The 144,179-nt window shown below is 42.4% G+C and overlaps 1 long non-coding RNA gene across 1 annotated transcript; it reads right to left on the reverse strand.

The window, feature by feature from the left end:
- Nucleotides 1-7,267: 7,267 nt before the first annotated feature.
- On the reverse strand, nucleotides 7,268-77,884 carry LOC141928154 (uncharacterized). Its single transcript, XR_012624679.1, has 5 exons — nucleotides 77,828-77,884; nucleotides 28,835-28,930; nucleotides 13,407-13,551; nucleotides 13,231-13,311; nucleotides 7,268-10,660 (listed from the first exon to the last, which is right to left on the reverse strand). It is a non-coding gene; the product is annotated as an uncharacterized LOC141928154 (long non-coding RNA).
- Between the last annotated feature and the right edge of the window lie 66,295 nt (nucleotides 77,885-144,179).

Here is a 144,179-nt window from a genome sequence, read left to right on the forward strand (position 1 = left end):
AAGCTTGCTCTTAGACTTCTAGCTGTCAGATTCCACTTAAAAACTGTTTCTTTCTCACTTTGTAGATGCAGCATCTGTCTCGCTTGTTATAGTGGGGGGAGGGAGGGAGATGTGTAATTAAGTGCAAATAGGGTTCTCATGATGCAATACAGACTCATATAATACTTCCCAGGTGCCACTGTCTCAAACAACTTGGCAGGAGTTTCCCAGTTGCGAGGCTAGGATTTAAGAATAGCAGTAAACTTGTGTGGTCCTGCAGAAGCACTCCTTACGTGCGGTGCTCCGATCCTGCCTTTGGGAACAGCTGTGCAAGTCCACGCTTATGGCTGGGCTGGTATTTCGAAGGGAAACTTGGTTTAGATTTTGTGTTTTTCCCCCTCTTCCCTTAAGACATCCTTCAGTTTAAAACCAAGTTCTCTTAAGTTTATCACAGTGTGATAGTGCTGTCAAGCCACTGCGGGCAGCTGGTTTGTGTCGTGTTCAAGAGTCACAGCACAGGACTAAAAAAAACCCCCTTAAATAATCCCTACAGAAAGCAAGGTGTGGAGGAGTACTGTAAATTGTTTCAAAATACAGGCTGGCCATTTAAGAGCAGCTGACTGGTTTGCCAGTTGCAGTTGTTCTGGAAGACAGAGAATGAACTGTCACCAGAGCTGTGAAACGAGGGAAGCGGCTCCCAAGTATACAAAGAGATCAAGAATGGGCAATGCTGCAATTCCCATCTCTCCCAGCCCTGACAGTTCCCCTCTGCTATGACTGTATTGGGTAGGATAGGCTTATTTTTCTAGCAAACGCTCAATTGATGAATTTCAGCTGCTTATCACAATTTTTGCCTTTTGGCTGGACCCCCAAAAGCATTTTAGCTTTTAGCAAAGGAAATTGGGATAGGTGTTATTTTATTTATTTATTTTAATAAGTAGAAGTACAAGCCAGGAATTTCCCTCCAAAATGATTGCTCATCCCAGACTAAATTTTTGCTACTGCTGCTCCTGGCTCAGGCTTGGCAGGTGGCTGGATAAATTGATAATATGCTGCACAATCTGACAAGGAGCTTTATCAATCAAAACAAGCCCTGCTGTTCAGCTCAACAGGAAAGTTCAATCACTCTTCTCTAGTGAAATCAGTCTACATGTAATGCTTTCATCCCAAGATAATGTTAGACTGCAGATTTGGATCTGTTCTCACTGCTCCAGGGCTATTTATATCTTTGTACCTTGAGGGTTTACTAATTAGCAGCCTTCTTCCACACCCTTTGATATCATTAAAGTAATCTCAGTGTAAGCAACTACTTTCTGATGGTATCTCTGAGGGAGTGGAGAACAGCTGGAATCATTCGAAATATGATAGTTTGAGCAGTTCTCCAAGAGCAGTGACTGAAAGATGGCAATAGTTTTGCCTACGCAAGCAAAGCCAACAAAGCACCCTGACTTCTTCAGGATGCCTGTGGTTGATGGGATATGAAAGATGTTTGCTCTCAGCTGAGTCCAGAATCAGTAGATAGCAGGGAGTTAGTCTGGGCTTTTCCTAGTCATTGCAAACATCATATTATCAGGCAAGCACTTTTCAATCATTTTTTGTTCCCCTTCTTGCCCACCCCTTCATTTGCTTTGTCTTGTTCAGCATGTGGGGTCCTACACAGTCAAAAGACCCTCAGCATATTGGGGGCAAAGTAACAACAAAACCAAGACCCGACTATGAGGGCTCTGTGAGGATGCCAAGAAAGCAGCTGAGAGCTCAGTACTGCCTGTCTGGAATTACTCAGTGTTTGCCACACTTTGCAAAGCCCCCGGTGCCCTGTTTCTCACACAAGAAAGCTGGGCTAACTTGTTTGGAAGATTAATTTAACACTGCTTAAATCTCTTCTCAGGTAGTTTCTAATAACACGGTGAGTGAGGTTTATGTAAACCATAATTGCTTGCATTTTTTTTCCACGTTACTCGCTTCGCTGCTCCACAACACGAGCCAATTTAAAGGCCTATCATTAACTTAGCAACTCATTCTACAAAGTTCAAAACTGAAGATGGGAAAAAGTTTTCTCCGTGTTAAAAATGCACTTCAGACCAGAGAAACTCTGACGTGATCCGATGGCAGCTCCTGCTCAAAAGATGAGCCCTCGTAGGAAAACATGCAGTTTCCAACAGCCACTTTGATACCTGCCATTAATTGCCTGCTCACGCTTGCATGGTCTCATAGCAGCCTCCTGCCCTTTGCTCCTTTTTGTTCTTGTTCCTGTTAGAGCACTTCCTTTTGTTGCCAGTCTCTTGCTCCCCTTCAGGACCATTTTAGAGAGATAATAAAATCCTTGTGCAGATAGAGCCAGATACAAACGTCTATGTGAGTGTATTTATGTTTATAGCATGAAGCCAGAGAACAGGCTGTCCTGGGTTCTGGTTTCCAACTGCGGCATAAATCCATCAGCGAATGCTACAACCCCAGAGAAGAAAGCAGAAATGTACCAGCAGACACTGCAGGACATCCACCAGAGCCACATCTCAGAGGAGTCCCTATCTCTTAATTCTCCAGAAGTGTGAAAGATGGAGGCTTTCACCCCAAACTAAATGAGCTGTCATTTCATTTCGTTGGTGGGGACTGCAGAAAGGCAGCAAGGAGACAATATCAGGTAAGGAGCATTAAATGCTTGGTTACATGCTTGAGAGCTTCCTCAGCCAAGGAAGCACTGGGGCACCTCGGAGCTCTGTCTTGGGCCTTGTCCTGTGTTTGCTGCCCCTTAACCAGCTGCACAGCTGGCATTACTTGGACTCCATCTTCTGGTCTCCCTTCCTTAAATCAGCTGTTAATTGAATAGTATCATCCTCTCTCAGTCACTCAGAGAGAAGCATCTAATCAATGAACATAGAACAAACTTTCCTTTGCCAAGCTTGATGTACATTATTACATTTACTGAACTACATCCCTATCTCAGATTGATAACAATCTCCTTCACGAGATAGCAGTCTCCAAAGGGGATCCTGGCACAGGTGGCTTCTCAGAACAAAGGAAAAGACATAGTAATGTTTTTTTTTCTTTTTTCCATTGAATGTTTTGTATGCAGGGCCATGCTAAGTGCAGACCAGATGACAAGCTAAGAGAATCATTTTGGCTGATGCAGGAGTCCACCTTTGTTCTGGTGGAAATAGATGACAGCAACATGTGCAAGAAAGCCTGGCTGAACTGAAGCCTTAATGTGAGACATTCACATCTCAATAGACTTTGAGACAAATGGCCTTTTCTTGTCTTCCATATGGTTTTGCTTTCCATATAGTAAGTGAATCATAACACTGACTGAAGGAGAGGAGCTATCCGACTGTGCTTACTGTGCTGAGCTGCGAGAGGAGAGGAAAACTTGGAGGGCAGAGAGAGACCATCTCTGGAGAAGCCATTGTGCTGATGGGGAATGACAAGATGAAAATGATCCAAGAAGTAATGAGCAGCACAGGAGGCTGAATAGAGCTGACCCAACAGTTAGGGTGAAAGGCAGTTAATCCGGATGAGAGGTGACCAGCTCGCCAGCATTCTTCACTCTCTTAACTAGGTTTGCACCAAACACCCTCACTAGTCAGTGTACTTCAGGCCAAGCACAAGGTTAAGCATGTAGTTGGCTCTGGGTCTTTGACAAATGGTTTAGGGGAGGTTATCTAGTCACCACTGACATCAGTTGGAGTTTTGCTGAGGATGTCGCTGAGACCATGATCTCAGTGATGCTCTTGAGAAGAGGTAGAAACAAAGCCTGAATGGGGTCCACTCCAGCATTATGCTTATACTACTAAAACTGCACTCACAGAGTAATTTAGGAGCTGCAAACACAATCTTTCACCCTAGAAATATTTTATACCTTAACACATTAGTTGTCAAGGTTAAAGAGATATGAAATACATATTAAAAGCCAAAGCAAATGGACTCAATGAGAGGGCAGATCCATGCTTCAAGAAGTCTTTGGTTTTATAAACCAATTTAGCCCAGGTCTATTAAGAGCTTTTCCTGGTGAAAGAGTGAGAGTATTTTCTCTGCTATAATCATATCAGCCTGTATTCTGGGTTAATGGAGATGAATATTACTGCCAGATTTTGTTCTTTCCCTGCATGTAATCTAATGCCAGATGGTTCTGAATGGGTATTAAATCCCCCATGTGCATGACCTCCCTGAGGTTTTTATCATTAGAACCTTAAAATAATTCAAGGAAAGCTTTCCCAAAGCCTGATCATAAACCTCCTAATGAGGGACTGAAGTCACAAAGAAAATCCTCTTGTTAATTCCTGTTTGGTGTTTTTCCCCCCTTTATGACAAATACGCAAGAATTCACAGTAACAGGGATGCTTTTAAACTGTTTCAGTGGAAAACACATAAAAAATGAGCATTCAGGTTAACAGTTCAGGTTCCCAGCAGGGTCTGGAGATGTAGAAACTGATCAGCCATCTTCAGCCTCTAATACAGGGCCGGGTAATGTCACCATACCTCAAGGCAAGTAGAAGTTACTGTCAGTAAGTGACTGTTTTATTCACAGTGTAACGTAACACCTAGTGTCAGAATAAATATGATCCAGTGTCAGAGGAGTGGCTGAAATGAGACCTTATCTACACAAAAGCACAAGGACTTACATGAACACCATCTTTATGCTAACTGGAGTTCAGCATCAACAACTAAATTCTCAAAGGTTTTCCTAAGAATTTTCTGCCCCTTATTTGCACAGACTAGAGGGTACATTTTAATGATTTTATATTTGGTTTTCTACTTGCTGTTTACTGCATTGCACCATGCCTTACTTGCTGCCTGTTACTTGAGTATATAAGACAAAATTGTTCATAGCCTCATGGGTTTTCTGTACTTCTCATTATTGGGTCATCCAAAAGCAACATAAGTATTCCTGCAGCTAAATCACATGTTGTGAGACTAGGGAGGGGTGAGAAATAACCAGAATAAAGTAAAGAAGTTTTACTAGTTTTGGGGTATCCAAACTACACAGAAAACTTGTTTCTCAGAGACCTTTACACTATGCAGGCAAAACTCAACTCTCATTAACATCTATTGCAACTGGGAATATGTAATGTGTGCAAAAACCAGTCCTTGACCAAAACCACAGAAGTAGTCATCTTGAAAGAGTTTAGTTCGGGTAACAGAGGAAACTAAATCCAGTTCATCAGGAAGGCATTCAAATACATGAGACCTTAATCATGGGACCACCCTGCCCTGCCCTGAAGTCCCAGACTCACCTCCCATCATATAGGAAGAAGAATCTGACAGATAACATCCTTCTTCCAAGATCTGGCACTAGACCACAGCCACCCAGGGTGGCAGGAGACCTATAGAAATAAATAAGAAAAAAAAAAAAAAAGACAAAGCCTGCCATAATACCCAGCAGTACCCTATCACGTCACCAAGGATTTATCCTTGTGCAACACATGATTTCCACAAACCGGAGTCACTCTCTCACACTTAGCATCCTACCTGCAGCCACACAGACAACACACATACAGACATCTGCCCCATATAGCAGCAGAAAAGCAGATGGCCTCTAGAAAGGTTAAGGAGAGACAGGAGAGTTCAGCTCAGAGCTGAACCAGGAGCACTGAGCTCCAACCAGGCATTGGAGAAGACAACATCCTGATAGGCAACAAGTCAGTTCATTAAACCTGTGAATGCAAGTCTACATCTTCTTACCTGTAACCCCAAATGTCCTGCCTTCACCCCTTATCTAACCTTGTCTTCTCCACCCTAACTCCAACCCTGCCTCATAGTCACTGTTCCTGTCCTTGTGGATCTCTACACCCTATCCCCAACTATCTCTCCTGTTTACTGATCACTTTATTTATCTCCACACTTTTCTTATCAGCCTCGTCAGCAGCTCGTTAGCTCCCAGCAGCTCCCTGACTCCCCTACTCCAACCTAATCCCCTTTTACCTTGCTCTGCTCCCTGCCCACCCAATCCTCATTCTTCCTCTGCCCACTGCCTTCCTTGTTTATCTCCACTGAGGACAACCTGATGCCAGTCATCCCCACCCCAAGCTATTATCAGACCTGGAGGAGGTATTTGGACAAGTAAATCATTTACATGGTAGAATACTGGCAAAGGCTTAGGGGCAAAGCCCTTTCTGAAATTGGAAAACATCAGAACTGGAAATGGAGCACAACCAAACTCAGCGACAGATTATGGTACTTTCCCTCATCACCACTTTGGGTCATTTTCCTTCCAAGCACCCCGGTCATGCCCCAGCAGTAGTATGGGCTGCTCAGGGCCAGCACAGAAAAGGCAAAACTGGGTATGTAAGAACATAATGGCACTGCGCTGAGTTTTTCATCCTGCAGCCAATAAAATCTTGCCCTGAGTTTTAGTGTTTTACAGCCTCATGCAAGTTATTTCTTATCCTAGGCCAAAAAAAAATGAGTTGATGGTTTCTGTCCATTCCTTAGATACCACATTTAAAATGAACGAAGGAGCAATGCTGCCACCAGCCCTCACCAGAGAGGCACCTGACGGGGCAGGGAGGACAGGCTGCTTTTTCTGGGTAAAGCCGGTGCTGGGTTGGGGTATGGGCTGTGGGGCCTTGGGATGCTCCGTCTCTGGGGATAAGGAGTATTTCTGGCATGTCGGCCTGGCACCTCCACTGCGCCGAGTGCAAGGAGGGGGGCAGCGGGGGCGAGCAGGCTTTGCTCCGCAGCGCTTTCGAGACAAAGCGATTTTACTAAAAAAGGAACTTGGAGCACTTCATTCCGATGAGGGCTGCAGAGGCCGTGATGGATCTGTCTGCATCCCAGCTGCAGTCCCTGGTGCCCGGGAGGAGGAGGAGGAGGAGGCAGCAGGAGGAAAATGGCAACAGGCACCCTGCTCCACAATAGAGGCTCGGCAGCCTCCGGGGGGCTTGGGGCCAGCCACAAGCGACCCTGGGGATGTCGGGCAGCCCACGGCAGGGTCAGGAGAAGAAAATGTGAGGCTAAACCCAGGGTTTGGGGGCCTGCTGAGGAGCAAGAGGCAACTGTGGGAAACTTCTTCCTCTGCTTTGCTCCCCTTTCCCCTCTCGCTGCTGATTGCCACTGTACGTTCTTGGGGGAATGAACCCTCTCTTGCTATGCATCTGCAACTCACCCACACCCAGGATCCCCCGGTACGAGGGTACTGCCATGGGTAACAGCACTCAAAAATAAAGTTCTGGCTACATGGAAAATATTAGCAAATTATAACATTTCCCTTTATAGCTGTGCTGCAGACAGCGTTTCCAGATCGCTGTAAAGCATGCTTTCTTTTTCTTTCCATCCCTCAGTGCAACTTGACAAGTTTTGTGCTTTTTTTCTTAATATGCAGGTTTATTTTATGTCACTGAGCACTGGCAAGGACAGAGGGACTTTTAAATTGCAGTAATCTGAATTCTAGAAATAATAAGCTACAAAGGTCCATGATTAAATGCGGAGCGCGCGATATCTGCAAAAACAAGTACTCTGTGTTCTTTAACAGATCGTTTGGATAATAGCGACATAACCTGAGTACCCGGTCGTGGTCCAATTTAATCAGCAAACATGCCTCTGGAGCAGAACCATCTAACTTAGGAAAAGAAACAGAAGTACAGTCACCACCAGTAGGAGAAATTAATGCATTCCACTTAGACAAAGATTAATTATTATGAATCACTCCAAAAATACATTTGCCCCAAGTGGGAGTACATGTTCTTCTATTCATCAAGTTGCTTTCAAATAATCATTAAACATCTTAAAACAGAAGACAATTTTGTTCACTCAAAATAAACACTACTAAAAGTTACAAAATGAGGACCACCTTTTTTTTTAACGTCTGGAGCATTTTGACCAAGAGTAGTTGCCTGAAAGTGGGACAGGCAGAACATCTGCTAGAAGAAACGTGTACAGATGCAGAGGATTCTGCTAATTCCAGTATAATTTTTCATGTTAGTTTTCCTGTCAGTGTTGATTTTTCCATACCATTTTTATCCTAAATTCACCAAATTAAATTTATATTTGCTACTAATTTTGTCCTGTCAAGGGCCTCAGCTGTAGTCTCAATGGCATCTCAAAAGGTCACAAAGCAGATTTAAAGCCCAAAGTCACCACAGTTACACGTTTTGGGGAAAAATGAACATGGTGGTTTCAGGAAGGGCATGAGTACCTGTCTTAGTAAGATCTCCCTTTGCACAGAGGTTCTCCTATTAAAAATGCTTCAGAAGGATGATGATCTTTTTTGTTTTGGTGGGACAAGTATGTGCTGAAACAGACTGGGTTTTTTAAGTGGGCTTGGCTCCCCTGCATCACCAGTCACTTACATTTGATTTTCCATTTGTCTCTGGTAGTCCCTGGTAGACACGTCCTGGTGGCAGTGTTCTGGTAGAGCACTGCTTTAGGTAAGGCAATGTGCAAGAACAAAAACTTAGTCAAAATAAAATTACTTTGTCATTTACAAGGAAAAAAGAAAAAGTGCAAAATTAAAGGACAGAAGGAAGCAACTATGTTACTAACTGGAGAATATTATTTTTTTATTAAATTCATGTATACAGAAAGTTTCTCCTGTGAAACATTCCCTAAATCATCACTCCATACTCATGGCTCAGGACTCCTGGTGGGAGAGGAATGAGAAACTTCTTTCCATTTGCTTTTCAGGGCCAGGGTGAGGCACAAAGCAGGCACATAACATCTATTATTTAATCAGCAGAACCCCAGATGTTGAGGTTGACTTCACAGGACCTTTATCTGGGAGACTAAGAGATGGCCTTCTAGTTACAACATTTTTAGCAGTCTTCCTTTTCTCCAGTATTAAAGACTCTTTTAATTTAAGGCTCAGTCCTCATCCAGTCCAAGCAGTGCTGATAGGCACTGCTTCCACTGACGCTTTTTCCATTACAAAATAATGTTCTACCCAAACATACTTTGTTTGACACCAATAAATCAGGGCAGCTCTTTTAATCATATCCGAGACTGAACTAGGCCAATTTTTTTTAAAGCTTATAAAATTTGGTGACTTTTCAAAGACAACTTTTTCTTTTTTTTTTTTTTTTTTTTTTTTTTAAGTGGCACAGTCCAGCACTCCCTGTTCCTGGCAACAGCTCAGAAGTGCTCTGAGAAATGCATCTCTTGTGGCAGTTCTGACCCAAATGAAATCAAGAAACCTTGGGAATCTCATGGGAGATGGATTTTTGTGAGTTTTCCAATTTAAACAGGTGGAGATAAACCAAGATAAGTGTCTGACACAGATCTGCAACATGTAGAAGGTTCATCTGTAACTAGAAATGTCTGACTTTATTTTTATGGCCTTACCCTTTTCTTGAGATATGCATACAGGCACTTGATTAATGGTGGACGGAGTTATGTAAATGAATGAATGGGGAAAATAGATGTAGTAGAAAGAAGCCTTCATTCTTAACTCTGACAAATGCTAGCTTTCCAAAGGAGAGATTATTTTAATTGGCCAGCTAGTGCCTCAGGATGAGTTTGAAATGACAGGGAAAGGATCTTCAAAAGCCCGGCAATTCTGATGCTTTTCCCAGGCAGCAGCAATGATAAAAAAATATAACATGATGCTTATTTCTGGTACTTAGATATTTCAAATGTGTTGCTTCAAATCAGCTCTTAAGTTCCTCTACCATATTCACATGGCAAAAAAGAAAAATAGGCAACATCTTTATCTTCAGAACAGCTTTCTCAACTCACACCACAGTTTATTTTATGACTCCAATATATTCTGTATTTCTTTTACTCCATTTCTTCATTACCACCTCAATATTAGCAAGTGTTGCTAAGTAACATTCTACAGGCCCCTATAATTTTGCTACATGACTGCACTATAACCACACGTTAATACTTCACAAAGGCAGCAACTATCAGCAATAACCACTATATTACTTTAAGGGAAGCCACGGTACTTTCTCATTGTGGCTGTATATGCTTCGAAATTGCACCAGTCACCAGGGTAATTCACCACTGCTGGAGGCTGAGATGAATAAATTCCCTGGTGGATTTACCGAAATATTGACGCTTCTCTCATGTAATGGATGTGTGCAATGAGTTTAGCTGCGACTCATTTCCCTTGCATATTAAACAGCGAGTGCATTGGTTCGTGCTGCCACTGGCTGAATATTTTTGCTGTGGGCATTACGTGTTCGCTGTAGTCGCTGTACGGGCAGTATTGGGAGGGCACCTGCTGAGTCAGCAGTGCGGCACCGAGCCAGTCATCGGTCGGCTGGGTCATGGGGAGCGATGTGACAGCAGGATGACTGGGACATGGTGGAGATCTCTGGTCAGCCATAGGGGCTCCTGTAAACAGGTTCTCCATGTATGATGCCAAGGTGTCACTGCACAGAGCATCTAGGAGGATGATGATCTTGGGAGGCTTGGCCCCTCGGTGTTTTGGTTGTATGTCGGTTCCTTGGGTGTAGATGGAAGATGTTGGTAAGGACAAGTCCTGGAGAAGGTCACCTACAGAAACTTGATATCCTAGAAGGTTCAACAGCAATAGGAAGCCACTTACTTGAAGACAGGTGGCACAAGAAGACATACACCAAGAAATATTTTAGCTTAACTTCTGCCTGAAATGATTCACTGGTCTTAACCAGCAAGGACAGAATGAAAATCCACGTCTCAAGAGTTGATGGTGATGTTGGAGTGGGATAAAGCAAGGCACTTATGAACCTGGTCTCAACACACACAGAGTTCAGAGGGAGTTTTCTGCCTGCATAAAATTTGAGAAGTCAGACATATAATTACTGTGAAAAAAAGAATCATTTTTCATCCTTTTCATTCTGTGGTAAAAGAAATTAAAGGAAAAACAAATACCTTTAATAATTTCAAAATGTTGCACTTTGTCATCAATCTCAATTTGCCATAACAAGCCTTGCAGGAAGTTCAAAAGCAGCAGTGGGACAAAAATGGGCTTCAGGGACATTGGGCATTTCAGAAACGTGGTTCAAATTGCGCCAGATAACGTCTGTCTCAGCCTTAACGATATTTTAGTATTAAGCCTGTTCTAAAGCGGAAACTGTATGCGTGATGAGCACATGTATATTTATGCACATGCATGCATATACGGAGAGTACACGTGTGCATGCTGCTATATGCATGTTCATACACATGCACAAATGTATCTGATGCCAAAGGGAACAGAGTCCTTCAATAGCTTTATAAAGGTTTAATTTCATATCTAGTGTTTTCCCTGATTTGCTTGGTTGAAGGCCTAGTATTTACGTTTCATTATATAAGGTTTCCTCTCTCAAGAACAGACTGTTTTGCCATGTTCAATAAAGTAATGAAACATAGAATAAATCTTTCTAGTGGAATAACTACATGATACTAAACCCATGTTTTCTCTTATCCTCACCATGTACTTCAGTTTCTTTAAATGTATCTTTGTAGCAAGCAAATTAGCCATAAATTAGTAATGGTGATATTACAGCTGAATTTAATTTTAAAGTCTCTCAGCAAGTTGTTAAGGGTTTCTTGCCTAGGTCACTCCTGAGGAAATTTGAAAACTCTGGTATGATTTATGAATATTGCTGTATTACTAGAATATAAAAGGCTATGGGGAATACAAGCACATAAACCCCTGTTTAATTCCGTTCCAATAAAAATTTCATTTCTTATAGCAAAATAAACATGTAAATCAATGTTTAATGATTCTGTTGTTTTATTACGTAACTAATAATTTGCCTTTAAACATCCAAGCCAAGTAAAATCTGGGACCCTGCTCATTTTTGTTGAAACATAATTAGTTAGCAATTAGACCTATTCTGCAGAGGTTGCTTCCTTGAATGGCATTCATAATGCAATGTAAGAGAAGAATGTCCAGGAACAAAAGACCTGGCTTCTCCTTTCCCCTGTGTACAAATACATTAGCCTTATTATTTGCCAATTTTTCAATGTAAACTTTTTTTTTCTGAAAATTCTGAAATAATTAGTTTCTTAAAATTACTATACTGTCAGTGTTCAATTTCAGAGATGCTGTTACTTTGAGACTTGTTGTACTAGTCACATGGACATATAACTTCTGTTCCTCATCATGTAGCCTATCCCTTTATTTGGGAAATAGTCCCATCAGTACTAATCCCTTTCAGCTAATGAAATGGCAAATGGCTAATAATGAGGAGAAGGGGTTAAAAGAGTTAAAACTTTGGCCATTATTGCCAAATCACAAGCTCATCATAACTCTAGACTTGTATTAGTCACCCTCTGAAGATCCAGCTCTCCTTTAAGACACTAAAGTCCACGGGGCCTGCGTAAGTAGGAACGTGGCAGTATTTTGCAAGATCTGGCTGTTGCTGTCTGTAAGCATCGTGTCCTGTTGGCTTTTGCAATACCATACAATGAAAATGTCCCTCTCACAGGTGAATGAGTAACCTCCTAACTAGTATCATTTCTAATTTATCGTAGGTGCACATACATGAGTTTCTCAGAAATATTGCACACATTTCTTGATCACTGGGAGGCAGTAATCCGCAAGTTTAACTAGGTTTTCTCCTGGACATATTGCTTGACCTTAGGTGAGTCACTTAATCTTTCTTTCTCTTTCTGTTTTGCTGTCTATAAAAGTAGGATAATATTGGCTTACATCACCTGCTGAATAAGGCAATATTCAACACAAATAGCTGATGTGAGATTAATATTTCTAAAGTACTCTGTTGCTGAAAAATGCTGTCAGTCCAAAGTGTATGCTACTATAATTATGGTATAAAATAGAAATCAGGCAGCTAGGCTTATATTTTTGTGCCAGCCTTTATCTCTGCTACCTGACTTCACATGTACATGTCCAATGGAAAAGCATTTGAAAATTAAAGTGTCCTTGAAACTAAACTAGAAACTTTCAACCAATGGGGAATGTCCATCAACACCTGTCTGGGGCTACTACTATTCTTCCATCTGGCTCTGATTTTGTGGTTTCATGTGCTCAAATCCACCATTCTGGCTGGTAAGGGATGAATGGACAGCTTTGGGAAAAGGATTGTGGTAGGTCAGGGTGCAGTGGGGCTTGAAGAGACCGTTCAGGGTTTTGACTCACGATGTCTGCCAAAGCCACACACCTGATGATGGTAGAGCAAGAGGTGACAACTACCCTGTCGACTCTGCACAACCGTCATCCTGTGCTGACAAGGGGACTCAATGATCTGCACTGCAGCCCACTTGCCAATGAATTAAAATACACAACTATTCTGTTTAGCTGGAAATTCCCAGAAAAAGGGTGACTGTCCCATCTTTTTTCCATTCTCAGAGAAAGCATTAATCTGATTTTCAGAGGTGAGCACTACATACCTTATGTCAAAGCCTTGTACAAATCTTAATGCAGCATCTTCTGCCACTGAGCGGGAGGTGCAAGGAGCTTTTTCAGTACTCCTAAGAGAGCAGAAAAATATTTTTTCATTTATACTATGAAGTCTCACAAAGGGCTAAAATTTTAGAATGAATGAGATTGCATTTACACTAAATACCTGCTGTCTTTAATCTCCTCCCTCTCTTCTGTGTCTCTTTAGCTTTAACTTTCCTCCATCTGGAAAATGCCCTGAACATTTTGGGCACTATCAGGAACAAGAAACAGCCCATGTGTCATTCAGTCACAGCTGGTCCAAGGCATTTCTGAAAAATAAGTCATTTTGTTCTCACTTTTGGGCACAAAGTGGGTGAAGCAGGCACGCTTTTTTTTTTCCCCTTCCCAACTCCACATTTCCCCAGGGAATTCCTCCAGATTTCTCATCATCCACTCAAGCAATGTCATGGTGCAGCTGTACTGCGTTATACCAACCAAACACGTGTCCCCACTGCCCTCCAGGTTTGTACACCTTTGAGTAGAGGGCAGCATTACACAGCTGCTTTGACTAAAGTGTCGGTCAATTTGATTGGGTGCATGTGGATGAAAAAACATAGGCTGTTAACTTTCTATAAAATGAACAAGAAAAAAAAAAAAAAAAAAAAACCAAATCAACAGCCTGGAGATAAAAAGCTCTAAAGTTCCAGAAAATGTCAACTCTGAGAAATGTGGTGGGTGTAAAACCCACAAATTAAGCTTTACATTTATATACAGCATCTACGTTTGTTCTGAACAATGCTCAATGGTGAGAGCTGGGAACGCTGTGAGCACTGCCTCCCACTGCGGACATGCCTCCCATTCCCGGGGCTGGGCAGGAGCCACCCCTTCCCATGGATGTCCTTTCCCACGGACATCCCCACAAAGCCACTGTCTGTTCTGTGCAGTACCAGGAGGAGTTTTACTTCCTCTTTGGAAAGCCCTTTCCAGCAGGATGGAAGTGGTCCTGGCTCCAATAGCTGGCATGACATCTCTGAGCAGTGTATGAACAGGTACCAGACCAGGTCATTGGATATGGTGCTACCTTTTGCACTGCAGAAATTTGTGGGGAGATGTGGAAGCCACTGCCTTGCTCCAGATCTAGCCGAGGATTGAGGTTGGCTCATTAGCCTCAGCCCAGAGTACACAGGATTCACCGAACACAAGGGGTGAGACAATAATTAATCCTTGTTTCCCATAATAAGTCAGGAGAGGAGGGAAAATGTCAGCTATGTTGCTAATATTTGCATAATACCATTCATTAAATACCCACTCAAATTTGACTTAATTTCCAGATTAAAAAATAAATCAAATTAAAGATTTTTCAGCAAGCCCTTCTCCAACATTTGACCAACATTGGGTTTTTTTTTTCCCAAGCAAAAAGACTCTTTTGACAAGCTTAAGGAACAAAATACAAAATCTGTTTAGCATGAGCATCCTCAGCTTTGCAAAATCTCTGTAGCAGCTGAAGATATTACAGAGGTTATAATACACACAGTGCTTTAGGGAGGAGAAAGTGCTTTTGAACAGGCTGTATTTTAATACATAGTCAAAGCAGTAGAAACTATTTTAAAAGAAAGTCTTTATAAATATTTGGCTTTATGCAATTATGCATTGAATCAGGGAGTAGAAATGAAAATTATTATATAAACCTACTTTTTCTATGTCCTATGCTGTTTTGGAAGTTAATCTGGGTGCTATTTTATCTTGCAGAGATAACAACAATGTATTAGGACTTAAAATCTTCAATCCTTTCAGAAGACATTATAAAACCCACATCACGGTATCTGTGAAAACTGAATGCTTGCCTGCCTTCATGACTTTCTCAGAGGCTGCATGGCAAGTGTGCTTAAATCTTTCAACTGAAATTCAAGCAGTTAGAAGGAACTACTGAATTGCTGGCAACATGAGCTAATGTTGAACTAATATGAACTTCATGCAAATTTTTGCATTTGCCAGAATTGCAGAATTGGGGCGAACTTGTAGTAACAGGCTTGTCGGAGACCTGCCAGGGGAGTCTCTCTGGCAGGCTGTGAGCTGCAGCTGGAGCTGTCTTTTCTTGAGTTTGCTCTGAAGTTAGGACACGCTTGCGCAGCTCAGCTATAAACTTTCAGCTGGAGAGGAGACAGAGAGGAACCCAACAGCCCTGGAAGCAGCTGAATGTCAGGATAATCCCAGAGCAAAGTCAAACCTTTGGTGAAACTGCAAAAGTAAAAATTTCATTGAGGCCCAGACTGGGTCTAAGCCCATCTCATCTGTGCTGAGGAAGTTGTGGACTCAGGAGAGATAAAAGTATGCAGTTTGCTCCTTTTAATGACTGTCTGGGCTACCCATAGCCAGGCGTCTCCACCCCTGGATGAGAAGACCCACCACCTCCTTGGAGCCACACACATGGAGCTCAGCTCCCACCAGACAGCAGTTCAGTCCATCCCTCCTTCACTGTCTACTTGACCACTGTCACAGCAGTAAGGCAAGTTTTACAGAGAGAAATGACACCTTAAACTCTTTAAAGACTAAAGAAAAGCCCAACTGGAAAAGCTTTATCAGCTACACAACTGAGTCCAACACAGCACATTGCAACGCTCACAAACTTTGTCTCAGCAAAGACAGTATTTGGGTTTGTCCTGTTTTCAGCTCTCCCAAGTAAGGAAGCTTTGTTGTTCCCTTAAGAAAGCTCTTCCCAGTTCATTGTCAGGGAAGATTTCCCTGATATTTTGCCAAGAGTTGGATAACAAATGACCAATGAAACAAATAACCAGATCAGGCCAGAAAGAAGAGAGGAAACATTTAAAAGGAGGAAAGGGACAAATGAGTCTTCAGAGAATATGAGCTGCAGAGAATGCGCTGAGTTTGTGTCTGGTACATTTTGCTTAAATTCCAGTAATTCATGCCCTGTATGATTTCTAGAAACAGATAGGTCAAACATTTATAAAAAAACCACACCAATGGAGCTATTGCAGCCAATGAAAATGTGGATCCAAGATCAGTGGGGGAAAAAGACAAGTTTTCTAAGTTTTGACAGTCAAAAACATTTTCAGTGGGCCAATATATAGAATTTTCCCCTTCTAACTTGGGCTGAAAAAAGCAAATAGGATCATTTCTTCTGTCCCTGACCTTTCTGTCCAGAGGATTCCCTCCACCACTGCTACCCTGCACTGGATGGTCCACAGACCTCAGCCAGCATCTTTAGGTCAAGGTCCGTATTTCCTTTAGGAGATGAACAATGTTGAGTGCATGGACAGAGCTAGCCAAATCTCCAAAGACAAAGTCACCCAGCAGATGCTCTGAAGGCAGCAAGCCTTTCAGCGTGCCTACCGCGAGGTCTCCCAGGCGACGAAGCCATCGTGGATGTCAGGGACTCTGAGAGAGACAGCAAGGGTATTGCTGGCAGAGGCCAGACAGTCCAGACTTGACACTGGAGAGAACTTTGGAGGAGTTAAGAAATAGAAACTCTAGTAGGAGAGAGGGGTAAAAAGATAAAAAGAAAATGATGAAAAAGAGAATGACAAAAAAACCCTATGCTGTGTAAAATTTGCATATGAATAATAATAAAACAGTTACAAAAAACATTATGAATGAGCAGTAGCGACTTATTAGCAGCATCTTCCTAGGACCATTTCCCACATCTGTGTTTTCCATTAAGACTGAGTAACAGCCTCTGGAGCACACACTGTTCTGTGTGCATCTACCCAGTGACTGTGAAAACAAAACTGTCTGTTACACAAATATTGGGAAATAATTCTCTAGATAAGCTGTGCATGTATTCACAAGTAAAATATGCAGCCATACCAGTCTGCGCACACAAAACACCCAATTTGTACGTGCAAAGTAGGAGCTCGAGGCAGGTCAGTACTTCAGAGGAGACCAAGCACTGAACTGGCAACACCATTGGAACTGTCACTGCGAAACGACAGCGTAACAGCAGCCACATCTTCATTTCTGCTGGAGCTGGTTTCACCAACCTTCCTCAAGTCCCTCATCCATGAATCCAGAATATAACTCAGACAAGAACGCTCTTATTCTGACCAATGCATCATTCAGGGAAGCTCAGGTGTTACTAAGCCCTATAAACTATCACATTTCTACTCCCTTCTCACAAAAGTCACCTAGAAGGTTAAAAGCTGTATCAGTAGCAGAGAGGTATTTCCCCAATAAAGTTTTCATGTGATAGACATTTTTGTTGCAAGTTTGGTGCAAAGGGAAAGCCTCAATCTCACACATACAAATGGAAACTTTAGATCCTAAAAGCCAGCTGATTACCAGTGGTATTCTTTTACAGCACAAGCTGACAGTAAAGAATGGCAAAATTTCTAGTTGTTGCAAACAGGCATTATAGCTTATTAAACCAGTTCACTGTTACCTCAGCAGTTCTCTGTTTCTGTACAGTGATTTTTATTTTCCTGAGTTAACAATATCCATATCAACGTGATGGGTGTGGTTCAGATCAAGAACGTGTGCTGCTAGCTGGAAAATTGCATTTGACCTCTGATTTTCCTTATCTCTTTTCAGGGTTTGCTCTCTCTTAAGTTTAAAGATACACTCATTAAAGAAATTATTTCCTTTCTTTGGAGGCTGAATCAAAAGCCACTAAAATCAGTGAGTCTTTCCGTTAATTTAGCGAGGCTTCACATTAGACTTTCAATTAGAAACAGTAAGTGTAGAAGTATAAAGACACTAAAGATAAAGGAGAGGGGAGCAGGAGGTGCAAATGTTTCACGAACATTTACAAACCTCTAAGGTTTCATTTGGCTTTATGTTAAGTTTAGGTCAAAGGTTTGGGTCAGCTTTTGTTCTCCTCAGTCCCCATTTGCTCTGATCTTCTTTTCCAGAGGGGGAATCTTGACAGATGCACTGTGAAAAGGGAAAAATTGGTCTGAAAAGCTGGACTCAAGACCTGCTAGAAGCAGAATGATGAGGCAACCACTTTGCAGTTTGTTTTCATGTCACAGAGATTGCAATTCACTCAGATAAAGTAGTGTAACATTTGAGTGAAGCCTGCAGATATTATAGGGAAATGTAATTAGAGGTCCACATTATAATTAACGTTCTTGCTTGGCATCTCCTGCAACTCGCCTCAATGGTGACAAAGAGCAAAAGCTAAGTTTTAGGAGAGTGCCATGCCCTGACACAGAAGCATTGTCTGGGTTCACCACTTGTAAAACTCTTCACTTGAGGACAGTATTTTGTTGACCAATGAAAAACACAAAGTCTCCCACAGGGAGATGGATCACTTTTCCTCCAAAAGTTGCACCGCTCTGGGATGGCAAAACTGCCATCCTCACCAGCCTTTGCTTTGCGTTGACAGAAGGTTGAGGCAGTGAGAAGAGGATTTTGGCACTCATGATACAGAGATGCAAATAAGGCAACTCCATAAGGAGAGATAGTATCTTCAGGTTAATTTATTATTGTTTTTTTAATTTCTAGGTGATATAGCAGGAAAATCAGAGCAGCTTCCTGGCATGTCTTCCAACTAACTTAAAAGGTAAGTACAAGTTGAAAACAATTACTGAATTTAACTGAATTATGTTAATCAGTTGGACAATTGGGGGGTGGGGGGGAGGCAAAGAAAGGGTGGCTGGTGCCTGGAGAGAAAAGAAGGATGTTAGCAAGCAGAGGTGATAAAATCACTAGCCCTGGGGGACAGCGGGAGAAACAGGCAGCTCTCAGCCGGGAAGCAGTAAATGCACACTCACAAGGAAATGCTATTTGCTTCATCCCCAGCTCACTGCTTCTGCCTTACGTCCCCATCCATCCCCACCTCAACCACACCAGCAAGTGTTCACAAGGCCAGTCTCTAACCCAGACCACTGAGAGCTGGGTGAACACTAGAACCTTCTGCACGGCTTGGATGCAGGCTTCCTGGATGGCACGTTACACGTGCTTTGGCTCAGACTCATCCTGTTAAATTTGGGCACTTAACCCCAGACTAAGTCCCTAATTCCCTTAAAATCCCTCTCCAGTGAGCAAAGGGAGGTGGGCACCCCTGGGGGCAATCCCTGCTGCTGGAGACATCATTTTTCTCACCACTGTCTGTAGAGGGACTCTGGGTCTGGTCACCCTGCTCAGCCCAGCCCTGTGCAGGACGGGTCTGGTCTCGCAACCTCTGCTCCGATGCTTTCCCATCTCCACATGGGGATAGGGACAGCAATGTGGTCACAGAAGAACAGAGACAAAAATAGGTTTCTGACCTACTTCTTGGCAGTAGGCAGCAGTGAGAGTGGCTGTTGGAGCTGAGGGTGAGTAGGTCATAACTACGCAAACGGGTTGGTGAGCGGGGAATGACATTGCTTCTCCAAGCTGACTTTTCCAACTTTCCTGTTTAAGCCTTTTCTCCCTCTTTTTCTCAATCCTTGACACACAGACCTGGATGTTTTTCTCCCTTTTCTGTTGATGTCACATTTTCTTCTGTGTTTATGTGAAACAACATTATTTGCCATGGTTTTGAAATCAGCTCAGGACATAGTTGCTGTCTCGCAACATCTATTTTGGAAACAGCATTTAGGAAACATTTTCAGCCATGAATATTTGACAATTATTATATTCATGGCACTTTCAACTATGAGATTTTTTGCATCTCAAGGAAATTGTACTGTAATACTGTGATGCTTTATATTAATTGCTTCCCTTTCTGATTTAAATTTAGACATACTGTGGATTTATATTACTACTTTTCATCAATAGCAAGTACTTTCCATGCTAGCAGGCTATCAGTGATATCTACAATGAACACAAAACACCTATTCCTTGAAGGAGTTTTCTCTAGATAACTTTTTATTTTTTTATTTCTAGACTATGTTTTTAATTATCAATATTCTCTAGTGGTTTATCTTCTGCAGAAACTTCTAATATCTCTAGGACATGTTCTTTTCAGACGCCTAAATTATTTCTTTGTGGAGGCTAAACTGGCTACATGGGACAGGCAGCCCTAAATACCTGACAGCTTTTAGTCTTGTTTTGTCCCGTGGGATGGTTTATACCAGCCTGGCTGAAGCCCTGCTCTGAGCAAAGGGACCGGATGCTGTACGCTGCACACATCCAAGCAGTCCCATTGTAATCAATTAGTAAGATGAGATAATTTCAAAGAAAATATTTCCTTTGTCCCATACAAATAACATTTGCATTACTCATTTCATTTGGATAAACAGCAAAACCTAAGCTTACTCTTAATAAAAAGTGTATGGTCTTAAAGCAAACACTGAGAAAAGTAAAGATGATGGAAATTTTCTTTCTAGGAAGGGGTGCAACAGAGCTAGTGGGGAGTTTTATCTTTGGGTCACAGATACTTAGGGCCAACCAGGGAACTCTCTTTGAAAAAATTAAAAGTCCCCTGAGAAAAATAGCATGTTACCCCTCCTTACTGACTCCAAAAGAAGACAAATGACTGCAATTTTATGCGACATGTTCCGTTTGGTCCCGGTTCATGCCTGGGAAGGTGTGTTTCCCTCAGAGCGAGCCCATTGCTGCCACATCCTCCCATCTTGGTTTAGCTAAACCCCAAGAGTTTTCTCTCTGTTGTGTTGCCAGGATGCTCCTTACACCCCTTCTGTAAACAAACAGGACAGGTCTCAGCAAACTCGGCAAGATACTTTAAGCTCCATTTGCACAGAGCAATCTCTTTCCATTACAGGAAATGAGAGAAAGAGGAATTAACACTCCTTTTGGTTGAGAACCACAATTCTTGGTCATCCTATAGACATAGCTGTTTAGGGTAATCTCAAAAGACCCCGGTATATCCTCAAAACAGTTTCTGAGCTTGCTTAGCTTTAAAAAGCATGAATGATGCTACTGCTGCCAATGCCATTTGGGCTCAGATTTATGAAAAAAGGTTTTTTTTTCTTTTCAATTAAATAATAACATACCTGTACGTATACTCACACTTCTTCAGAGGTTTGGGGGAATTAGATATAAATAGCTATTGATGAAACTCAAACACCGTGTGCTGGTGCTGGAGTTCAGAGCCAGCTTTCTGGGATTAGATGTCCCCGGCTAACCCCAGCTGTTAGGAATTACTTTGGAGCTTGGCCCTGGCAGGTGAGGGGGAACCATGAGGAGGAGAACAAAAGGGTTCCTCTCTCTTCTGCCCCTGCCTCCTCCCTTTGCAGTGTTGGGCAAATGTGGTTTCAATTCAGAAATACAAATGTCATCTTCAAAGTCACTCTGGGGAAGTAGCGGGGGAAAGGAGAGTTAAAAAAACAATCAATTGGATGGCAAATTATCAAGACTTCTTTACTGTGAAATTGAACTGAGAAGTCTTAACATCTGAGTGAGGAGCAAGTGGGGGAGCTGGAGAGAGGCTGGGAGTGCTGGAGCTAGATTGCAATGCACTTGCAATGCAAAGGACTTCCCTGCTGTCCGAAACAGCCTCTAATATTTTATTTTCTTCAAGGCCAGCCCTTTGGTGGGCTTGTTGATGTAAATAAACTTGTGATCCCATATCTCCAGGAGTCTAGGGAAAACAGCTTCTCCTTACATACTATTTTTGGAGTGCCTAGAGCAAGGGAAAAGGTGTCACTGAAAGCTGTTTGGGACTGTTAAGTGGTAAAGAACCATTTTTTCCCTATGTTATCCCCCACCTTGTTCTTTTGCAAGTCTCCAGACTGGGAGCTATTTCTGTTTCCTCCAGGTTATGACAGCCACAATGCAATGTCTGCGTACGTGCTACAGCTCTGACAGCAGACGTGAATAATGGAAAAGGGCTACAAACACAAGTCATCCCTCAGAGCGCTCGCTGTACTTTCTTAATGTATGTGACATTGACATAATACGCCCTGGGGCACTTTGGATCAGATGGCGTTTGCCTGTTCCACGTGTTGGTTTTATGAACAGCAATCAAGTTGTGAAACACATGTAGGCAGCGTGTGTGGCGGGTGGCTTTCCATCCTGTGCATGGGTGGGAAGCACACAGCTGCAGTGAAGGCAACGCTAACAGAAAGCCCCTTTTGCCATCAGAAGAGAGGGCTCCTGCTCCATAGCAGGGCTCATGGTGGGCTGCCTGGATGCTGCTGCAAGGTGATGGTGTTGTACTGTCATTTTATCTGACTGTATAACACAGCACCTAGAAACAGCTTTCATGATACACAGAAGCTCCACCAGATACATCCCACAGGAGCTGACCTGTGAGCTGGATATGCTCCTCACCAATATAAGAAATTAAAACCTTACTTCCCAAGCACAGAAGCTGGATAGGAGTGTCGCAGATCCTCAGGGGCTCAGCCCAAGCCCCTCTTCCTTAGGCTGCGAGGCAGCAACCCATCAATTAGATACACAGTCCACAGAGCTGCATCAGTGAATCACCAGCACCGAGAAGCACGTCTCCCCCTCCCACAGCCCCCGTCTTTCAGAAGGAAAAGTCCATTTCTGTAGGGACAGGAAGCAGGATTAATCCCACTGTGATTTCCTCCTCTAACTCCTTCTCCCTGACACCCCATTCCAGCTTTCATCCTCCTATCTGGGCTATTTAGTCTAGAGCAGGGAAGACGGAGAGGAGACGTGATAACAGTCTTCAATTATGTAAAAGGCTTATGCAAAGAGGAAGGCAATAAATTGTTATCCACATCCACAGGGAGAGCACAAAAAGTAATGGGTTTAAATGCGGCAAGGGAGAGCTAAGTTCAGCACTAGAATAACTTCCCTGCTGCAAGGGTCATTAGGCACTGGAGGAGATCGCCCAGGGAGCCTGGGGGATCTCCACTGCTGGCAGGGTTAAAGAAACACATTAGGCAAACATGTGTCAGGAATGGTATTTGTGGGGGTGGTATTTGTGGGGATGACGTCCTCGGGTCCCTTCTAGCCTTATTTTCTTCTACACCATGGCGATAACCATCCCAGCCTCTCTCCTTGGCAGACAGCTACAGCAGAACCACTTCACCTGTGGTTTTCGGTGTAGGATGGCAATCCCATAGCATCAACACACTTGGCTCAAGGAACCAATGAAGCCAGAAGATAGGATGATCTCTCTGGTCATCACACAGCAAGCACAGCTGTCAGGTCCTGCACGACCCAGAAGATTACTCTGCCCATTTCATTGTCTCTTAAACAGTCAGCAAAAACAACTTCATCATCCTAAGAGCTCACCACCTCTGCAGAGGACAAGGGCTCATACTCACAAATGCACACTATGACTCTAAAGCAGAGGCGACCTCAACAGCCTCCCCCCAAAACACAGAGATGTCCCCACAAATACACTTGAAGAGAGTTACTTTGCCCAGTGCAATAATACCAGACACCTTGGACTGAGTTTGCATTTGCAACCAGTACAGTCTGGTCTTGGGAAGCCCTTGCAAGAAGCCGCATCCCCTGAGATGCTCTACTCTGAAATGCACTTCTCACCAAATTGCACTGAAAATGGGACTGCTCATATGTTTACATAAGGATATCCTTAAGTGCTTTGCTGGATTGGGTCCTTACCCAGCTACATTTCAGGCTCTTGGAGGTCAGTAGGGATTGGTTAGCCTCTCTGCATGACCTGGGTGCTGAAAGCCTACATGTGTCAAAATGAGGATATTTTACTGAATATAATTTTACTCTGTGTTTTAGATATGCTTGGCAGAAAAGATGGTCAATAACAACAAAATCAGAAAATGGTTACCCTCTCTAACCAGCATAAAGGTGTGAGTGAACCCTAACAGATGTAATTTGTATCATTACCACTGATGAAGTTAGTAACCTTTAGCAAGGAGACATGGATCAATAGCTACTTGAGAAGATGCAGCTGCAGATATCTAAATGGGCATGAACTAGGAAGTGAGGTGTAAAAGGTAATAGTAGAATATTTAAACCAGATGAAAGCTATAAGGTAGGTTAGTGACCTTGAAAGAACCAGATAAGTAAAAAAGTAGATGAGGGCAACAATGATTTATATACTTGCCCTGCACAAATATTACAATGCTTATTGAAGGGTGTAGTAAATTATGAACAAAGTAGAACCGTATTAGATTAATGACAGGGGAATTTATACAGGAAAGGTGGCGTCTTTGGAAAGTAAGAGAAATTAGTTTTATATTAACTCTTTCATTTCCAGGCTTTAACATTTCTTTTTCTGCCATGGAGTAATCTATTTATGCTTGGTAATTACACATCTGTTTCCAGATCCTTGTGTCACTAGAACTCAGTATAAGAAAAGCAATGAGACACCAGGAAGGGGTACCCATGGAGATGGAGATGCTAAGTGCTAAAAGTTGACAGTTCACCAAGGACCTGTTTCTGCCACTGTGGAATATGTGGGAGTTTTGGGATTGACCAAGAGGCTCCTGAACCTTATCATGATTACTGTGGTAAAGTCCAGACTCCCTGGTCTTGGATCATAACATGCTAGAGCCTGTAAAAAACACAAAAGAGGACAACCACCTCCCGTAAGTTTTAAATCTAGCAGAGTGGGATGAGGCTTGTTAAAACAACAAAGGGCCACAACACAAAGCGGTTCACACATGGTTGCACAAAAAGGTGGGCCAGGACCTCCAAATCCTATTTCCTACCCAAATGCCTAATCTAGACTAAAGGGAAGGACATTTCTGTCTGCAAGAACGAACTTTTTGAACTGGCTTAAAGGATTTTGTTAAGGAAAAATAAAAAGGTGAAGAAATAAAGTCTACCCTAAACAATTTTCAATATATGTAGTTATGTTTGCAAAATACATCTGCTAATCTTAGTCTGTTTATATCAGTGAGAGGGACAAATCAGCCATCATAGTACTCATAATTACATATGGAAATATATTTATAATTGTATCAAGTCCCAGTAGTTACTCTAACAACTTCTTGGACCACCGCCATCCATAAAAGAGCTAACTCTACAGGGAAAATGTTCTGGGGCACAGTCTGCACCAGTTAATCAGGGCATGGTCAAGTGCATTACTGGGACACACCAGCCTGCTGATCATTAAGGTCTGTGATTGCCTTTTGCTGCAGAAGGATTCAGTGGCAATGCTCTCTCCAGCCCTGAGGCTGCACTTAGAGAAATCAGTGGCCGAATTCTTACCTCCATCATCAGGGGAAGGCCCGAGGAACTGGCACCATGCGGCGCAATGCTCATTATTCACCACTTGCCATGTACAGGTGACCTGAAAACCTGACCCACAGCCCAGTGAGCCCCCTTTGGATTTCTCTGTGCTCCAGATCAAGCCTCAAGAGAGCAATTAGAATGAACGAGCTCAAATAAATGAATTTCTGTGAGTGTATTTCTGATCACTTTTGCATGCTGCTCTTTGCTCCCTGTAAGAGCCCTTGCCCAGGTGTAATGGGGCCAAAGAAAGTTTTAGCTTAGAGAGGACTGCAGTTTAATATCCATACTCAAAAGAGCTGCTTACAGTGGAAAAGTAAGATGGTTACGAAATCTAGAATATTCAAAAGAATCACCACCCACAGAGAATAAATTTCGCAGGTAGGATAGTGCAAATACAGCTATTATGGAAATATGAATCTTCAGCTCCTTTACATTATTATGTTTCTTCTTCCTTGTAAGATTCATTGGAAAAGTGGAATATGCTAATAATCCTCCCTAATTTGTCTCCCTTGAAGTTTTGTGTGAGCATAGTAACACATTTTGTTTGAACTCCATAACTCCTGTGTAATTATTTTTAGTTATGTTCTCTTTAACCCTCTATGGGCGGCTAATGAATTTAAGAAAACATATAGTCTCCTTGAATTACCTACTGTAATTTCTCACTAGCGTTAGTACCATCATTAAAACTCTTCCCAGTCCTTGTGTGATCTGGACAAAGAGTTTTTCTCCATTCCCTCCTGCCTCCATGTTACTCAAGATTTCATCCTATGCCACCCAAGGCTCTAGTATCTAAAGACTGGAGTTTTTCAGCTCTTCCATCTGCAAGAAGCAAAGGATAAATACGTATTTATTGGTCCACAACAGCTGCTGTCCTGTGATGAGCTAATGATGCATATGCAGGGAAGGTAGACCCATGGGACTTGGGGTGGACAACTTAAATTAGTCTGGAAAGGCAAAAGCTGAGATGGAGTCTGCTGCTTCTGTACAGCAGCGATACTGTCTGCAAACACACTTTTTTGCCACAAGAAAGTACAAAAACGAGGCCTGAGAAAAAGGAGGACAACTCCCTTCATCCTACACTCTGTCCTTCCCCCGCTGCACCTTCCTGAGAAATGGAAACCGATGGCTGCCCAACTTCATCCTCACACCTGCAAAACCTTCCAGCGGCCTCATTTCCTCTCTCCTCCGCATCCTCCCACAGAAATGGGTCTATCTGTTAAACAGAAGTAACAAGACAGACTTTTTTCTGGTGAAATATTTTAAGATGGCCCATGTCTGTATATGAAGACAGGGAAATTGTTTTCCTAAAGAATCTGCATTTTCTGAAGATCACAGGAAATTGTTTTTTAAAGGAAATCTATAATTATTTTAGGAAATTTTTGCCCTTACAATATCTTCTTCCTTGCAGGCAAACCTCATCCAGATTTCTTTGTGGGACATTCAATATGTGCATTCATGTTCTGATTTAAATAAGAAAAATAACCAAAATCCATAGATGTTAATAGAAACAAAAGCTTTTTGTCCTGATGGTGCAAAGAACTGTCATGATGACACAGCAATGAAACACAGAGCTAAAAAACACCGATATGGAAAAAACATTGTCATTTGAATCTACCACAGTGAAATATAATAATCAATACCACCTTAACACAAAACATTAAATATATCACAGTAACACCTGCCTGTGAAATGCTTGATTTTTATGAAATTGTTCCCTACAGAAAATGGTCTCATAGAACTTTTTAACTCTACTTAATCAGCACCAAAAAAAAAAAAAAAAAAATCAAAGAAAATTATTCTCATTTCATTTTCTAAATGAAAAATGTCCATTTCATGAGGGAAAGGTCAGCTGTTAAGCAGAGTGATGGTGCACTTTAGAGAACTTAAAATCTGCACCCGGACTTCCTCACATCCTAAATATTCCCCTCCCTCAGCCTGGCTGAGAATTGCTGTTTAAAACTATGTTTTTGTTCTTTGTTCCTCCATTACTCTGAATGTTGTGTCTTTCTCTCAGAATTTACTCTTTCTGTAACATTTTCTGGATTATATACAATAAATACTGTTTTATGTCATAATCCCAGCTAGACAGCTATAGAAGTGTTAAAAAGCTACTGTGACATGTCTAATAAATAGCCATCTAAGCACATTATAAATAACCTCAAATTCAGTCCAATAAATATTGCAATAAATTTGTTTTTGCCAGTACATCTGTATAAATATCAGTAATAAGATAGACAAGAAAAGCTAACCATACTAAAGAGCTTTGATTTTGGAAAAAGTCCATGTGCAATACTTCATTGCCCTTAGGGGGGAAAAAAAATGAAGGAAAAATTATTCAGCAAATACTATAGCATAGGGAAAGGGAGAGATTCTTGAGCAAACTGCAGTTTACATAGATGAGAAAAAATGAGACATACAAATGAGGGCATGTTTAACTGAATGTCTGTGGAAGTTGCACAATCTTTGCATGCATTAAAAAGCAATAACTTTCCATCTATTAATTAGCTCCAATTGCCAATACCACTACCAGCAGCTGGAAACATCTACTGAATAAGACAGACAGATAGGTACCTTTTTCTTCCAGACTGCAATCCTGTATTGCCTGCCAAAACTTCTGAAAAATATGCCAAGTATTTGGCTATTCAGTAGCCTTATCAATACCTGCTGCATCAACATTTCCGCACCTACCACCCACTTTTTGCCATCCTTTGGATGACAAAAGCCAAGAGCATATCAGCTGGGAGTGGCTGGCGTGGCCTGGGCAGGAAGGAGAGGTCTGTCCCCACCTCCCACGCCTGATGCCGTGCCCATGCATGCCCCACGCGGCCGGCTGCCAAGCCTCAACTAGTGCCATTGGCACCTCATGCCACAGGATGAGGAGCTAGGTTGTTAATCTGTGCTCTACCATGTAGAAAAACATTTTGCATTTCCACTGCTCAAGTTTGGACACCTTTAACGATCCTCCCTGGCTTTGCTTTCCCATTAATCAAAATACCGTTCACTCACCGAGAGTCACAATGACAATACCTGCCACAGTTCTGTTTATTCCATTCTGTCTAGTTTAGTTTGTTTTAGTTTTATTTCTGTTTATAAACTTGGGGGAAAAAAAAAGTATTCTGTTCAGAGAAAGATTTTCATACCCCAGTTCATTCCCTATTTATATCCTCCTGGAGACCTGGGATCAGGAGATATTACTACCAGTTTCCCCTCAGATCAGTCTGCTCATAGAAAAAAAAGACAAGTTATACAATAGCTCTACTGTTACACAAAGGATGTGCATAAACATCTGCATAATCTAATGTTTTCCACAGTGCCAAACTAATGAGTCATGTACTCTACACTGGTTTCTAACTACTGAGTTCTGGTAAGGACTGTGGAGGCACACAGTTAAATTATAAGGAAAAGGGAATATTTCTTCCACATTCAACTTCAGTTATCAGCAATACACGTTAACAATACTGAAGGTTGCCCATAGGAACCGAAATTTTGGGCAAAGCATTATAGATGTGAAAACAGTGATTTTCTGGGAGCCTATGGACCATGGCAGAAACAGTCATACAGTAGAAGTGCAGTTACCTTGTCTCCTGTTCCTTAGGACAACACCACACAGTGAGCTTGGAGTCCTCACATCAGCTGCAATGACTGACAAGACCTTTCCAGGAGTTGACATACCTACAAGAGAAAAGACCGAAGCTGTTTGCTCTAATAGGTGATAACATTGCTCTTTCCATTCCCTCCGTGGTTGTCCAGCCTTAGACTGCTCCACTCTTTCCCCATACACCCCTCCGCACGGTCTGCAAAATTTTCTTGCATTTGACAGCATTCCCCATCTCTGTAGATGTCTGGGCATGGAAAGAACAGTCTTGGAACTCCTCAGATTTTATATGGTGCTGTCAAAATCCACTCCATCTTCTCCAGTTATGACCAATTTCCTGCCCAAGGAGAAGCCTGGCACATACATAGGTGCTGATCACATATGGTTGTTTTCACTAGGTGGGATCTAGCTCTTAATTTTGTAAATAAATACAACACAGACCCTACTGACACACTGGTCTGTTCTGTCCATGTGTTATCCCAAAGAGGGACATCTTTTGGGAAAAGCCTGAGCTGCCTTTTGACTGAGCGGTGAAAGGTTCTCAGCAAAGCGCGGGATGGGCAGATTTGAAGCAGAAAAGCATATGGGTACAGAAGATCCTTTTTCTATTGACTGCTTTAAAGCACAGTCTTGTTAAATGTGGAGGGTAGATGTAGGGAAGCATGATCCTCAATTAATAGGTCAGAGCCAGCACATATCTAATTATAAACCCATTTGGCCCTAGCCTAAACATCCTAATCTTAGTCCCAAATTATACAAATCTGTCCGGAGTGTCGCAAAACAATGATAGCTCATGCAGCAACGTGCCAGCCTGAAACTATCCATGTTGTTCTTTCAGTTATCACAGTTTATTTTTTGGACATTGAGACTCTAGAGTGTACTTGCTGCAGAGCACTAAAGCACCACGGAGGATGCAGTGATTTGTGACAAATCACCTCAAGGACAAGGGGAACCTTTTCAACGATTTCACTGTCTGTCTGTCTCCACATGATGTGCTGCAAAGGTTAATTTGTTTTGAAATTCTTATTTTTAATTTGTGTTACTGATCAACCTAGCAATTATAAATGTTAATCTATTCTTCAGTGGCCTTATATTTGGAGATCGAGACTGTTGTACTAAATAAAAATTTCATTCCTTGCTGTGATTTATTAAGACTTAAGTGATACCGAGAACCCACTGGGTCAAAGCACTGATATAAGCATGCTTTCAAGGCACATCCTTAATTAGTTTTAAAGCAGGATGGACCAATTTATATTGCTTTGATTTACATCAGTTTTGTTAAATGTGGTTTAAACAAGAACCAGGAAATCACAATTTAAGTAACTCAATTTGCATTGCAGCTGTGCCTTCTAACAGATATTCATAAGATATTCTCAGAGACTGACAACTAATAGAAACATTTAATTGTAAAGAAATCTAGCTTTGAGGTTGTATTTAATATTTGTTTTTGTTAACTAAGAGAATACATTAAAACCATACTTATGTCACTATATACCTCAGCATTTGTTTTAGTTTTTGATTTTTACATTTGATTTGTCAGAAAACAGGAGACGGCGTTTTTAGTGACCTGATTAACATTTTAATGTGTGCTGTGCGTCATGCTGCTTCTGAACAAAAGTATCCAGAAGAACATAATTGTTTAAATAGAACTACATTGTGTCCTGTATATTTTAGGAAATATTATCAAAATATTCATTGCATTTCAAGGTAATTGGTGTACATAACAGTGCAAATATTATCAGCAATTAACCAGCTGAGCTATTTTTCCTTTGCTTCCATGTTCTCCAAGATCATAATTAATCGATCTCAGACTCCCACACACACCTTTTACTCGTAAGATGGGAGAGGATAAACAAATTTTCCTGTTCTTTCAATTCCCAGTTGTTTTCCCAACTTGGAATATTCTAGTCATTCAATGATGTAAAGCAGATAAAATAAAAAGAATAAAATGTTCTTTTTGCACCTGCCAAAAAAGCTACAGCTGTCAAAAACTAGTTTATTACTTAAGAAGCCCCAATTCCAGGTGTCTAGCTAGTAATTTCTCCCATTTAGTGATTTGACATTCTTCAGAATTTTGGCAGTGAGTATATATGCCACTGTTACTCTTTTGTAAGGGTTTATTAATAAGAAAATATAATTTTATTTTAGGCATTCATAACAAATTTAGGCTGTCATTCCAGAATACATGTCTTTAAGTTTAATTTCAAAAAGAGAAAAACAGTAATTTAAAAATTAAAAGATGTATGGATGTGTGTTGTAAAACTACACACAGGGTTTTCATCACTAAGGAATAACTGAAAGAAGGACAAGAACCTGAATGGATTAATTCACATCTGTTTTAGAAGGAAACACAACAAAACCACTCGATTTTTTTTTTGTCCAGAGGATTTTTCTCCCACCCTCAGCTGAGAAATCATCTCCATTACAGAAACACTTTGCTGGTGTATGTAATACCTTTTACCACAGCCTGAATTTTGCAGGAGAGGCAGTGCACAGGACACCATTGTCTTGCCAATAGAAAGGAGAATTGGAGAAGCTCAATGTATTTGATACATGATAAAATATGATTTGTACCAGTTACACCTGATACAGATCTTTCCCTTGTGGCTATTTATACCACCAGCCTGGCAACAAACTCTCTTTTCCACACACCATCATTCTCCAACAACATGACAGGAAAAGCACAGCTCTAAAATCAAAGTGTTCTTTCCTAATTCAAATACTTATTCTAAAATCTATCTAAACCTCTACCTGATAAGAAATTACTTAGCCAAGGTAATATGACTGCTGGGTAAGCAAAAGAACTTTCTTGCTCAATTACTTGGCGAAGCCTAGAGCATACTTTCTTACCACAATGACTGGTTTTGGTTGTTCCTGTCCCTGTCGGCAGCGGCAGGAGCAGGGCATCCCATCCACACTGACTGCTCAGGGAGGCTGGCAGGAGGGCAGGACTGCGGTGTACACACCTCCACCTCTGGACAATGGCACCAGAACACATCAAAATGGGCTTTGGAGCTGGGTACTAAATTTTCCCCTGTGCTATTCTCAATATTTGGCACTAGGAAATCCTGTTCTGTGGGCCAAAAATCTGCAGTGTAACAGAGATCAGGCAGGGGAGCTCCAGACTCCAGTCTTCATTTGGGGTTCACACTAGATGTTCTTCATGTTTTAGTCATCCCCCAAAACTTGTGGCATTACACTAATTTTCAAACAGTTTTCTGTAATGAGACATTTGCTTTAATTTCTCCATCAAAGTGCTGAAAACAATATTGAAGATTCCATCTGGTACTTAGTTATCAGTGCTAACTGATAATGGTAAAAATTGTATGTTGGTCCTAGCTCCTGGAAAAGGATTAATTCCCCAGAAGGTTAAGAATTTGAAACTAAATTAAACAAGCAAGCAAACAAATTAGCTTTTAACCAATTTGTTGAGTTTGCAGCACAGGAATATGCATATAAAAATGGTCCAGGAGTGCTGTGACCAGGCAGGCACACACCTGGGAAGGAACAGGACAAAGCATCCAGCTAACTTTTCCTTAAGGCCCTGAAGAAACACTTCCCAATCAAATGAAAACTTGAATGAAAAAAATTCAAATGAAAAATTGATAATTAAAAATTTTACAGAAGGGTTAAAACGTTTCTGTGGAATAAAATTTTTGCTTATTCTAAACTTCAGAACAGGCATAGACCTAAAGAGAGGTACCAGAAGCAGTAACTGAAGAGCTGTCACTGTCTGCAGCTCGTACCCCCATGAGTTCCCCTTGGCAGCATCTCCTTTTCTGATGAAAATCACTATAGTTTAAAATTCCTCTATATGAATGTCAGCCTACCTGGAAATAACAACTTAAACATGCAGAATAGACAAAAGGTATCAGTAAGTATCTCAGTCCTGTATTTAGAGAGATGCACTATACATTCAAGACCAGTTAAATACTTTAAAACCTTAGCGAGTACCTACAAGAGTTATGTCTGCTAAAGCCATCAGGTCTGCAAAACTTGCATAGGAGAATCATAGAAGAATTTTGCAAAGGGAGGCTCTTGACAGACTGATGTAATTTTTAACGTTTTGGAAAACATAGGAAATTCTAGCAATCATTGAATCAAGTTTGAATGTCTTTCTGAAAGATGTGCATTAGTCAAATATAAACCATTAAATGAATACATGGAAAATGCAATGCCCTGGAAGAAATAAACACGCGATACATACCACATCAGACTAAACAAGCTAGATATTCTTTCTTGGCCTTGCACTATCTTTGAAATCATTGGAAAATAATCATAAAGAACAGTTTGAAAAAATAAATAAAATGGAAGAAATGGCTCTTTCTTCCTACCACTCATGTCTGAACCAGTGCAGAGCAGCCTAGAGCCTAACATATCATCTTCCTTTAATCCCTTCATGCTGACAGTGAAAAATGCTGTACAAAAGCCCAATATATCTGGTCATCAGGAAATTACCTCTCTGTGCAAGGATTCCTCAGTTGCACAAAGCTAAGGAAATTAGGCTGCCCCTCCCAGACAGCACTTGAGGAGCCAGATGAGGGGTGCCTGAGGAACCACCACACTCCCCCTGATCCTGGCAGCAAGGTAGATGTCTGATTTTGGAAGACACTTAACACTCACCACAACAGCCAATGCTCAAATAACACTGACTACGGTATGTTTCATCCCAATCTGATCCGAAATTCAGGTCAGCTCTCCTGACAACTGCATTGTTAAGAAATCAGCTACATGGTGGAGCTAATCAAGATGTCTGTGATACTTCACCTCCTGTGTGGGGAGGGAAAACAAAGCAAAGTAAAACTAGCTGACATCAGAAAAATGGAGAAGCTGTAATTCATATGGAATTGGCCCAGAAATAACCAGATTTCTCCTTTATTTGTTCCTGGACCAGATCCATTCCAACAAGATAAACTCCTCTTCAGTAGAATACACAGCTCTGCACATTGATGTAATGAAGTGGTGGGTCACTGCAGTGCTATTGTACCCAGGGTTTATGAGAAGAAATCATCACCTGAAATCAGAAATTGGAGGGGGCAGAGATATTTTGGTTTGGCTCTGCAGAAAAGTCTGTAAGGCATGTTTAAATAGGTGGGATGAAATCAAATTAAGGTGCTGTGCATGGGTGTATCTTCACTGACCTCAGAGGATTCCAGTGTACATTGGTACAGGATCTGACTGGTTAGGAATTAATGCATGAACTGGGTACATCTATTAGCAAAAGCAGGCACACCTCCTACAGGTAATTCAGCGTATTTTCTCTCCTTTCCTGAAAATTAAATGCTCAGTGCAGATACAAAAGCTGTCTTCCCTGTTGATCACCTCTTGTCTCTGGCATGTTGCTTGCATTCTTCATTCAGCAGCAGCTGTGCATAGTTGGTCAAACACTCCAAGTTGTTTGTCAAAGTTTTCCTAAGGCTTTTCATCTCCCTGCTTTCCTGTGAGGTGCCCAAACATAAGTCATCTCTGTTGGCTTTTGGAGCAGATTAATTCAGAGCACAGCTTCAGAACTGGCAGGTAATCAGTTAGCTGGAGTTTAAAGTGGAACATTTTCCCCTAACAAGGGCAACAAAAAGGTAGGAAAGGTATTTCTGAATTAGCACATTTTAATTCAGGTAATATATTTCCTAGAGGCACATCTCTAATGCCAACTTATGGACAATTCTTTCACTAGATGTGATCTGAAAAGCCACTAAAGGGGAAGGAAAGCTAACCAAAACAGAGGGTATGATTTATTGCTTCTCAAACACGTGGGGGGATATCAAATTGTAGCCTCAAGTTTTTGGGCCCTGAAGCACACTGCACCACCCTGGATCCATAGTGACAGAAGGAGAAAACCTCCTACTAACATCACTCCCACTGTTCTCAACCTGTTGGAGATGTTACTCTAAGGGTTCAACAACAAGGAGGAACCATGGGCCACCAAGAGCCTGAGCCAGGCATGCAGGGGCTCTTTGCAGCACTCCTTAGCTATCTGGCAGCATAATACAGGAAAAAGGGGATTGGTGGCATGACCACACACAGCTTTTGCCACACAGTGAAGAGGGAAATGGATCATAACTGCAACATCTTGGAGCCCTGATCTATAGCCAGCTAACCAGTAATCGAGTCTTCTGTAAAGAACTCCTCCATGGAATTTTTTGAACATGAATATCTCTCAAAGAATTTATTTTATTTTGGGCTATCTCCTAGGGAACAGTCCATTCATGTCAGCATAAAGGAGTAGGATGCCATGCATAGATAGGCATGCCTGTTAACCTCCACCCTCAAAATATTTATCCCTACAAGACAGAAGGAGGGAGGGCAGCAAGGGACCTGATCTCAACTGACAGTCTGTGGTAGCCTGGCTCCTGTTTGTGCTTCAAGAGTTCTCGTACCAAATTTATGCCCAAGTTGTATCATATGATATAGGCCAAGCAGATGCACAGGTAGTTGAGTGACATCAGGGTTTAATTTGACACATCATGACTCTAGATCCCAAAATGATTTACAGATGTGAAAAACTTTATCTTAAGCAACAGGAATATTCATGTGCATGAAATTAGATGGGTAAGATCAGGATCAGTCTCCAGAGAAAAAAAAAATTATATAAGGGCAGTTATTTATCATGACTACTTTGTTTTTCTGGGAGGCAAAAAAAAAAGGGGGGAAAGATTTGAATTATAGCTATTTGATGGGTAACATTGCAGTAGACAAGTTAGTCCTTGTAATCCACTGGCACCATCAGCAGAGGACTAAATCAAATGTGGTTTTATTCATCTTGTTTATCTATTAATACAATCCATTGCAATGGTTATTCAATATTTATGTTGTCTGCCTGAATTACTGCATATTTCATTCTCTTTTGAGAACTAGGATAGTTGAAATAGTACAGCATTGCTTGTTATCTGACAGAGCTTTAATCTTTTTCTCATCATAGTTTTACCTGAACAGTTGTTCAGAAAAATAAATAAATGAGGTTTTGCAAGATAAGGAGTTCCCATATTAGAATTCTATTGGTGATAGTATCATGATACACCTGACACTCCTTATAAATCACAGAATCATAGAACGGTTTGGGTTGGAAGGGACCTTAAAGATCATCAAGCTCCAACCCCCTGCCATGGGCAGGGACACCTTCCACTAGACCAGGTTGCTCAAAGCCCCGTCCAACCTGGCCTTGAACCCGTCCAGGGAGGGGCAGCCACAGCTTCTCTGGGAAACCTGGGAAGGCCTCACCACCCTCACAGTAAAGAATTTCTTCCTTATGTCTAATATAAACCTACACCCATTTAGTTTAAAGGCATTACCCATTGTCCAATCACTGCACCACTATCACCTGTTGCCCGTTCTTAGCTGCATTGGTTGTTATACAGGGAGCAGACCAGGCTGCCTTTCTCAGCTCCAGCGTCTCTCCTGATGTGATGGGTCTTTACTCTTCAGTCTGCAGAGCGATGAAGCAGTTCTGCAAGGGCACCTCAGGCTTCAGGGGAAGTCTCTTCCTGCTGCAGGTCCTTGCCATTGCAGACTTCCATTCTTCTGCATTATTGGCCCCTGTCCCTCCTGTGTGTGCCGGTGGGGGAGTTCTTGGTTGTTTGGCTGTGGGTCCACTGCAGATTGCTCTTGGAACCAGCTATTTAACTCCTCAACTTCCCTGATGCTACACAGCCTTCTCACCCCCTCCCGCAGGAGGTCCCCCAGCTGGGCACACCTTCTGCAGGCAGGTCTGCTGCCTGTCCCTGTCCCAGGCATTTCCTGCAGCCTGAGGCCTGCGCTGCAGCCTCTCCCTTCAGCAGCTCTGTCTGGGTGGAGGCATCGGCCACTGCCAGGGTAGATGGTGCAGACGCCCCAGATGGAGCTGCAGCCTTTGCTCTCAGATAAGTGCCTGCCATTCTGCCTTGAGGGTTGGGTAAGATGAGTGCCCTCAACCTGACACAATGATAAGTGTGTGAAAATCTGTTTTTACACCACTTGTATTATCTTGAAGAAATAGCATCCACCACACGGAACATACCATAGCCAAAGTAGTCAAATTCCACCCTTTGGAAGTAAGATAATCACTTGCAGAGGTCAGGAAAGGCTTTCTACTCTACTTACAGGAATAAACATAGTTTGTGGCTCTTCTCAGCTGTCATACTCATCATGACACTCTTAATTTGATACAACATATCCTAGAAAAAATAGATCAGATTTCTCTAAATCATTAGAATATGCCTGCTGCTGCACTTCAGCCTTACTTCGTTTGACTCACACTGAGATTTGCAACCCAGCATCTTGTGCCACTTGGCAATGAAGAAACAGCTGAAAGTTAGATTGGAGGAGAAAATCTGCAAACACAGACCTTGAGAGAAAAATCACTTGCCACCTTCTAAGTGCCCACCACCTCCATGGTGTGGGTGAAAGAAGATTTGCATCTGCTGTGACTGAAAAACCTTTCTCCTTGACCTTGTTCCTGAAGGAACCTTGCCATATATACATTAAATATGATTCCAGGTTCAGGAAGGCAAGAGAGATGTCAAGATGACATCAGGAAGGTCCAGGAAGTCATCAGCATGATCCATAATGTAGGTTTCAGAATCAGTTGGCATTTTGCATTACTCTTATTTCATAAGGGAGGATTCAAATGAAGAATTTAAAACAACCTTAAAAACTGAAAACAGAAACAAGAGACAGCTCTTAATGCTGCTATGCCATAATCCATGCTACCCCAAAACATCCTCCGAGGCAAGACACTGAAAAACCCCATCAAGGAAACAGCTCCATAAAACAGAAAAATAAAGTATAAACAGAAAAATAAAACCAGACGCCAATGTGTACCCAAAGGAACTATTAAAAGCAAAATGTTTGTCAGAATAGGATGCTCCACTGCACACATCTGGTGCTCTCAGCAATACAGAACATTTCTTTAATTGCTACACCTGAGACTGAGAGCAAGAAATAAATCTAGGGGCTGATCTCAATGTATTTTGAGACAGGTGGAGATGAGTAGCAGCATGAGGATTTCATTGTCAATAATCAAGCAGTTATATATTACTGCGTTAAACAGATACGTTCAGGATACAGCTACGTGTCTATAATTTGATGTCTGTTTTTTAATTCCTTCTGGTGCCAGACTTTGTAGAGATAGCTGTGATAAGCCTCCCATTTGGTACGTATCATCCAATACTTTTTGACAATCTAAGACGTCAGTATGGCAATATCCAGTGGAAAAGGTAACGGACTAGAAGTCAGATCAGCTGGGCTGACTCCAGACTGCTGCTTCTTCTCATAGGGTTGTTGCGTGTTGCTGAACTTCTCTGTTCCTGTTTTATTTATTCAGACTGTAAGTACTGGCTACCTGTTTAGACAGCACCTTATATAATGGATCCTCATTCTTTCCTGGGCCCTTAGAATCGTGCAAGTTAGCGTCGTCCACTCAAATTCATAACCTAGACCTTTTCATACAACAAATACAGTGAAGCCAATGCATCTATTGAGAGAAAAGGGTTCAAAGTTAGGCACAATGCAACAAAGGAGATAACTACCACTACTCTGAGAAGCTGTTTGACATTTCTAAACTGGAAAATGAACTACTGGTCGTCTTGTTCAGCATCTCTATTGCCTTCACCTCTCAATAGGATGGTGAGAGGTTCCAAGACGTTTTTTAAAGTGGTGCGAGTCCATAGAAAAAGTACTTTAAATACTGATGCTAAGATGTTCACATCCTTATTAGAAGTGATATGTTTTGCTCTGAGCCCAAACTGAATATTCTGAAATGAATTTTAATAGTTTCTTTCAGAGTAACGCCAAGGTTCATCTTTTCACGACTCAATTAGCTATAGCTTGTCCTTTTCTGAACAATGGCATGTCACCTCCCATTACCAGCTGTTATTATTACATATACATTTTTCAGCTGTATTTCACGTAGACCTGGTGACCTGGTACTCCATTTACCCAAAATTTTGAGTTCTCATCCCTGTCACTACCCAAATCAAGAATGACATCTCTTGAACTATGATGACTGCCTGAGAGTATTCTCATCGTTCACAAACTGAAGATTTAGTCATTCATTACCTTACAGTACATTTAAGGTCTGGAAGAGATATTAGGTTCCCAAGACTCATTCTTCAGGTTGGTGCTCAAAGATAATCACATTCTTAGGACTTACAACACTAAGCACCTGATACAGAGGTGTCCTTAAAAGAGTCACTAGGTTTGAGCAAATTTGAGGCAGTTCAGATAGTGACTTTTCCACCCCATTTACCATGCTTTGACATAATTTATTAAAAAGAAGAAATACTTGAACTAAAAAGCAGACTGGACAATTTTTTTTTTTTTTAGGCAACAGAAAGTTTCCCATGTATGATGGCCCACTGCTCTGATTAATAGCAGTGCAGCCAGAGGAGAGGACTGTGTGAAGTGTTCAGCAATCAAAGCTGTCAGTTCTGCCTGTCATGATCAGACTGCAGTTTTTTGGCAAGTGTAGGTATCAGTTTCCTGATTTCATCTTTTATAGAGCACAAACAGAACAACAACTCCTTTCCTGAAGACCAGTGGCTCGTTCTATTTGCATCTGCTGGATGTCTATCCCTTTGGAGCAATGCTCTGCAGACCTTACCAAATTTGTATAGGCAATGTCATAAAATGTTACCTTAAAACTGTCAAATCAGGACCAAGCCTAAGACTTGCTAAACACTCCTTTTGATGTTCAGGGTTGCTGAATGCATTTTGAACATCTGATTGGGTTTGCAAGGAATGTAATGGTTTTTTAACAAAGCTTGATTTTTCATCCTGTAAAAAAACCCCAATGTTAAGCATCTTGAAATGTGCTCTTGCACTGATTCAGAAAAAAAAAAACAAAAAAAAAGAAAAAAAATCAAGGCAATATCAGAATTGGGAAAAAAAAAAACCCACCACAAATCCAAAAACACCCCACAACCCACAGGACTGCAAACCCCATCTATGCTGGCCCCAGAATAATTTCTTGTGATGTAGTTGTTACATAGCAATATATTTTCTTGCTGTATTATAGATACATAAATATTGAGCATATATATACTACGCAATTAAAGTAAAAACTAATAAGGAATGCATATACATTGATGGTACCAACCAATATCTAAAAGAAACATTTCCTCTTTTCCTCATTTTTCAGAAACTTCTCAATCAGTGGACTTCCAGACTACATTTCTTTTTCTTGCTAAGGAAACATTCCCCTATACAAAGTTTTGTGACTAGTCCAGTGACATGGTAATTATTTCTTTCCTGTTTAGAAATATCCTGAATAGCATGAAGTTGAATTTCAGGCTGCAAATACCTCTTCATTGTGCAAATGCCTTTTCCACAGAACTATGTTAAACTTTAAGACTTTTATTTCACTGTCATTTAAAATAGATTTCCTGAAGCTGAAAAACCTTTGAATTTTCTTCTGGCCTTCTTCTCGTTACTACTTCCCATGTAATGATGCCATAATGACTCACTATTTGATGTTCTCCACGTTCAGACTTATTTATTGTAATCACCTAATTTCTTATGAGAAAGGCAGATAAGGAAATATTTCAAGAGGCTTGTAAATAACTGACAAGTACCACAAGACTGCAGTTATTTTTAATTTATATCTAAACTGTTTTGCTATGCTAGCTGAAATAATGCATTTGTACAGTTTTTCAGTGCAGTTTCTATCCTTCATCACTCAGTAACCAGCATGAACTGCGCACCCTGTTTTAAAGCCTCAAGGTATTATTCTGATTACCGTTACTGCAATGTATTGTATTCTGGAGAACATGCAATAGGGTAATAAATTGCATGACTTTGACTAAAAGACTCTCTTTTTTATTTGAGTCTAGCTAGTCTTGCCAACCAGAAGAAAATGGTACCAGTCCCGTGTGGTTGCACGGCTGCTTGGCTTTCCAGTGCAAGATAAGCCAGAGTTCAGTCTTCTCTGGATGTCAGTCACTTAAGAGTTTCACTTAAAGATGCTTTTTAATTATTTTTTATTGCACTCCTGCAAAATAGTTGAGGAAAAAAACCCCACCTGCCCTTAAAGCATGAACTTGCAATATTTTTCCATCCTGCCATCTAGCTCTAAGATGGAATGTGAGTTAGCTAATATACACAGCTCCCAGCACCGTGCTGCTAACGTGATGAATGGAACAGGTGGTGGTGCTTATGATAATAAGAAAGTTAATGAGAAAAGCCAAGCTGGTTCATGTTTTGTAAGAAACAGAATAAAACCCTACATTTGTCAACTGGGAAAAGACAAACATTAGAAAGAGAAGAAAGTGTACAGTCCAAGAAAAGGTATTCAGAAATGGAGAATGAAACTATCATAGCTACAAATATGAATGGTGTCATACATTGGCCTTGTGTAGTGATGCCTTGTTTACATGGTTTGTATTAATATTGTTAGTTATTTCCTGAACAAAGGTTGAAGCAAGGATTTACGAGGATATTTAAAAATAGGGTGAGGACATTGAGAAAAGAAAGATCAGAAGTACAGAATAAGATCTGTTGAGTTTAGATGGGTATCTACAGACCTCTGGCTTGTTCATCAGCTAAAATTTCAGACCCTGTGAAAGGAATTAAATGTCAAAAAACCCACCAAGATTTTAGCCGCAGCAGCTGAGTAAATCTGGACAACGTATCACAGAAGTGACAAGATTTTAGATTCGCTCCAGTCTGCCTTTACTTCTGTATCTGCAGAGCTTTGCTATGCAAACAGGGATAACCACGCAAAAATGAGGGACATACAGGTAAGACCATTCTCCCAATTACCTACACACACCTTTGCATAGGTGAAATGGAGTGCACCTTTTCCAGCAGAACCCAATGAGAAATATGTCTTTGGGAGAGGACACTTTAGCTCCCCTTTCCCACAGAGAGAGGTATAATGTACACATCCTTTAACTGGAGCTATGGTTAAAATCCACCCTAACACCACAAAGACAGGTTTTGTTCTGACACACGTGGTGGTGTGCTATTTTTTCTCTCTCTGAAGAAAACTAATTTCTGTTAAGCACTCAACATTCCTCTCTGAAAGAGCCACTGGTCTGGTAAAAGTTCACTGAGAGATAAAGAACCACCTCTCAGAAACTATTCTAACCTGAAAAAAAAGAGGATGGGTGAGCAGGTTGAAACATATCAATTAATTGGTGCTAAAGTTAATTAGTATATATAGAGAGAAGAGTAGAATGAAAGCGGGGCTTTGTAAGCTTGAATAGACCTTGAATTGCTCTAAGAAAGGATCTTACATGCATTCCTTTGGTTTCTACTTAATCATTAATTACTGCTGGTGTTTTTCAAATACAGACATGCCTACAATATCTAATGCAGAGGTGTGCTGGAGATCCCCAAGCCAGACATATGAGGAAACTAGCACATCTGCACAGTGCAATGCCATGCCACAGAGACAAACCAGTTCAGGTCCCAAAAGCAGCGTTACCTCATAGGAACATCTCACTTGGGTACAGCACTGGACCCAGACCCACAGTACCCAGCCAGGGCTTAGATCATCTATCTTCACATGGAGCAACAAGGTATGGGATGGAGACATAGTAATGGCTGAATGGAAGAGCATGAGCACAACACATTTCTTTAAAATATAGAAAAAAAAAAATCTATTACATTAGGCCGCCTTGATGTTTCCAGAGCTGATTCACAAAGGAAGACTCTTGAAAATCAGATTTGTAGTGTCTGGGATGTACCTATTTTGTGGTGGTTCACAGTCTGGAAGCATCTCAAATCCTACTCATGAGAGGAGTAACCCCATGGAGGAAGTGCCACTGCTCCATAGGCAGACCTTAGATTCTCATTTTTCTTACACAAAATGTACAATAGAAGAAATGTCAGAGTGCATGATCACAAATGGACAGTGAGATTGGCTTACAGTATATAACACTGTAGATGTCAGCAAAAGTCCAGATCAAACTAACTGTAGTCATGCTGCCTCCCAGGCCAAGAGACTCACTGCTCACCAAAACCACATGAGTAACAGTCACTAGATGCAGGTGTGGACAACCCAGGCTCAGCAGAGCCAGGACCTGGTTTTTTTTCTGTTGAGTAAGAGTTTTCATTGCTCTCCTTGAGAACGTGGCAGAAGACGACTCAGATAACATCTGGAGTTCCTGCCACACTGCCCAGTAGTTTGGTCCACGTGCATCTCATGAATAGCTTCAGCTTTAGAGCCTAGTGCTGAGTGAAGATACCAGGATGTGGTTCCCAAAGGAGGGTCCCTAGGGCAGCTCACACTGCGCCACAGCCTTCAGGGATCTCTAAAGGACACAGAGTCCCTGAGAAAAAGGAACAAAGCTCATAGCCTTTTCCACTTAAAAATAAATCAGTTAAATGAGAGGAAGCAGGACAGGTGGCTCATTTCCTGAGCACCGCACAGCTGATTGCAGGGTGAGTCTGAGCCCTGATTCACCAGCCAGGTCAAGGCCATTTTCCCAGTCCACCCGTGCACAGGAAGGAGAGCCCAGTCCCAGCTTCCCCGATGGCCACCGCCCCGGCACACCACTGCACCCTGGTATGGAGCAGGGCACCTAAAACCTCGGCAGAACTTACAGCTGCAAGTACAAAGTGAAGTAGCTTTTCCCCGCTTTGCTTTCCTCTCCTGAAGTTTGACCACCTGCATGCTACACTAGCAGAGCACTGTGCAGCTGCTTTAGATGGACCCCAAATACTCACAGGAAACAAAATATAAATAATCATAACATGTGCACTTAGTACACATATAAGAAATCATTGATATTATCCTCTTCCTTGGTTCTGGTTAAAAGAGTAAGCATCAAACTAGGGAGACAAATCACTTCCCATTCTGGTTACTCTATTTAGGGATGGGCTCATCTAGAAAGCCATGCCAGGGGACACTGTGAACAAGAGAGCACTGATTTACAAGTAAGCTCCTCCTCCCAGTTTAAGAGGCATTCTATGACCTCCTGGGTGTTTCTTTAAAAGAGCCTTCCCCTTCCATCAGTCTTGCTCCCTGTTCTCTGTGGCAGTGGCTGATAAATTAAGATGATGACATGGGTTGATGAGACTGAATCTCCTCCCAGCCTGGCTTGCCTCTCTGCTTGGAACTGCAGTGAAGCTACTGCCCCACTTCTGGCACCCTGGTATGAGGCCAAGGAACAGTCTGTGTTGTCATAAATCCAGGCTTTCCCAGCAAGATCAAGAAGGAGGAGGGCTGTGGGAGGCCTCCGTGGAGGCAGGGGAAGCTGTAACAAATGTGTGAAAATTAACTGGATTCATGTTTACATTTGATATGTCTACACATATGGGCACAGGCAGCCATGCACTCACTTGGGTCCCACCAGATGCGAGCTGCTTGCAGCTGAGAAGTCCCCTTTTTTTTGTGTCACTGAGTCTGAGTTAAGCTGCCTCAGCGTATAAAACGTGGTCGCACAGCTCCCAGCCTGCACTGCCTCACATCCAGATGGAGACGATAAAGCAAATGTTTGCACCTGTTCATGTGGACACACATTCAGAGATTTTGCTGACCATGTCAAAAATAAAGCCTCTAACACACAGATACAATATAAAAATAGGATGGGCAATACTCTGCCCCCACATGTTTGCAGAGCTCAGTAGGAATGAGATGTGTCCATCCTGTCGGTTCGGGATGTCACGCATCGCTTTCTAGTAGCTTGTCCAAACATGGGATGAGCACTTCTTGCTCCTGCCTAATAGCATTACCCCCTCTGCCTGCTGGGAAAGGATTACCCTGTCTGTGCTGAGCACCCTGCACCAAAGGACCAGGGAAAGGCTCACCACAGATGTACCATTACTCCTTCTTCAGAGGGAAGGCATCAGCAGCAATTTAGCTCTTTTTTTTTTTTTTACCACTGCCAGAAAACACAGTTTCAGGAAAAAGTCACATTTGTCAAATCAGTAATTAGCCCATAATCTGAGGCCAAGGACTGCAATTCCTCTTCCCTTCCTGGTACTCAGTGTGACTGTGCCAAGACACCAGCAGAAGAGGACTCCTTTCCACTGTTTCTGGCTGAAGACTGAGACTAGATTAATTTAAGTGACTACTTTAAACTTGGAGCTTATGAGTGAAAACTGAGCATACTAAAATAGAGAAAAGTGTTTTTTCCCCTTAATATTTTCCATAATATTTCCCAGGAAAATGTCTAAACCGATGACAGTACAATCTACTTCCTTTTTTAGTCATGGCCTTACCATTTACTGTTTTCTGCAAATGCAAAAGAGGAGGGAAAGGTTCGGAGTTGTTCAGAATAATTTCTTCAGAATTAAATACATCACTGTACAGTCCCAAGCTTTCATCAGTTTCTCTCTTCTCTTCTGAAGGATTAACTTTCACATAGGAGTTACTGTCTTTTTAGCACCATTTTAATATAAAAAACCCTAAACATTAAACTTCTTCACTGGGTGCTAATTCTTTAATAGTTTGGGCAGTGTGCAGGGCTGCTTGTCCATTTTTAAATAGTGGGTAGTCACCCTGCATTCAGGAAAAAAAAAATCCTTACCTGGAAATCACCTTCAGTGCAATTACCTGATAAGACATCAAATGAAGCAATGCTTCATTACTTCTTTGGCGAAGATTTTCATGTGAAAATAGGTCTCCTCACAGGGGGTTGCCAACTTTATTATTAATGGCTATTCCCTCACATTCTTTTCTTTTGACTATTGCACAATTATTACTCCAGTGGAGCAGGTCTTGCCCAAGGGAGAAGAGCTGGTGGATTCGAGGGGGTGGCGAGAGTAGCAGTGGTGTGGAGTCAGGTCATCCATTACCCACCAGGTCTACCTGAGGACAATAACAGCAGAACTCACAGAATGCAATCGAGTGCATTCTTCTCCAGGGTGATTAAAGAAATATTCAATTTGATGCAACTGAGGTACAAAAGCTCTCTGTATCCTTCTTCTGCCAAGCATGAAAAAAATGCCTTGCTTTAAAAGATTTACAAAAATTCCTGTATGCCAAAAATGTATCATTTACAGGGAATCCAGGCAGCTTCATGCAATCACAACACATAATTGTACCAAAAGTAATGGGGTGGGGGGGGCGGTGGGGGGGAAGAGGGGAGGGGGGAAGGAAGCTGACTAAATGAAGTAAGTCAGCTTATCAGTGATCAAGGTTTATTTTACTTCTTCCAAAGGAAACCTATGGAGGTTTGCTAGCAATCTTTTTTTCTGTACTAATGGGCCTAATCTGAAGCAAAGAACAACAACAACAACAAAAAAATCTTACTTCTGATTTTGTAACTGCACCCAGTTTAAAATTTGCAAATAATATAAAATTTATACAAAGCCACTTCTAATTAAACAAGACAAGGTAGAAGTGGCAATGGGTGAAAAATTCAAGAAGCCGTAAGTTTGTTTTCCTTTCCTTATTTCTCTCAGGCTTCTGCTCCCAAAAATCTCTAGCAATGGTATAAATCACATCTCTGTTTCTTCAAAACATTGTTAAACGTCCAACAGGAGAAAATAACATTGTACATCACTTAACAGCAGTTGTGCCCTAACATATTAAAAATCAATTATGTTTCACATCATGTAGTCTCAACTTTTAGCAGTTATTTGTGGTGATAATTTGAGTTGTCCTGGATAATTAGAGGATCTGTATCTCCATCATTATAAAAAAATTACTTTTGCTAGGATTTGCACAGAGGTACTAACGGCATTACTATCACAATGATTTTAATAAAGGCCAGATTGTGTGTAGCTGTAATGTTCCAAATCTTTAATGAATTTATCCCACAATATCCACAGAAGATAATTAAGTGCCTTTATCCCCATTTTCTATCAGTGGGGAACTGAAGCTCAGCAGTAACACAGTTTAGATGCTCAGAGACATAAGCATCCTTCTTACCTCCACTTCTAACACATACACTGGGAAAAAACAGCACAACCATGAGGATGGTAACAGAGAAAAGAGCTCAGACTCTTCCTGGAGAGGGCCTGAGTTTCTGACAATAATACACCCATGAGATAAGCTCTGTCTTAATGGATTGCAATGTTTCTAGGGCCAGCCTGACTTTATTAGGAAGGATTCACAGACACAAGCCCCAAGTAAGCTATAAAATATGGTGATGAGAAAAAAATAAAAAGACTACTGGAGATTTGCCCGCAGCAGGGGAAGGAACTTGCCTGAGGAGGGTTATTGTTTCAGAATTGTTTGATGAAATAATAAACAAAAATCCTGCACTGTTAATAATTTCTGTAGACCCATGATGCCTTGCAATGCAGAGGAGTACGCGTACTCCCTGCCCAGAAAGGCCTTCCTGCATAGTTTCAATCTGAAGAAACGTGCAGTCATTTGTCAATGACAAAAAGCTAGAAGGCAATTTCTGAGCCTTAGTGCTTTCTCTTGAGCAGAAATAGTTCCATCAACGTTTAAGTTGTCTAAAGAGATTCAAATGGTTTTAACACTCAGGCTTCTTTTCTAAATTGAATTAAAACTGCTCTGAACCAATATTGCAAAGCACAAAGGTCAAGGCTTTATTTATATAATACAAGGATGTAATGCAATAACCGGCTGTCTGAGACACGTAAGTAAAAGATCAGGGACAAAGCTGCAGACAGGATGTCAGCACTGCACGGGGAATTAGCCATGCAACTCCCTCTCATTAATTACAGATACGCACATCCGAATCACCATACATCATTATGAAAATGTACCAAGTGATAACTATGATTCATACTTTGCCATTAACAATGCAGCAAAACGTGAAAGAGGATGGTGCTCTTCCGGCACTATTAGGTAACCATGGTTGCGTGTTCTTCCTACATCCAATCTGAAATGAAGCAGCCATGGAACAACATGGTAGGAAGTAATTTTCATAACCTCTTGAAAGTGCCATTTTTTTATAATGTTATTACTATATAAGGAATAAGTATTCCCATACCAATTGTCAAGCACTGATATAGTATTTTTCTACAAAACCTTAACAAAAAGTAAGTGTTGTTACACCTTGCAAGATCTCCAAAAGCACATTCTGTATCATATCTGTCAGAGACAAAAAGGGATATATAAGCTCAGGAAGACCTTGAAGAGTTCAATTTCTAAACCCTGCCTTTGTGCAAAGTAGGTTACTTGCTTAACATGGGGCATACCCTGCAACTCTGCTCCCAGTCAAGTACATCTACATCTTCTTGGACTCCACTACATACATATTGAATACAAGAGTACATCTTAGTTTTGTGCCAAGCATTCTCTTGCTATGTTTTTGTCCAAAAAAATAAACACACAGTTTCAGCAACAATAATGCAGAGAAGAGAAAAATATTTCGCTTCCCCTATATACTAGCAATATATATAAAAAGGGCAAATTACATATCAGAACCAATTGCACTCTTAAATATTCTTGTGCAATTTTATTGACATCAGTAGAGGAGGTGTGCACACAAAAGGCTGAACCTGACCACTAAAAACCCAAGTGACTGGATTCAGTCAGAGAGCAAGGAACTATTTCCAAGAGTTGACGCTTCTTGCAATGAAGTTCCTTGTGTGCGAGGTCTGCATAATACTGGTCCTCATAGTAAGAGTGAGAAGTCCGTGAGGTAACAAAAAATTGCTCAAAGTATGGGAAAGGAATACACACCACATTTGAAATGATACACATTTGATTGAGATGTCTGACAACATAGAAATTTAATTGGTTTGGGTGGGTCTGCTGCAGATGCTGTTTTTTAATATTTTTTTTTGAATGGGAGTATCACATCATATTCAAACGTTGACTTTCCAGTTTGTGCAAGACTGCCACAAAGACAAAAATCCATCTTATTGTAACAGAACATACCTAAGGCTTTACTGCATTATTCTAAGAGTTTGTTGACATTTGGCTTTGTCCTCATGACATCTGCAACTAACGCAAAATTGGAGCCCTTATCAAGGGCGCTTTAAAATAAAGTTTACCAGCATTATATGCTAGGTAGCCTTTTTCAAATGTTTTCCATACACTTTCTGCACTAGATTTGGAAAATACAGCTCTTCATGTAGACTCTAACGGATGGAAAAGATCCATCAAAGCTCTTCTGGTAACCAGGTGTACCCTATTTTCCCAGGAGCAGTGCTCCACTGGCAAAGAACAATGACTGATGTTCTTTACCTCAAGTGAACTGTACCCTGTAGGCAAGGAGAAAACTGAGCCAAGAATCTGCTCTTCAGCTGAGCTGTTTTACAGGTGAAATCACCAATTATGGCTCATGTTCACCCATGGAGTCTTGAAGGAGGCTGTGCTTGGAATAGGAACTCTGACTACTCCTTGTCATCACTGGTCTCCAGAAAGACATAGGCCAACTATACACTATTTGTAGGCTTTGTCCAGCTCTCAGGGCAAGAGGGACCCCCTCTCACACAGGACAGCACAGGTGCCCTCTCCTGATATCTGAAAGTGCCACAGTGCCTGTAGTTATCTCTTACCACTACCAATGCTTCACAGCTAGTGATGATGAAAATGGGGGAAAGCTTTCTGCTCCATTTCCTTGCCCTTGTAACCAAAAATCAGACAACATTAAGGATGTCATTTACTCATGTTTCTATAGCATAATATTTGATATATAAATTTCAATATATAAATTTGGATAAAATACTTTAATCCCAAGACACTTTTTTTTTTTTTTTTAACACAAAACAGATCTTTTCAGGAATGGAAGATGATGCTTTACCTTTTATGCTTTATCATTTTTTGCTAAGGTGACAACACATCTCAAAATTACCAAGTGAACTATAAAAGTTTTCAGTCACTGCTACTATTTCATTATACTCCCCCCAACACAGCTTTGAGATGTAAAGGCCTTAAATTATAACACAGAAAATTATTAACACAAGACTTGAGAAATTTCTGTGTTAAAGATAGTGATTTTTTTTACATTACAATCCAGATTCTCAGGATGGGAACATGCCCAGCTTCCTGAGTTTTTGGCAGCTGAAGATGCAGAGCGTGCAGTAGAGGCTGACTAGCACCCAATTAGAGCTGTCCTTTAATTTCTATGATCTCCTGTCTCAGCCTGCTAAGGACAGTCTCTCAAAGATTAAAGTCTACCCTTAAGTTACTATCTTTCATACTCTGCTCACGTGGACTGAAGTTCTGCAGTAGGAAATACTTCTTATTTGAGTCTCTACTGAGCATTAAGCCCTTTGTAGAGGTAAAACTCATGAGTCCAAACCATTCTGTGATGAGATTTTCCAGACCCCCGGATCTTCAGGCTGCCCCAAGTCCTGTAGTGCATTAACCCAAGCTCAAGAAAAGCGCCCCGCCACCTAGCTCAATGTAAAAGGCAAAACCTTTCCAAATGAAGAGGACATGCTGCTCTAAGTTTGGTTCCTCTAAACAAAATACGGAGGTAAAGCGCAGGCTTCTGACCACGCTTTGAAAGGCGTTTCAGCCAGTTTTCCATCTGGTTATTTAAATGCGAGCAATCACACAGATTTTAAAGAAGCAGTCTTTAATGAGCTTGGTGATATTGCTACACATATAAATGATCCCCCAAGAAGAAAAAAAGGTGTAATGGCTGGTTTAGGATTGATGGACTTGCTGTGAACCTGTGCTTAAAAAAAAAAAAAAAAAGGGAGGTGAGAAGAAAGTGAATGCATGGAAAAACACAGCCTCAGAGAGAAGGAGATATAAAAGGAAAAAGTAAAATGAAATGTTCTTTATCATTGCCCAACAAGAAATAGTCAAACTTTTCACATATGACAAAGATTTAAACACAATATGGACAGAGAAAATTATTACTCCAGCTCTACAGACAGAAACCCAGTCCCAAAATACAACCACCTAAGAAGTGGGAAACCCCCAGTGACTGGACATTCCCTAACTCAATGTCTGTCTTGTGCATTGTGATGTTTCATGGTGTAGGACTTCTGCCTGCATGATGGCAAGCACAAAGCTCCTTGTGTTTGCTTTGGGCCTCTGGCTGCTATTGTAATACATAATAACATAAATATTGCTCACATTCTTTCAGCAGTACACAACAGATGTAGAGAATGAACTGCAACAATCTGGAAGGAGAGTCCAGCGTGTCCTAACCAACAGTTTCCCCATCTTCCTTGAACAGCCATTACAAAGGAAGAAGAAACAGAAGTGGGAGCAGAAGGCAATGACAGAAGGAAGAAGGGAACAGACAGAACATCACACAGACCCATCTCTGCAGGAAACCTTCTGCTGCCCCCAGGCATCAAACTGCTGGAATAGAAGAAAGGTCATAAAAACCAACCAGCCAACAACACAAATCAAACTGCATCGAGAAGCTCATTCCTGGAGAATATGGATGGATGTAGCACAACAGAGTAGAAAAAAAAAGTGACAGCAACATCTTGCTTAAATGAACACATCAGCTGAACATTTTTTTGTTACAATAAAAGAAAATCTAATTAGATGCAATGTGTAAAATAATTCAAGGGAGGAGAAAAAGCTACTACATTCTAGGGGTGTTTTATTACTGCCTGCTTTTGAATTGAAAACCAGTCTGCTCAAGGGTATTTAGAGCAAGACCACTGTAAGAGGCATTTGTGCTATCCAATGTCTTAGGAGAACAGGGAAGACTCCACCTGAAATGTCTCTGTAACTACATTTTAGGCAGTTGTTGCAAGCAGGCAAAGAGTTGCTTGGAGGCCATCAGAACTGGATTAACATCTCCATGCTGAGACACAGACAGCTCATAGCCAGGTACCCCAAAGCTTCATTTGCATTCTGTGACTTTTAAATGACAGAGACGTGCATGCAAGTATGGAGTATGCGATCATACTCTCCCTGAGTAACTATTTATGAAATGAACAGTCTGCTCTTAATGAGGGCAAAATCCTGTCCTTTCTGAAATCAGATGCATAAATCTTATTGAGTTTTGGACATCTCCAATTTCAGCAAGTAACACATAATCCTACAGCATGAAAATCATAGCTGTGTGGGTATGCTGCACGAAGGGAAGAGAGCTGCTTTGAGTACTGCCATTCTCTGTAGGACATGCTAATCTTACTAGAACTGGAGACTTTTGAAGCTGTGGTAATTTAGACTGTTCTGGCTCATGCTCCTTGGCCAGTTCACCAAACTTCAGATTTCTTTTAGCTTGAACAAACACAAGCTGTACTACAGCATTCACAAAACTTTTGTTCAGGTACAATATAAAAATCAAAAAGGGATTGCTTCTTCAAGCTGTAGTCATGTCAGAGGTTACAATTTCACCAGTCTTCCACCTGCCCAAGGACTCGATCTGTCCTTGGACCACTCAATTTTATATAACACTGCTCCATGCAAAGCAAAGATACATATCAGGATTGAGAAGCGCATGGGTGTCAGTGGGCCAGTCAAAGCCTTCCAGAGGTCTCTGACCTTCTCTTGGGAAGACAGCCTCTGCACACGCGTGGCTTGCAGCCATAGCGGAGGTGCAGAGCCATCGCTATGCAGAAGTGAGCCGGCTTAGCCGTGACAGAGAGCAGCCACCACTGTCAGGCAGTTTGGTGGCCTAATGAGGCGGTCGGCTCATTCCCGGCCGCAGCAGACGGATGCCTAACCTCGCGCAAAACCATCACCGCAATTGGAAGTAATTGGAGGTCTTTTCACCAGGCTCAGCAGGGAAAGTGAGGAGCGAAAGAGCATGGGTGAGCGACTGCTGGGGTTCAGCCACCATCCCCTTGGGGTCAGGGAGTGCTGGTGGCAGGGTGTGGAGGATCGCAATGCCACTGCCCACTGTGGGCTACCCCTCCAAGGCAGGGTGCGAGGCCCGCCATTGTCAATCAGCTGTAACCACTAAGAGCCATTAAAATAAACCCCAGCAAAAGCATTGCTGACATCCCAGATTACATAAAGGGCCAGCTTCAGACAGCAGCATTGACTCTGTATTATTATAGACTTCCTTCCACCCTTCTTACTCCATTTTTCAACAGTGGCGGTGGCTCAGGTCTCATAATAGAAAGTCTCATGCTTGTCCTGGTCTCCTCACCACACACAGAGCAGGAATTTGGAGCAGCACTATTGTTTGGGGTACTTCAGGACTCAATGTTCTCCTGAAGTGGTTTTTGTTTCTTTTAAAAGCATTATTATTTAACAGTTTGATTAAAAATAATACTGGAGTGTGAAGGGACATTCGTGACACACCAACCTGACCTACTAATTTAAATTCCCAAATGCTCTAACACAGAGTCCCTGAAATGAAGGACATTTGATAACTGTATTTCCTAAGGAAATGTGGAAAGGTATTTTTCTTGGACCAAATCGTTTCTTTTTCTGATATAGCCGAGACTCTCCAGAACATCCTCTTTTCCCCAAGCTGATGCATGGTTAAGGTGCAAACCTCATCAGCTCCCAAAAGCCACAGATTAAGACTGCTCTGAATTATTGCAGCCACCAGACTGGCAATCCTGGGACAAGACACGTCACCCAGGGCATGGTGAGTCTCTTGAGCATGCTACTGCTTCCCCTGCAAGCAAGGAAGGGCAGAGAGGGCTGAGCTGAGCCAAGATGCTCATGCCATCAAGGGGACAACTGAAACTTTGGGACAGGGCTATTGTCTGCAGAGAAATGATGAAACCACCATTCCAGGCATTTGCCCAGGCTCATTCTGATTCAGGCTGATTCTGCCCATCAGCAGTTTCCAAAATCAGTGCATTTTCTCTGAGCACAGAGCATGTTATCCTGCTGCAGGTATCTAGCACTCCACGACATTAAAACAAACCAAAAAAAGTCCTTCCTGACTCTTCTGCAACCAATACACTGCAAAACATTGGTGCACAGCCACTTTTTTAAATGGTTATGTATTTCACCTGCTGAATGTAGCAGCCTTTTCATTGGGGGACAGTATGACCTCATCGTTGAGATTTTGGCTCAGAAATCATCAGAATGAGAGAGGAAGCCACAATCTCCCATACTGACCCTTCTTCCTCTAGTATTGTTAATGCAACTGGTGCTCTGAGACATTTAAGTTCTCTGTGTCAGTTTGCTCCCTGACTCAGAATTTTCTCTTAACCATAAGAGGTTACTGTATTTTGGGGTTGTTCCAGGGTGGAGGGAGCAGTTGGACAGCCTTGGTGATGACAGTAAGACAGCAGGCATGGGAAGAGCAGGAGTCCCAAAATAGGATGGGTAGGCAACAGAGAAAGAAGCATGCAGCTCAGAAGCAGGGACTGAGAAGTGAGCACAGACGGGCTCCACCATGTCCCAGAACTATTAAAAGGACAGAAACAATAAGCAGAGAGAAAACAGCAACTAAATTGGTCTTTGGGAAAAATGATGGCAAGAAAATTTCTCTAAACACTAGCAACCACTTTATGTATGGTCAAGGCAACTGAACCCTGAAGACAAATGGACTAGCACAGAAAAGCAGAGACTGTGGTCTGGAGAAAGGACATGGAACAGAAAATCTGAATAATCTGGAGGGTAGAATGACTGAAATTCAGTCCATGAGGATTTTGGAATAAAATTATCATCATTCTGTTTTGGAGAAGGATTAGAAATTACAGCATTCTTTATAGGCAGGAAATAAGAAAAAAGCATCAAAACAATATTAAGTTTTTCCAAATTGGGCAACAGCTGAGACTCCCACTTCTTGGTCCTTTGAGCTGCTGGGCACTCATCTTTCCTTTCCAGTAACCCGAGAGGGAGCCAGGTGTCCCCAGGCGCGTTCCCAGGCTGTCAGGAGGGCACAGCAGAGGTTGCCAGACTGCTGGCTTCTCCACAAGGAAACCATGGAGCTGGGTACCCTCCACCCAGGCAGCTGCTGGGACACATCTATGCTAAACCTGCAGACACTAGAGCCAGGAGCAGATTGAATGGCTGGGAGGCACTGAGCCAGCAGACCCTAGAAACCCAAACTCCCCGAGAGCTTGCCAAGCAGCTTGGCAGCGACCAGGCAAAGGGCCAGTGCTTCAGCACAAGTGAGTAGTAACCTCTTCTCTGCTTTGGTATCAGCTAGTCAGTCTTCTCCTGAAGATAATCTTTACCATTCCCACTGTGAAGTTGTATGTGTGGCCACTGAGGTGGTCCCACACCTTGATTTCTACCAGCCCTTGCAGCAGACAGTTGTCTAGATGTGACCCCAGTGCAGCCAGCGCATTTCCTTGTCTCATAACTATTCATACTTGACACTTATTTCCCCTCCCCCTCCAAAGTTAGATTTAACAGATTGAAGTAATTGTAATCTATTCTTCCTGCCCTACGTTCTTTGCTTGAGACTGCTTTGCCTCCATCCTTAGACAACACATAATTTTATTAGGGACATTTTGTAATAGATAGCTTTCCAGTTCTTGTATGACCATTTACTGCTGTAGGATGTAGTTGCTTCATGCCCACACAACATCCTCAGGCAAAATACTTGGGTAAAACTAAACATTCTGGAAAGCTTTATAGGATCCAAGGTCCCAAGCGAGTCTTTGAAAATGTTTATTGATTTGTTTTGACTGTATGTGAACAAAGAATTGAGGATCTATCCTGCAGTTTTAGTTTAGGCTGGTGCTGTATTACAGAAGGGGGGACTTTTGCACCAGTCAGAATTGGGACTTCAAGCTCTAAAGCCAACAACAAAAGACTCAAATATGACCTTTACATAAAGGAGTCATATGAAGAATGAGCTATGCTAAAACCCAACCTTGCATCTCCTCTTACAAGACACACACACTCCCACTCACTTTCAGGAGCTCTGCTCCTACCTTGTTCCTGGAAACTCAAAATAGAAGACAACAGGAGAGCTTTCACTGAATTTTCATGAGATATCCTGCTTACTTTTTTTTTTTTTAAATCACAATGAATTTTCTTTTTTTCCCCCAATTTCTCTAATCTTTTTCCCTGCAGTGTGTCTGTTTTAGCCAGCCTCCACTCTTCCTTCTAGTGCCCAACACTGCTGTCTTTGTCAGGGAAGGCACAGGGAGTTCAGGTTATCCCCTCTCCATTTCTCTTTGGACCTGACACTGCTTCTGACCCCTGCTCAGCCTTTGCTTTGAAGTGCTTTTTCTGCTCTCTGCTTTCCCACCAGATCATGTTAACCCTCCTCCTTTCCCCACTCCATCAGTTGGCTTCAATAAGTGAGAGGAGCTCACTGGAACCTCCTCTTTTGTCTTATCAGCACGCTTTCACTTCTCATAAAATCCTACCCACCTTCCACATAAAACAGTTTGGCAAAAGACGATTGCTGCAAAGGCCTGGAAACACTGCTAAATACCACACAGGGAACACTGCTAGCTGTGTGAGACAAGCTGGTCAAATAGCTTTTGCATTCGACCCATACAACTTCACAGCAGTGTCTAAAAGCAAGAAGCCACATGCCTCCCGCTCCCCAAGATGACTGCATTTAAGCGTCCTTTTCACCGTGTGCTGAGAAAAACGTTACCCTTGCAGAGCTTTGCACCTTTGCTCCTGCTCTAAAATCTCTTCAATTTTAGTAGAAAAAAAAATCCCACAAATTTGGCTTAAGTATAAATGACTGATTTGATTCAGTCTCCTTGGTGCTACAGCTCCCAGCTGATGGATGTCCAGGTCAAAGCAAGAAATGGCATCAGCACAAAGAGAATGGTTTGGCTCTCACTTATTAAAGACTCCTGAAAGCTTTCCAGATCTATAAATATTCACATTATTCCCACAGAGGGGCAGAAGGAGAATGATTTGTATCCTTCTAGCTTGTTCTGTTAACACATTCCCATTTTTCAGTGTTTCCCAGTTGGATAAATACCATGGCAAACAGAGGAAACCCCTGCGAGAGAAAATACATTTTAAAGTAAATTGCAGTGATGTGTAGTTTATAAATACTTGCAATGGTACGGGGAAAATATCTCTATTCATCACGTTAATGTATGCTGAATACAAAGATGACCACTCTCCAATGATGCCTTTTTTTTTAAAAGATATGAATAGAATTTCCACTATAGGAAGAAAGCCTGAAGACTTGTGTATGCTATATAGATACACATACATAAACACAGACAAAAATACTTTAAGGTAGAAAATGTTATTTTAATTACAATAGTAAAGCTTGATTTATTTTCTATACCTCTTCTGCCGGAAAGTTAAACATCTCACAAAATCCGAGTCATATTGCCTGAAGATCAAAACCAGAGAAAATTGAAAGCTCGGTAAACGTTATAACCTCTTAATCACTCCATTAGTGAGAACTGATAACATTTAAATAAGAATGCACAAGCATTATTTTGCTCAAAAATTACATTGCAAAGAAACTGTAAGAGCTTGGGAATACCCTGGTTAACTCAGCAGGCTGAAGGACTTGTACAGATCTCTCCTCCAGTGTCCTAAGCATTTTTCATTATTCATTACTAGATTATTAATTATTTTTTAAAGGATTATCATAGTTACAAATTCCAACTCAGGCTTCTTCACTCACCACTTGAGAATACTGCAGCAAATGAGTGCATTTCTACACATGTACGTGATCTACATATGCATGTGGTTTCACAGGACACGGGAGCAGCATGTGGGCACTGAGCCACAGCACTCAAACACACCTCCATGGGTAAGGCTGGGTTTAAGTGATACCCTCCCTAACATCTCCGGACAGGTTAATTCCTCTGTGCCATACTGATGCAGCTGTAGGGGCAATAACAACCTCTCTCCTCTTCCATCTTTTTAACTGCCTTGGGCGTATCAAGTGTTTAACGCAAGCACTACCTCTTAGCCTAAAACATCTTTCACCTAACACAACAGCTGCTTCGCACAGTTGCTCATTTTCTAGCTTCCATCATCATCATGCAATTAAAGAATAGCTGACATCAGTCATTAAAAACCCACCCCATGAAGCTTTCTAAAACACAAGCCAGTCAAGAAAAGGCACTGGGAACTGTACATGTGGCATGCACAGCCCCTCACTTCACAGCTACCAGCCTGCTTATGTGCAGTGATGACTTCTCACCTTTAACAATTAAAATAAGAAATAATAATACACACACACAGAGCAACCATTCAGCTGTCTTGCTGGCAAACAGCTCAACCAAATGGAAAACAGGTTGGGAATGATCTACTTTGATCTCCCCATAGTACCTGTGAAAATCAAGGAGTCCAAGAGCACTGGTGTGGCTTTCCATACATTCCCAGCGCTGCTCCTCTGCTCGACGGCCACAGGAGCCTCAGGTAGCCCTCAGCAGAGCCTCCTCCTCCCAGGTACATCAAGGATTTTAACAAGGTGAATGCCCATGGTTATAGAGCTGGCTAATGGCCATCGCTCATTTTACACTGGCCATTAAGCAGCCTGCAGGCAACCAGCATGGATGCAAAGCTGTTGCATATATTTACCTTGCCTGAGGGAAAACAAAGTAGGGGAAGGAAATGCTGGCAGAACCCAAGTCTTGACTCTTGTACACAAATACCATCTTGCACCCTCCCATTCTGGCTTCTTATTTTCATTGCATTATATCCTCGAGGTCTCAGCCTTGTTGTGCTGGACAGTGTGGAAGAGAAATTAGCATCTCCCCCATGCAGCCCACAGGGTGGAAGCAGCCATGTCCTTACTGGTAAATTCAGGGCACCAGATGATGGCAGAAAACCTGCAGCCCCACCAAGACCAAAGGGAGCTGTAGTGGGCTGTACTCAAAGCCCTTCCAAAACAGCATGAGAGAAATGGCTTTCAAGAACAATGAGTGTGTACATTTTGTACCACGTTAAATAGAGAAAATAGTAACATGGAGAAGAAAAGCTTGGGTTGTGAAGGATGTTCTGGCAGAGGTGATTAATGGTGTTGAAAGAAACCAACTGTTGTTTCAAATTTCTTTCCAATTAGCCACAAAGCTACTCCCTCCTTTTCCCTTTTGTTTTATTTTTTTTCTTCCTTTTACCTGTGTTTGATTCTAAATCAAGGTTGGCGATTTGTGTTATGACAGCAAAAAATAAAGAATCTGTGTACTGTATGCATAGGGATTTAAAGCACTGCCTTTGATGGCTCATTAGCTGCATGTGGCTACATGCAACACTGCTCGACTGAGATATATTGCCCAGGATTTAATTCCAGAATAATTTCAAAGGCATTAAATCGAATGCTTGCCCTTTTCACCATGGTATTTAAATGGTACTTTGTATGCCAAGCTTAAAAAAAGAGCAGAGGAAACACAGATGCAGTACTGCTGGAGCGTGTACTGAACTTTGTTAAAATGTTAAACATTTATTAGAATTATTTTTTTTAAACAAGATAGTGTTAAACTAGTTGTTACTTCAATTACCTTTCTTTGCTACAAGGAAGAAAGGAGATTTTAATATTTTTTTTTAACTAACAAACAGCTCTCAGAACTAGTGAACAATATCTCATTTGTTCAGTAAGACTTAAAGATGAGAATGGTCTCAGGCTGGAAAATAGATGTGCACATTTCTGTGCTGACTGAGCAAAATAAACCAGACAAAGCTGCTCCCACAGGAGCGAGATCAAACCTCAGAGCTGAGCTGAAGGTCACGAGTCTTGCAGCTCTCCAGGCACAGCCCCAATGGGGTTACTCCTACTGGAAGGCTGCTCCGGTACCCAATGGAGAAACAGTCATGAACTCTCAGCTTACAGCCTGGCAGGGAATTCCAGGGATGAGAGCCTGCCTCTGATGCATGAAAGCAATCCTCTGAAACAGGCTGCACTCATTTACTGCCAATCTACAAACTCTGTTAAGACAGAGCTCCCTGTATTTTCTCATTTTTCCTCCATTTGCAATTTCAGGGATGCCCACTGGCAAAACACGAGAAAGTTTACTTTATCTAGTTCACACTCAAACTTTGATTCTGAAATGGAGCAAACACCAAAGCACAATTTTGCTTGAACTTGCAGCAGGGACAGCTCTCTACTTGCCCCCCTTTGCCTGCAACAGGTCATGCTTCAGTGCAGGTGGTTGTGCAGGGGCAGGTGCCCAACACCGTGCCCACCCGCCTCATCCCTGTGCGAGCCTTTATCAGCATCCCTGCGTCACAAACACACAGAGATTTCAATATTTGGTACAAGACTTTATAAACAGCATAGCTACTTGCACCATTTTATTTTACATGTGGTTACAATTAGCTGGAGCAAGTGGTTCTGCTAGAGCCTGAAGGACAGTGGGCATTACTAGAATTTGCATCTGGATTTATGCATGTATACAATTACCTAGAACTGTGTTTCCATGCAGCAAAACTTAGGAGTCTATAGCAGTAGTACACTGCAATTCAGCTTCATCTGGAAACCACGTTTTACTACCTCAAACATGGGACTTTTGAGCAGACACTATCAGAAAAAGATGCAAGAGACAGAAGAATTTATTTGCTTTTTTGTGCCCATTTCAGAGCTCATCATCTTAAGCCCTCTAACAAAACAGCATTAACAACGGCAACAAATTCCTTCTTGTGCCTGAAAATGCACACGTTCACACACAGAGATCCTCTCCAGTTCTCCCCTGCCTACCAAAGGAAGTGCAAAGGAACAAACCTATCCCAACACATGGGCTTCATCTGGCTTCGGTGCTCTGCGAGGCTGAGCAGTGGGGGACAGCTCAGGGAGGCAGAGGAAAGGTTGCCCAAAGTGCTCTTTCTGGCTGACTTCCAGTATATAAATAATTTAATTGGGAACGTTACATTACCATTAGCCACTGTATAGCAACAGTTACCTCAGCTATTTAGCAGCCAGTGAGAGCTTTTTACATTTAAAACATTTTATCATGTACTAGGGTCTGAAAAGAGACCTTACATTGCACAGAAAGGTCCCACCTTGTCACAAAAGTGCAGAACTGATCCCTAGAGAATGGAGCTTAGTTTGGTTTTCTGTGGAGATTCAAGTTAAGCATAACATGCCCAAATTCTGGTGTACCCCAAATGACATATCAAAGGGATTTCTCCCCTTTCACCCCAACCATGGGATGATTTGACTGAAATGCCACATTCAGGTACATCCTGTGGTACATAATGGCCCTGCAGAGTTTTCCCAAGATCTGCTATCTTATGCACTTAAGTAAGGGTCCAGCTTCAAATACAGAGGGTGTAAAGTCTTGCTTTTACATGATTTCGTAGCATGTTGAGGAACAAAGTACTAGTGTTTGGGGCAAGTGATTTACTGACATGGGGTTATCCAGAGGTTTAGTTTGCCATGCATCTCACCCACATGCTTTGTTTCTATCTTTTCATTCTTTCTTTGGAGGCAGCATGCTGCACACCACTGGCAGTCAAAGAGCCTCCCTTTGCACAGCAGCAATTCATTTTTCTCAGCTTCTCTACAGCTAGATATCTGGATCTGCAAAGCCTCTTTAAGACCCTGTCAGAAATATGGAAGCCTCCTTTTTACTACTGCTCAGTTAAACACAGTCTCTGCATTCAGATTACCCAGACTGATCTGTGGATCAATCTCATTCCTTCCCTGTTGATAAAACATCGGGTGTCAGAGTGTTTTAATCCAGCGATCTGGCAGCCACAGTCCCATTCATCTGCATGGATGGAGGCAGCCCCAAACAAGCAGGGTTAAAGTGATGTCTGATCCATCGATGCCTTTACTTTTAGAAGCTAGGTTGTTCCAGTGCCTAAAATCAAGTCCTGTCCTGTACCTCATACCAGATACCCCAACTGGGAGCAGAAGAAGAGTCAACCAATAGATTTGGAGCTGAAGTGAGACCTCCAAAGGGTTTTGTTTTCACAGCAAACCAATCAACTTTAAAGCACTTTGTCCAGTCCTGAATCCTTCTAGGGCTCTGCAAATACTTGACTGCCAGGAGATGGATCTTATAGCAGCGTTCAGGAGGACAGTCAGTTCTGACATTTCCTTGTTTACTCTGACTCACTCTCTCCTGTAGCTTGGAGGCTCGCATCATGATGTCTCCATCCATGGTGAAAACCATCACACATCCTCTGCCTCAATATATGCACAGAGCTTACACCTACTCTCTTGTAAATGCTGGTTGTCAGACAGGGGTGATTTTAAAGAGTTAAAGTCACCCAAAGCAAGTCTTTTGCTCAAGGATGCTACTGGATCACAACCTGCAATAACCAGCAGCTCCAATTATTGCTCTTAACAGTTATTTTTGATCATGCAGAGTCTCCTGTCTCCCACTGCAACTACTCTGCATTTCATGTAAGTCATTGAAAGACTGGAAATTCACAGAACACAACTGCAGGCAGAAATGACTATTTATTTTACAAGGCTATGCTAGCAGTTAGGACAAACTATCACATTAGAAATATGCACTTGCATGCAGTAATGTGAACCATAAAAGAGATTAATTAGTGATTCAAACCTAAAATAGATTAATTAAAGTGCACTATACCAGGCATCATTTGCTCCACAAGCTGCTTGATTTTAATCTGACTCACTCTATAAAAGTGTTTTTCTTTGGGTTTATGGTTTGCCCTTTTGTGTCCTCCTCCAAAAGACACTTTCACAGAACAGCCCGAGAAGCACTGTCTATACCAGCAAGGACCAGGCCCTTTATAACAATATTTATTTAAAAGGGGAGAATAGCTGCATACTGACTGATTTCGAGATGGGCTTTCAAAACACACAGAGGGGATTAGTACTCAGCTCATTTTAACGCCTGAACTCATGTAGCTTCTTCAATTAACCTGCAGAAGTAATTTAATGATGTGTTTGATGAATCCCAAAAGTAAACGGTGGGCACTTGCAGCATCACAGACAAGATTACGGCAACAGAACACGTGCAGGCAGATGCCAGTGGCCAAACCCAAGAGAAAACATCTACTGAGTCCCAAATCCTTTGCCCATTTGGCAGCGATGATTATGATAATATCACAGTAACACCTCAAAGTCCCAGCTGAGATGCAGAGCTGACATGTTAAACAACCATAAAGATACAGAAAAACCAAGATTATCTGGATACCAAGAGCTTGCTGCTCTTTGGAGAGAGGGGATAAATTGGAGGAAACCAGCCGTTTCTTTCAACCTAGGGGCCGATGGTTGGGGAGGTAAAGGACCAAACCTGTTCTGTGGCCTTTAGCCAGGGGGGTTTTGCTCTCAACTTCAGCACAAACTGGAGCAAGGTCCAAGGTGAAAGAGGGAACCTGAACATGAGGGAAAGAGAGAAGTAGCTCTCTGAAGCTGCAGTCTGCAAATCTGGGGATGTAGCACATCTCTCAGATGTGGGGCATGGATACCTTCACATGCTGCTATCACTCTGGGTGCTCTTTTGGCCTGTATCAATTACCTTGGGATGCCCTTTGTTGCCTTGGATGCCCACAGGCCATTGTATGGGTAAAGAGGCAGTGAAATTGTTTCCACACTTTTTATTAGAGAGAGACTTTCTCTGCATTCATCTGCACTTTATAATCTATGGCTCTCTGCCATAGATTTGTGATAAGTGTAGAAGCAGCTCTTCCTTACAGTTTAGCTTCTTTAATGTGAAATAGGGATACAACAGTCCACTTCAGTTCCAAATCCAGCCAGAACATTTTTCTTTCAAAAGCAGTAAAGCAATTTTAAGATATTTCCTTGGGGCAGTAGAAATATGAAATACAGCAGTGTCTAACTTTAAAGTAGACTTTGTTTTATTTTTTTACTGTGAGTGGTGTGACATATACCAGCCACCATTATAGACTAATAAAAGGGAAACTCAATTTTCTGTCACAATGAAGGTGACCAATAAAATTTTAAACATGGACAACACCCATACAATTCTATAAAACCTGGGTGGATTCATAAAGCTCCCTTTAAAAGCTCACAGACCCTCATAGAGAACATTCTATAGGGGTATAAATTATCCAGTTTTACTGTAGAAGGGATACGCTGCACATCATGACATGCTCTTCAATGTTGTCTGAACTACCCCTCTTAAAAGGTTAGGGATTGCTCTTCAGTACCATCTAGGTTGTTTAGCAATAACAACCTGCCTAGCAACACAAAATCCTCAGAGCAGAATGCAACACAACAAGAGAATATGAATAGTTCATTAAATTAAAGCAAATATTACTCGTTATTACACAGAAGCCTGTAGGGCTCAGCTGAAATCATGATCCTCTCTGAAGAGAGAGGATCTCTGCCCTGCAGTCTCAGTAGAAGACACAGATGGAGATGGGGGGAAAACATTGCTCAGAGGCAGAGGCAACATGGCAACTGTTTGCAAATGCCATCAGTCCTGTGCATCCTTTCTGAGATTCATTTCTTGAATGTGAATGGGTGCAAGTCTTAGGAACAAATTAGCTAGAGAAGGAGACCAGGGAAAAGGATGGGCAGAGAAATGGTGAGGCAGGGCAGAGGCAGGGGAGGGTCATACCCACAGGTAGAAAGAGGCTAAATATGCTTGGCATTTGCTTGCCTGCAGTGAGACATAACTGCACCACACAAAGCCCACTAGAAATTAACCTGGCACTAAATAAAAAGGGAGGTGCTACAAAACAGGAGAGGGGTCACTATGGGCTGATACAGCTATAGGAGGACAAGGGGAACCAAACTTTGGATAGCAAAACAGCAAATCAAGTTTCTGAAGAAGCTCTGAAGTGGCATTAAAACTAAAGCAAATATTCAGGAAGAATCCGAGTCCTTTGCCTTGGAAGAGGAGGCAAGGTGGGTAGCTGCATGGCCATATGCAAGGTGCTGCCAGTTCGTAGCAGGCAGGAGGACGTGAAGAGCCATGGGGAGAACCCCAACAGTTAGGGCAGGCGGCTGGGCACAGTTACATGACAGATGCTCACCCTGGAGCACTCTCAGCAGTGTGAGCAGCAGCTCCTGAATCCTATTGAAAGGTATGTCCTAACTGTACCTACATATCAGACCAGCTTTATTGCCAGCATACTTAGAAAAAGAGAGACTAAATGCTTTCAAGCACTGATAAGAGAGGTTTCTGTGAGGCATGCCAAGGAGGCAAAAAAGTACTATGCTTTGCTTCTGTCTGGAAATGTGGAAACACTGTCTAAACCAGAGAAGAAAGGCCTTTGGGAGTATTTGAATTAGAACCCAAGAACCTGATTAAGGAAAACACTTTAACATGTTTAAAAAGCTTTGCTGCATTAAGGCCCAAATCAAGCAAGGTACAGATGTAAGGTAATTTGAGAAAGAGGATTAAAGGGTCAGATTCTTTCATTATTTAGGAAAAAGGAGGTACAGAATTTACCATATTGCAGGGCATGCAGAAGATAGAGGCCATTAACCTGGGCAACCCAAGGATTTCTCTTCAGTTTTCCTTCTCCCTGCTCTGTGGGGTTATTGGGGCTCTCCCACACCAGATGCTTGCAGGTCCACAGCAGGTTATGAGACACATTTGCCTCACAGCAACAGCAGCATTTACTCCAGTGTAAATATTAGAGTATTATGCTATGGTTGTACTGTAATCATCAGAAAACAAAAGTGTTGGTTTTTTACCCACAGTCCACAGCAGTTGGAATTAAAGGAAATACAACTGCAGCAAACAGGAAAATGACTTCACATAACAAAAGCAAGACCATAATTTAGGGTAGTACTTTCTCAAACTTGTGGTCTTTCCAATAGGTAACAACAGTTCTCTTCTGGTGGTGACAAGAATTTGATAGAAAAGAAATCAGTACTTCAGCCATTTTTGGAGCTATTTTTAGTTGGTTTTTGGGGGTTTTTTTAAGGTTAGATGTATCAAACAAATGTCTTTCTAAAAGCCTACGAGACTACACGTGTACACACTGTTTCCCTTCAAGACCAGTCAGTGCAGTCCTTGCTGAGAGCAGCAGCAGTGCAGGTTGTCTGCTTTGCATCTGCCTACATCCTCCAGCCTCAGTGGTGTGCTGCGGGCCGCAGGGATGAGCAGGAGGACAGCAGTGGCACGGGCAAAGCTTCACACAGCAGCATGGCTAGCATTATAGTGCTGTCTGTACTGAGCATTTTTCTGCATTACAGAACAGGACTGGCATTAGCAGTGCTTAAAGGACTCACACAAAGGGTCAAGTCTGGTTCTCAGGACAGCAAAAGGCAGGGACAAGCAGCACTGAACAGGCTTTCAGCAAGCCTTGGTCTGACAGAGGCAGCACTTTCCATTGTTCTCTGCTGATGTGACTGAGATGTTGCTATCTGCATAGTACCATACTTGAGCTCTGATTGACTCACATGCAATTCTTGCAATAATGGAGCAAAACTGCATCATTGACAGGATGCTGATTCATTTGAAATGACAAATGATGGACTGGAGAATAATGAAATCTGGGAAGATCTGAAATTCTTACCTTCTGTGCATCAAGCAATCAAGAACCGTAACTCCTTAATGCTACTCCTACCTACTCTTTTCCTTTAATATCATCTTTTATTGTCAGGGAAGATAAAACTGATATGAATTCAGGGATTTATGCTTTAAGTCACTATTGAAAGATTCATGTTCATTTATTTTATATCTCTAGGCATTGAATTTTCAGCAATACGCCTGGTATTGGATAAAACTAAAAATTAATGATGGAAAAATATTCAAGAACACATGCAAGAGGGTAGCAATTACATCAGAAATAGATTTACAAGAGGAAGGCTTAATCAGAGGAGCAGGGTAGGACACAACATGCATATCCAGAAACCACGTCTCCAAATACGCAAGGATGAAGTAGGCACGTGGTTTGCTGAACCCAGCTCCCCTTGGTACCACTGCAAGCCACAGATGTGAGGTGGCAGGAAGACACTAAAGTTGCCCAACTTAAGGGCTCGTTACTGAGATGGATTATGGTTACAAGAGTCCAGCTCTGTCAGTACAAGCGGCTGCCAGTGTCCAGGTCACTCAAACCAATACATTGCCACAAAACAGTCTCACATACAGGATGCAGTAAGAGGTCAGAAGCAGTAGCAACCATTAGTAAGATATTCTGCTAAAAGAAAAATAAGGAAAAGCCCCTTTTTATAGGTATTTTTACATCATTAGGAGAAAAGGAAAATAAAATACCAAAGTCTGCTGATAATTTAAAAACTGAAGATTAAACATTTGCTTTATTTGTGGCTGTAACATTAGAGTACCATAAAGAAAAATACTGCTGAGAATTCACAATGTCTTCTAAATAGAACAAAAAATAAAAACACAAGCCTGATATAAAGTATTTGCAAGCAAAGAAAAAAAAAAAGATGCAAACCTCCCAAACTGGAAACAACATAGGCCCCCAGGAATCCCCTCCTGAGAAGCTTTATTGGTTATAGCTCTCATGAAGTCCTTACACTTTCCCACTGTACGTATGAATGCAAATAGGTCCAGAGGGTGCATTAACAAAGGACATCATACCAGCCCGAGTGATGCCATTGCCTTACACAGCGCGGATGACGTGTGTGTGCCCTTCCAACTGCCTTCCTTAGGAAGGCTGTTATTGTATGAAAACAAGAATTCTCAGCATGGGCTTCGCAAGCCAGTATCAAGGAGCTACGTCTTTCCTTTACTGCTCAGGACAAAGTCCTCTTGGTAAAGCACAGCTGAAACGGGAGGAAGTTTCAATCAAAGCATGGGAAAGAAGAGCTTTGCTGTGCAAGAGACTGGGATGCATTGAATAGAAAAGGCAGAGGGAATAACGAACAGCTAAACCAGCAGAAACAAGAGGATGAATTCAGCTCCTGCAGACAGTGTTTCACCAGGGAGAAAGCAAAACAGCTTGGTTTTATTTTAACTTATTTGGTCTCCAACCAGAGAACTATAAATCTAAAGCCTTGGCCAACATGAAATAAGTTGGTGTTTCCTAGTTTATTGAGCCTCTCACTAAAAAAAAAAAATGAAAACACCAGGAGAGACCCAGGCACTCAAGCAGAACTCCTCATGATAATGAATATAGTGTTCAGCACAGAGAGTAAGTTGCCAAGGAAGGTTATCAAAACCAATGGATAAAGATAATTTTAAAGACGCATCTGGACACTGTTATGACAAGAGCAGTTTGCAGCACATAGGGATATAGTTTTAATGAAATATTCTTAACAAGAGAAACTTGCTACGCTTAGTCAGTAGAGAAAGGGGCACAATTCCTTATCTTTGCAAGTAATACATCACTGAAGCCAAAAGCTCCCCCCTAGGAAACACTGGGCTAAGGAAGCACTGGCAGAGATTCAGGCAGTGACCGCCTGCTGCTGTTGCAAGAACACCCCTTTGGCATCAGGGAGAGTAAAATATTTTTTCTCTTTATTAGAGAGGTAATTATTCACCTCAGGGGGTCTGTTTCTCTCAGACAAGGCATTAGCACCAACTGAGCAAGACAGGAGGGAGACAGAGTTAAGGGGCACCCATATATTTTCATTCTGACTCCAACTCACACACCAAGGGAAGGGGATTAAGTGGAAAGGAAAAGAGAGATCTTATCAGAAATGAGAGATGAAGGAACCTACTGAACAACAACAAAACATCAATGTGTAACAGCTCTTCCCAATCTCAGGCAGTGTCCAGAAGCCCCAAACCAATGGTCTGGTAGTCAGAAGCCAAGCCATCCCTAGGGTGCTCATGGAAATAAAAAAATATCTGGTTTTATCCAAATGCAGGAGGAGATAAATCTTGAAGTTACACTACATAATGCATTCAGAGCGCTCAAGTGTTATGGGCCAGCTCTTCCACTGGTTTTGTCTCACCTAAGCAAGAGCTGCAGCTTCCATAGGTGAAGGTCAGACCAAAACCACTGCTCAGAGCACAGATGCTGTGATCCAGGTCTGAATTTCACAGGTGGGGAGGGGAGGGCAAGGTGGGGCAAAGCCCCACTGACTACTCAGCCCCTTCAGGAGGGTATGTAAAGGGTTTCAGCTTTCCCCAAGGGATCTTGTACCGCTTATGGGGTGCCTCTGTCAAATTTAGCAGAACCTGTCTCTCTTCCAGTACCACAAGTACCCACAGCTTAAGACTTTGGGCATGGTGGAGATGGCCTCAAATCTATCAGGCAGCTTAAGCCTCCTCCTACGCTTCTCTTTTTTTTTGTTCCTTAAATGAGCACTTGGGAAATCATTGTTGTTGGCTGAATACCATTATAAATCACATATTACCATTTTTCACAGAGAACCACTATAAATCAAACCCCTCTTTCAGAGGCAAAGAGCAGAGCAGCACTCCAAACCACACAAAAAGACCGTAGATTCCAATATACCTATGAACTTCAGAAGAAAATATATGTTCACCAGGAACATTTTTCACTCGGGGCAGTGAGAAATCCATACGCCTTTTCCATGGGTGTCCCAGGGAACAGGACATGTGAGTACAGCAGCCGGACTATTCTTTGGGGGAAATTCTAGAGGACATTTCTCATTAAAGAGACGTTCCTGTAAATAAAGGAGACTACTGTATATCATCTCCCACCCAAAGCAGACGCTTTAACGCAAGCTCGAGAGGCAGGACTGCTCAGTCTCAGAATGTGAGTTAAGTCCTGGGAAGGGATCTGGAAAATGCCACCGCTGACAGCTGAGAGGAGTGAGGGGAGGCAGAGGAAACTGATTTTTAAACCACAGAAACAGCAGACTACATGTAGACTACATCATGCTGTGGCAGAAGAAAGCAAGGGGCATTGGTGTTCAATCTTCATCATTGTTAAATACCGGTTTATCTCTCAAAAGTGTGCCTGCCCTAAGCAGAGCTTAGCTCAACTTCTACAGTCAGCGGCACACACAAAAGTTTGGAGTCACTTACAGGGCGCTCATAGTCCTATTTATTGAACATTTATTCAAGGTAACAATCTTTTCTCTCCACTTCAGGGCACCATTCCCCTTCCACAGACAGAGATCTTCTAGCTGGAAGGTGACCTCAGTAGGCTCAGCTGGAGTTAGCCAGTCTTAAAAAGAGAACATTATCTTATTAAAATCACCAGAAGTTTATCCCTGTGGCTTTCAATAATCAGTCCAGAAGACACTTTAGGCCCTAATGCTACCCTTCTTAATCCCGTTGAGCAGCATTCTTCCTTTGCAAGTGAAATCCTTCTTCCACACAGGAGCAGCAGGGCCAGAGATGAATCCCCCCCACCTTCAGCCACCTAAATGAAAGGCATTTAGTTTAAAATGGCAATCTGAGCTCCTGCTCCAGTCAGGCACTGCAGAGAGAGAAATCTTACATACATGGGTTTATAAAAGACAACGAATCCCGCTAAGGAAAATACCTCTTTTTGCCATTGCTTACAGAAGATCCTAGCAGCTTATCACTGCAGTACTGTAACACATAGTAAAACACAAAAAAATACATTTCCACATCTACTGAAGTTCAACACACACTCAGTTACTTTGTTAATCTGAAGTCCTAAAAACAAAAATGTAAATCACTTCAGCAGCACACCCCTCCCAGTTTATTCCAGAAGAACAGTCTGTACAAATCTAATTACATAATTTACAAGTTTTACAGCAAAGCCCTGAGTCGTTTGTAAAACAAATTCAGACCAGTGTCATCAAGAAAGTTGCAGAAGTTTTTAAATAAGGAGAACATAATCACAGTATCGGGGAACAAATTTCTTGTTTGACTTACAAACCAGACTCTTTTTCATGAACTTCCATAAGGTGACCAGCAGAAACAGTTTGACCTCAAAAACTGAAGTTTCCCATGCAGATGTAAGTTAATAAAAAAAAAAAGTCATCAAAAGAAGCACTGAGAACAGACATCCACAAAGCATTAGCAGCAGTATAAAAACCACATGTTTTTTTGCCAAGCAAAAATATGATATATGAGTGACACAACAGCAATGCACACAAAAGGAGAAAGCCTGGAGAATCCTGATACTACATTTCAAGCTGAGGCTGTTCCACGCATGTCAGGTCTGTGCAGAGACAGATGACCATTTTAAAGAAAGTGAGGCTCTCCAGTTTCCCAATATTTCCTCTAGCAACTCCATAAGCAGGGTTACTCAACCCTTTGCTTTATTTCGTTCACACACAGGAGTCTAGAAAATACTATTCTAATAAGAATTAGATTTCTGTCTGCAGCTGGGGCAGGAAGGGAGGAAACTTCACTCTTAGATGCTCCAATTGCCCGAAGATTTAATAGCTTCCATTTGCAACATGATGACTGCATAAGTTAAAAAAGAATGAAAAAAAAAAAAGAATTTGAGTAGTATCAAAGGTTTCAGATTGGGAATTTAAATACATGGTTACTGTGGGTGTTCCCTTTCCTAAGAGGAGATTTACATATCTGAAGTTTAGCATGTCTCCAAAACGTTTGCTTGTCTAAGAACACAGGATTACCAGAACAGCCTGTGGTGTGCCCCTACAGCAGTTAAGACATTCCTCTGCAGCAGTGAGCTAGGCTCAGCCTAGCTTCTGCCTGGCCAGCCTAGGTCCAAAAAAAAAAAAAACCACCACCCTACAAACCCCCTTCTAGGTAAGTTGTGCTTTGCCTTCCTGCTCAGCTCCAGACTGTCTCAGCTACACTGCCTTCAGCATCTGAACCAGTAACCTTTTTTTCCACTGCTTTCTATTTATGTTGTCATACTTATGTTATCCGTCTAAAATTAAACATGCGCTACTTATTTTCTGCAGTACCTACAGCATTACTCAGGAGTTATTACAAGTAGAAGAGAAAAAAATTATGCCTAAGTTAACCTATGTAGAAAGCTTGGGTATGGCCTCCTGTTTATTCACTCTCACTAGGAACTAACTAAAAACTGCAGTGAAAGAAATTTAAAATGCCTAACATGAGTAATTTTAGGGAACGCACTGCCATCAGGTATTTTGCAGGTTTGGGTTTTGAAGTTTAAAACAACAATAAGCATGGAGTAGCATTAAAGTATTTCCAAACTAGCAACACGAGATAAAGTCTAACTGAAATATGTTAGGAATAACACTCAGTTTTTGCTTAATTGCTCAATGCATCAGCTTCTTGATTAGTTGCCTGCAGGCGCCCTACCAGTGCCAGTACATAACCTCAAATATTAAGGTATCAAAACTCATTCAGACTCAGTTCTTCACCCAGTCTGGATCCCATCTGTGGGCTCCAGATGTCAGCACTGCCCCCTGTCCAAGATATGCCTCCCCACCGCATGCCATCAGTCCCATCGGGCTGGAAACCCCCTTGCCTCAAGTGGGCATCCACACTGCTCTATGGGACAAATCCGGATATTTCTGTTTAATGCCATGTGTAAGTCAAAGTTTTTTTCTATTTCTATTGACTCACAGTCGGTTTTGTTCCCCTTATAGTCAGAAGTCAGAGTTTTTAGATACAGTCTTGTTTATTAGGATTCCTGTGGGTAGGTTTGCGGTAAATACGTATTCTTGTAGATACTCAGCCATTCCGGTGATATTACATTGGAGTAGCCCCAGCCTGCTCATGGTCTAACCACCCTTCCACAATTAGAAGTAAGGTTTTAACAAATGAAAAGGAAGAAGAGGCTATGTCCTTTCTTTTTAAAGGCACTAAGAATGGGCAGGCATTAAAAATAACTACATAACACAAAAATTTCTAGCAGAAATAGTTCTCTTACAAAGGTAGTGGATGCATACCTGACAGCAAGCAAGTCATATTCTCAAAACTGCTAAATAACTGCACTTTTCCCCCTTGTAAGTGTGTGATTACCAACTGTTACAGATCTTACAGCACCCACCCAGTTAAACTAAAACATAAGTACACGACTGCTACAGAACAATAACCAGCGCGGGTTGGGTACAATTACAGGGCATTTCCTAAGAGCACAGTTCACCTCAGGATAGAGTGTTCAACCCAGCCCTACATCGTGCTTAAGCCTTTTGAGACAGACAAGGGAAAATTTCATCTCAGAAGAGCAGAGACTCTCTGCAGTCTTAATAGAAGGTTACACGGAGATAATCATGTACTGGAGATATCCCACATTGACTTAGTGCAATATCATGGCAAGGACTCCCAGTCCATCCGAGCTGTGAAGATTTTAGAGTTGTGTACTCCCAGATGGTTCACAAATACCTGTCCTGAATTTTTTCAGATCAGTGGAAGAGGCTAGACTTGTTGTTCTCAGCTGCTTTTCCTACCCTCCCACAGTACTCCGCCTGTGTTCCACGTCCTTAGTGTATTTAGCACTAACAAAGTCATTCAGATGCTCTTCTGTTCAGCAGATAGAACAAGTTTTCTATCTGACTTCAGCGATTATTACCTTGCCTTCCAGGGATGTCATATCATCTGCATTCCCCAGGGAACAGAGGACTTATTAGGTACCTAATCCACTCTTGCAGAAAGAAGTGTTGCAAATACCTTCACTCATTGCAAAAATTTAGTATGTAGCGGTTAATTTAATACACAGTATAGTAACTGCTCAGAAACAGTTCCCCAGCCCCACCTCTCCCACTGCTAGGAGCATTCCACAGAAGCAGAAGCCCTACTCCTGACAGAGCTGCAACAGGAGGCAAGGGTCAATAAACCTCAGTCAGGGATTTCTTATAAAATAATAGGCATAAAACAACTTAGCTTTGGCTGGTAAGACCTTGCTACAAGATCATACAAAAATAACTAAGATATTGCTTCAAAACCACCGTTCTGAAGATTTAAACAGAACTGTTCTTCTGCACATAGACATCTAGGAACAGATTAATTAGAAGTAAAATCTAATCCAAAACAACTTTAAAACTGCTGTTTTGAAGCAAATGTAACAAAAAGTTCCCACTTTTGATTGAGAGCCAGATGAATGTGAAATAAAATATTTGTGTTGAAAGCTTTGGGAACAGTATTGCAACAGAAATAAAAATATTTAAATTTTATATTACAAACATCCTAATTCTGGGGATGAAAAGGAGAAAGAAAGTAATTTGCAAAGAACGCCAAAACTGATGACTGAAACCTCCATTGCAAACAGTCATAAAACTCCAACATGTACTTGGCCACAAATGCCCAGCCATGCTCATTTCTATTTGTCAAATATAGTCTGGATTTAACTGTGGTTCTCAAGTTTCTGCCAAGGTTTATACAAAACCTGAACCTCAAATGTAATGAAAGAAGGTTGAAAGAAGAGATCTGGCAACAACCTTTCAGGTTTTATTCAAGTAGGGCTTTAATTATGGAGGAAAGTGGACCTGGACGTCTGTCAGCACTTTAATATAGCATCTTCAAGTGTGACCACATTGTTTAACTCTTTCAAATAAAATTGAAATGTTTATTTTGTAATATCACTAAAGATTTAAACAGAATTGTTTTTTCTGGACATAGATATCAAGGAACAGATTAATTAGAAATAAGATCTAATCCAAAACAACTCAAGATCAATCCCCTTTTGAAATTTTGGCTGCTTCTAAACAGAGAGAGAAATTGAGATCTTCCTTTAACAGTTCTTCTCTCTTCCCAAGTGCCCTTCTCCCTTCTGTCCCTGTTGACCTTTCTGAGGTCCCACTATTTAGAAACTCGCCCTTTTTAAGCACTTTGAGTTAGTATCTTTCAGATATTTGGAACAAATGTAGTAGAACATTTCTACTTGAGCTGGAGTCGCTGGCTTAACGTTGCACATGCCAAACTTGCCAAAGACTCTATGGAGGTTAGGAGAAAGCCTTCACTCCCTGAATGCAGGAGAAAATTATGTGTGCGTGGAAGATTAGCAGAGGAAGAAATAGAGCCCATAGCTAATACCGTTCCTTTTCCCCATACTGAAACACAAAAATTATTAGCTACTGTAACCTGGAAAACAAGCAGCTACAAATTTCACTAAATTTCTTGCTTAGAGAAGAGCTTGGGTGAGCAGGAGAACTCTTCCTCTTGGCTAAATGTTTCATCACAGTGGTGACATCTTGAGCCACCTCACCAGTGCCTGCTCTTGGTGTCTTGACAGACTTGGGTGGTTTTCTAATGAATCTAATCTAGGCTTTTTTCTCCCAAATCATATGCCTTCCTGAAGACATTTCCATGTACCTTTGGTAGCCACCCTCTTAAGTATCCTCCTATTCTTTCAGCTCTTCTGGCTTTATGACTGGCATATCTTCAGTCCTATACATGTTCTTCCCATCTCCCAAGGAATTGGTGAGCAGCCCTATGTCTGAGGAGAGCTCTGCCTTCATTATTTCATTTTTAATTGCTTCTTTTCTATAAAATTAATACCTTGTTCTTCTCTGATACGTTCTCCTCCTCCCTCAGGGGGAAAAAGAAAATTTGAAGGTGAATCCCCAGTGGAACTAATTTTCATCACCCTTAGTACTTCTATAATTAATTGCAGCTCTCACTCCATTGCTCTAATGAGAGGGGCGAGAGCTCTTTTGCCAGTGGATGGGTTAGGAGATCCTCAGGTTTCCTGATAATAGACTTTATTAGCAGAACTGTGCAAATGAGGAATGGAGTCCCTCTTGCTCATCTAATAATGCCCAGGACATTCAAATTAGTTTCTTTTGCCCTCCAGTGCTTGCTCCCGTAGGTTTTGGATAAAGTCATCCTTGCAAGGTTGGATAGTACTGACCATCCCTGAGCTGTGCAATCACACACCCTCTCTCTGCTTCTGGAAAAATGGCCATAGTCCTCTGAGCATGGCCCAGACCATAGACTGGATGCAGAAGAAACAGCAGTGCCACAGAACACTTCTTTCTCTTCACAGAGCTGAGATCCTTCACACCCCACAGTTGTCCTGCTGCCTGGTCCCCCACTTTCCTCCCACCACATAGGAGCTGTGATTATGGAAAATGAGGGGGGAAGAGCCCGTTTTCACCACCTGGGAGGCTCAAATCATACTGTTTCCATGGTTATTTCTCGCCATAATTTCTGTATGGAATATGTTGTGTTTTCTCTCATTGACACCTCAAGGGGACACTCCAGCCAGTAATGTTCCCTCCAAAAGTCAATTATCAAAGTCAGTTACACAAAGCCTCACCTGGTTTTTCTTTGTAAAACAAATCATATTCTTGACTAGATCAACAAATCTAAGGGATGCTGTTCTTCATTCATCTAAGATTCAGTACACTGTTATGAACTAAGAAGCAAACTTGGAGACACATTCATGGCATTGCACTGCTGGTGTCATCAGGCTCCAAACTAGGCCTTCAAATGAGATAAACTGTTGTCATGACACTCAAAACAACTAGACCCACTATTTCATTGTCAGCCTGTGCTAATTTTTCCAAATAATCAACACTTTTTTCCATTAAAAATGCTGAAACAGGCAACCACTGCACGAAGATCTTGTTCAGCTGTTGGACAAGCCTAGGACATGGGTGATTTCAGAGGAGTAGATTAGGAGCATGGGTACTTTGTGGTTAATGGGAAGATGCAACTGCCCTAAGTATTTTCTCCACCCCAAGCTCCAGAAAACAACTACTGGTCACATCCACCAACTAGAGCACATCAACACAGGACTGCTCTTTTGAAGAAGAGCAGGAGAGCACAACATCAGAGAATCCACAGCAGATTCTTCTCAAATATGAAATCAGAGAAATTGAGGACAAAGTTTTCATTTTTATGCAGTCATGTCCAACCATGACCATATTTCTTGTCATATGTCTCACTTTAAGCAGATTGCATTTGTAATCTGCTCAGGTTGGTGCTTTTCTGGAGCAATGCAGACTGACCTCCAAGTGCCATTCTGGGGAACATGCAAAGGTGCGTGATCAATGACGCTTCAGTACAGTTTATTGTCTTAAGTTCTATCCGGTGCATATGCTTCAAAGATACAACATATAAACAGTTGTACCCGACACCTGTCTTTTGTAAAACCTTTGTTCCTTTATTAACTTCACAGACTATCACTAAGTGGTCTTTACAACACTAGTGTCAGGGAAGAAAAGTGACTCTTAGAGACAATATCTCAGTGGAAAAGTCAAAAGCTCTGTTACGAGCAAAAAGAAAATAAGTACCCAAACTGGGATTAAAAATCCTGAGGCTCCTGCCCTCTAATGGATGATATGCATCTGGATATGATTTACTAGAAACATTTCATAAAATATCACAGAACATCGTGTTACTTTGAGTTGTATGCATTACTCATCACGTGTGTTTCAGTCTATGACAAATAATTTCAGTTTCCACTGCACAAAGTCTATAAATATGTGATATGGGTTGTTATTATAACCAGAAGATAACATTGTCTACATGCTTGCTTCCTTCTTGGGGAAAAAAAAAAATGAAGTCCCTACATTCAGCACTGTCTCCAGCCTGATCTCTACTGTAGCCATCAAACCTGCAGACTGACTTTGGCACCACATTGCGCTGATCAGTGCTTTATTTTTAATGCATCAGTATGTTGCACTTGAAACATATTTTCAAGCAGTTCAAGAGACTAACATCTGCATTAAAAGTAATCACAGGCAGCATTTTACACTGATTGATGAAATCGCAAGATCATTTTATGTTCTTCACTTAAGTATCTGAAAGTCTCCGAAACCATATCTTGCATCATGAAATGCACTTCGAATCACTACCTATCTGTAAAAATCACTAGGAAAATGTTAATGCATCTGCTCTCAGAGGACGGAAAAAAAACACACTAAAATGTTCGCTCTGCTCTAAATAATTAAGCGTAACCAGCAGAATTGAGAGACTGGCAGTGCAGATGTTTCTCAGCACTGTTAGTGCAGCCAATGGGCTGCAGATTTCCCAGGTCTCCTGGTTCTTCAGCTGCTTTCAGCAGCTTCACATTCACATTCCATTAATGGGGGACAGTTAATTCTGTCAACTGCGCTGCTTTGAAAATCACTGCAAACAAAAAAACAACTTCTAACTGAATGTCTTTCCCTGTGTGAATATGGCAACTTTTCCCAGTGACAGAAATTCTGCACTGAGTAATGGCAAGGCTTGCTTTGCTGAAACCTCCTGCAAACCCACACAGCAAAGCCAAAGCCTGATGTTAGGAACAGTCATATCTTTGCTGAAATCGCTACAATTGAACAGGAGAACAAAATAAGGTGGAATTTGATTAGATACACACACATTTTTCTTTTTACTTGGACAAATCCTGCCTAAATTTATATCAGCACAACCCAGCAACTGCAACAACAGAAGTCTATGACTCTGCTGACATATGTACTGAGATTTATGCATAAAGCGATCCATAACTGAACAGGCTTATCACCTCAGAAGCACAGAAATAACATACAGAAGATCTACAATATACGTACATCCCAATTTGTTTTCTGAGCAGACACATATTCTCTACGGGATAACCCAGTCCCGCAATTGAATTATTTTAAAAACACATGCAAGGCACATTTAGGAGGACTTCAACTCCCTGTTCCTTAATAAGGGTCATATCACTTTCTCAACCGGAGTATAGTATGCACGGACGCTTCTAGAATTTTACCATTAAATTACTTGCACCATGCCTAATGACTCCACATAAAAGCCATTGCTAGAGACTACAAAAAAAAAATCTCTGTAGTACTCACAGGCCAGGAAGTATTCCAGATTCATGATTATTCTGCTGCAGCAATGTCAAAGCCGTTGACTACTGTGCACCACACTCTCCTGGGATGAATCCTGTCTAGGAAAGGCAAGCCCTTGTCACCAATCTTGTTGGCTTTACTTCATTAATCTGAAAAAACAGGTTCTGTGGCAGCATGCAATCCTTATCTGTGTGGACTCTTAAGGGTAAAGAGCCATTCCCTTCTTGCAACATAGCTGGATATCTGTCTAGAAGTGTAAACCAACTTCAGGGACCCAGTAAGAGCTTGTAGGAGGAACCCAGAGTCTCTCAGAGCTTGCTAGAGTGACAGCAGATTTTCCTCTTCCTCAGTGGCTGGCTGTTCTGCATCTACTTCTATTGCAAAACACTGGGAAGGAGAGGACTAGACCAGACCCCAGCTTCAGACCCCCTCAGTGCAGCCAAGATGAATTCTACAACTGATTTTAAACCAAAGAACACCAATTCCTCTGTCTCAGTAACACAGAGGCACAGATATTTTCAGTTTAAGTAGTGAGGTCTTCTAAAGTTCATGCTTAAATACAAAAGGATCAGAACAAAGATGATACCAACAGATTATGGTATATAAACACTGAATTCTTCAATTGTATCTTGTTAAGCACAACCCTGGGTAGAGTTACATAAACTGTGTTTACCAAATTAACATGGCACAAGTCAAAGTGACCATTTGTCAGTCCTAAGGCAGAGTGGTAAATATAACTGTTGCATCAGCAAATCTGAGGCAGCAAGAACCTCAGTTTGATTGGGAAGACAATTTTTTTTCCTCTGGCTGAGAAAGCATTATTCTGGATATCTGCCCTGCCTTGAAGGGCAGCTCTTAATCCATTTAAAAGCAACATTAGAAAGATAGAGGGGAAAAGTTGTACAGAAAAGTCACAATGAGATGCACTTGTCTCAGGGCTTAGCCAAGGCCCTTCTAAGAAGGCAAGCAGACTACCAGAACAAGCATCCTGAATGATTTTGCCCTGAAGTCCCCAGAACCCTCTTCTCCCAGTAGGTATAGGTGAATAGGAAAGTGGTATACGTTGTACGATGTGCTTCCCACTTCCACGTAACCTTGGCTGATACCTTAAGGAGAGAGGACACAGGACCCTGGAAAGGGGACCCTGACTTACAGGGCCACCTCCTCACATCATCTACCCTTTGCAAGTCTTCCAGCTAATTTAATTATGACCCTCAATGCAAGTCTCAGGGCAGAAGCCACAAACCACACGGAGGGGGAATGAACTGACAGCAGTTTTATAGTTAAGGCCACTCCTAAAAAAATACCCACAAAAAATAAAAGAAGTGGTAATGAAAGAAAGAAGTTTGGTCAACATGCCCTTGTTGCAAGTAATCCATGCTCCGGAATGTCCTATAATATTGTTTAGATTCCCAGACATGCCTGCAACCAGAAACAGCCATGAACCATCCTCCCTGGGGTCATGACATATCTCCTGATGTTCCAGAGATAAAGTGGGACCAAAGATGGGAAAATAGAATTAGTACCAAAAGCCACCCCCCTAGATCATTTGTTTTTCCACAAGTATGTTAAGTACATAAAATAGGAAGCTCTTCAAGAAAAATGCATCTTTTTCTCTCTATGCTTAATGCAGAAACACAAAACAAGTTTTTGCTGAAATGAGACACATACTGTCACTCACCCATAACTCAGTTTGATTTAAATTATACCCATAAAAGCAGCATGGCTGTTTAGTGCCAAGAATCATGTTTCAGTCTTGGGGTGTTTTCTTCCATGGACTAACACACTTCCTTGCGTTTTGAGAAGTAAAATAGAATTATTGTGATGTTGGGAAATACATTTAGAAAATATTTCTTGGAACTCCTCAGTAACGATACAGGAGCTGAAATGTCAACCATTTACAACAGCTCAGAAAATAACCTTTGGCATCTGGTCCGTAGAATTCACAGCAGAGAAACAGCGCTGAAGGAGTGTTGTTAATTACCAAAAACTTGAGCACAGCCCAGCCTGGACCAAGAGTACCTACTCCTCTGAGGGAAATAGTTGAAGGTAAGAGGCTTCAAGGCAAAAAAGCATCCACTGTGACTGAGTCAGTTCTGAAAACTCCCTGCTTTTCTCAATCCTCAGCTCTTTTCCACGAAGACAGTGCCTTGACAGAAGGCAGTCATTTCTGGCATCAGCTATGAATGAACTAGCTCGTTATCAGCAATTTTACAACTTCCTGTGCAAGGAACAAAGTGTCCCAAAAAAGAATTGCTGCGCTTGTTCTCTCTCCTCAAAACTACCACATGGGCTTATCCAGCACAGCAAAAATAGATGTTAGCAGCTTTAGTTTGGACAAAAAAAAAAAAAAAAAAAAATCAGGAGGCAGTAGGGGTGAGAACTAAAACAGCAGAGGTGAAAACAGCCCCCAGTCCAAGAAGGGGGATGAGGAGCTCCCTTCTCACCTGCTGAGAGCATCTTCAGCAGAGCCAGAGGGGCCTGATGTTAGACCAGTCCCACAGCAACTGAACTCTGGGGGCTTCAACAGAAGTAGGAAATAAAGGTAACAGCAGATACCACACCATTTCTTAGCTTGGGCACCATTATTTCCTGGGAGCAACTGCATTAATTGTGTGTAAACCAAAACATCCGAGTGAAATCTCAGTCTGGTTTTAGGAGCAGGGCATGGGGGTAGGAGACCACAGGAGATGGATACTGCTCAGTGATAAAGCATGATTCTGTAAGCATGACTCAGGCTACAACTGCTGAGGTTTTACTGTAAGCAAGGCAACAGAAATATCCAGCTATTCTGTGACCTGTGAATATTGCACAAGAGAAAAGCCTTCATGTGCCCAGCCTGCTCTGCTGGGAACTGCAACAGACTTCCCACTAAGACAGATATTTCACCCTTGAAAACAATGACCCCACCTCACCTACATCCTAAAACAGATTCATCTTTGTCTTGATATACATCTCACATGAAGTTCACATAAGGAAGATTTCCTGAGCTGGAGTCACTGCAAAGGTGGAGTTAATAAGCTTTTTTTTTTTTATGGTCCTCACTATTGGTTCAAGGTAGAAGTTAACTCTATAAGATGTCCATCTTAACATCAAGAGGAGAGCACAGAAACAGAAGAAGAGAGATCTCTAAAGATATCATGTTGCAGGAGTCCCGCATTAAAACACATTATCTGAAGTGAGATCTGGCTGGTAGAGACCAACTGGTCTCAAAATGCTGACAGCTAATCACTTTTACCAAGGCTGTTTTACAGCTAGAGAGACTGATGAACAGATGGCTAAAGTGCAGTGCAGCAGACCTGCAGTCAAGCAAGACACAGTAGTTTTTGGCCTCAGTGTGATCCTCTGCACATGGAGAAAGTTGTCCTTTGTTCCAGCACACTTTCATAGTGAGACAAGACTGATGTCAAAGCAGCAAACCAGCCATTTTTGTCTAAACTCAGGAATCCCTTAAAAATCCAAATCCATGTTTTCTTCACCAAAAAAAAGCCATCTATGGGGTTCAGCAATAGCACATATAGAGAACTCACAGAATTTAGCCCAAAAACAGAGGGAAGGGAGCAGAAATTACATTTGCAGAGCAGGAAGCAGACGCTTCTGGCAATGGTTCTGCTCAGCCACCGGAGCGCCTCGAGGAGGATTACGCAAGAAATAAACTCTCAGCTTAAAGTATGTAAACCGATAAAACAGCCTTGCTTTGATGCTTGCTCTGCAAGAAGCATTTCAGCTGAATCAATAACACAGTGTTGTTCTTTCACTGCAGTGTCTGCAGAAATATTTTCACATTTCAGCTGTAGTGTTTATTCCAGAAAGTGCAAAGTTTGTGGTGCTTATATTCTGGACATGCAGTCTGTGACAGTACATTGCTGCATCCTCTCAGAGTTCGTCATGGGATGGATGATATAGGATTTAGCCTTCTGTAACGAACAGCATGCCAGATTTATGTGCGTATTGTATTTCTGCAGTAAGAATGCTTGACTTTTATGGAAACTACAGAGAGATCCAGGTGGAGAAGTACTCAGGATATGACAACCACCTATTGCAGATTAGATCACAAAGGGAAGCAGCAGCTGAGTTTAATATATGGAGAAAGAGTCAAGTTTAGTTTATGGTCTTCTCAGAGCATCCAAAACCAACCATCCATTTTAAAGAGTTCTAGTGCATCACTAGTAGTTTTGCCATGCCAAAATTTTTATATTTGGCAAAATGAAACCAAGTAGTGTAGAGCTATGAATGAGTATCAAAGCAGGGAGGATAGGTAAGCAGAGGACATGCTGAATTTGAGTGCTCTGAGTTTTGAGCAGACCTAGATTCTGTTGAAGTTCATCTCCCGTTTGGCACTTTTTCCCCCCAAATGTAAGTCTCTTGCTGTGTCACAGGTACCAGTACATCAGTAGTTATCCTAGAGGCAGGGCAAACAAATTTGTGTCTTTATAATAGAGGGTTTAATTTTTTAAAAAAATCAATGTTTTTATTTAAGGGAAAAAGAGATCTCAAAACTTCTGTCACACTGAGTATTTGGATTTATTCATTCTCAAAAAGGCTGTTGCCAGTTGCCACAGTGTATATCCAGACAGAAAATACCTCACTTGCTTTTCCTGTGAGCCTTCTGGGTTTCTCCTTTTCTGCCTCAGTGCTCTATCACTCTTCTGTCCTCATGCTCCTTTTGCTGGAGGCTGCAAGACTCCTTTTGTCATTTACCACTTCTACACAGAGGTGACAGTATCCTATAAATGATGAACCAGCCCCATTACACCAGCAGCATCTGCACATGTTAGCACAGCCAGGCCCTGCTGCCATACCCTCAGTGATCTCAGTCCAAGGGATTGCTCATTCAGATGGGTCCCTATGAAACATGGTCACATTTTCCATAGCACTAAGGGCAGTAGTGGTACCAGCAGAGTTGTCTTTGTGCAAGCTCTTATTTCCTTGAATCAAAACAAAGCCATGACAGGGTGCACAGCATTCCCATTTTGACTTTTGTAGGAGAAACACACTACGTATACTTTAAAAAAAATGTCATTTGAAAGAAAAAGATTGAAGCGTGCCACTGTGACATTGTGTAGTGCTCCATTTGGGGAGCAGTGCATGAAAGAACTTTTAGCAACATCACATTTCAGTTGTTTCCATTTAAAGTTGTCTGTAACTTTCAGCTGGGGGTGAGGAATGAAAAAAATTTTCAGAAGTGGTGATTTCTGTGCTAATATGCAGAGCCAAAGTTCAATGCTTTTTTTTTTTTCTCCTCTTCCTGGCTCCATTATCATCAGTGCTCCAGACAGATGGAGTGAGCAACACAATGCTGCAGGAATGAGATGGGGGCAGAGAGGCAACAACAGTATAGGCAAGAAATTTTCCAATCTCTCAGTCCTAGAATCCTTTGAAAGCTTTTCTTCTTTTTACAATAGTATCCCAGTTCCCTGCTTCATTCATTACCTTCATTTCCAAACACCTTGTTTTAAATTTTAATCTGAGCATTTGATGGGAAAAGGAGCATCACCCTTCAATTTCTATTTTTAATTCCTTTTGTTTGATCATGCTCTTCATTATTCTCTTTAGTCATCTTCTGAGATCTATTCTATTCCTCCTTTCTGCAACTTGGTTTCACATCATTTCTCTTTCTGTATTTTCATTGATTTATTCTCCCTCTCCATAGTTTTGATCTTTATATTTTGTCCTCCAACAGCTATAAATGCTGCTTTCACCAATCAATCCCTTAGTACTGCTGCCATGCTTCAAAAGCACATGCTCTCTTCCTTTCTTTGTGTTGGTAGGAAAGAACCACTGTGAATGCTGTCTCCATTTATTTACTCTGCAGTGTGACCTTTCTGATCCCAGATTAATTGTTTAGGATGGCTTTTCATGGCAAGAGGTAGCACCTTCTCTCTGTTCCATTTTGACCTCTTTGCCTTGCATCTCTTTGCCCCAGCTTATGGAAACAAGTCACAGCATTGTATGAATTGTCAAAACAAGAGGCATAACTCAGCAGTCTGATGCTGTTCAGTAAGTGAAGAGTCATGGGCTCTCTCCAAAGATATTTGCCAATTTTTATTACGCAGGAATAGGGTAAGTCAACATATATGACCTCAGTAAGCCATCAGAAAGTACATGGTCAAAATGGAACAGGGTCGTTGAATCTCAAGAGGGACTTTTTACCCCCCTTTCAGTAAAGCAAGGGTCATCTCCCTTGGGGTAGGATGTAACTCAAGTACAGCCAAAACATCCATGGGAATTGCATCAGTTGGGCGGGTATACAACCCTTGTAACAGATGATGACAAAAGCACTTGAGAACAGACTCTGAACATCAATTCTGCACTGCACTTTTGGGTTTAAATCATTCAGTTGCTGCTTCATATTTTGTGTAATTTTTCCAACAGTTTGGCACTGCATTTGTTGCTGCTGTTAAATAATATTACTTTGGAGGTCAGCTAGATAGCCCATTTTCTGATGTTACTCATATTTCGGTTTGCCTCTCCACTTACTTCAGTTAGAGATAAGAGTCTACTACACTGACCGCTGTACTCAAACCAGCAAAAAGTCTATCCCAGCTGTAAAGGGTTTGCAGCCTGCATTGGGGTAATATGGGGAACACAAGGTGGTTATGTCCCATGCATATACAAAATACTCTTTCCTCTTTTGATGCTCTGCTTTCCTACAGGACCTGCCAGCAAAGCTCCTCCAGTCATCCACAACAGGTAGCTTCCCCAAAAGCAGGTCACAGTAGTACATATACAGGGTCTCACATCAACTGCACTAGTTCTTTACAGTTCGTCTTTGTATTGCATTGGAGGTCAGCTCCAGAACTCACATTTAAGATGAGAAATAGGGAACCTAAACCACCACCACACTCTCTCAAGTACCCACACCCTCTCCTGCACCGGTAATGCTACAAGCAACTGTTTGCAGCACAGTATCTCCAAGGAAGTGGGTTCTGAGCTGTATTCTGTTACACAATAAGTACAGGTACTTGAAAGCCAGGGCAACTTATAGTAGAACACACTGTAACTTAAAAAATCACTCCCTCTATAGCTCTGCAAAGATTATCATGCAGTCACTCCTGCATGCACAGTTTGAATGCAGCAATCTTGCAGGAGAGAGGAAGAGTCAGTGCACTTGGCAGTTCAACTCACTTCCAAGTGGCTGACACAGGCAGAAGGAAGAAGTGGCACCCTGCCTTGTACAGCTGCCTCCTGACATTTGCAGGAGTTTCCTCTGTTATTGCTACATTGCCGCAAGTAGCAGAAGAAATACATTACCCTTTGCTGAAAGAGTTCTTCAGCAACCTGCTCCTATTTTGGTTGGCACGGGTCTCGAGAGGACTTTGGGAATTTGGAAGCTCGAGAGAATTTGCTTCTTACACACTACTGGCACAGCTAGTACAGCATTCCAAGTCCTGTAACTCCTCCTCCCCACAGAATCTGTTTTCCCAAACATTTAGCCATCTCAAAGCCCTACTTGGATCTCTGCGAATGTTTATTGCGCTGCTACATCACTCCTCCGTGGTGCTGCCCAAGCGCTTGCCTAATGTCTGACTCTTGAAAAAGCATGGCTGTTTATAAAAGCTTTAAATGATGCACGTACTGACGAGACACATTGGATTCGGCACATTGCGTCCAAAACTTCACTATTAAAAATAGCCTGGACTGCATCACTTCATTTGTTCTGATCTAGAGAATTCATGGGCTCTCTCTGGTGCCACTAGTAAATAATTGACTATTTAATATAATGAGTGTCAGAATAATTTAATGTTTAATCTGACTAGAGTTTTTGTTGTAGTTTTTAACTCTTTGCTACCTTAGGCTAGTTTTTCCTTTATAACAGACTACCCCTGTGCAGAGGTGGAAGGGAAGAGAGCAGTGACTTCTGGTTATCTTTCTGCATCTTTACATGTTCAGCACTGACTTGTTGCCATGATGATTTAGAGCCACATAACAGCTTCAGTGATACTCCACACCAGCATCTCCATATGTTCTCCCACCCTCAAGGATCCTCAGAGAGCCCCAGTTGGGGCCAACACACCAACTCTTCCTTCTCTCACCATAAGGCTTTTTCCTTTTGTCTCACACATTTCCAGGAATTTCTTATTGGCAGGCTTCCATTCCTCAAGTTCTGCAGTGAAACAACCGATTTTTATTTATAAAATATTTAGATAGTTCTTCACAAGTCTCCTGAGGACTTTCCAGTGAATAAATAAAACCAAAAATCAACAACAATGAAAAAGAAAAATCTTTCTCCATAAATCTTCCCATGCTGAAAAATGGTCTGTAGATCTCGTTTTCTCTTTCCTTTTGCTTCATTTTAAGTTACCCTCCAAAAATATCCTTTACTACCTTCTTCTCTGAAAGGCCTTCCCTTCTCCTGACCCTCTTTAATCTTCCTGTATCTCAGGGGCGGCTGTGATGTTTTCAGGAAACTCCATGCTCTTGCCATTTCTAAAGTTTTTACAACTGAAACAAACTCACCATCTAAAGCTGATGGGAATCTGCTGCAAAGTTCAGAATAATATTATTGCTAGTAGGTTACACCAATAGCTACATGAAAGCAATTGGTCTCAAACACCCATTTTGAATTCATGAGCTATATCAACTTACTTTAGGGTTTATGCAAGATTTAAAATAATCCAATGTCACTTACAGCTGACTAAGAAATATCCTAGATGTTTCTAAAAGGCCCCGCAGTTATTTTCTCTGTCTCACATCCTCTAAGAGTCCCTGAATAGCTGTTGCAGCTGATCATCAGCAATTTCTTTCTTTTTAAGAGCTTTATATTCCACCTGTGCTCCAATAACTTCCCATTTGTTATCTATCTTCCCAGCTTCACCTGTCATTGCAGAGAGATCAAGGGGAAAAAATCCACAAAAACCAAAAAAACCCAGTTGATTTCACAAGTGTTGCGCCAGAGTTCAGAGATACAGAACTGTTAGGACATTAGATGGCAGATTTTGACCCTGTTTGGAAACTGAACTCTTGCAGCCCCAAAACAAAGATCATGTCCATTTTCTCCTTACCAGGTGTCATTCATAATAAACCACTGTATACATCACAAAGATACTCAGGGAACCCAGCCATCAGCACACAACAGATAGAGGTAACCCTGGGAGGTCAAGGAGCTGATACAAAGCTGAAGACAGCAGGGCTTTTCTTTTAATATTGCAGTATCTTCACACTGCAAGAAAAGAGCAAACACACACTTTTCTCCTCTTCAAGAAACACCGTGCCACATTTGTGTGGTATTTGTTTGTTTTTCTGGACCATATGGGATTCCTTTCCTTATTTATGTATTTCAGATGAATCTGTTAGCAATAGCTATTCAATAGCTACAGTCCTACGACAGCAGCCACATAATTTCATTTCCAGGTTTGTAGGAAACCAGCACAGATGTAGAAACAGCACATTTCAGTATTTATGAAGTGCTGCCTTTCCATGAAGAGTGAGAACCTGGTTATCATCATAACTGTTCATTAAATCCAAAACACACTTACAGGTGAACAACAATTAATTCAGAACAGCAAGGTTTTTAAAAACACTTGTAGGGCCAGGTCTATGTCCTCACACACTAATCTCAAGCATACCAGAGTCACTGGAAGTTTCAAGAGATTCAAGATTTCACCTGAACAGCACCGTAAGCTCAAGTCCTAGCAAGCTGCTGGAAATACACAGGTCCTCAACAACATGCAGTGCATTGGCGTGGTGAACTATCACTCCACAAGTCATCACAGCATATGCCACAAGAAACCTTGCTCCTGTATCCCTCAGAGGTTTACACAACTGGTGTACAACAGAGCTATCACACCTCCCTTATTATTAGCCCTAATAATTCTTCAGGGAGAAATTAACATTTATCCCCTCAGTAGTTCTATTTGAAAATATACATTTAGACCAAGTTGCAATATACTTGAATTCATTGATAATATTTTGCACAGAGACAAGAGAAAGATGTGTGTTATGGACTAGCTAATAGCAAATTCACATCATGAGTTGTTTATTTCCTAACTCTCTCTTGAAGCATCTTCCACCTTCTTCCAATGCCTTCACCATTACCTCTGACATTAGTATCCCAAAGTTGAACATTGGACTGACCTGGTAGAGCCACTGCCATATCCTTATTTCTCTTATTCACTTTCTAAACCTAAGTTTTCCTCTCCAGCAGCCATCCTACAGCCTTTCCATGAAAAATTCCTCAGAAAAAGCAAACTGCAATTTTCTGACCTTTGGTTCCTGTCAGGGTTGCGTTTTGTGCAGGAGGTGAGGTGACCTGTGAAAGATATCCTCAAGAACAACTTTAGGCTCCCTGGGACTGGCAGTGTTGCTCTTACAAAGTTCAAGCCTACAACAGCAGGAGATGCCTGTAAAGTGTTAGCCTTCCTTCAGGTTCAGGGCCCTGAGGTAGGGTAGATGAGTTTGGTGAAAAGCAGTGATTTATAAGAATATTCTCTAATTAATCTTGAGTTCTACACATCAAAGCATAGCCAGCTATTTGCATTACAGGTTATGAAGAATCCCTTACATCTCAGAGCAAGGAGAAGAAACCCACAGTGACTGAGACAGATCTGCTAGTCCAGGACAGCACCCAGATTTCCTGCTTCAAAGTTAAGTCTAATCTGTAGAGGTTTATGATTTGGTACTCCTGGAGCAATTTTGTGATACAATATCCCACCTCTTGCATGTTATACCTTTTGTTTCTGAACTGAATGAGGAGCACCAGTGCAAATTAAACCCCAGTATCTACACCTCCTGTTCCTCCACCCACTTCCTCTGTAGCTTTGCCACTAGGACAAGTGTTGTGTCCTTCAGGAAGCTCCATCATCCTGCCCTGTCTGAATGGCCAAAGAACACTCACACACCTTGGTGCAGCCTGGTGGGCAAAACATTGTGGTGTGGGTATAGGAGGGAAAAGAAACAGATCCAGAGAGGTTCATTAGCAGAGCTACAATGCTGCACTTTGCACTCTCAGACAAGGCTTCTAACCCAGGTTCTGCTGACATTTTGAGGATTCTGATCCACCTTCATAAGACAAAAGGAAGATAAAGTCTTAGAGTTGTTTCTCTCAGAAGAAAGAAGATGTGGAAGCAGCACAACATCTTGAGATGTGATGTAGCAGAGTGCAGTCCCTGCTGGGAAACACATACTCAAGTCCAGCTGATGGACTCTGCAGTTTCTGTCATTGTGCATGCAGACACAGAGGCAAAAGCCATATTTACAGACATTTTAATTTTGTCAATACGCTGTTTTGCAGCCAGCTTTTTCAGTACAGTAATTAGATGGAGATTTTCAGAAAAGCTCAGCTCCCATGAGTATTTATCTAGTGGCTACTTTGTGCCTGTGAAAACCTCATATCTCTCCTTAGTGTCTGCAAAGCACCATTTTGCATTAGAGTCCTAAATAGGAGCAATTACCTTTGCCTTGGCAGTAATACAGCTCTTACAGAAAGCTAGGGCTGCTTTGTCTCCTCACTCCAGTTTCCTCCCATGGAGCAATTTCTTTAATACTAGTCTCTGTGCAATGCTTCCAGAACTTGTGCTGCTATAAAAACCTTACTTCAAACCACCTGACTCTTATTTCCCTCTCCCTAAATCTAAAAAAATTACTTTATGATATCTGGGGCTTATAATAGATGGGATGCATGCCAGGGGGAACAATAGGAGGAAATGAAAGATGAAATTATTAGCCAGGAGTTAAACAGGAGATGAAATTACTCTGAAGTGTTTTGGATATAAGAGGGCCTTTATTTTTGGAAAAAGCAGGAAGATTCTCAAGACTGATCCTGGGTGGGGAAAAACTCTTACAGATAAAGAAACAATTGCTATCCTCTTGTAATCCTTGCTGTTCCACCCCAACATATTTTAAGTATCATTTCTATCCTTGCACACCCACTACATTGTTTCTTCTCCCCCACCCATTGCCTATGATTCAACAACATCTATAATAAAAATGCTAGTTAGCAGCAGGAAGGGCAAAACCATACTCAGTACGACAAGAAGAGACATGGTTTTGAAACACAACCCAAAACTGGCAGCCATAAACTTTCCTGATTTAATCCCAGACTGGGCTTCACACAATTCAAGCTGGTCTAGCACTAGGGTACAAAATAAGGGCTGTACAGCCAGCAGGCTTCACTCACCATCCTGCCAAGAAGATGATGCTAGCAGTGCTCTCCTCCTCCGCAGGCCAGCTCCCTCAGACCAAGGGAACTACATAAAACTGCTTGCTTTCGTTCTTCCTCCATTTAAACCCTTCTTATCAGGCTGGAGAACACATGTGGTCATTAGGCACTGATGAAAACCCCCTGTGGCCCCTTTTTTTATCAGCACCTTGTGTAACTGATAGGTTTGCAAGAGGAATCAACTCAAGCAGCTTGTCTGCAGCTGAGGTCCCCGGTTCTGACTCAGACTGCAAATATGGACATTTTCAGAACAAGCTAAGACAAAAAACATAAGAGTCTGCCCATAAGGTTGCATGCACAGGGGGAAGGAAAACTACCCCAGTGACTTCACAGGTGTTTAGTGTGAGCAACTGCCCCAAAAGCTTTCACAGGTGTTTAGTGTGAGCATCCACGATGGACCTGTGGTTAGAAGGATGTTGAACAATGCTTATAGCAGCAAAGTGCTTTCTGAGGTACAGTGAGCTGATATGCCAGGGTGACAGTCTCCCAATACCACAGCAGAAACCCCTGGGATCTTCTTTTGTCCGTGATTCTCACTGGGGATGCTTTTTTCCCCCCATCTTTCCTTCTTCAGCTACAGCTCAAGGAACTTACCTACTCTGAGCCTCAGAACACACAGATGTCCCAAGTCCTGAAAAAAAAGATAGTAAGACACCAAGCTAGCAGAATTCTTTAAAATCAGGTTCCCCATGCTGTGTTGTGGCCTACGGTGCCCTTCCCTGCCCATCCAAGCCCACCATAACCCAACGCCATGAGTCTCACCGTCCAGCTGCAGCACACACAGTGTTTGCCCTCTGGAGCAGCCCAAACAAAACCGGGCAGCACAGAGAGAGAAGAAACACAACCAGGAGGCTAAATTAGGCAAATTTGGCCCTTTTCAGTCAGGTTGGAGTTCATTAAAATAATGAACACAAGTTTAGGTGAAAAACTCCTATTTCCTCTTGTTGAAATTTCAGGTCAGGATGAAGTATTTCTAAATGAGCCAGCAGATCAGTTATTTTACTTCCTATGCCAGGTTTCATATTGTGCTATTGATTTTGTTTGGGAATTGCAGATTTTTTTGTACATTGAATTTTTAAGGTTGTTTATTCCCCTTTCTCATTAATGATGTTACCTGAAGTTGAACTATGCACCAGTTGCACTACAGTTTCCCTAGAACCAAGTGGTGGTCAGGGTGACCTTCATTTGACACAGAAACTAACATTCATTTCCCTTACAACCTGCTATAAAAATAATAAAATATGGTTATTACTATTAATCTTCTCAGCATGATTGCTGTATGATGAAGGCTATTAAAAAAGTTAAGGTTATTGTTCTTTTGCTGAAAGGCTGAATTCCAACAAAATGTATATTGCTCACTATTGAACAGTTTAAAATTATCCCAAATAGAAATTTTTATCCATGCTGAGAGATGGGAATTGAGAATAACAAGGTGTGCTCCATTACTGAGTAGGAGATGTACAGCTACTACATTAAAGGTGACTCTGCCGTGCTGAGACACTTAGCACCAGCCCTGCCCCTTCTATGAGCTTATGAATCATAATCACTTTTCAGTAACCACCTTATCATTCTTCTGGGGAGACTTTATATTGCCCTGTTAATGTCTGCTTTATGTACTGTAGTGATGGATCTATTAACTATTCAGTGCCTTCATGTTTTCTACTGGGCACTGTTGGTAGTAAGCAGAACCTCTGGGTATTATCTGGCTTTTGGTGCCTTTATAAAGCCACGTTGTGAGCCCAGTTCCCCTTCACAGCCAGAGGATGAATCTGTTTTACAAAATTTCCGTGTAGTATATCCTCAGTGGGCTTTTGACCTAATGTTATGCAAATCTTTGCTCCCCTAGAGAAGAATTGGAGAAAATAAGCTGAAAAATATTCCAGACAGAAATGTTACGTGTAAAAAATATATTAGCCTAGTTTAAGAGAGGATATTAAGGATGAATTTGAAATAGAGCATTATTTCACATTAGGCAAATAGACCATCTCTGATGCATATTTAATTTACCTCTTGATACTGGCAAGTGTATATTCTTGTATTTCTGAGCTTGCTCCTGGTTGTATCACAGACACAGCTTTAGCTCAATCAGTGTCTGTGAAGAATAAGTCCTGATTCATTAATGGTCAATAAATACAAGAGAAAAACTGGATAAACACTCAATGATTGTGCCAATGCTCAGCACAGTAGCTATCAGAACACTGTCACTTCCAATCTGCTTGAAAATACATACGATGCTCAGTTTGATCAGACACCACAAGGGAAAACAGCTAAAATGGAGTAAAACTATATCCCAGAAATGTTTATTTTTCCAGATTTTACATGTCCTTCATCTACTCAGTAAAATCACAAAAGGCGTCTGATCTCCCCAGGTTTCTTTTTATTGTTTGTGGTCCTGTCTGCATTTCTGCTGGCATATATCAGACCGAGTGCCATCACAGGAGGGGTGTGAGAGTGGTCCTTCAGCCCAGCATTATTGCCTGTTGCATTTGGTAGATGAAGCTGCAAGATACATGTGGCCTGAAATCTGATGCTGTCTGCAGGAGCAGGAAGACTTAACCATATGCAATATCTATGCACAATAAAACCTGAAAATCCATACCAGTCACATTTCCTCACATCAACTTCAGCCACGTCCCAGATTTATAAGCCACTTCTAAGTGATTTTGTTCATAGGAATGTATCCTGGCTAACACTGCCTTCGCATGCAGCATGCTGCTTTTGATTTAATCTTGATTAATTATTTTTGTCCAGCCATTCAAAGCCCACTCATCGGCGGCACTGATTTATGGTGCAGGGCATGAAATAGCCAGATTCTATTAGAAAGATTTGCAGTTACAAGGCTGAAGCATTATTTATTGGGGTTTCACTAGTAATTGGTAACTTTTCCCCCAGCACCTGTGAGTGGGCAAGAGGATTCTGTTATGCATTTTCTGTGATGGCTACTTCTTTTATTTACTTGTCTGTTCTCAACAGCCTTGTGAGAATAACAATAGTTACAGGTATCTAACTATGTGCATTTAAATGAGACCTAAACACTCTCAACAGTAAATGGAGGGGATGTAAGACAGTCAGGAGTTTCCAGCACTGAGCACACCTAATACCTGGATCTCCATGCAAAAAGACACAGAGCTTACTGACTTTTAATCAGTTAAATGCCCAGAAATAGAAGTGTTGAACACTGTCTTTTGTATGTCACAAATCAGCTGAAAGCTTTCCAGATACACTCAAGCTTTCATGCCAAGTTAAAAAATGCTGTTCCCAAAGTTTCACAACTGGTATTTTTGTGGGAGTTAAAAATATACATATATTTGAACAAATATTGCCTCTCCTCCTACCCTGCAGAACCGATGCCGCTTGTTTGCCTGCGGCGAGAGGAGAGGCAGGGGCAGTTCTGGGACATGATGCTGCTCTGCCTCTCATGCCACACATGCCTGCCTGGACCAGGCTTTACTGCTCTGTTTCCCCCTTCTCGTCTCTCCCTTAAAACCCAGCTTGTGGCATCAGATATTTCTCTCTGATTCTGCTGGAGTGTAAATGCTCCAGGAGAAAGGGCTCTGGTTATTTTTCAGATGAAGTTATTAAACAACGAGAAGGATCGTGTGTACAATGGAGAGGCAGTGGAGGGCCCAATGGGAGCTGGGCTCAGGAGGTCAAGGAACTCTGAAACTCAAACAGTTCAGGAGAGCTCCTGACAGACACCAGGCACATGAGGTTTAAGACTTCCTTCTGTGCTGTGATGCTGCTCTTCACTGCGAGACAGGATGTTAGAGACACTGTCCTTGGATTATTGCCTCCATTGAAATGTGGGGTTTCTGATCCAAATTAAGTAGTATATAGATATTTAAGTTAATTCAGTCTAACTTGCATAAACTTGGTCAGGAAATGGGGCATTTCTGGCTTAAGGTACTGATGACCAAATTCAGCCTGCGAAGCCATGCTGTTATTTCAGCAGACCATCACTTACTTACACCACAGACCAGCAGCTGCCCTGGTTTGGTGACTCAGGATGGAATCACACACCTAAGAGCTCTTCATTTCTCTCTCCAATATCAAGCCCTTTGCATTGCATGCAAAGAGAAAGCTCTGGTCAGTGAGAAATACTAGTTTTCCCTCTGCACCTTGCCCTGAGGTCCCATCATTTTTCACAATCTAAACAGGACTGGCCTCTTTCAGTGTGCACTCAGGAGCCCAATAAGTAACATGTAGGAAATGAGGGGAAGGATGCTGGCAATTCTGTGGCATCTTTTGTAATAGATGGGGTCTTAACCCCAGTGTCCTGGATAAACTCCAGTTCTGGTAATTGCATTCTGCATAGTTAAAATCCCCCTGCAGTTTCAAATGAATCCATTATTCTTCACTTCCTTTCCCAAATTGCTGTGCAGCTTTGCTTTGTGCTGCTGAAGAGTTGCTTTGTTTCACCTGAGGGATGATGGCATTTCATGGCTGTATGAAATGGGCCTGACTGCACAGTTTGTACAACAGTCAGTGAAACACTTTGGGATTATTCATAATTAAGTATCCGCTCCCTGTAAATGAATGGGTTTATAGCACTGGGTGAAGTAGTACAACACAAAGCACCGCTTCTCTCTGTGCTTGAAAGTTGGCAATATAAAACTTATATGGGCAGTAAAAGACAGAATTTTTCTAAAATTCCCCTTACCCAGCTAAGCATGCAAGCTTTAAGTGACTGTCTCAGTCTTTACTTTCCCATATTGTTATTGATTAATTGCTCTACTTCAATTTCCTTGTTCTAAATGGAAACATTACAATCATAACTCCAATCTCTGGCCACGCTACAACCTGATTTTAAATCTTTAAATTGTGTCAGTGGGAGGAGGTGACGGGGGGTGGAAGGAAAGCTTTTTATTTTTATTATTAATTTTCATGTGTTCCAGGACTTACTAATTTCGCCCAGATGTAGAGAAACCACAAGGTATTTCTGCTGCAGTCAAACCCAGGAGATGCCTCAGCATCATAAACTTGCTCTGGCATGATCTCGTCCCAGCGGTGTGCCCTGGTAAGAAACATGAGGATATTCCACAAACATCAAAACATACCAGTCTTTCTGGAACTGAGCCAGTGACCTTTTTCAGCTCCAGCTGGTTGAGTTATAACTTTGTTCCCCTTCAAGATTTGGGCTTGTTCTTATTGTGCTCATTGCCTTTGGCCTTGCAATAATGTCACAGGCGTCTTCTGAATTTCCAGCCTGTCCTGGAAGGAAACGGTACCACCTAACAGCTCTGCGTCCCACGGGAGAGATATGCTTTCTAGGAGCCTTAGCAGGAGAGAAAATAGCCAGGACTCCTACCCTTGGATACAGTATTACTTAGCTAATACTATTCCTTCGACCCAAAGCTATTACCCACAAAGCAGAAGGTCAATATAATGGTGTAAGTAGATTCCTCACACCCTTTTCTTCTCTGCCAGGTAGGTCACCATTTGCTGTTTGATTGCTCCAGTGCTGTTCTGATGAAAGCTAAGAATGAAATCAATAGAAAATATTATAGAAAATTATGTATGATGTGGCATCTTGGGGAAAAAAAATGCTTAATCTGAAACAGAAAAATGCCGGCTTAGGAGCCACATGTGCATCTCATTTAGAAAAAAATCTATACTGTTATTAAAGTAGCCACAATGAGAGTATTAGCTACAAATTAGGTATGTGTACTGGGAAGCAAGCTTTGTGTACTGTATGGGAGAGGGGAAGCAGCATGTCTTACACTGTGAGACAGATCAAGTAAGAAGCTGAAAGATCTGAGGGCTAGACAGAGGTCAACTCAGGACCCGACTGAGCTTCAGTGGTATTTTATACATAAACAATATTCTGTACATAACCCACAGTATTTTAAGAACTGTCCTCTAGCAAATAACATGTCAGGGAGTAAATACCAAGTCTTTCCTTGAAGATTTGGAGGGGCAGAGAACCCATAATGATTAACAAGCCACAGCCGACAGTGTGCCTCACCTCCAAATGCCAAGGAGAGCGTTTATGGCACTGCTCCCCTGGATGACTTCAGCATCTCCACGCAGCATCCTTGTGCAGTTCGAGGGGACCCCCAAAACCCAGCTATGGCAGACTGACTTCTCTCCCTGCCCAACCCATCACTTTTTTCTGCAGGCCCTGCAGCAGCTGAGGCTGTTGCAAGGATCCCTTCTCCTTCCTCCATCCCCAACCCCATGTTGCAGGGTGGGTCTTCTGGAAGAGAAAATAAGCAATGATTTACTTCCCACATGTTCCTTTGCCATATCATCCAGGCTTGCTCCCCTTCCTCTTCCAGGAAGGAGGTGATATTCCATCTTTAGCTTGAATATTGACAGAGTCTTTTAAAATGGATATGAGAACTGACTGGAGTGAGCTGGAGGACTTCTCCCCCAAGCCCAGATACTGGCCTGATTTTGAAATGGGAAATTTTCACAAGCAGTGCTTCAGAGATTTTGAAAGTTTTCCAATTTTTTTTTTTTTTTTTTAAAACAAAACCGGGAAATGAGTAGTGTATTTTTTTTCCATGTTCCTCCCTGCCCTTTTTGCTTTTTTTCAGTGAGAATAGTTAAAAGGAAAAAAAAAACAACCCCAAAAGAGAAAGGGAAACAGGAAGCATAAATGAGAAATTATTTTTAAATGGATTATTCTGATTAAAAGTCCTGTCAGAACTTTGATACCCTTTCACCAACAGTGTGGTGGGGAAAGGACTGTGGAGGACAAATTAGAGGAATATTGCCTCTGCCTCCCAGTTGAGTTAATTCTGTTAGTTATCTATCGTGAGAGCGGTATTTACATAACCACCCTCAGTGGGAATCGCATACACAGCGCTGCTCCAGCTTCCCGGCCAAAAATACGGGTAGGGAAGCTCTCAAGGACCTTGCCTTTGCGCAGTGATTTAATTTGCAGGTGTAAGAGCCTTCACAAGCCTGATCACAGCCTGCAAGGCTCGATTAGCCAGCTCACTGCTCCTGCGAGAGTTTGCAGGGGAAACTCCTCTGCCTCTCCCAGGAGCTGGAGGGCTGTGGGCTGCCCCGCCAAGGCGAGCTCAGAGCACCCTCTGCTGTAACCCTGCCCGCGTGGAGATGGACCGGGAGCATGGCTGGACACGGCCGTGGTCTGCGGATGGACAGACGGACGGCTCGACCGAGTGCTCGGTCCTTGCATGGGGCATCACCCCTATGGCAGGAGGTCCACGTCTGGTCACTCCACTGGAGAGGGACTGACTGCCAAAGTCTGCTTGCATACTTTCAAGAAACTCATTGCCATGATTTTCAGCATCAAAATAGACTATCTACTATGTCTTTTGAGCTTCCTTTGTTTTTCTTGATGACTGACCATGCCAACAGTGAAAATGTCTGTGCTATTTAAAACACAAATGGATCTTAATTTAACTCTCAGACATTGGTTCTTGCTATGTCTACAGGCACTGGATGGAACAGTACCTACAGAATATTTATTCCTTGTGAAGATAGGTAAACCCTGCAATCATAGAATCATAGAATCACAGAATCATTCAGGTTGGAAAAGACCCTTGGGATCATCGAGTCCAACCCTCAGCCCTACTCTACAAAGTTCTCCCCTACACCATATCCCCCAGCATCTCATCCAAACGACCCTTAAACACACCCAGGGATGGTGACTCCACCCCCTCCCTGGGCAGCCTATTCCACTGTCTGACCACTCTTTCTGTGAAAAATTTTTTCCTAATGTCCAAATCTAGGCTGAAATCTTTCTGATAAGCCAAACAGATTGAGCTCTCTAAATCTCACACCATAAGGCACATTTTCCTATCGTATCTTTACTACGGCTCCTTCTGGCACCCTTTCCAGTTTTGCAACATTCTTTCCCAGATGTGGAAGGCCTAACTGCTTGTGCTGTTCCAGACTCACCATAACAATGGAGTAGACAGAGGTTAAACCATTCACTCTCTGTTCTCCTGTGTCCTTGGTCTCAGCAGAGGTATAGGTCAGCAGCACTCATAATGTTTTATTTTATTTGATTTCCTTTCCTTTAAGAAGAGAATACAATTCCATTCGGAATATCACTGAAAAGACAATTCGTCTGTTGCTTCTAAGACCTGCACCTTTTATTCAGTCTCAGTGAAATAATAATCCCTGATCCTGTAAGTGAAATTGTTCTGAACCCAGATGAATTAACATGACCTTGTTTAGCAAGTGTATTTAAGAAGACATCTGGCATGCAATGTTCCCCCCTCATTTTCTTCAGAGAAAATCCTATCTAAGCATATGCCTCAGGACAGAGCACAGTAGTATTTCACACTACATGAGACACTTCTTGTGCATTTAAAATTTTCCCTGCTGATGAGTATGAATTCTTCCTCCTTAAATAAAGAAACTTGCCTTGCAGTCACAGCAGCTCTCCACACAATACCCATTTATATGTTGCTGAAAAGAGGTCACCTTTGCCTTCAAAAGGAGGTTCTTCAGGAATCTCTCTTCTGCAGTCATCTGATTTCCTGGAAAAAAATGAAGATATAACCATGTTAAGAGATGCATTTATAACCACCATTGGTTCTGTTTCAAACTGTTAGTTCCTCAACACCCTAGCCATAAAAGAGCTGTAAAAGCAACTGCTTGCCAGAAGCCCTTGCACTGTCCCATGAGCACTCATAGCTACTTATTTATGATCGAGACCATGAAAGAATAGCAGAAAAAATTGCACTTACGCAGATTCCTTGCAGCAATCTTTTCTCCATAAGAAGTGAACATTAATTTATTGTGTAAATACAATTTAGGGTCACTCTTTAAAGCAGAGGCAGTTACCCAAGGATGGAAGTATAAGCTATTATATGCATTGAACAGACAAAATGATGTGTTCTCAGAATCTGACACAATCCATACTTTAATGCCCAAGTCATGCACAAGGATCTTAGCAAGTGCAATTTAAAAAGTAATTGAAATATCAATATATATCTTCGCATTATTTTACTTGCAGTCAAACCATTATCGTAGCACATGTCAACTGAGCTGGCCAAGAGATCTTACGTGAGCGCATTGTACAATCCATGTTGACAAAACAAGTTCAGATTGTACATGCACAGCTCATGCTGTGGCCAAAATGGCTCTCAAGTGGTCACTCCAGTAGTGACTGGAATCACTACAGAAAATACATCCCCCAAAACCCATATAAGGAACCTTAAGTGGAGTTGCAGAAATAAAATAAAGCAGCGACTAGAGGATGCATTATTTAGAATGAGATTCCAAAATTCTCCCCAAAAATGGGATGCTTCCATTACCTTGCAGGCAGCAGAATGGGGAGATGGCGCCTGGAGCCTGGGACCCCCAGCTTGCCCTGTCCCATCAGGTGTGGCAGCTCCAGGGATGTTGTGCTTCATGTCAAAACGTGGATGACTGGGGCCATAGCTCAAACAGAATTTTGAGGGTTTTTTTGTCTACAGAGGAAACCGTTTGAGTGTCTTTTGTTAAAACTTGTGTACAATCAGACTAAAGAACAAGGCTTTGAAGAAAAAATTTACTTGCTGAAAGACATCTTGTAGCTGACTCATTCTTCAAGATACACACACTTACCCGCTGTCCTGATACAAACCGCTCATGCTGTGTAGTGTCCAACCCACTTTGATGATAAAGCACAGTAAATAGCTACACAAATAGCTAAGAAAAGCCCTGTGTAACCCTGAGATTGCTTCTGTTGCTTCACAGTGCATTACTCCAGGATTTTCTCACAGAGCAGGCATGAAGAGCAGTGTCCAGCTTTCATGCCTTTGTTGACCGTTATCCTAAGATGAAATGGCCTCAACGGATCACTGAATGCTCTTCATGCTGCTCTCACAGCCATCAGGCATTGCACAGGGAGACATCTTCCAGACACCTTTATGTGACAGATTTGGACACCAGAGTGCTGTTGGAGTTACCTGGACTTTCAGTATAGCCTGATCTGAGCATCCAGCAATTTGGCATGGGCGGCACAAGATCTTGGATTGGGTCTTTTGGGCACCACTGCAATACAAATACTAAACAGCAGTAAATAAGCTTCATTTCTAATGTGAGTACCTTTTTTTTTTTTTGAAGTGTAGTTTGTTGATGAAGACTCCACAACAGGAGAAAGATTATATTCACTTATTAATATTTATCATCAGTTATTCTTTCTATTCTCAAGAAAGAGAATATTCTATTTACCGAGAAAATAGTCTCATTAGGCTCTGCACAAACCAATTATACAATGCTCATCATCTTTCAACTTTCATAGGTTCTTAATTGCTGTGGGAGAAACAGTTGTTAAAAAGTTATTTTTATATGACTGTTGAACCGATAAAATGCACAATATATTTGTGCCATTACTCTTAAACTTTCAATCTTCTTAGATTATAGACATGACCCTTGCAAACCATCCAGTTAGCAAGGCAGATACAATTAAAGTAAAATGGATGTGCTAATATGTGTATATATATATATGCAGCATACAAAAATACACATGCAGCTCCCTAGTGCATCCTCTTTCCTCACAGCTAAACCCGGGAAGATTCCAAAGGTGTGCTGCAACTTAAAACTATAATTCTTCCCAAATAAATTGCTCCGGGCTGTAAAAATCTGGTAGTTCATTAAAAACATCATGACATCTAAAAATAATAACTATAACATAGTTTTAAAGGCAGCAGAGTCTTAACTTGCCTTCTGAATTTTGGCCCTGGAGCTTTGTATGTTCCCCTTTCTTTTTGGAATCATTTAGTGCACTAAATATTTACTTCTTTACTCTCCTTAATGAAAGCTGAGATTCTCATGAAATACCACAACTAAATAACCTTGAATCACCTCACCAATATCACGAGCAACAAGTCCTTCAGATCATTAAATTAGTGACTAACAAACAAGGAAGAGTCACTGGCAACTTTCAAATAGGATATACTAGAATAGAAGTTATTCATCCAAACCCTGTAAGATGTCTGTAATTGTGAGGTCCTTAAGAAAGAGCTAAGGAGGCCAGGCTGTTCTGAACCACAAATACCCCTTTGAAATATCCCACTGATTGAGCCACGTGAACACCATTGGTTCTCCAGCCCCACAGGAACAACACACAACTCACTTCTTGTAGAGCACAAGGTAAAAGAAGATCTTGAGTTTCCCCAAACAGATCCACAATTGATGCAATTTGACTAATCAGGAGCAGAATCTGTGGAAGGGACATGCAAAAATAGGAGAAAAGGAACAGAAGGGAGCCAAAATAACCCAGAGATTTCACTCAGCTGAGAGCATTTGCCAGGTCCTTAAGGAAAAATCACTGCTCCCAGCAGGCAAGCTTCCCCTTGTCCTACCTGAACAAATGACATTCACCATCCCAGTATATCAGAGAGGATGAGCTGGCAGAGAGTGTGATAAATTGCTGTAATTAAAGGAAGAAAAAGGCACCAAATTAGCTGTCAAAGAGCAGGACTGGAAGACTGCACCTGGGATGAGCTGACCCACAAAGTGCAGCTCTGAGATAGAGCTTCACCACCCGTTTGGGATACTCCAGGCAGTAAAACCACAGGTGATCCCCATATTCTCGGGTACTTCTGTCACACCTGGGGTATTAATCTAGCCTGCAGCACTCCCTATGCTTCTATTACAGCCTCTGTAGAACAGTACTTTCCTTTGCTTTTCAGACCATTGTATAATGCTGCTGTTTAAATGACACCTACAGCAAGTGGAGTGAGTTGATACCGCTGGGTGCTTTGTAAAGCTCTGCAGGGTGCACTGGGATGCCAGTTGCTGCACACAGGCAAGAGCTTAATATTGCTGTACCACTGCCTGTAAATGGTGGTTGCTAGGAGGCAAATATCATATTGAGAAACCTGAAAGGATCAACAGCTTCAGGTCCAGTTTGGGGCTCACTGAAGTCTTTCTGTTGCCTTTAAATAGGATGTGATTCATCCTTTAGCAAAGGTAGTGGAATTTTTTGAAGAAGTCAAAATGGATGTCACCCAAATGACTCCAGGTAATAAGCATGAACAACACCAGGCCATTGGAAAGGAAGAATGGGGAAAATGAAAAGCAACATCAAACAGCTTTAGTGAACAAAACCCCACCAGATAAAGAATCTGACTGGAAAAAGTTAACAATGATAACTTGTATAAAACGTGTATTATTCCTAGGCTCCCCCTATGCCAGGGTTAAATTTGGCAGAGCCACTGGGGTTTTTCCACTTTTCGCATCACATGGCCCTTCTCACCTAACAAATTCCCTCTACCTGTAAAGTTGTACAAAACTGTCGCTACCCTTTGCCCTTTCTGCTCTCCTGCTGTGGCAACTTGCAGTGATTTTAGGAATTGATCTGGGCTAGAGGAGGTTTAAAGTTCACTGGATGAGGCTGGGGGAAGTTTTCTGGCATGTGGTATGGACCCATCCCAGCCCCGATCTGGACCCCTCTCCACTGTGCACACAAAAACACCCCAGGAGCCCTGAAACACCACAGCTGTTTTGTGGAAGCACAAATGAGAATAAAGAAACTTTCAAAGTGGAAAAAAAACATCAGACCTGACTGAAACACAGTCAAATTCCCTGCCTACTGTACCATTGCAGGACAAATCCTTTTGTTCAGCAACCTCTACCGGCTCCCTATTAATGAAGCCCCACGCAGGCTCTCTCTCCTCATCCCGGCCGAGTTTTGGCAGGTTTTCGGCTCCTTTCTGGCAACTCCAGCGCTGCTCATGCTACAGAATCCCTAGGAGTTGGGACCATTGCCCAGCAAGGCACCTCCTTTATTTTGGGGAAGGACAGAGCTCCATCGATCTGGTGGGGTGTCCCCGAGCGAGAGCTGACGGCCAGGACGCTGCAGCCAGACAAACCTCCTCTGCAGCCACATGCCTGTTATTAGTAAAGTGCTGTCCCCCAGGTCTCCTACCTTCCCAACTAACCAGGTCTCAGGCAGAACTGACCTACCAGCCATATCCATGTTGGTACCTCCATTTCTCTTCTCTTTACTTTTTCTGACTTGTCTCTCGGTGACCGCCCAGGGCTGGGGATGGCATTCAACACACCCAGCACAACGTGCTACACACCCAGCCTCCCCGCAACTGCCCCAAGCACTGCAGGGTTTAGCAATCTCTGTTGGCATCATACGCTGTTTTTTTTTTTATTTTGTTTATTTATTTTCACTAAAAGAAGACTGAGAGAAATAAGATCAGTCTGCAGCAAGATGTGTTTTTGTGTGTGATTGTTTTGATAGGAGCTTCACTGGGATAAAAACATATTGCAAAACAGTTGAAAACAGTATTTTCATCACCTTCAGGAACTCCCTGGTGGGGTTTCAAAGTCTTTGCTCACTGCTGAGATATTCACACCTACTCTGGTCCTTTAGAGAGGAATCATTTCCTCAGGTTTTGACTGTGCTCAATAAAAAGGACACCTCTCTTTTGCTAGTGAAAAAGCCCAAACCCCCCAAAAGAGAAACTCATCACTGTGATCCTCACCTCCTGAGTGCTAATGTGACTTTAATAACGTCACACAGAGTGTCCACCCGCTGACAACTGGTCCTCTCATCTCCAGAAACAGTATGGTCTTCTCTTCAATATCCACACAAATGAGCAAGGATTAAGGAGGACAGTTCAAGGAGGCGTAAAAATGCAATTGCTTCTCCCAATAATATCTGGTAACTGATTTTTAGCAGGCATGCTATGTGGTTCCTTGCTCACACACATTCAAATATTTGTCCCAAATGGGTAAATTATTAAAAGCTTCAGGGTCCTGAAAACTATAAGCTTCACTTCATAGGTGGGGGATTGAATCACAAAACTCACCTGCCTGGTACTGACAGGATCCATATTTTGCAGTGCAAACTCAGCTTGAAGTTCCCAGCTCTCTGCAATCATCTCATCTCCACGTTGTTGTTGACTGCTGTGAAGCTCCCTCATTAAGTGGATTACCTGAAATTTGATCAGGTGTGACAATAAACCAGGAGAGGCTTTACCTTAGTAAATTAATAAAGTGACCAACAAACTTGAATCAAGCTATTATAAATATTAGCAGATAATGTTAAATTTTATAGATGGAAAAATTAAAGTTAATTTTTAGTGATCTCAGATTCAAGGAATCTTATTAACTGCTGGAGGCATCCAATAATTCATGCAGGTGACAGAAGACCCAAACCCCTGTCCAACCAATGCTACATTCCCACTATCATGATCTGAATTTCCCTGTAGCTGACAGATGGGGAAGCTGCATGGGAACAGATCATTGTCTGTTCTCCCACTTGGCCCTTCTGGGGCTCCAAATCCCAAGCAAATCCTGTGGTCCACCAAACCCAACTGCTGCTATCCTAAGAAAAATTATAAGTGGCAAAGCGGAGGCTCCTAAATCAGAATTAGATTTAGATTGATTAAGATAGCTATTGCGTGTCAATTTATTTAAATATAAATGGATTATTTGGAACGTGTTCATTGAAGACTAACAGCTCCTGAATGCAATATAGATACGTGGCTAATTATGAAGTCAAGCAGTCATTATTTATATTTTTAATGATCAATTTGTATTCCAACAACATAAAATCATCAACTTTAAAGCTCCAACAATCATGGTAATTGGGAGAAGAGACTGTGCTCTATGCAGAAAGCAATCAGCCGACTAGTCCCTGGCTGAAATAAGAGCTATAAAGCTGCCCACAAAAAAACCCTGAGATCTGAGAGTCTGATGGAGGCTGGAGGAGCTGCTTTTAGGTTTGGGGTTATTTTGGTAGGAACAACCAGGAGGAGGTTGAATGAAAAGGTAAAAGAAAACTTGCTGCAATTGGGATACACACACGGGCCTATAAGGGTACGTGCTCTGGCACGATGAGGGACCTTAATACAATCCCAGAGTGATAGAGAGGCAATAGGACAAGCAGTCCCTGTGTACAGATAAGATTTACTCAATTAGATATACTTAAATGCAATAGATTTCCATGGAAAAACAGATCAGTTATAACTTCCATTCTGCATGTCACTCGAAGGAGCAGCAGTAATTTAATAAACTGCACTTGCTATTCTGTGCAGTCGTAGCGTCGTATTGCTGGGTTGCTGCCAGAAGGAAAGTAAACACGCTTTTCTGAAGAGATGGTGTCTTGCAGTAAATTTGGTCCAAATTAGATTTATTGAGCACTGGTACACTTCAGGGCCTGTGGAGAGGAGAGCTTCTCCCACCAGAACAAGGGGCATCTCCCAAAGTCATCTTGCTGAGGCTATCTGGACCAAGGCTCACATACAGGTGTTGGGTGGAAATCAAACACCTGAGCCCTCCCAGTCTGGCTGATTTTCTGCAGGGGACCTTGCTGCATGCCCCCACCCTGCTCCTGCAATGCCACCCTGGTACAGAACAAGCAGCCAGGCTCCCTGGGGTGGCTGTGAAGTGTGGGGACATGTGCTGCCCTGCAGGGGCCATGCATGGAGCCCCCCAACATGGTCCTAGACCTGACTTCTCCCCATCCCTCGGGCAGACACCATGCGTCGTGGTGGTGGAAGAGCTGGAGACAGGAGCTCGTGGGTGGGCTAAGCCTCCCTCCATCCCATTGCCAGAAAACCCAGATGGACCATCAGCAACAAATCCCTCTGCACAGCCATGAAAACCCCAAAGAGTGAGCTGCAGCCGCGGCGGGCTCACAGATGGGGCTGGGGCATGGCAGCTGCTAATGACTTCCAGTCACCGCCCTCCTCTTGCCGAAGGATGCACGGTTTACCCTGCATCATAGAGGGGATGAGAGTGTCTGCAGAACTGTGCAGGAGCTTTATGGAGCAAGCTGGAAAAAGCCCATCCTCGGGGCAGATGTATGTTTTGGTTTTAATCTTAGAGCTAACTCTGAGTGCAATTCTTACCTTGAGATGCAAAACAAGCGCTTCTTCCCCCATGTTCTCTAATTCACTCACAAAGGGGACTCAGTGTAGGATGGCACCAGGCAATCAGTGGAAGGAAAGAGAATAGGGAAAGGAGATGTCCCCTTCCCTGTCCCTCCTGGCCCATGCATGCCACCACTCCAATGGGCCAGGTCTCATAAGCAAGGCCACCACAGGAAGACCACCCCTGAAGGGCATCTCAGCAGAAGAAATCCTGGCCAGGAAGGATCCTGGGGTGAAGTTTTGGGCTGTTCCTCCCATTTATAACAACAACCTTGCAGGGGCAGATGGACTAATGATTTTTTCCTGGCTCTCCCTGATATGACAGATCAGAATGAAGCAGAAGCGCTGGTAGCACTGTGAGTGCTGCCTTGAGCCCCCTGCTTCAGAGCTGGGCGAAAACTTCCCAGCAGAGTTTCTGCTTCTTTTCAGCAAAAATTGCTGTATTGACCATACTGACACATTTTGTGCAAACTGCTCTGTTTCAGCTCACTGCCTTCATCTGGGAGTTAGCAAATTATTTTACTTCCATAGAGCTGAAATGTATCCTCTTGGTTCTGGTTTGATTTTTACATATTTGTGTATAAATAACACTTTCTGTAGTGGTTTTATTATGCATAGCAGTGATTTTTTTAATGTTTCATTTTTTCATGTGGGATATTTTGAGCAGATTCAGGACAAGATGAAAGTCTGGGATCTCTAAACCCTTCATGCTACAGAAGTTTTCTTTAGCTTACTGTACAAACAGCAGTTTACAATAGCATACACAGTCCAGCATAAAGGCAAGGAAAGGCTCTTCATTCTGCTGGGAAATCTGTTCGACTTCTTCATCTAGAAGGAGCTGAATACAGCATACGAAAAAAGAAGCATTTTTTTCCCCACTAGCTAAGGGGGTTTATTACTGTTTCCTGTAAGCACCACTAGATTTGTGATCTAGTGACTTGTGAATCTCAATTGTTTTGCAAGAAAAAGCTTTCCCTAAAAATTGCCAGTACTTTCAGTTTTATTCCAAATCAAGAACTGGCATCTCCCCAACTTTAATTAACAGTGGTTATTTTTTGCCATCTCCAGTAGTAAAACCACAATGATTGGCCCAGAAGTAGAGCAGACATGGCTTCTGCCATGACCTGCTGGGCAGTCACTGTTCCCAACATCACCGAGAAAAAAAATCACGCTAGCCTTAATATATTTCTTTTTCAGTGTAAAATAAATGTTGTACTAAATCACCTGCTTATCACTCTCTAGGCATTTGCAAATAAATCCAGGCTTAGGTTTCAAGCACGTCAGAAATTTTCCACCAGAAAGCCCCAATTAGATGCAATATGCTCTGTGGGAACATATTGATTCTGTCTGGCCTTTGGGCATAAACCATGTCTGGCTTTTAGCATGTCCATCTTCCCTACTTTCCTGGCTTCACCACTGTCTACCTGCCAGAATGCGGAGGGAGGTGGCTCCTGGGATGGACCTACAGCTCCCAACATCCCCAGCACCCCTCTGCTCTGGGTGCCCTCCCCTGGGACAGAGGAGCTCGAAGCAAATGCTCAGTATAGCAGTGCTGTCACCAGGAGGTAAAAATGTGGATGGGGTGAGGCTAGCAACACCTCTGCAAAACAGAGTTTGAGGTTATGAAGAACACAGTTTCTTCGTGGGCTTAGACCCAGTCATGTCATAAAGGAGGAAGGAGGCCATGGTTGAAGATTCAGAGGGGCAAAAAGGCTGGGAAGGATCTCAGCTGAGCATTTCTGGACTCCAGCACACCTGTGTCCCAAGGATCTGCTACAACTCAAGTTTCTCAATGCATGTTAATCTGACATGTCCTAAAAGCTTTCCAAATACTGCATGGTCCTTCCCAGGAAATCCTCGGGGCGCTTTGCCAGTCTTCCCGACAGGATCCCTCCGGCACCCGGCATGACACAGCTGCAGTTCCCACTGCGCTCTCCTTCCTCTGTGCACTGTGGCCAGGGAGGATGGACTCAGCCTGGCCCCATCCGTGAGGGCAGCCCAGCCCAGCATCCCCCAGCCAGCCTGCCTCTGAGCCCCCAAACCTCTCCCCTACCTAATGCATGGGGTGGGATGTCACGTTTGTCTTTGCTTTGTTTTGCCAGGACAGGGTGGAAGGAAACTACAGCCAGACCCACAGTCTCCCTCTACTCTTTAATCTTCAGCCAATATAGACTGTGTCAGACAGACACCCAAATCTAGAAGGACAAGAGCATTACTCAGAGAAAAGCTTTATGGCAATTGCTTGATGTTTCACTCATTCAGAAACTAAATCTCAACAAAAATATATATGCCTCCTATTCTGGGATACTGGCACATCCTACGGCAGGACCGGACGCTGAAATGACAACACAGCACTCAAAGTGTATTTTAGCCTTTAAGAAAATACACTCAAAGCTCAGATAAAAACTTCAAAGCACCATGCCTGGTTAAAACCCCTCAGTGTTAACATCTGGCCTGTTGGTGTCTGATCTCTTGGCAGCACGAGGAGGTGCATTTGCCGTTGTCACCCCCCTGTAAACCTCTCCTGCTTTGTTGTTTGGGATTGCAGGCAATCCCCAGCGGCCCCCCCAGCCCTGCCTGTGTATAGTCTAGCGCTGCATATGTTAGTAATGAGCCGCCATGGCCCATTCTCAGAATATGAGCTCACTGCAGAAAAAGAAAATGAATCTCCCTCCCTTTTTTATTCCTTGGCAAGGCAGAAGGCTGTTCCTGCAGCTGTGCTGGAGCACTAGCCACCAGCTCGGGGGCTGCTTTCCTGCTCAGGGACCTTCAGACAGAGGTGGAGGGTGGAGAGGGTCTTGAGAGCCAGCGCTGGAGGAGCCACTGTAGTATGAAAGCTGCAGTGATTTCCTCATTTAGGAAAAGTCAGAACAAACAGCCAAAAACACAGCACTACAGGGGATGGCCTCACACTGAACTGGATAGCAGGCACAGCGATCGATGCCTGAAGCGCGTGATAGCTACCCTGAGCACATCGCACGGCGCGATTTCACATGCAAAGCCCCTGGTTCAAGTGGAGCATTTCGAAAGCAGATGTGTTATGAATTGATAAGGTGTCAAATAGTTCTGACGCTGTCTCCAGAGATAATATCAGGACTCATATTTATGCTCCATCCCACTATGCAACTGCAAATCCCCAGCCGGCTGACACCCTGCGCGGGCGTGCTCAGCTTACAGCTGCTGGGGGTCTGAGGAAGGTGCTGGGACATCACCTCGCTCCATGCACACCCAGCTTAGGTTAGTTGCAGTGAACACCAAAACCTCTGGATGGTTACGGCCATTTGTCTGAACTTTATGACACCTTCATCCTGCCATGGTCGCCTCTCCACCTTGCAGAACTGGTCAGGCTTTGGTTACACGAGGAACTGTTTGCTGGTCAAGCTGTTGCCCCATGTAAATAAGCCTTGGCTGCCTGTACAATCTCTTCATCAGTGACTCTGGTTTATCTGCATCTGCACTAGGCTTATACTAGAGCAAATATTTTCCAGGCATAGTAGTGCAATTGCGAAGTGTAAATTCATATCAGTTTTCCTTTCCGTGAACTTTCTATCAGTATACCAAAGAAAAGAATGGAAGATTTCACTGCCATATTTATTTAAAGAAAAGTAATTAACCTTGTGGCAGGACTGTGAATCTCAGATGAGCCAGCTCTCATTTAGATGATAGGCACAGCCTTCCTTACCTGCCTGGCTATTGAGTGGAGGGGCCAGATGATGGCAATCACTGCATGGTGACCTTGCTGCAGCATGTGCGGAGGCTCCAGGAGAGGAAAGCAATCACCTGGAGCTGCACCGGGCTTGATCCCCACCGCCCATTGCCTCTCAGGCAATGGTTATGAATGCTGAGAATGACAGCAAAGTGGGAGCCGAGACTCAGCTCTCATAATCACGCAGCCCAAAGCAGTTTGAATGCCCACAGAAAAAGCACATTTTACAAAATCAGGCACATTCGTACTGGTGTCACTTTGCAAAGGGTAAGCAGATACAGAGCATTTTTAGAGCAGAAGAGCAGTGGCTCATCAGGTGTCAGAACAGCTTCCCAGCATCCTCATAATTTGCACGAACTCTTGAATATCATTTCCTCAAATCCCTATGATAAACCAAAGTTTGATCTGCCTGGCAGCACCAAAAGCACAGCATGTACCTGTATTTGGGCCAGGTACAGCACAGTTGCCACATGCCCTCCAGCCAATCCTTGGCTTCCCCAGAGTCACAGCCCCCATCCCAGGGATGCACAGGCAGCCAGACAAGCGCTTTGTACAATCAAGTAGTCAGGGAGCTGATCAGCTTCCAGATTCAGAGTTTTCTGTGCTGGGAGGGATCATTGGAGGTCGTCGATCCAACCTGGGCTCCAAGCAGGGCTCATTTCAGAGGTAAAACAGCTTGCTCAGGACCTTGTGCCAAGTATCTGAATATCTCTAGGATCCCATAGTCTCTTTCCAGTGTTTGGCCACATCCATTGTGAAGAAGTTTTCCCATAAACCTACTTGCAATTTCTTTTGCTGCTACTCATGCCTATTGTCTTTCTGGATACACTCTTAGCCTCCACAATATGTTCTACTATCGAAAGATGAAGTGTTCTACAAGGATTTTTTTTTTTTTTAAGTGATAGGATCTAGTCACATTTTTCAAAAAGGGGGAAATGTGGAACAGTGACAGAGGACTCATAGGATTTTTTGTGATTGCCCTCTCCTGCTATGTGTGGCAGAGTGGCTTCCAGCATCCCACACTGCAGCAAGCACAGCACAGGAGAGCCACACACCATGCAGAGCACACGTCTCAGCAGAGACCCAGCCCACATTGCAAATACTGATTTTTGCTGATAGAATAACTCAGTGTTACTTAACTCTTTAACTGCTTCTACTAGTTGGCCATGGGATTCCTCTCCCATTCAGTTACTCCCCTTATGAGGGTCTCCCAGGTTCCAGGACTGGTTTATCTGTGGTAATGTCATGCCAGGGTTCAGCTGGGATTCATCTCACCTCAGCCTCTGCCCCAAGTGGACACCCCATAGGAGGAGAAATTACCCCTTTGCAAAATGTCTCCAAAATTAAAAGTCTTGAAGAGAATGCATTTCTGTGGTGCCATTTTAGAGGCATCATACGCAGTCCTCTCCCTCGTTATAATGCAGAGAACCTGCCTCAGAAGACGGCTTCAGCAGGCAGGACTCCTGGCAGCACACTTACAGCTGCATTACCTGCCTGTTTATTCAAGAGACAAAGTTCCTAGAAATAGGTTAATCACTTTCCTTTAATTACACATTCTCTTATTAAATGCCAATAATAAAAGCGAATGTCTGCCCTAGAGATAAGATTATGCCACATTCATAATTCGGCTTTTGGGGACAGCAGATAAATGTCTCAGCCATTTTAAAATACAAATTTGTCATTCATGAGAGCAATAAATAATGCAAACAGGATGTGTGGTTACACTGACATTATCACCTCGTAGTTGCTTAAAGGCACCCTGGGCATGAATATGTGACACTATAACCTCAGACTCTTTGATAAATTATTGCCCATCACAATCCTATCTAACACAGGGGAATGGATGAGCACTGGAAAGATTTTATGGTTGCAGTTGCAGTACTTTGTGGCTGTATTACAATTACTGGAGTTATTGCTGAAGCAGCGAGGGATGCTGGAAAGTAAGGGAAAGTCTGCATCCTCCTGGGAGGTAATGTGTAAAGAAACCTTAACAAGTATACCCCGTGGGGGATTTCCTACCCTGCAAGTATTTAAACTGCTAATTAATTCCTATTAAAACAAGGTCTTTTGTGTACATCAGAAAATGGTGCCTGAGGCTTTGAGCCTGCAGTGGGATCTCCTAGGACTTTGCACCAGCTGAGTCTGGCAAGCTTGGCTGAGACAGTGTGAAGTTCTGATGAGTCCTTTAGTGGCCTCCATTTCGGGTGGGAGCACAGTGCTCATGTCCACGGCTTAAGTCCTTTCCCAGGCATGATACAACCACCAGAAAACCAGAGAGCACAAAAGGAACCAGCCTCCAGGCACAAATAAATTATGCATGTCTGTGCTGAACCCTTACTTTGCATGTGCAGAAATACGTGTTTCAAGATTAGCCACCATAGCCACATAAAACCTTTGCTTTTAACCTCACGCTTCCTTGAAAACAGGGGAAAAGTTAGAGATAACTCACACTCTTAGATCATTCATGAAAAAACAGAGTCTGACAAAGAAGCCTCAGAGGTCAGAGAGCTCCCGGTAAAACAGGACCAGGCTGTGAGAGATCAGGTTATTGATAGCCTGCCGGGGATGTGATGCTTGTTTTGTGGAGTGGTTCTTCTCCCCATCCCTCCTCTCCCTGGGAGGACACCTTTAGTTTTATACACTCGCAGCTGTTTCTATGCATATTTTTTTTTAACTTCTTCTCTTTTATTGCAGCATAAAAGACACTGACTGACAATGAGGTTGTCTTTTACTGACACAGTATGGGGCTGGCAAACCCCTGTGTTGGAGCAGCCTGGTTTGTTCGCACGGATGCTGGGTGATGTTACGTGGCACGAATGCTCCAGCAGCTCCATCAGAGATGGTGGGAGCTGGGACACCTCACCCCAGCCATGCCAGGGGAGGGAGTTGATCAAGGATTGGCATTCCTGCCCTGACAAACCCAGATGCAGATAACGAAGCAGCTGCTCTGTTGAGCTTTCAGGCAAGTACCACCAATGCAACCCTGCGCCCAAGGTACCATCAGAAATCCCAGTGGGCAGCGACAGACAGATGGGCGCCGTAGGTCACAGTGGAACCCCGTGAGGGGTCAGGGCGGCTGTCGGGACCCCAGAGCAAGACCTGTGCCCCAAAATGCCCTGCCCAGCAGTTTTGCAAGGCAGCTGTCACTGAACCAGGCAAAGAAGGTGGTTTATGAGCTTGGCTGCCTCTTCCACTGCCCAGCCCTGGGTGGGAGCTGGCCTCATCCTGTCGCTTCCCAAGCAGATGCCTCTTCACAAATAGGCTAAATTAATCAGCCATAAATTGTTCCCATGCTAATCACACCCTTGTGCGACTCAATTCAACGTAACACTGCCCTCTTGTGCTTCGATGCATAAGGGGCCTTTGCTGTTAGGTGACTTTTTTTTCATTGCTTAATTGGAGGGAGGGGCAATCTACAAAACCAAATTTCCCCAGTTGTTTGTAAAGCAATGCCCATGGTATTTTACCCCAGGAGGTCAAATGGTTTCCATTTCTCATCAGCTCAAAGCATGGGTGTTCTGCACAGTCTAGGCTACCCATCCACTCCAGGCAGGGAAATTAAAAAGATGAGTAAAGGTAATAAAATCAAAAGCAAAATAACAATATAAGCACAACTCAAGGTAGAGGAACAATGGAAAAGATAACAAGTAGAAAACTGAACTATTATGAAAGCACTTTGCCTCACACAGGCTGTTCTAAACCTTTCTAAAGCACTGGTTAATGGCAAGAATCAGCATTTAATTAATACTCTGTGAAAATTTAGTTCTTTAGAGTCACATATCCCAAGCATAAAAAAATCAATCCATCATGATTAATGTTTTACCTAGAAATAACTATAATCAGCTCAGTAATCATGGGCAATAGCATGTCTGGGGCTAGGGGCTTTCCCTGCACACAGTCTTTCCAATAGACTATAGGGAGTAAATTTTCAAGATAAAATTTTTAAAAAAGTTTAGTAAATTTTCTCTTATTCTGTGAGGCCCGATGGGCAACACAGCATTTCTGCTGGGCGTAAAGATCTCAGTAATGCTGCTACACCTTTGAGAAGACAACCCATCCCTGAAATCATCCACTGCTTCACTCACTTGAAGGACTCTGACTGAGGCAATCTTGGCCCTTGGTAGCCCAGTAATAGCTGCTGTAGACCCCACACAACCCACTGTCCTCCCTTCCAGGCTCCTGAAACAAAGCTGGAACCGATGGGGCAGTCCCTGGGGAGAGGGTGCAGAAATGCAAAGGCACAGGAACATGCACTGGCACACAGTCTGCACGGCAGGATCTCTCCCTGTGCTTTTACACCACCACTCAAATGACTGCAAATGTCACCTCTTTATTCTGCAGAGGAGACATAGATCAGGTCTGATTTTATTTCACTATTTATCAGACCTGCCTTGAACAGCGCTTAATACCTGACAGAAATGGGCATTAAAAAAACTTATTTTAAAAAATCAGCGGATGAAATGCAGTAACCATAGCATTCAAGCAGAAAGGCATTAGAAGCTCACTGGAGGAAGAAGGAATGATGCTCACAGAGGAGAAAGAAAAACTGGTAATGGCACAAGGGAAAAGGTGCTTTTCTGACACAATACTGATTCTTTCTTGGGTATTGGTATTTAATGGATTACTCGCAAAAACAGAAGAGAAGAAAAATGAAAGAAAATAAAATAGGCGCCAAGATACAGACGTGGACATCCTGCATCATTTTCTAATTGGTTTTAGAATAGTCTGTCCCTATGCAGCTGCACACTCAGGCATGTATATGTGTTTTCATGCCATAATCTCTAACGTGCTTAAGTACGTGCTTACCTGCTGTGCAGAGCAAGGCTGCCTATGTGGACCTGCACAAATGTTTTCTTAAGTTGAAACCTTTGTCCCTGGGTCCTTTGAAGAAGCCTCCAGGGGATAAACATTCATTCAGAAGGGGAAAAGACTGTAAGAGCACTTCAATCAATGGCCTATGAAATATGTAATCACTGAAGCTACACCAAGCTTACGCTGGCTGAAACAGGATGAAGCTCATTTGCTACAGTACAAAGCTATAGGGGGGGAAAGAAAACCCTCTGAAGTGGATTCAAAACCCGGGTCTTTGCACCCCTCTCATGATAGTGGAGGTGACAGTGGATGGTCACAACAGCCATCCTTCCTCGCCATTGAGATGCGTCATTACTGCTGTTTGCCCCAACCCTTGCGAGACATGTTCATGATTTTTAAGCTGGCAAGAAGAGGACAGAAGTCTTCCTTGGCATCACCCAAATTAAATATTGAAAATGTTTATGTTAGGGAGAGATGTGGCTGAGGATTTGGGAAGCTCTTCAGACATTATTAAAATGCACTAAGTGGTTTGCTGGCAATTATCTACTACTGTCACCAACTCAGGCTGGATCTGGTATGTCAGAAACTCCTGCATGCATTTTTCTAAATAAAACCTAGATAAGAGAAGATGGTACAAGTTTTTTAACCAGGAAACTTGACATTTTGGTGTTGACATCTCCTACTAAGTATTCATAATAAAACTTCCCAGGAAAGACAGACAAATTATGTCGTGAAGCTTTACTGGGCAGAGTTTAAGGTGTCCTTGAGTGAACTGATTTAAAACTTCTGCATTCTTCTTTTTCTACCAGTCAGAAGCAAAAATTCCTTGCAGAGCTACCAGAACTCTTATTATACCAGTGAGATTGATTCTTCTGATAAACCAGTTAAAGCAAAATACAGCACTGGATGAGAATACAGCAGAGTGACCTGCTTGACTGAGATTTAATCCCAATAAAATTGATGACATTGAGGGCTGTTGAAGCCCTGACTAATATTGTATTTTCTTTTCCAGTTGAGGGTGTCTTGATGTCACAACACGTACTATGTGGGTTTGTGGGTCCTCAGCTGCTAGAAAGGGTTTTTCAGCAGCAATGTCCTGGAATGCTTCCCATTACCTGCTGCTGTCTCCAGCTAGCGACAATTCCTAAGAGTTTGTTTCAGATCTTGAACTTACTGCCATAAGAATAGCATTCATCAGCTCAGGATTTGAGTCTGTAATGCATTTTTCCTAAGGCTACACCTTAAGGCAATCTAGAAATGGAAGGGAGTGAGGATACCTACTTATTAAGTATGGTAGGGTTTTTTTACTCAATGAAGTTTAAAAAAAAAAAAAAAAAGTCCACCAGAAAGCTAACTTGTGTGCCATTGCGTACACCAAGTGCTTTTCCACCAAGTGGAAAAAACCAAGTGTGTGCAAGATCTTGGCCAACAGTGGGAACTATGAGAAAACATTGAGAAGCCAGTACAAACGGCAAAAATTATTATTATTGCCCACAGTGAATTTAATCTGGAAATGAGAAATATGTTTATAAGCATCCTTCTGATTCAGCTTTGCAAATAGGTAGCTTTAATATAAAGACTGTTCCATTTATAAAGGGGCTTTATGGTGTGCTTGCCTATGGCAGCAGAGGATGGAATTTGCTGATCCCTGAGGGCCCTCACTAGTGCAATGCTCTAACTTTCAACACTGTTAAAGATTCCATGTTCACCTGATGGTGAAGAAATACACATTAATCACCAATCCTCGCAAAGGATCCTGCAGCTCCATCTTCTGAGGTCTCAGACCTGTCGTCAGAACTGGATTGGCTTTGTGCTCAGGAGCCCACGGAGGTTTTCCTTATTAAATGTCTTGGCAGAGAGTGCAGGTGTGGGAGCCCTGTGGCTTTGCAGGGGCTGGGGATGCTGAGATGGGGCTGCAGCTCCTGGGGGGATCAGCCCCTCACTGCACCACAGGGTGATGTCCACCACGTTGCTCTGGGGACCACGGCATCCAACAGCATGGGTCAGCCCAAAGAGGGTACATCACTTCTTTCCCTTGGCACAGAGAGAGAAACAACAACAAAACCAGGCAAGTAATGTGGTACAATGGCCTTTCTAAACTGAATTGTTCTTCTCTGAAAAAAATAAAGAGAGGGAAAAAAAAGAGAAAGTAGGTATCTTCCTACAGCCAACCTTCACCAAGCATCATGAAGAATAACTAGCACGAGAAATCCATCTGTAAAGCCTTGATGGCTAAGAACAAAGATTTTTACACATGCCAACTCCACCGTGGCTACATTTATAGGAATTTAAAGTGTTACTATGTGACAACAGAAAGAGCTTTATGTTGGCAGACCTTTTTTTAATGTGTTAAAGGGTCATTAATCATTTCCTAGTGCTCCAACAGTCAGATGTACTTGATATCTTCATTTACCCATAACATTCATACCAGCTCCTCAGTTATCTTCATTTCCTTGGAAACACCTGGTTCGCCTGTTAAGGAAAACAAAGTAATATTTAAAAAAAAAAAAAAAAAAGAGAGAGAGAAAGTGGAAATACGATAAAGACAAACACAAAAACTTGAAGGTTCTCAGTAAATATAGACCTCTATTACATACGTGGAATCAATAAGGTCACTTGTGTAGTAACTCATAACAAAGTACAGTTGACAATGTGTTATTTTTCTGCTGGAGAATATAATGCTAATGACTTTTGGAAACAGGCAATGACAAAGATTGATTAATATCAGTTGACAGCCTGTTCCACAGCTCCGAAGCAGGAATAGCAATGATTGATTTGCTAAAATGTGGGACACAGGCTTTAGATAATAGAAAGGCTACATTTGAGCTAAATCTGGTTTCAGAAACACGATTTAAGGGCCAAATATTTAACAGTAGTTAAAAGCTTAAAGGAAAAGACAGAAGTGTAGCAATATTTTCAAAAGGCACCTAATGTTAATGAATTTTTTCAATGTCTAAGTACCTTTACAAACCTGAACCTGTAGACTGTTGAGTTTAGGACCAGAAAGCCTACATAAAATGCAGAAGCAAAAGAAAACAATGGGGGGGAAGCCAGAATAGTTGTTTTCTAAAAATCAGAGACATCATCATCAACTTAAAGCAGCAGGTTTCAATGATGAAACCCTCACCTAGTGTCACCTAGTGAAGAATCACTTTCTGTGATGATGAGGAGCAAGATGAACAAACAGCCACAACACTTTGTAGAGCTGCATGCTCACTATCCAGGCTGCTGGGCAATGTCAGAGAAATATTGCACCCCAGGCCAACAGGGATCCCTGTATTTTTAAGCCATTGCATATGTGACAGAACATGCTCCCCCTGGGAATAACAGGGGAGGAGAAGCGATCCCATCTTCACTTTGTGGGGAAAGAAGGGTGGGAAGTCCTGTTGAAAGCTTGACCCATCCTTCCCATTTTCTCCTACACTAATGAGTTCAGCTTTTTACGAAGCACAGCACAGCCCAAGTGCCCCTGAGCTTCAGAAAAGCCAGATCAATAAGCAAATACCTATACTCATGCTCCATTTAGAATGATTTTGTCCATCGCAGCACATAAGAGAGAGCAGGAAAGAAGGATGGAGAATTTCATGACAGATGTCCAACCACAGGGCTAGTCCTCATCAGGGATGTGGTCATGTGTGAAGAGCTGAGCTAGCTGACACGATGCTAGCTGTTCTGCTTAGACCAGGCCAAATTGCAGTTGGCACTATGTCAGCTAATTGTGATTAAACCTCACTGCTAATCAAAGCAGAGCCTCTAAAGCGATTCCATCACCTGCCTCAGACTGCTGCAGCCAGTGCCTTTGCAGCGTAACGCACCATCTCAGTTGTATCCCACGTGAGAGAGCTGTACAGTGCAGACCTAATTAGGAAAAGAAGGCGTTAAGATAAACAACAACAAAAATGCAAGAATTTTCACAGAGCACAGAATCTGTGAAAAAGTGGACAAGCATTTGTCTAGGAGAGCTTGGGGGTTTCCTGGGCTTCGTTCCAAAATGCATCTTTTAAATACAAATGGTGTTATGTTGTTATGTTATTTTTCATAGCAAAGCTCATGGAGAATCCAGCAGGCTCCTGAGGAACTGAGGATGGGAGTGTCCTTTTCCAGTCAGGCCTTTCAGGCAGGGTCTGAGTTTGGGGATTTATGACCTTTTGAATTACGTGACATTTATCAAGATTCCTCCAAAAAGAAATGTAAGGTCCTCTTCCTCTGAGGCCAGCTCATTTATAAATCAGTAGTATCTACAACTGACAGATTTTTCCTTAATAAAATATGGTGTGCAATGATAATTCAACCTTTTAATATGACCAGCCACCATTAACTACTAGTCTGCAAAGAAACCTCCATCCTGGGTAAGTTGTCCCTCAGATAGGGCTCTGTTGATCATGCACTAAAGAATTAACGTGCCTATTCCCAGGGACAGGTTACTGACATAAAGAACTCCTTTGCAGCACTAGCTGTGCCAGAAATGAGGATGGGGGGCAGACTAGCAGCAGTACAACATTTTTAGTGGTTGGTTGATACCCATCTCACCTTCCTTTGGTCATCTGAAAGTATGGAAGGTCTAAATAAGTTATCAAAAGGCTCCTTCTGCCACCTGTGGATAAAGGCAGGTGTCCTCAAAGGGCCTTTGTTTCTCCTACCCTGGACACCTCATTTAATTGTGCTAGTGAACATAACATTTATGAAAGGAAGAATTTGAGAAAACCTATACAGTGAATGATAGTTGTAACACTCATGCCAAAAAACAGTCCTTTTATAAAAAATAATCTGTAAAGCCAAATGTGGTTACCAGCTCCAAACACTCAAATCAATTCAACCAAGAGATGAGCGGTGTGACCTACAGAGGAGGATGTGACCTGCAGGAGTTGGGACTTTTCTCCCAGAGCCTGTCCTGAGGTCTTCTTGGCTCCAGTGCATGTGTTTGCAGGTGCATTTGCAATACAGAGCCTTCCCTTGTGTGCATCGCAGTCGCCTCTGCTCTTACTCCACCTGCATGGAAGAATATGTGATGACATTTGCTGTCTTACTTGGTTTTTAATATCTTTCCTCAGGATCAGAGGCCTTGGTGATTGAGCAGGCAGTGTGATGGGCAGATACTGAAACAGAAGCCACTGATACTGCTTGTAGTTCTGACCTGAACAATTAGTCACAATTCAGACCCTTGGAAGTTATTTCATTTAAGGGGAAGTTGATGGTTCAGGTAGCTACACTGCAATGATGACTGCATGAAGTCCAGCTTTTTTAGAAAAAAAAACAAGGATCAAACCACTGCAAATTACCTCATGATTCCAAAGCCTTTCCTAAGCTTCCCTCAACACACACACCATCTCCAGGTTCAGCATCTCTTTCTCTCTTCTGCAAATCCACTATACAGTACTTTGCAAAAGAGCATTCGCGCAAGCTCTAGGCTTTCAAAAACCAAACAAGACTCATTTGGCTTTTTTGGTGGGGGTGGGGGTGGGGGGGTGTCAGGGGGTGGAGCAGGTGGTCACTGTCTCTTACAGTTACCATATGAAATGTGGTGCTCAAACCCTTTAGTCTTGACTGGGTTCAGCTCAAATCAGAGTAACATCATACAACGCACTGTTGAAAAAAGAGCACTGACCATAGAAATGTTTAGTACTTTTTTAGGACTTTGTGAGCCATCCATCAAGTGAACTTTCCCTTAGAAATCAATAGAATTGATTTTGTTTATGCTGGACACTTTTCATGTGGCTGCATTCTGGTTGCTAATTGACAGGTCAAAATCTGTACATGGAGTTTAGTAGAGAATACCTTAAAAGTTTATATTTAAGGGACAAAGTTAAGTGATTATAGATGTCACTCTAACATTTAATACCAGAAGCAAGCACAAACAGTTTTTAATATTTGAGTTCACAATAAAAAGATACAGCACAAAGAATACTTACACCCTGCTGCCATAAAGCTCTTCAAGGCTCAGTTTCCCTGCTCTGAAATGAAAAGATGAGAAAGGTCAGGGAGAACATCAATTAAGTTGTTTTTCTAGACTAGCTACAAGTTTTAAGACTTTAGGAGAACTTTCGCTTTTATTCCCACTTCCCATCGGGAGGAGTGTTAGTATATTTTTGCTAGAAGTGGTGACTAAATCAAAATGTTTATCTTTACCACAAGTATCTCATCAAAGTCTACAAACAGAAACCAATGAGGCTTTTTGATGTCTAATCAAAACGTTATTTGTTTCTACAAAATATACACAAGAGCATTTTGTATGGTAGGAACCAGTTAAGATCCCATCTGAGAGTTACGCTGTGGTTTGCTTTCATGCACAAAAGTGCATAAAGTTCCCGTTAACGGAGAAATAAGAACAAATATCTTTGGAGTGAGTCAAGTTTGAAATACCTGTGAACTATACAAAAATGATTTTTTAGCACCTTGTGTCCTTATAAGACGTTAGTGAATTCAGACAAAAGGAAAGAGCTGACCTTTGACAGCCTCTGATGATAGCATCCCATATGAACAATTCAACTCTAAGATTAACCAATGTAATGAAGTCTTTTAACTATTGTTTAAGGTATACTTACTGTGATGTATGGCATGCTTTGCAAATGCTTGTGTGAATAATGTCAATCAGTTCTTCATGTAAGTGATGACTGTTGTCCTGCCCTATTGACCGAGAGGAGAAACCCAGGAAACTCTTGAGGACAAGAAAAATGTGATTTTTACCTCTGAGAGGCTGAGGAAGGTCCAGCAGCCGCTGCACACAAATGAAAGCAGAAGACCTATAGGACCCTCGGTGGTTTCAGAATGAACAAAGTTGATTGTTAATTTACTTTGTGGTCAAGGCACTCGACCTGATTCTCAAAACCAACACATGAGGCTTAATGCTAAGGGAATGTTACAAACAGCACAAAAAAAGTGTATCATGCTGCAGTAGAAGTCAGCCATAGCTGTTATCACCAACACAAGCTGTATGGTGATGTATGGATGGGGTAACCTTATAAACAGATCAGCCGTTTATCAAACCAGCATTCTTCTGTTTGAAGACCACCATACACCTTCTGGGTCAGCACTCAGAGGAGGCGTGAAGCGTCACTACAAACTAATGTGTGATGTACATTAAATGACGTGCACTGAAGTTTGGTAGGTACCCAGGTTCTTCTGTTGAAGGAGCCTTGGAGGGACTCCTCCAGGAGAGAGCTTGCCCTGCTGGGCAGGGGGTGCAGAGCTCTGATGGTGAAAGAAGTTGTCCTGAGGAACGGTAAATAAGACAGCTTCTTTTTAAAAATAAATATGTTTCTGTAGAATAGTTTAGCACACAGACTCACATCTTTATGTGTACAAATAGTCACTGCCTAAGTTTGTTTTGGGCTCTGCTGTCTCATGCAATTTTATGAAGCAGTATTCAAGCTGGAAAGATATGAAGGGTGAGGAGAAAGGCAGGGCATTTCCTGGGAACTGCTAGAAGCACAGTCAAGAATATGCCTGAAGAAAGTTCAGGAGGTGAGGCGAGGGTAGTCAGCATAGTGTCAGAGTTGGAAACATCTGGCCAAGAAGAGGAGGAAGGAGGGGATAGACTGGGCAGAGACCATGGGAGCTCCTCAGCACTGCTGCCCACTGCCCAGGACCCTGCTGAGCATTGGCTTGTCGTCTCTTTCTCCTCTCTTCCTACTCCATGGACTCTTGTTATTCCACTCCTCCTTTCTGACTCTTTGCTTGGTCCTCAGGGGCTCCTCCAGGGTACACGGGCTTCCCAGCAACATCCCACTCAGATGTACACAACAGGCACACACAAGTGCCAATTAAACAGCGCTGAATCAGAGGGAAGGGAAGCTCAAAGCAAAGACTTCATGAGATTCATTAACACAGGGTCCAGGGCCTCCAAACCAGGGACTGCTGCAGTGAGCCATGGTGCCCGAAGCAGGAAGGATGCGATCGAACAGATACAGAATGCTTCAGGGTGATAGGTTCTTGCAAATATTTTATTATGACCCTTGTGTTATTTGGGGTTCTTGAGCTTTTCCTTTTAGTTGATCACAAGAAAAACCCTTAACTTCAAGAAAAAATAAAATTCTTGCTTCTTAGGGTGCCAGAAGAAGCTTTAAATTTGGATCTAGGAGTCCAAAATTCTGAGAAAATACACTCAAAAGCAAAGCTATCTGAATTTTATCTCATGAAGTCAAAGCCTTTCGTGATTTTCTGCGATTGTGCTCATGATTTTTCCAACCTAGGACTGGGAGTTTATTTTCTCTCATTTCCTAGCCTCAGGGAATTACTTAAAGAAACTCTGTTATTGCATTTCTATAATAGGGAACTATCCAGGGCTGGTGAGGCTAAGCAGCTGTGCCTCCCCTGTTCCCTGCTATCTTCCACCTAGCTGAGTAATTACCATCCTGCATTGCCTCTTGTTCAGAGGATGAGGTTATTCCCTCACCAGATAACAAGGTAAAATCAACTTTCCTCACAAATCCCATTATCTCCCGGAAGATCCTCTCGGAATGCAAATCAACAAGTTCAGCAGAGACAGGAGCCCAACAGCAACCTGCGGCCTCAATTCAAATTACCTCCACGCTGCAGGATGAGACAATCTGGATTACTGAGAATTACCTGGGCAGAGCAGTGACTCTGCATCTTATGAGCTCTTGTTCCTCAGATCAAAGAGGTTTGATGGGCGTTTAATTAAAAGATAAAGTAGCCAGCCATAAAACACCAGACTAACCTTTCAAGTATACAACTCAAGTTACAATTAAGGAATGACTGTAATTGTTAGATTTTTGGACTTCACTGGCAATACACTCCATCATTAAGGGATAAATTGACTGTTGAGAGCAGTGTCCACCTTGCTTTTTAATACTGTCATAGGGCAAGCTGGCTCAGGTGGTAAGAGCTCACATGCAATGTTAGGAGTCTCTTGTTCCCCCAAATCCAGGGAGATTCCCAGATGAAATCACAGCTGCTCTTTCCTTCTTCCAGGACTGCACCAGAGGTGTTCTGGTCCCAAAGGAAGCCATCCGTACTCTTACCACACATTCTTTAATTTTTTGATGGGACATTACATTCCCCCATGCCCTGGGGAAGAACAGCCAAGGAGAAAAGCTGATTTAGAAGACGTATGTCTGGACACTGGGGGGGCTGTTCAGAGAGTGCTGTGAAACATCACAAAGAAAGTAACTTCAGTATTATCTGCATCAGGTTTTCTTTTTCCCAGCACAGTGATATAACTGTTTCCTCACTGTGCAATGCTGTCTGAGACAAGGTGCTAGTAGTTTCTAAACAGTTAGCATGGCCAGCTTCTACCTCTCCTCCATCACACACATTGACTGTTGATATTCACTGGTTTATCTCATAGGAAAACCCCAGCTTCTTGTCACACAACAGGACAGCAAACCCTTGCAAGTTAACACCCAGCAGAAACATGCTTTTCTTAGAGAGAGACACAAGTTGCACAGGGAGAGGAAGCAAGTCCCACCAGAACAGCTGATGCAGTAGAAAAAGCAGATAGACTCTTGAGTGCAGAAGCCCCTGAGATCTTCTTCAGCAGTGAGGTCTTCCCTGAAATAGCACAGTTTGAGAAGTGTTTCAAACTGACATGGAAGCCAAAGTCAGTCTGCTGCCATCCCTCACATGTGCACAACCACTGTCTCGGAGCCCAAGAAACCGAGGTACCAAACTCATGTAACACAGCACAAAACCAAACACCTCCTTAAGCAGGGCCAGAGGAGGACGCCAGTGCCCCCCCACACCCCCCAGCCCTCTATGGCAAGTCCTTGCTCCAGCATTCTGCTGATCACCTCAATTGCATTTTTCACATATTTGGTGCTTAACTGTACTTTTCTCCAGTGCATCCTCTTACTCCATCCCTGTGTATATTTACAGTCTGCTCTAAGGGTGATTTACATTAAAACTTCAGTGTTAACACGGTGAAACCCTTTGCATGGAAAAGTCCAGAGCCATAAAACATTTACAACATAACAAAAATGGTTTCCTAAATCTCTGGCTTATTTCAAGACACAGAAGAGGCTGTTATTTTCACTTTGCCCTCTGCATCTGGTTTTTGCTCCTTTTCTCTGGCTGAGTAGCATTGTAATCTTGGAGGAATGAGTCATTATTCAGCCTTGATAAAAGGGGCAGAACCACTGCCTGAACATGTAGAATTGAAGTCCCGTTTGATACAGGAGTTGTGATACTTTTCATACGTTTGTTTCAATAATGAAATGTTTCAAAAATATTAAAGGATCTAAAGATGTTAAAATGTCTGGGTGCTGGCAAGCTCTTTGATAAGTTAATTTTGCATTCAAAACCAATAAAGCATTGGTCAAAGTGACACAGGGTTTGGATTTACCCTGGGTAATTCCTTTGCTGTAGGACATTTAAATTAAATCAGTTAAACTCTGACTGTGCTTAGTCATTGGGATGTCAGTGTTAACACACCATGTTAATTGAAGCAACACTGAAGAGTATTTTGACTTTAACTTAGCAAAAGATGTATCAGCTTAGCTGTAACCAACAAGCAACACATGCACTCTGCAAAAGAGAATTTAAGGGCTCATTCTGAAAAATAATGCTAGCTAACAAGAGGCTACAAGTCAAAACAGCCACAGGGGAAAATGAACCAGGAATCTGTGGTGAGGGGAGAGAAAGAGCAATAGGGAGAGGGTGTCTGCAGAGCTCCTGTTATGTGCAGAAGTATCTTGCTGCTCTCAGACCCAAAGTGCTCCAGTCCCACTGGGGTACTCACAATATTAGACCCTCTGAAGGCAGGATTTGTTTGTGAGTAACCATCCTGCAGGACGGTACCCAAGCTACAGAAGGAAATATTTTGCATTTAGAGGAAGATATTATAGACACTATCCAGACTACAGTGTAGTGAAGATATATCTGCTTTGAGCAGGCACTCGATTCAGAATGAAACTTAATGGAAGGTGAAAGATTTACTTGAAGTTTGTCTCCAATCCAGTCGTGTCATTTTAGGTATTGGAAACTATTTAAAAAGCAAGTAATTTTCTTCTTCAGGAAGATACGTGCAGCCCTATAAAGCTGCTTTATCTCCATATTGCTATTGCCACACATAGAGGACTTAACAACATCAAAGGCATTTGAAAAGCTGCCAACAAATCATCTATCTTGTTACAACAATATTAATACATTTGTTTCCCTTGAAAAGTTCAGTCTTTCTTTTCAATGAAAGGAACTGAGCATCTGTCCTTTTCTTCCAACTTAGTACAACATCACCATCCCACAGGATGGCCAGGCAAGAAAGAAATTGTGCAGATTGAGTTTTCAGACCTCAGGCAAAATCTTCCAGAGATGTTCCTTCCTCCTGAAAATTTCCCTTGAATTTTGCAAAATACTTACAGCGTAATCACGCTAAATCTGGCGCAGCTGGGATAATCCCTACACACAAACTATCAGAGAGCACAGACAGTGGTTTCATAGTGTCATCAGCATTTCCTTCCCCAGTCAAACCCGACACCAGTTACACAAATATAAAACTGCTCTTTCTCCTCTCTGTAGTGCTTACTCCAGCCAGGTTTGGCAGAGATGCAAAAGGCAGCAGCAGAATAGCTGCAAAGGTACATGAAAACTGCATCAGGAGATCCCCTTAGCACTCAGCAAGTTATTCACTGGGGAGAGTTTATGGATTGCATTAAAGAATGTTGTTTTTATAAGCATCCTAGTACCAAAAAACTCATTTATTTTTAACTTTCTGAGTAGGATGAAAGGTGATCAGATCCAAATAGCAACCATGAATTTTTAGTCCATTTAAAGTTCTAGAGCCCTGGGGCCTGTTGGTACTGCAATCGTTAGCAGAGCTGCGAGTAATCAATCGCTCCCTCTCTGTGTTTACGCGAGTGGAGCTGACTGATTCCTCACTGCTAACATGATTGCCAGCACCGCAGACATTTCTCTGTGGACAGTTCTCCAAAGCAGCCAGGGTCTGAGGCTAACAAGTGCTCTGCTGAAGGGAGGAAGCAGGACAGCAATTTTTAGGTTGTTTAGGTTAACATCGTAACTGCGATGCTCAAGTGTTCTGAGACTCTTGAGGCCCCCAGAGCCTTCGCATGGTGTAAGGCACAGTCGAGGTCTCATGGCCAACATACCACACCTTCAGCAGATAGAAATGAATTGTCCCTTCCTTCCACACAACGATTTCAGGGACCTCCTGCCCATATGTTTTGTGAGGAGAGAGGGAGGATTTGTTCTTATCTTCATTGTACCCGAGCTAGCAGGAAGCAAGTCCCCCTTCACTCTTCGTTTAAACCTTCCCATCTAAACCACTTCTCAGGAAATTGGTTATAATTAAGATTTTACTGGTCCTACAGTACCCAGGATTTCTGTATTCTCCATCGTCTATTACCTCTTTTTATTATTTTATTTGCATATAAAGGAATATATCTCTTTCATTAATCTCTCTTTTAGAATCTACACTTATTTAAAACAGAGAGAGTTCACCTCCAGGCCATATGATGGTTGGTATGAACTGACATCGTTTGTGACTATTGCAAGTCTTAGACTGAAGGATGCAGAGGGATAGAGTACAGCTCCCTCCCCAGCCAGAGATGCTTTCAGGCAGAGGTGAAGCTTAGGGTCTAGAGCATGTTTATGACTAAATTAATAAACTGAACGTTTTTTCCCAAAATGATGCTTTTGGGAAGTGGGGATCAACAAAAGCATCATTTTTCTCTAATCAAAGGCACCAAATAATTAAGAGAACTCTTCTATGCCATTTTCGTGTTTCACACTGCCTGTAATCTAAAACCCTGGCAAACAAGTAAGATGACCCAGAGTCTTTCTGGCAAACGGCAGAGACAGGACAGTTGAACTACTCCCAAGTGTCACAAGCTTTCTACAAGAGCCACTTACAGGACACTATTAATTGAGCTTGCAGAGAAAAATGTTGGCAGTTACTGATGATCAGAAAACACTACCAGTTTGATTTATATGGATTCTTCTGCTACTTCAAGAGCAATTCCAGTTTTAAAATTAAATCTCTGTTTGTCTCTGTTGTACTTCTTAGCATCTTACGCAGAAAAAACACCCCAATGGCAACAACAAAAGCAGTGAGGTACTAAACATGGATGTTGACTAAATATGCACAAACAGACAGAGCACAACTAACAACATAAACTGTTTCTCCAACCAGATTCTTGTGTCAGCTACAGCACAGAAGCTTTAGGAGCTGCTTCCCAAATATATTCAAAGGGAAACTGCATTATTGCATTACGACTGCATTTTTCAGGGAACAAGCACAGACACCTTGCAAAAGCCAAACAGATCCAGAAGATGGTGGATGAACTCCCACCACTTCCATAGGTTTCCCTTCACAGCTTGGATCTGTGAGGTTGTTACTCCCACATTATCTAGCAGTGAGAAGATAGGTCCTTTTTGCTACCTTTTGGCTTTTTTCTTTTTATAATTAGAGGAAGGTTTTTCAAGCAATAACTGACTCTTTTTATAAGCATGCACAAAAGTAGTTGTGCGTTTTATCCATTATAATGTTTGGAACAGTAAGGTAAAAATTGCTAGTGTCTTTTAGCTACAACAGAAGGCAATGTGTTAGGAAAGGTGATGGGAGGCTGTGAATATTCGAACAACTGCTCATAGATATCTCCGACTTCTCCCAAGCAGTTGGACATCACTGGTTCTTTGTTTCTTTCCTTCTTCCATTTTTTAAATTTGACCTTTCTTGCTCCTGCTCTCCCAAGAAGTGGCCACATTGACTCCAAGTGACATTTCAATCGCAGAGGTAGGTCTCAAGCACAATACATTATTAAAAAACCCCACTAAATCAGAGAATGTCATAAAACTTCAAACACTGCAGTTCTGATGCCATTGATCAGGAAAACAAAATCCCTGCCACAGACAGACACATCGGCTGGGGATATCTTGCTGAAGGATGCACAGGGAAGTAAAATGGAAAGGGTTTTTCAAAGATGAAAAGAATAAAACAGTAAATTCAGCAATTCAGGAGTTCAGATGAGATACATTTCCATTCCCTCAGAAAGAAAAAAACTGTTTTTCTTTCCCACCTGACACCTCCATGTGCCATTTCAGACTCTCATATTCCCATACATAATTCTACAGACAATGAAAACATGCACATGTCATGCTGAGGCATCACCATGTGGACTTGTTTACCACTTAGCAACACACCAATGGGGCAGATCTCATGCAGCTCTTCCTCTTCTGACAATACAGATGAAAACTCCAGTGTGAATGGGACTATACTGCAGTTCATGTCAAGGAGAATGGCAATTTCCACCATTGTTTTTGCTGTTCTGGATATTCATGCAAAGCTTTGCTTAATCATCTGCTTGGCTGTTTAGCAACAACATTCTCAATAACCATTTAATTTAATGATCAATTTTTTTTAATGAATACTTTAATTACACGTAGTTGCTGGAGGCCCTGCCAACAATCAGCTGGTCTGAGTTTTAAAGAAGCAGATGGAAGAGTACTGGATATAAGAGGAGCCTTAGTAATTTTTGTCACTAAGTGGATTACTCCAAAACCAGCATGGTACAGAGTATTCAGAGAGGGATTGAAGTCCCTACATCGGATTCTAGCAAAGTCCTTAGCACACCAGAGAAAGGCTCTGCAGACTACAGCATCAAATAACATTTTAAATGTTGAAAGAAAATGGTACTATTGGTGCCCTTATTTATCTATATTAGAGTCAGTTCTCAAACATTGACTGTGGCATCTCTCAGAGATCTTCTTGACTCCATATGTACCCTCCTCGGATTTGAGCTGCAGAGCCACGGGGTTCCGCAGCCCACAAGGACCCCAGCTGTGCGGGGAGGTTAGCACATGGCTCACAGGGTCACTAGGTGGATGGGCCCCAGAGCATCCTCCTTGGCAGGCACGAGGAAAGCAGCACCTTCCTCCACCCTGGCCCGCTCACTCAGGGCTGAGGCAGAAGTGGGCTCATGCCAAACGTGCAGCTGTGACAGAGCTACCCCAGAAAAGCAACTCTGCAACAACATCACTTCTATGGCAGAACAACCTTAACAAAATTCAGCTAAGCAGCCAAAGCCCTCCGCTCGGTGCTGTACCGCTGAGCCAGCAGCAACGCCCAAGGACAATAGTGAGTCCTAGCACTCATCTCGATCCCTGCCGCCCAGCATCACAGAGATGTGCCAGGCACATTTTCAAAGCCACATGAATTCAGGGGAACCAATCCTAATGCCCTCCATACGACCAGCTTTCATCCTCAGGATCGATTCCAATTTCATCTACATTTCAGTAAAATACTGCTGATTTCGATGGAGACCATCCTGACAAATGCCAGCGTATACAGATGCAGAAGCAAATCTTCCCTGCAATCACCCAGGGCATCTGAAACCAAGAGGCATCTTGGCAGGATACATGAATGGCCTGATTGTGTCCATTTTCAAGAAGGAATACATATGTATAGCGCTGTGATCCAGCTCAGCCTGTACGAGATTCTGCTCCGCTTGATGAGCAATCAGTCTGCTGCAGGAACAAACACATAATGACTGCTTTCAGCTGCTAATGCCACTGCTTTTTCTGGAACAATATAGAAGCCTGAACTGAAATTCACATCTGGCCTTGTTGGAAATTAACTGAGAATCGAAAAGGGTTTGCAATTAGCCTTTGGAAAAATCTTCACTAATTCACAATGATGAAACAGGACACTAGAGCCTGCAATGACATTTCTGAGGGATTGGTGGTGTGTCTGTAATAGGGGGTTTTGTGTATTTATTTTAGGGAAAGGCTCTCTTCTTTTTGGCTTTGGTCTATGGAAGAATTCAGGAACAATGATATTCCAAACATATGGTGATACTCATTTTCACAGCAAAATGCTATTTGACTACAGTTTCCCACTGTGTGTGTTCAATTTCCATGAATGTTACTGGGATTATGATTTTTCATGGCTTTTTTTTTTTTTGCCATTTTCAATAAAAAGTGGCATTGATATTTGTACACTTGTTCTGTTCTTGAAGTGTTACAATATTCTATTCTGCTAAAACCCCTAAACCTGTTTCAGGTTTACAAAATTCATCCCAAAAAATTGGTTTCGAACATTTAGCTTGCTAGAATTTCTTAAATGGGGCTTTATTTTTACCTGTTAAAATCACGAGTAAAATGAATTATTTCTCACCCAGTCTAACTGGTGTCCAGTCCTCATACATCTGAGAAGATTATCCAAATCTTAGCTTTGGTCAAGCAAGAATAAAAGTATGACAACTCCCTACTTTTCCACCAAGGAAATAAGTCAATATTAGAAAAGGAAGAAAAGACCTAAACTTTCTAGTATTGTTTGGAATAGCATTATAATTTGTTGTTCATAAACACAAGCTGCAAATCACCGTTCTTGGACAAGAAAGGGAAATGTCTCCAGGCCACACTGCCTCCTGCTCTTCCAGAGGGTCAACACGCACCATCCACGGCTCCTGCCTCAAGGCTGCACCTTGTGCTGCAACGTGGTTCCTAATAACCACCGGGAATTATCTCCCTGATTCACCCAGCGCTCAAAAACCTCTGTGGCTGCTCCTGACAATATCACTGGAGGGGCTCAAGCGAAAGGGACTGAAAAGAAAACCCCTCTCATTCATATTTCTACTAAGTATTTCAGATTGTTTGCTGACTCATTTTGCAGTTTAGCTTGCAGCAAACTCAAAATTAAGTTACTAGAGAATAATGACCATTAAGTGACTGAGATTGCTTTATTTCTTTGAGCCTTAGCAACAGTGATTTCACTTGCCTGTTGCCATAACAACTACAGCATGCACATCAAGGTCACTAAGCCCACTTTGCTTCTTGCCTGTAGCTATGTCTCTGATGGCTTATATGCCTCATTTTTATTGTAGATTCGTACACAATGACTAGGAAGAAAAGATACTTTTTCATCTTATGAGTAAACAAGCACATGAAGATGAGCTTTTTTCTCAAGGTAAGGGAAAAGGGACAAAAGACAAAGCATTTATGGGAGATGTTCACTTCACTCTTAATGGAAAAGTTGTTCTTAAAAAAAAGTATATATATGAGATCTAAAATACCTAACATGCAAGAAGTCCAATCAGCAGTCAGTTCTCCCTTATAAAGATAAAGAAAGATTTCCTGAGCAGTACATGGATATGAGTTCCTTGGTTTCCAAGAGGACCTACCAGCCTGCCCCAGGACATCAGCATGGGCACATCAAGGTCCTTGAAGTGTCACCTCAGATATTGAAGAAGTCTGACCTGAGTACTTAAATAAGTATAGCTTCAGTAGAAACACCCCATTTAGCATTAATCTAAGAAACCGCAGTGCACAGTTCCTTCACTAAGGCATGCTGGCCTCTGCTAAGCTGGAACCAGAAAGGAGAGGACCACTTAGCTGGCTGGCTGATGAACTGCAGAGCCTCAGGTCAGGTGAGAAATTGCTTGCAACATCATTTTCCTTAGTTATTTCTTTCACAAATTTTAATGGATGCAATTTTTACTCCAGAATATTTACACCTCACACATCATTTTCATTGTATAGAAGGGTTATAAAATATTTTTTTAATACAAGTGAACGGCATTCATTTGTCTCATAAGTCAACCAGAGGCACTTTCAAAGGAAATTCTAAGCTCCTACATTACCAGAGCATTTTTTCTGCCATGTGAAAGGAGAGAAAAGAATTATTCTCTCTGAAATATATAAATAACTTTGCCACCTCTTCTTATAGCTAGTTGATTACAGCAGCCAGTGAATGAAAGATTTCACTGTTTGTCAGCTTCACACCAAAAATACCAGCAAAACAGATGAGATGTCCAGAATTGCAGAGGGATTTATAAGGCACTAAATACTTCTGTGAATCAGGACTGAAATGTAATTTCATATATATGTGTGTAGTTGTTGGCTATGGAACAAGATAAATAAACAAACATACCCAGGCACATTGATAGACAGACAGACTGGAGCTGTCTGACACAAAATGTCAAATTTAAGTTTTGCTTTATCTTTTACAGTAGGTCCAGCTGGCTCCAGCAGAGACTCTGGTCCAGATCACCTGGAATCTTTCTAGACAAGGCAGAACAGTAATTTCATTTTCCAGACAGGAAACAGAAGAAAATGAATTGCTGATGATCTTACAAGCCCACTGAAACAAGAGGAAGACCTTGCCATGTTTGAGGACTCTCAAACACACAGCTGTGACAAAGACTTCCATTGCATTATCAACTTCCTGGCTAAACATCAACGAGTTGTTTTGGAGTTTACACCAAAGAATACTTCCAGCAAAATTGGTTGACTTTCTTGGTTGTTATTCTATACTGGTTGATGTTCTTTATAAATTTAGAAAGCAGAGGTGCTCTTGGTAATGACTACTGCCACAAGCAAGTTCAACGCACACAAGGAAATATGATTTACTGGCTAGTTAAACACTAACTGCCAAATTTAGGGCTTTCAGAAATAATCCTGTTGTTTACAGTGGGATGCATTGCCCTCTTAAAAAGATTTGTGACAGCTGTCATACCCTAAGTGATGCCTTGGGAGAAGGTATGTGCTGCGTGCCAGGCACCCAGCCTGCACCCAGCCTGCTCCGTGGCCGAGCTGGGGAGTTCCAGGCAGCATGGCAAGACCAGGTAGAGGGGTTGGACGTGGCAGGCAGAATTTGGGGAATCCTGGAAGCAGTGGGGAGCTGATGCCAGCCCTTCCCGCGGGGTGCTGTGAGAAGGACAGTGCATCAGGCACCCAGAGAGATCCACATGGAGCTTGCTGGAGACCCCAGGAAGGTGGTAGACAAAGGCTAACACAAGGGCAAAGTCTGTCTTCCTGAGGATATGTAAAGTTAGGAAGAAATTGGTCCATCAACCCTTTTATTTATTCATCAGATCTAAGTTTATCTTTTTCAAAAGTTGTCTTATTTAGTGTATGTTCTAGACAACCAACACTAGGCCAGTTTAATAATTCAAAGCCCCTTTGATGTCCTTAGTGTACTCAGTTTACAGGAAAGTCCCAACACGTCCACCCCAGAGCCCTGGGCTGACTCCAGGTCCCACCAGAGACAAAATGCTAAATAGCTAAAACAGGGTCAAAGCCTCAGTATAAATCTGCCTTGAAATCACGGGAGCTTACCCAGTTCACGTTTGGTGAGATGCAGCCCATAAAGCTCTGGCTGACTGCAGGTATTAAAAGTGTGGTGCTTAATGCTTTTTGCCAGAAAATAAACTGAAATGTATCTCAGGGAAACAGTACATTTGATTGCTGCGGATTCTGTTGCTTTCCACAGAGTATCTCTTGTTATTACTTTAATAACTGAAGAGGAAATCCTGTTAATCATAAGTTGCAAGGTTGTGTGAGTTGACAGCTGTGATATCACAGCTGTTGATAGCTCTGCACAGGCATGATGAGATAGCAGATAACGCACGTCGTGATTTTCAATAGGGAATTGAATTGGTTGCCTAACTTTAATCATGCACGCACACCTCCCCCCCCCACCGCCAAAAATGTCACACATCTTTCTTCTCCTGGCTATTACAACAAATATATTGCTCCTACAATCAGATGCCAACATACAATTAAGGACATGCAGCTGTCAAGCACTGCTTAAGTCAGCAATGGGTTAAACAGAAAGTAAATGAACCAAACAAGATGTCAGCCCAGAAAGTAAAACAAATAACTGAATTAAATCTATCTCTGTTGGTGTGAACTCAAATAGCCTGATTTTTGCCGTTAAAAAAAACCCAGTACCAGCAGCCTGAGCTTGACTGCAACATCAATAAACTTTTCTTTAGACAATTGTTTAAAGCACACAGTTCATGTGCCAACAAAAGCGCCAGTATGGCAAAATGAGTCTGGGTTTGAGACTCCTTTGTGGAATGAACTTCCTAAAATGTTGGCTATTAGGAAGCTTTTACATCCAATCACATGTCCATTACCACACATGAAAGTAAATGTCATCCTGTGCAAACTGACTGAAGCCTAGCAAATATTTTAAACCCTTCATGATTTTCTATGATACCCAGTGATCTTCTATTTTCACATCACTTATTGCCTCTGACACACACAATTTTTTCACATGGTTTGGGTTACAAGTTAACAGAGCAACACTGAATTATAGTCGCCAGGAGGGCTTGCCTCCTTCTCACTTACATATCCTCTGCAGCACTTATGCAGTGTATGGCCTATAGCTCCTATAGGTGCTATAGAAATAGAGGTGACTGCTGCTCCAGGAGGGTGCTGCCTAACCCACACGGACGGATATGGCCCCTCCTTCTTCCTCTGAGTCCTGAAGAAGGCCACTGAAGTCTCCCACAGAGAATTAAAGGGCTTTGTGCAGCTCAAGGAAATTCCTGGGAGGAAAGGAAAAAACAAAATGTTAGTGAGACATCAAATCTTTGCCACTGTGGCCAACACAGGAATTTTCCTGGAGGAAGAGAAGAAAAGGAAAATGAAACACAAAAGTATGTCCCAAAGCAGCAGAGAAAGCTAATGAAATATCTTCTTTCGGGATAGACTGTGGGATCAGCAGTCTGGGCTGGGAGCATGGAGGACACGAGAGAAGCCTCCACTGCTGGCAAATAAGTTAAAAAACTCACCAAAACACCATGGCCACCCCTGCAGCTGCTGGGCAGTTCAGGTTCAGCCTCAATCCAGACACCCCAGGCACTTACCTTGAACAACTTTTCATTTCATTGTAGAGGGCTGGTGTCAGGGCAAAACGATGTGCTTTGTTTAAACTAATGCTTTTTACCTTCTATTTAAGCAGAGCCTGCTGGGGCTTTGCAGGGATTTCAGGGGAGCTCTTTGCATCCTCACCCAAGGAGGCACAGCAAGCGCCCGCTGCTCTGCATGCACGGCAGCCAGCGTGGTGAGATGTCTTCTTGGAAGGGTCCCATGAGATGGCCCTGTGCTGCCCAGATCGACACAGAGCCTCTGGAGAGAAAAGGTTTCATTTTAATTATCTCAGATCCAACCTTGCAGAAGTTTTGCGGCCTCAAATTTTATGTAATACTTCAAGATTAACAGTGAAATAAGAAGAGACTTGGCCTGGAAAAAGTTCCAGCTCAGGAAAAATTTATCTTTTTTTTTTCCCCTCATCATTTTTAGCAAATGTAGTGACGACTGGGTATTATAGGTACAGCTCTGCCCAGAAGCATTAGCTATTAGTCACCTCACAATAATTAGTCATCTAAGATACCATTTTTTAAAGACCTCAAATAGCTCCATCTGGTTGTTACACTAAAATCTTAAAAGGGAGCTTCAGTGCAAGGGAACCCAGGAGAAAAGGCACGGTGAAAGGACAGAGCTGGCAACTGAATGGTCATCTCAGCTGCCCACCTCAGTTCTCCCTTCTGTAATTAGGGAGAAAAGACACCAGCCCCTTTCACTAAGTGCTTCGAGACTGAGGTAGTTAAAAGCACAATGCAGAGAATATTGTTTTCACTCCTGATGTGCCGTTGCAGACTCACGTCCCCATGCTGAGCGGAGACCATGGAGCCCTGGTAGCATCACTGCAGGCCGTGATGGTCCCTCACCTTCAGGCCTGCTTGTAGAAGGGCTGTCTTCTGCATGTGGCGATGGGCTGAGGAGACCCGTGGGGCTGGCAGCAGTAGCATCATTGCCCCATCCATGAGCCACGTGGATTCAGACCTTCCCTGATACACCCTCCTCTGTAAGGAGGAAAGAAGGAAAGCAGGTCCAGAGATTTCTGTCCCTCTCCCCCTCACATCAAGCTTTTAGGATTAGTTGAAAGAGAGAATGAATGTCTCGGGAAGAAAAGACATTAATCTCATCAATTATTTGAATAGGGTGGAATGCAGTGACATCAGCAGCTAATGAAGTAAATCTAAATTAAGTCACTGTCTGGATGTATTTTTTATTATTATTATTATATCTTTTTTAACAAAAGGGATAACATCTGGTGTTTGACAGTGAGACCAATCGAGTCTCCAATTAATCTTTGCAAAGTGGCATACCTCCTAGTTGTTCTGTGTGCAACCATTTCTTCAGTCCTGACCACCGGTACAGAAAATAGCTTGTTGAATGAGCCGCTGCAGAAATCTTCTTGTCATGAAGAACTCATTAGGTCAGCAATAAAGTGATTTATCAAAGACCTGGATTTCAGCCATCAGCTTCACTTGTACAACAGATTTCAGTTGCAGTGCTTCGAGCAAAGGCTTACAAATTACCATTATAATCTTGTAAGCATGCCTCATCTACACCAGCCAGTTCCTGACCAGTGAAGTGGAGACCAAGAAATACAATCCTTTCTGACCTCTATTATATGCTGTCAGCCATCCAGATGTGATGCAATGAGCGGAGCAGATATTAATACTTCTGAACGGTGATGAAAGGGAGTTCAGAGTCTGGAAGAGATGCTGGAGACCATGGGAGATTGCATAAAGCAATCTTAACTTTTCCTGAGCCTCCCCTGCCTGATCACACAAGCCCTTTCACAGGCAGCCCTTGGAGGGAGTGGATGGTCTCTCAGCATGTGGCAGCTACCAGCTCGGTTTTACACAGTACCTGACCTTATATAATCCAACCTGTGTGTGATGATATTTTTCAGTTCCCTCGGGTTGAAAACTGCCTTTCCCACATCCATCAGAGTTGTGTTTCTGTGCTAATCCCATTCTCCTGACTGCCTGAGCCGGGACAGCAGAGGAGAAAAGGTGGTGAGGAGGAGGATGATATCTTTAAAAAGTCAAAACCCTACGTTTCCATGGTCTGGAACTCAGGATCAAGTTCATCAGCTTTTTCAGCCCATCGCATGTACAACTGATATTTTTCCTTGCAAAACAGATGTCATTTTCTTAACTAAGTCACTTTTCAGGCAAGAAGAAAGCCCACTGCTAAGCACAGCTTCAGGAACAAGCCAAATACGTGCCCACACACACATACTGTATTTAATTTACCATTCTCTGCTCTGCCTCTGATCCTTTCCCACCATCAGCTGGGTCTTGATGTCTCTCCTCACCACCTTTATTTCCCTTCCACCAGTTTTTCCCACTGGAATTTCTTTCCCTTCTGCCAGCATCCCCCTCTCCTTCAGGACATGAACTCAGTTACATCAGAATTGAACTTTCAAACCTGTAATGTTCAAGTGGATTCAAAATTAGTCAAAACAAGCTCATCCATCAATAGCTTTTAATGTCAAGAGCTCTGAGGGCAGGGGTGGGGGTGGAAGGCAGGGCCACAGTGCATATTCAGGCAACAATGAAAATGTTGTCAAAGAGCAATTAAGTGTGCTCCTGTGACAGGTTGGCACTACACGTTTTCTAACGTGAGAGAGGTCATAAAACATTTACAGTTCACCCAGCACCAGCAGCATCAAGTGCCTTTTACATCCAGCCTGCATTTCCTCGGCAATCAGAGAAGACCCAAACCTGCCTTGTGCCAAATGGTAATTGCATTTTTGAATAACATTAATCACCTTTTATCATGACTTTTCAATTTGCCGAGTCAAATGTCATATTCTCTATTGCTGGGCAGCCCTCTTCGCTGCTCTGCGAGCATTAATTAAACGGACAGATGGAATTTGTTATCATATATTTGAGCCACAAAGCATAAACACAAATAAAAGAACTTCTTTCTTTACTAATATTAGTCTAAAATAATTTGTTCTTATCCAAACATTCATAAGGAATATGATAATAACATTATCTTTAAGAGCTTAACCAGAGTCAAAACCCCATTCTAGGCAGAAGAATCTGTACTCACTTTGTATTCAGGGCTATTAAAGTTATTTCCACGTACACGGGATACAGTGCTTTAACATGCGAATCTGGCAGGATTCGGCTGCTGCAATCCTACCTGGTATGAAAGTCAGGCACTGAATTCTAAGAAGAGATTAATTGAAAGAAAGCAGCTGAAGAGGCTGCTTGGCAAACAGCATGTATTTCCACTAAGACCTGAGCACACCGGGTAAGATTTCCGTAAGGTGAAGAATATGGCTGTAAGCCAGATATAAAAATGGAAAGAAAAAAACAGCATAAAGAATTGAATATCTGAAGACTAACGAGTGAGCTGATGCTCCCTGCATGGCTGAAGGACTGAGTATGCTATTGACTGAGACGACAGAGTTTTTGGACAATATGGGAAATCAAAGACATGTCAGGAGCTGGAGATCCTGCATTGTTCTGCATCCTCTCCTTTCCAAATGAGGGGAGTGAAGCAGAAATTTAATAACAGAGAAATGCTCGTACCTTCAGTGCTGGGAAAAATCCTTTTGTGTAAAGAAAGGGTTGTGGACAAAACACACTGAATGGAGGACTAAGAGCCAGTTTCTTAGTGCAGTGCCTACCTGTGTGGGAACAGCTCCTGTTACTCTCCTGATGTGGCTAATCACTCCACAGAGAAGAGACCAGCTGCAACGAGATTACTCCTCACCAGCCTTGATGGTTGCAGGTAGAGGGCAGGAACATAGCAGCTGATCTTTTATGTCAAACGATGCAAGACAGACTAAGCAAAAGGCATTTTCCTCCGCTGGTGGAAGGTGATATCAAAGTCCAAGCTTGCTGAGCACTCAATTTGGTCCTTAGTCAGCCCAGGAGATACCAACAGATTGTTCAGCTACACCCAACACCCATAGGTGCTCAAAGAACATTTCTTATCCATGCCTTTCCAGAGCAGGAAACGGGGGAATAATTTTGGTCTCACTCTATGGTGGCACAAGAGTGACTTGACTTCAGAAACAACCATCTCTGGCAGAGCTAGGACTGGAAGCCACAGGACCTGGGTCTTGCTTCAACAGCATAAGCAGAAGCACTGCCTCCCAGGCCCTAGCCCTGAGCATTTGTCAATGCTCCAAAGGTAGGGACAGGCCATCACATTTTACCTCCTCTCCTAATCTCCTCTCTAGCAATTCTGCAAATATCGATAAAGTCTGTGCCATTTACTCATGGTTGATATGTCCTTCCAACAGCTCACTATGGGAAATTTCAAATTGCTTTATTAAACCATCTCCTATACATTTACCTACCAGCAACCTAATAATGACATGAAATTAAAAACACATTACCTTTATCTGCAATTATCCCATTATAGAAGCAGGCGAGTGCTGCAGAGGCAGTCATCACATTTTTACAGCATAACTACTTTAGATAAAAATTAAAGGGAGGGAGGTTTTCTATCTGTGGAGAGATAAAGTAGGTCCTTTCAAAGCTTTGGTCACTTTGTGACAGGAGGTCAAATGAAGATGTGCAAAGGCTAAAGTCAGTGCTTCCACGTGACCTGCATTTTGCCTCCAGGAAGCTTCTCTTCTCCCTTATCATTGCAACCTTTGTCACCTGTAGAGGATTATTCAACAGGTGTTTTGTGGTTTTGTCATTCAGCCAAGATCCATCTTCCTCCAGGACAAGCAGACAACCCCAGAAAAAGAAAGGACACCTGCTGGTCTCACCTTTCTGTGGAGGGCTTGTCCACCTTTTCTCGCCTCTCCAAATGGTAGAAATAAAAGGGCACCTTTTGTCCTATAACACAGATGAAAAGTGTACCCACGTCACATTTCTTGTGTCAAGCTGATAGATCAAACTGGGAATGGGGGAGGCAAATGTAGGCAATGTAAACTGAAAAGAAGAGCATTAGCTAGACAGATGAGCACAGTGAGAAATCAAGTAAGAACTATCCAGTCCATTTCCCCACAGCCCCAGGCAAACAAGAAACCCTTTAGTCCAAAAAATCCCCCTGAATCTTTTTTGTGTGCCTACTGCAAGTCATCCATTTTTAATAGCACAATGGGTGTTTCTAGGCACCAAGCTGTAGGGGAGAGAGACTGGAAGATCTGCCTTTTGTGAGGACTTTGGGGCTTCCTAGCTGTCCTGCAGAGCTAGGAGTGCCATGTTCAAAAACTCCACTGTTTATTCTAGTCCTCATCAAGGGAGACTGGATCCCAGGCCTTTTGCAGCACCCAGAGTAAGAAGATCTACTTCTTGCTTGGCCTTGCTTGGCACTTGGACTGTTTCTGCTGAACATTGCAAAGTTCTTTCTTCTTCTCACCCATGTAAATTGGAATTTTATTTTGCAAAAATAGGACAAAATGTTTATTCCAACCATTCTCATGGAACGGAAGTCCTACTTCTGATCATCTCTCTCAACAGACCCTCTATCCAAAGGGAGATGTCCTTGAATACCCTCTTTTCCTTGATGAGTACAGAGCTTTCCCCATCTGCTATCTGAGCATAAACACGCGCCCAAGCTTTGTGTCAACATGTTCCCAGCCTCCTTTCGTAATATGGAAATGACAGCGTTTGCCGCATGCAAAGCTGAAATCAAATGAATAAATGAATGTCAACAGACTGTGGGTAGAGGCACAGAGGTTGCATAACAGAGCAACTACAAGTGCACAGATGCAGTGAAGCCAAATTGGGTGCTGAGTGGATTGTCAGAGATTGTTTCTGAGGGATGCACCTAGCCATTTCACAAGCACAGCTGTCAGCCAATGAATTATTCCCAGTGAATTAAGAACCAAACAAAAAAAAGTCCTCTACCCATCCAGGAGTCATGCAGACCATTTGGAGGGAATATTTTGTGACATCTTTAGGTAAATCGGATGGTGAATTATTATGGAATGGTTCCTTTTCCATGCAGGAACAAAGTCTGGAGATATCCTACAAAATCCTTACTATGTCAGTGTCAAACTCAGTAATTCTCTCAAAAAAAATTATTACCAGCTGCACATTTGGCATTAATGTCACACTATGGGCATGACTGCATGGATGAGGACTGACAGACTTACGCTCCATGCCCCAGCTCTGGGCTGGCCAGATGCAAACTAATTCTGTTCCAGAAGCAGATAGCCACGTTAGCAGGATGACAGCTTACTCCAGAATCAAGGCCAAATTTTTTACCACTATACGGTTTTCTCAATGCCACTGTTAACACTTATTTGTGTCCCTTTCAGGTGCCTTTCCTGACTATGCGTCCTTTAACCTGAACTGGAATGTTTTCTTTTTATCCTCCTCTCTTACAGCAGAAGAGAAGACTTATACAAATCAATGCTGCTTTAACAAACATGGCAACAGCTTCTTAAATAAACAGCACACTTCTGTGTCTCATTCCTCTCAAAAAAAAAAAGCTACTTCAGCTTCTTTGTGCCACTTCCCCTCCAAAACTGCAGCAGCAGCAAAGCAATCAATGAGAGTGTGAAGCAATATCACATACAGCAGACCTGTTTCGTTCTGAACAAACACACAAATAACCTCCAGTTGGAGAAAGAGGAATGCACAAACACTTAGAAGCTAATTCCCAAACCCAGCAAGACAAAGGCAAAGTTAAAAGACTTAAAACACCTGAGCAAGCAAAACAGTCTCTTATCCTTAGCTAAAGCAAACACAAAGACGAATCACATTCACTTTTCAACCCAGCAAGCCAGCCATAATATATTGCCTGCCACAGCAATGATGATTGTTCTTGTGCTCTCCACCTCAGCCTGATACACACTCAGCAGATTCATAACTCTTTCAAGCTCTCCAAAATAAACAAGCGGGTGCTTGATAGAGAATTTCAATTATAACACTCCTGGGGGCGTCCAACGTGCTGCCCCCCGCCCAGCACAATAGTGGATTCAGCCCCCCACCCCGGGGACACGCTCTGAGGTCTGGTCCAAAAGGGTCAGAGGTTTCTTGTGGTTTTGGAAGCCTCCTTTCTTTTGTGAGGATGGGTCCCTGTCATTCACAACTGCCTATAGCATCCTCCAATGCTTCCATCTCCGGGCCCAAAGGGACTGCAGTGGGGTTGTATTGTGTTGGCCAACAGCGCATGTGACAGGGACGACCAAAGGTCTTGCTGCACGCTGACCTCACCGGAGGTTTTGGCAGCTCATCTGTCTTCCCCTTCTCTATGCCCAGTGGCTGAGGAGATCCTGCTCAGCTTAATGCCTGCTTCCCATGTCCAAACCCCAGCCTGAGCAATGCTCTTCAAAAGCTGAACTACCACAAATGACATGGGAAAAACACCCTCACCTGAAGGAGTCAAGCAGTTTAGAAAAAACATGTCCCCCTTCACGCCTAAGCCACAGGGGACTTACTCAGACAATCAACCGTCACCAGAAGAGACTGCTGAGGTGGGAAGGGCACCTCACAGTTCAGAGCTGCTGCTTGCAGCTGCAGCTAAGGGCTGCCAAAAGCCAGAAGCACACAGGAGAGCAGACTGCATTTAGATAAGGGCAGGTGATCTGATGGATTCAGATCTTGACTGAAGGAAGCCATTAGATTCACTTGTTTGATGGTGGAAAAACACCCGACAGTCTTTGGCTGTGTTTAGTATGCAGGAAATCCGGTGGGGGACGACCGGGGACTGCATACGTGTGTGCATGCATACAAAATATACTGCAGGTGTCTAGTTTCTAAGACAGCAACCAGCGCATTCAAAAGTGAGAATCAGCTCAGGACTGTCACATCTATTGCTGCCAAATACATCTGCCCTTGTACAAAACGCAGCGGATGAGCAACTCTCCTCCAGCCTCTGTGCCAGCCGTCTCATTAGTCCTGAGCTGAACCACGCACTGCAGCTGGGTGGGAGTGCACCGAGCTTTGCATCCTCAGCTTTTGGATGCCTTGGCTCTTAGCTGGAAGGTCTCTAAGAGCTCCTGCTCAGCTCAGCCCCAGCTGCTCTGCAGGGCTCATATTTGGAGAGCTGCAGCAGCTTCACCATCAGTTTCCCAAGTCAGCAGCACCCTCGCCCTGCCCCGATTGCTCCAACAAACGTTCATGCTGCAGGGCTGGAGCCAGTGAATCCTCCCCGACACGTTGTGTGTTACTCGGAGGGACTCTGCAGAGTTACAGTCCCCGCTGTACCCAGGGGCTTAGCAAGAGACCCCGCTCAGCACAGCTGGGCTGATCGGATACTAAGTCTGAGAGCCCATTTCAACCACATCCAGCAGATCAGGGATGGTTCAAATATTCCTAGTGAAATATTCTGCCTTTCACAAAGCATAATAGCTTCTGCAGCCCGTGAAGCATGACAGATGCATCTTGCATCCTTTACACAACAGTATTGGCTGATATACTGCCTTCATTTCACTGCTCAACTCAGCCAAAACCAAAGGAGACACTCAGATCGCTCTCTTCTCATTTTTACTGCCTCCTCCTTCTTCCTACATCCTACTATTGTCAAGATATTCTAGAAGTCCACCATTTTGTCCTGGGAAGTAGGAAGACAAACAAACTGGAGTCTTCACACCATTTAGTTTTAGGTCCTTGAGATCAGAACTTAACACAATGAATGTGGAGAAGGAAATTCTCCAGACAGTGGATACAGCAACCTCATTTAGGTGACACTCATCCCACCCCACCAACCTCCTGACCCACATGTCTGGGGTGAGGTACTGTGATTGCCCTTTCTTCTGAAAACACAATCTCAATATATTAATCATTAGAGAAAGGGCAAAATAAACAAGAATACATCAAAAAAAGAGCAGGTACATTCTCACTAGCCTGGGACCCCAAGTCTGTGCGCCCTCCAAGCTTTACTTACAATAAGCAAGCATTATGGGGTGCACTTGCTTTGGGAGCTTCTCAGAGGCATGTTGGGGAATGGCCTCCCTTCCCATTGACTTATTTTGTGTTTCTGAATAATAAAAAAAGAAAGAAATTTCTCACCTTGTCCATTTGTTAAAGGTCCATTTGTCAGGGCTGCAGTATCAGCATATTAGGATTTATGCTTCCCTGTAAAGATGGTTTCATTTCATAAACCAAGAAACTTTAGTTACTGGACTTTGGTCTGTCCTTTAAGCTCTATTGTAGTATAAATAAAAGCTGTAATCGGGTGCAGGGAGTAACATGCCACACAACATGGTGACACAGGGCAGTTTTCCATGAGGGGATGCTGGTCTTGAGACAGACCAGCAAGAATGTGATCAGAAACCAAGGAACAGCAAATGACAGAAGGACTGCTCCCAGCAGCCAGGCTGGTCCTGGCTTCTCCCCCTTCAGAACCTCCCCCGGGATCCTCTGGCCCATGGGTTGCACTGAAATTGGGCAC

Source organism: Strix aluco, chromosome 11 (genome assembly GCF_031877795.1).
Source record: "Strix aluco isolate bStrAlu1 chromosome 11, bStrAlu1.hap1, whole genome shotgun sequence".
Taxonomy (NCBI): domain Eukaryota; kingdom Metazoa; phylum Chordata; class Aves; order Strigiformes; family Strigidae; genus Strix; species Strix aluco.